Below are 121,896 nucleotides of genomic sequence, written 5' to 3' on the forward strand. Positions count from 1 at the left end.
GACACCTGGTCCTAGTCCCCATTTTGAGAATCATATTCCCCAAACCAAGCCAACGTCACGTCCAGTCTGGAAAGGCCCTGCTCCAGCACCTCACAGAGAAGGCCTCAGGACTGACTCTGCCTATTTTTTCTGGTCTTTCAGCTGCCACCGGCTTGCACCCAGCTCCTGTTCTCCTGGGAACCCTCAGGCCCTCCTCTGGAGAAACAAGCTCTCTGGAAAGTACGCCCTCGACTCCCCAACGTCAAGCGAAGGTCTTGAGTTACCGTGACCAGGAAGAATTTGCTTTCCATCCTGACCTCCAAAGAACAAAAAATCTCTATCTTTAATGAAAACATTGTGAAACATCCTCAGGGAGCAGAGTCCGGGAACCTTTCCTAGGAAGCCCCTAGATCGTGTCTTGTGGGGGTGGGGATGGGGGGAGCCCCCCCCAGGGCCCTGCGAGCCAGTTCTTGAACAGCTCACCCTATCCTACTCCCGCCTCTCACAGCACATGCGCACGGATAGAGGCTTCATCTCCGTGCAGTCCAGTGAGTTTTACGCTTCCCTCCCTATTTTCAGAAGATAAGGTGTGACAGCCTCTGATAAGGCCCCAGGGATTCTCACCAAAGGATTCTCCGAAGCATCCAGAAGAAGTTCTGAAGGGCTGATGGCTCCCGGAGCCTCCCGGAAGGGACAGAGCTTGGTAAGACAATTCACACCCTCTGACGGAAAAGTGCTCAGGAGACACCCCTTGTCACTCGATTCCCCAACCAGACTGGTCTTATTTCTTCTGTCCCCTGTGGTCCCTTTCTGCATCGTGTCCCTCCAGATGTGTTCGCCTTCCCTATCTCTCCCATCCTTTTGCTTATGTTCCCTACACAACCCACTCAGAGCCTCCTTGTAGGTGCCCTGGTCACCTGAAGTCACCACAGGCTCGGAAACAGCCTCCTGACTCCAATCCCTCCCGCCAAGGTCTGCCAAACACGGCTACTGTCTGGGGAACCCTCCAGGCACTGGCTCCCCAACACCTCTGTGAAAGACCTTCTTCAGCACGGGGCCCCCCTTCACCCCACGCAACAGCCAAACAGACCTTCACGCTGGATTCTTTCGAGGCTTTGAGTTGCGGCTGCTTTTAAACTTTGTTTTCAGAAATATTCTAAGTACACGTGGTCAGCATTCAACCAGTGCAAGAGGCGGGAGGGGAGAAGCAGGTCTCCCTTGGCCAGTGACTCCCCTCTATGCACCCCTTCCCGGAGACAACAATGTTGCTGGCTTCGGAGCTCTTCACTGTGTCAGTGTCTCTGTGGATACACACCCCCCCCTTTTAAAATAAAATAAATAAGAGCACACTATAGACACTGTTCTGCACTTGGCTTTTGTCACCTGATGGTGTCGTAGGGAGTGTTCTGCATCAATACATAGAATCAGATCGCCTTCATCCTGTTCAGCAGCAGTAGAATATTGCATCATAAAATTTATCATAATTTATGTCAGCAGTACTCGAGTACACAATTTGATGAGTGCAGACGTTAGGTACTAAAAACTATGCTAACCTATACATCTAGCTCTACTTAGAGGCACGTTGACACCAGAACTTCCGTGTCCCTCCCTTGCAGGGGCCCTTCCTTGAACTTTTTTTCCCAAAAAGGGAACTGTGAAATTACATATATATGGCAAGACCCACGAAATCTGGAACAGCACCTGGATGTGACATAAATGGTCTATGAGAGCAGAGGCCAAGTGTGTACTTCACATTTCGAAGACGGTCACTGCATTCCAAAATCAAGTCCAAATTCATGTTCTCACCATCCCCCACAACGCCCTGGGCTTCTCCTAATACCTCGGGTAGGTTGCAACCCTTTGCACCTTGTTTCCTATACTCGGGTGTTTGCCCCTTCTTCTTCGAGGGGTTGCAAGGACCCTGAAGTCAGCACTCAAGTCCTCTGTCTACTCTGCCCAGCACTCATCGTAAGTCCTTTGCCCAGCAAACACTCAAAAATGTGTTCCATCTGTGTCAAGTCCTATTCAGATGCAATGGTTATATAATCAGTCAACAAAATGCCGATTAGGTGAATATTAATATCCTGCCTCACCTTAAATACAATTTAATTTTAGATTGTGCCCATGAGATACCAGCCCCGCCAGCTCTGTAGATCTAATGACTGTGCTGTTTCTCATCGTTAATGTCATGTAAAAAATAGTACAGAGTGGTGGCCTAAGGCCAAAGACCTACAAAATATTACCTAATATGTTCTTCCCACTCTTTGTTATTAATATTAAGCCACTGATAGCACAGTCCAAATAGAACCTTGCAAAGAAATTTAATTTGCAAATATGAAGAAGAAAAGCTCATTGAAGCCGACACATGCTGGCTGCCTCATTCTTGTTATCTTGTATTACTTTGCCATGGAGGCACATTTCATTTGTTAGACATAGTTGGTTCTTGACAAAACAGCAGTGGGTATTAGAAAGCTCTTCAAGTTCTTTGCAGTGTCTGCTGATAAGTTTGGAGGCATTCAAGTTCAGATGCCCAGAATATGCAGGCATTCAACGGGATGGGAGGCATCTTCTCTCATTTAAAGCGATAATAAGTTTGGCAATATTGGAATCTGTGCCGGAGGCCTCATTTTTCCTTGATCTAATAAAAGCTTATATTAGAGGATCCCTGAATTCAGTGTTAGCATTACTGTACATTACTCTGAACCTCTTTGACTATCATTAGATCTTTACTTGATTCCGACCCAGCTAATCCCTCTGTGTTTCCTGTATCTCTTTGCTTCTTCATTTACCCTGGTATCCTGTACCTATGATATGCCTCATCATCCCCTGGGAAGCTGATTAAAAACACATCCCCCTAGTCCCACCCATACCCTGTGTGACTCAATGATTTCTCTAGCCCAAGTTTAGTCCCTACCACTAGCCTTGACGTCACCAGATATTCAGACTCTCGGGCCCCACCGCAGCCCCACTGAGTTAGACCCTGCCCTGTTAACAAGATCCCCACCAGATCACACATGCCCTAAACTGGAGAGAAGCACTGAGCTGTACCCGCTTCCTTCCCCTCTTTTCTGCTTGTCTCCTTGACTCCATCACCCTCTCGTCTAGTCAAAGACATTATTCCTTAAACAGCATCTTTATTTTCTTCTGTCATCACCATATGAGACTCGGGGAAGATCACAGTGAATGAGTTGAAGATGCTACCATTGTAGAGTTGATGTTCTCTTCTGGAGGACAGGTAATGAGTGAGAGCAACAACTGAAATAAAATAGGGAATGACTGGAAGAGGTTAAGAAAGAAAGCAACACAGCAGAATGAGAATGAGGCAGGAACCCCCATTCCTACTTTACGGATGAGCTAATGAAAGTCAGAGGTGCCCAAGGCAGGACAGAGTCACACAGCCAGTAAATGGCAGGTCTCTCTAATACCAGAGTCCACTGTTTTGACATCTCTGCAAATATGGCGTCATGGAAAACCAAGTGGGATTCCTCCATACCCCCTTGTTGCTCTCTTTTCCCAGGATTTCTGACCTCTCTCCTCCCAATTCCACAAGGCAGGTGGAAAAAACCTAACCTTTCACCCCAACCCCAGAAGGTCTAACTGTCCCTCCTGTGAATAAGGAAATGAACTATGTTGTCATAATTTTAAAATTCCATCATCTTCTCTCTGGGAAAACAAAAAAAAAAAACTAACACCTGTATCTACAGATCACTGATAGTTTCTCCTTGAATCTTTCCCCAGAAGTGGCACAGGTAATAAACTAAAACACACACCTAGCTTATAGAACAGATTTCAAATCTTCTCTCTTCCAGGTAGAAAGACATGCGGCTGATACAAGTCAACTTTCGGCAAACACCTGCCCAAGAGCAGGGTTCAGTTTTCACAGGTACTACCCTAAAATATCCTCATCCAACTCTGATTCTCTGAAATGTTGTCATCTGTGATACAATAGAAATATTCAGGTTCTACAACATTTTAACAAACCACAAACACCATGCATTTGTTCTAAGAGAATCTTTTACAACTTTGCCCGTATTTAATTGTGACGACTACAAACAAATTTCATTTTGTACAAATACTTATAAGAAAATTTGGAGCTGGGAATGCCTGGGTGTCTCAGTTGGTTGAGCATCTGCCTTCGGTTCAGGATCCCCGGGTCCTGAGAACCAGCCCCACGTCAGGCTCCCTGCTCAGCAGAGAGCCTTCTTCTCCCTCTGTCTCTGCTCCTCCCTGTCCCACTCATTCTCTCCCTCCCCCTGTCTCTCCCAAATAAAATCTTTTAAAAAAGAAAGAAAAGACAATTTAGTGCTTGTTGAACCAGGTAATGGGAAGATATTTTGGCTTCAACAATAGTAATGAACTTTTTAAAAATTTGCCTTGGAAAAAAAGTGCCTTGGCACCATTAGTTTAATGCAAAGTAAAAGAAGAGCATTAAATACTTGCTTTCAACATTTTTTCCACCTTTCCCCCTTTGTGTGTGATGCCATATGGTATTCAAGTTTGACCATGATTACTCTTAATCATGAGTATTGCCAATAATTGGCTTATAAAACCAGACATAAGCCATGCAGTAAAAGGCTTTTCCCTACAGATAAAGGCTAACTAAGGAATGAGCCCATGAAGATCTTTCTCTTCCTCTGGATTTTGCTGTGTGGGAATGTGAGACCTGAGCCCACCTATTGAGAATGAGGCTGACACCTTAAACCAAAAGTGTTGGCTGAAAAATGGATCCAGAATTTTTTTTAAGTATTTTTATTAACATATAATATACTATTTGCCCCAGGGTTACAGGTCTGTGAATCATCAGGTTTACACACTTCACAGCACTCACCATAGTACATACCCCCCCCAACCACCCTCTCAACACTCACTCCCCTCAGCAACTCTCAGTTTGTTTTGTGAGATTGAGTCACTTATGGTTTGTCTCCTCCCGATCCCATCTTCTTTCATTTTTTCCTTCCCTACCCCTCAAAACTCCCACTCTGTCTCTTAAATTCCTAATATCAGGGAGTTCACATGACAATTGTCTTTCTCTGGTTGACTTCTTTTGCTCAGCTTAATACCCTCTAGTTCCATCCATGTCACTGCAAATGGCAAGATTTCATTTCTTTTGATGGCTGCATAGTATTCATTCCTATATATATATGTATATATACATATATATATACATATATACATATATTTACCACTCTTCTTTATCCATTCATCTGTTGATGGACATTGAGGTTCTTTCCATAGTTTGGCTATTGTGGACACTGCTGCTATAAACATTGGGGTGTATGTGCCCCTTCAGATCACTATGTTTGTACCTTCAGGGTAAATACCCAGGAATGCAATTGCTGGGTCACAGGGTAGCTCTATTTTCAACTCTTTGAGGAACCTCCATGCTGTTTTCTAGAGTGGCTGCACCAGTTTGCATTCCCACCAACAGCGTAGGAGGGTTCCCCTTTCTCTGCATCCTCACCAATATCTATCATTTCCTGACCTGTTAATTTTAGCCATTCTGACTGGTGTGAGGTGGTATCTCATTGTGGTTTTGATTTGTGTTTCCCTTATGTCGAGTGATATAGAGCACTTTTTCATGTGTCTTTTGGCCATCTAGATGTCTTCTTTGCAGAAATGTCTATTCATGTCCTCTGCTCATTTCTTGATTGGACTATTTGTTCTTTTGGTGTTGAGTTTGATAAGTTCTTTATAGATTTTGGATAACTGCTCTTTGTCTAATATGTCATTTGCAAATATCTTCTCCCATTCTGTTGGCTGTCTTTTGGTTTTGTTGACTGTTTCCTTTGCTGTGCAAAAGATTTTTATCTCAATGAAATCCCAATAGTTCATTTTTGCTCTTGTTTCACTTGCCTATGTCAATCTTTCAATGAAGAAGTTGCTGCGGCTGAGGTCAAAGAGGTTGCTGCCTGTGTTCTCAAGGGTTTTGATGGCTTCCTGTCTCACATTGAGGTCTTTCATCCATTTTGAGTCTATTTTTATGTGTGGTATAAGGAAATGGTCCAGTTTCATTCTTCTGCATGTGGCTGTCCAACTTTCCCAACACATTTGTTGAAGAGACTGTCTTTTTTCCATTGGACGTTCTTTCCTGCTTTGTCGAAGATTAGTTGACCAAAGAGTTGAGGGTCTATTTCTGGGCTCTTTATTCTGTTCCATTCTATGTCTGTTTTTGTGCCGGTACCATGCTGTCTTGATGATGACAGCTTTGGAATAGAGCTTCAAGTCTGGAATTGTGATGCCACCAACTTTGGTTTTCTTCTTCAACATTCCTCTAGCTATTCGAGGTCTTTTCTGGTTCCATATAAATTCTAGGATTATTTGTTCCATTTCTTTGAAAAAAAAATGGATGGGCTTTTGATAGGGATTGCATTAAATGTGTAGATTGCTTTAGGTAGCATAGACATTTTCACAGCATTTGTTCTTCCAATCGATAAGCATGGAATATTTTTCCATTTCTTCATGTCTTCCTCAATTTCTTTCATGAGTACTTTATAGTTTTCTGAGCACAGTTTCTTTGCCTTTTTGGTGAGATTTATTCCTAGGTATCTTATGGTTTTGGGGGCAATTGTAAATGGGATCGACTCCTTAATTTCTCTTTCTTCTGCCGTGTTGTTAGTGTATAGAAATGCAACTGATTTCTGTGCATTAATTTTGTATTGTGACACTTTACTAAATTCCTGTACAAGTTCTATAGATTTGGAGTGGAGTCATTTGGGTTTTCCACATAAAGTATCATATCATCTGAAAAGAGTGAGTTTAATTTCTTCTTTGCCAATTCGGATGCCTTTTATTTCTTCTTGTTGTCTGAGTGCCGAGGCTAGAACTTCTAGTACTATGTTGAATAGCAGTGGTGATAGTGGACATCCCTGCTGTGTTCCTGACCTTAGGGGAAAAGCTCTCAGTTTTTCCCCATTGAGAATGATATTTGCTGTGAGTTTTTCATAGATAGTTTTGATGATATTGAGAAATGTGCCCTCTATCCCTACACTTTGAAAAGTTTTGATCAAGAAAGGATGCTGTACTTTGTCAAATGCTTTTTCAACATCTATTGAGAGTATCATATGATTCTTGTTCTTTATTTTATTAATGTATTATATCACATTGATTGATTTGCAGATGTTGAACCCACCTTGAATCCCAGGAATCAATCCCACTTGATCGTGGTGAATAATCCCTTTAATGTACTGTTGGATCTTATTGGCTAGTATTTTGACAAGAATTTTTGCATCCGTGTTCATCAAGGATATTGGTCTGTAATTCTCCTTTTTGATGGGATCTTTGTCTGGTTTTGGGATCAAGGTAATGTTGGCCTCATAAAATGAGTTTGGAAGTTTCCCTTCCATTTCTATTTTTTGGAACAGTTTCAGGAGAATAGGTATTAATTCTTTAAATGTTTGGTAAAATTACCCTGGGAAGCCATCTGGCCCTGGGCTCTTGTTTTTTGGGAGATTTTTGATGACTGCTTCAATCTCCTTACCGGTTATGGGTCTGTTCAGGTTTTCTGTTTCTTCCTGGTTCAGTTTTGGTAGTTAATGTGTCTCTAGGAATGCATCCATTTCTTCCAGATTGTCAAATTTCATGGCATATAGTTGTTTATAATATGTTCTTATAATTATTTGTATTTCTTTGGTGTTGGTTGTGATCTTTCTTCTTTCATTCATGGTTTTATTTATTTGGGTCCTTTCTCTTTTCTTTTTGATAAGTCTGACCAGGGGTTTATCAATCTTATTAATTCTTTCAAAGAACAAGCTCCTAGTTTTGTTGATTTGTTCTACTGTTCTTTTGGTTTCTGTTTCATTGATTTCTGATCTGATCGGTATTATTCTCTTCTCCTGCTGGGTTTAGACTTTCTTTGTTGTTCTTTTTCCAGCTCCTTTATGTGTAGGGTTAGGTTGTGTACTTGACCTTTTTTGTTTTTTGAGAAAGGCTTGTATCGCTATATACTTTCCTCTCAGGACAATCTTTGCTGTGCCCCACAGATTTTGCACAGTTGTATTTTCATTTTCATTTGTTTACATGAGTTTTTTTTTAATTATTCCTTAATTTCCTGGCTGACCCATCCATTCTTTAATAGGATGCTCTTTAACCTCCATGTACTTGAGTTTTTTCCAGCTTTCCTCTTTTGATTGAGTTCTACCTTCAGAGCATCATGGTCTGAAATATGCAGGGAATGATCCCAATCTTTGATACCAGTTGAGACCTGATTTGTGACCCAGGATGTGATCTGTTTTGGAGAAAGTTCCATGTGCACTAGAGAAGAATGTGCATTCTGTTGCTTTGGGATAGAGTGTTCTGAATACAGGAGCCAGAATTTCTAAAACAAACTGAGAGCCTACACTATCTGAGGACCACTGGCTACCGCATTGCATCAAACCTAATATGCCACCCATTGTAAGACATGCCATTATTTTATGCAGCACTAAGGAAAACCTCTATACCTGTGACATAATACTTTCTTAAGTTTAGGTTTTTCAAATCTGTTATTGAAATAGTTCTTTTAGACTTATTTGGGTTTACATTTTCACTGTCTTTTTAGACATAATAATAGGGCACATGGAAACAAATTTAAGGTCAACTCAACACTTCATACTTAGTCTGACTCTCCTTAGATCTAGGATATGTCATCCTTTTCTGTGCCAGTGAGGCCACTGGTGGTTTTTTTTTTTTTTTTAAATGAATGGTCCAGTGTTTTCTTTAGGACATTCCTCAAACCCAGTGGCACCCATTCTTCAAACATCAATATGCATATCGAGCAATGACCATGTTGCAATTACAGCCTGGCCACCAGTGATTCTAAGACACATTGAAATATTAAAATATAAAAAATGTGGTATACAGTGTATGTGCTATTCTTGTCCTTCTTGCTGCATGGACTCTACCCATCAACCAGTGAACATGACCACCAAGAGGCCACCCTACTCCTGCTAACACAGGTCTAAGTGTAGCTTCGGTATCAGGTCCAACAACTGGAGAGAGAGGGCCAAAAAGAGGGTCTGAGTTGCAGGATCCTATAAGGCAACAGTGATTGTTGAATGATGAATCATTGGTGAAACTTTATGCTGTATCAGAAAGCAATTCTTCAGGCCATGGCAACTGGCTGGCAATTGGGATTATAGCCACATTATAATTCTTCGTCTGACACATCCAACCTGACTGAATAGTGTCTGACATTATTTGCCACAATACAAAGAGGAATTTGGCATCAATGGTTTAGAATACAATGTTTTAAAGTTAGTGTAGTAAGTGATGATCTATGTCCAGAGTCATTTAAAAAAAAAAAAATGTGTTTATCACAGAGTATGAGGAGGAGCTTGGAAGCAATCTTTATAAATTTGAATATAATTTAAGAATAAATATATTCAAGATAATAATACATTTGCAAGGAAAGAGGTACTCATCTTGAAATTAAATGTCCTCTAAAATTGGTTGTGTACAGTGAATGAGTCCTCAGGATGAAGTGGGCACTTTGAATATTATCATTTCCTAAAGGAGAACACTGAGGCTTGCAAATGTTAGGGAACCTGTACGAGGTCTCTCATGGGGAAATGGCAGAGCTAAGATGGATTAGACCTTGTCTTTTAATTGACTAAGCCTAGCTGTTTTCCCTTACACCTCACTGTCCATTGTCACTAATTTACTAATAAAACCTGGGGTCCCAACTTAGCCTTTAATGAAGATCAGAGAGGTGCTTTGTTCAACTCTCACCCAGAGAGTAGAGTCCCCTGCATTGATTTAGACATGTAGCTTACTCAGATTTTGGAATTCCTCATGTGAATTGGGATATATGAGAAATGGTTGGAGGACCCATAATTTACACATTGAGGGAAGAATTGACAACATTTAAATATTTTCTTGAGATTTACACCAACTCTTTTGATGCCATTGACAAAAATGGACAGTACCTGGTTGTCTGGAAGTATAAAGAGAAAGAGACAGGGAAAGAATGAATGATGACAGTGAGGACAGACATATGGATATAACCCATAATTGGACTTTTTGGAGAGATTTATCATTCTTCTCAGTAGCCATATTCAGGGCAGCCAATGGGCATAAAGTGAGGCAATCTATAAAAGATGGAATAATATCTTCTTCTCAGAAGTTTAGGACTGGTATATATGATATGCCTTACATAGTGTCTGACATATCCTTTCATTCATTCAGTCTTGGTTTTTTACTCTTCGTACTTGGTACGTATCCTGTACCAAGGATACAGCAGTAAATGATGAAACAAAATAAGACACATACCGTACTCTGAAGAAGTTCATAGTTTTGTGAGGAAAACTATATTACATTAACTGTGAAAACTATACTCAAACAGAGCAACTAACTGAAGAGCTCCCAGCAGCCAATTCCGGAGCAGCATGAGCAAGAAAACAGTCCTTAATTATAACTCAGAGTATAAAATAAATATTCATAAATCCATACAGATAGAAATGAATGAATGAGTAAATGGGGGAGAAGAGAGAAATCTCCCATGCCTGAGATTCCTAAACCTGAGTACCTGGGTGCCTTAGTTCGTGAAGCAACCAACTCTTGATTTTGGCTCAGGTCATGATCTCAGGGTTTTGGGATCAAGCCACCATTGGGCTCCATGTGGAGTCTGTTTGTCCCTCTCCCTCTGTTCCTCCCCCTCCCACTTCTCCCCTCTAAAATAAATAAATACACAGCACATTACCTCTGTGCTCTTCCTAAAAAAAAAAAAAAAAAAAATCACTCCTGTCTAATAATGAGAAAAACTTCAGGTAAATTCCAATTAAAAGACATTCTACAAAATTCTTGATCAGTACTCCTCAAGACTTCCAAGGTCCTCAAAAAAAAAGAATATTAGAGAAACTGATTTAGCCAAGAAGTTAAGGAGATATGATGGGTAAATGTATTTGGTGTCCCTGGGTAGGATTCCGTGACAGAGAGAAAATTAGGTCAAATTTAAGGAGATCGGAATGAAGTATTGATTTTCACTAGAAATAATTTATCAATATTGGTTCATCAACTATAACACATGGACTGTATTAATATAACATGCAAATAATAATAAAATGGATGCTGGATATACAGGAAGGTACTATCTTCACAACTTTCCCAAAATATAAAAGCTGTTGTAAAAATAAAGTTTATTTTAAGGAACCATTTGTAAAAAAAAAAATCCAGAATGTGCTTGTTCTAAACTCTAATAATCATTCTTTTGAAAGTTTTTTAAAAAGTGCTCTTAGCAACAGGCATCTGGCAGTAGGAGAGCAGGAAACTGCTAGATTTGACTTCTGACTTCTGTGTTTGCACATTTATAAATGGTTTTCCTGAGGCAGTGTTGGAAGAGCTGAATTCAGGTTCATTAAAGAGTAGCTAATATTTTAATCCTAAGACTTGCTTATAAAAAAAAAGAAAGAAAGAAAGAGAAGAAAGGGGGAAAAAAGGATCTTCTTCCTTAGCCAGAAATCTATACCACGCACTGCTGCAATCACTCCTGTGAGTCAGGCTTACCTGGGAGCAGCTGCCTGGGGGAGCAGACATATCCCACCCAGGGCATGATGGTGTTTTTGTTTTTTTTGTTTTGTTTTGTTTTTGTTTTTTTATCTTTGATATCCTGTTGTAGTTTTGTTTGTTTGTTTTAATTTTTTCAATTTATTTATTTTCAGAAAAACAGTATTCATTATTTTTGCACCACACGCAGTGCTCCATGCAATCCGTGCCCTCTCTAATATCCACCACCTGGTACCCCGACCTCCCACCCCCCACCCCCCGCCACTTCAATCCCCTCAGATTGTTTTTCAGAGTCCATAGTCTCTCGTGATTCACCTCCCCTTCCAATTTACCCCAACTCCCTTCTCCTCTCTAACACCCCTTGTCCTCCATGATATTTGTTATGCTCCACAAATAAGTGAAACCATATGATGGTTTTTGTCCAAAATGCTTCCACCAGCCCATCAGCCTATGAAGGAAACTAATGTGTAGTAAACGCCCGCATGCCCAGCATGAAGGTCAGGTCCTCAAACAGAAAATCCTTACTCTTGTTTAGCATTTCTGAAGATAAAGTGTGGAAACCCCCATTCACAGATGAGGAAACTAAGGTTCAAAAATAATGTGGCAGACCGGCCAGAGCTGGTTCCCTGCTTTTTCTACCTGACATGGCATAATTGTTTACCCTCTACAACATAGGAGTGTCCTAATGAGAGAGAATCACTTTTAAAGGTCTGTCCTAGCTACAGTCATATGAGAATGTACAAAGTTCACAGAATGGTAAAAATGTCAATCAACTTTTCCTGCTAAAAATTAAAAAAAGAAAGAAAGAAAAGAAAAACAACTCTTCTGGCATAGTCAGTAGTCAGATGTTTGAACTCCAAGGAACTCAGCAAAGTAGGTCTTGGTGAATTAAATGTGCCTTTAATTGGTGTTTTGGTTGAATGTCCCTTTTGCAGCAGAAGAATCCCAAGTAAGTGCCATTAACAGGGAGCTCATTTTCCAACTGAGTGACCAGGGTTGGGGGGAGGTTGTAAAGTTTGGTTTTTCTATTTTCAGTGGTGCTCTGTTGTGTGAAGTTAATGGGTTAGAAGTAATTTGTATGGACAGGCCAAAATATTTCCAGCAACCAAATCCAAAAATACTCTAGCTGGCCAAAGCAAACACAACCTGTTCTGCATTTTACGCTGCGAGTGGCCTTCTCCCAGCCCAGGGCTCGGACATCACAGCACCCCCCCTTCCCCTCCACCATCCCCCCCAACACCAAGCACACCGCTGTGTGTTTTGCCACAAACTGCATATTCTGTGAGCCATGACACAGTCTCTTTATATGTTAAGGGAACTCTTCCCTTCCCCCTTCCTCAGTAAATCTTTCTGTATCGGGAAGTAAATCATTGGAGCTCCTGTTTTGCTTCAGTAATCTATAGCTAACGTCCTCTGAATATTTCAGAGTCTGCCAGACAAAGGTGAAGCACTTTATATAATTATTCTCAGACTACCTTGTTTTAGAGAGAAGGAAATTAAGCATCCAGAATGGAGGGGCGGGGCGCCTGGGTGGCTAAGTGGGTTAAGCCTCCGCCTTCACCTCAGGTCATGATCTCGGGGTCCTGGGATCGAGCCCCGAGCCCCGCATCTGGCAGAGAGTCTGCTTCTCCCTCTGCTGCTCCCTCCCCCGCTTGTGCTTGCTTGTGCTCTCTTGTGCCTGTGCTCTCTCTCAAATAAATAAACAAATGAATAAAATTTAAAAAGAAGAACGTAAATAATTTCACCAAGATTTCCCACCAGTGGGTGGGAGAGCTTTAGTCACAGTGAGCCATTCCTGGGACAGGAACAAAATATAAAGCAAGACTTCCCGCCCTTCTCTTTTCTTGACCCAACTGCATTCCAACACAAGAAATTCCATTTTAATACGTATTTTTTCCACTAACCAATGTATTCAGGGAGCACTATACCAACAGCAGTATGTAGCTTTTACCTTAAAAATAATTATTATTATAAGTAATAGCCAAATGCATTCTTATTATCAAAATGCAAGATACACTTAAGTATTTTTAGCTGCCCATCATTTCTTTCCCATGGTAACCTATTCTTTGTTTTAATGGAGGCAAAGAGATTTCTATCGGATCTCTCTGAGGGCAGTAAGACTTGGCCATTCCAGGATTTGAATCTGCTGCTTCAGCAAGGAACTGACTCTTCTCAAATGCTTTTGGACCTTTACTGTTTGTTTCTTAATTTCCTCATCCCTGGCTTATGATTATTGAATGTCTAATGAAGGTTGTATGGTAGCCTGCCTCCAGTGCGCGTGCGCGTGTGTGTACGTGAGTGAGTGTGAGTGCTGGCTGGGGGCGGTTCCTTAGTCTGGCCTCTGTCTCTCCGTCCTAAGGTACCTGGGTCAGGTCTCTACTATTCCAGAGCCTGCTCCCGCTTGCTGAGGGTTTAGAGAGGGTCACACGCAGCTTCATCCTTTCCCCCTCAGAGTGATCTGCCACATCTGTCTGGCAGGATCTAGACCTCCTCTCAACTTGGATCTTCCATGATCTTTAAACTGCATTAGTCATGGTTTGCCAGAGAAACAGAACCCACAAGATGGGTGCGTGCATATAAACATAATTGGAACTATACATATATACACACACATACATATATGGGAGACAGAGAGAGATTTTAAGGAATGGGCTCATATGATCCTGGAGCTATGGCAGGTCCACAATCTTCAGGACAAACTTGCAGGCTGGAGCCCGGGGCGGTCAGCATTATGGCGGGTAGTCTGCTTGGCCCTAAGTCTACTGATCTAGATGTTAATCTCATCTTTAAAAAAATCCTCACAGCAATATCTAGAACAATGTTCGACCAGCTATCTGGGTACCATGGCCTAGCCAAGTTGACCTATGAAATTAACCACCACACACACACACACACACACACACACACACACAATCCCCCCCCCCTTTTTTTTTTGATAGCTTCAGATAGGAGAAGTAAGATTTGGAGACAGGAAATTGATTAAGTTACTATGTATAGGACAGTATATCCCTCGGGATAAAAGTCTCATGACAGCCAAGACTGCGGGACACCTGGGTGGCCCAGCTGGTTAAGCATCAGCCTTCAGCTCAGGTCATGATTTCCTTAGATGGAGCCTTACATCAGGTTCTCTGCTCAGCGAGGAGCCTGCTTCTCCCCTTCCTTCTGCCTGCCACTCCCCAACTTGTGCACTCTCTTTCTCTGTCAAATAAATTTAAAACATCTTTGAGAAAAAAAAAGAAAGAAAGAAAGAAAGAAAGAAAGAAAGAAAGAAAGAAAGAAAGAAAACGGGCTGTACCTGCTGGCTCTAGTAACCCCAGTATCAAGTGTGATGTAAGCACTCAGTCAAACCGTTCCTTCTGTGGCAATCCTATAGGCCAGACATATTGATAAACTTCTCATTATGGAAAAGACTAGTTAGCCACCCAAATTTGTCTTCATAGTAAAAGAACATTATCTTATTTGGGGCAGCCTTGGAAGGACAATACCCCCCAAACAGAATCTGGGCAAGGCCATATGACCAAATTGTGACCAGTGAGATACAGCCGAAGTGTTGAACGGGACTGTGGGGTTTTAAGAGAGGGACACAATGTCTAGCCCCTTTCTCTACTTGCAGTCTGGATTACACAGATGATGATGAGCTCAGTCAGGATCCTGGCACAGGACACCGTGGGTCACACCCCAGCTGAGGGCAGGAAGGAGGCTGGGCCCCTGATCAAATCTCACAACCATTCTGCACCTCCACCCCCTGTGACTGCTTCCTCTAGACTTATGTTACATAAGAGAGAAAGAGACTTTTATTCAGTTTTTATTCAGTTTATTCAGTTTAGGAAACTGCTATTTTCTATTATAAGAAACCAAACAATTCAAATTAATATAATTCCCACTAAAAGATCTGGAAATGTGGATAGAACATAGCACATTCACATAAATGCATAGCTGATCTCATAAGTCAGAACACAAATTTAAGGAAGTTAAAAAAAAAAAAAAGTTTGGGAGCCAGGATGCTTAGATGAACTACACCAACCAAAATGAAACGTAGACTGGAAAATGTTTGCCCCTGGCAAAGGGAAATGAAAATGGAATTTGCCTGTCTCCATCTTTGCTGTGGATGAGATAAAATTTCTGCTAATTTTAACCATAGACCTCTCCTTATACAAGTGTTAGGATATATATATATATATATAAGATGTATCTTACATCTCTATATAAAATATATACACTTACACATGCATTCACATATACGTACATCTCATCTACATTCCATGTTGTCTCAGAAAGCCCAAAGTAGGAAAATTAAGACAGAAATGTGTCTCACAGGAGCGCCTGGGTGGCTCAGTTGTTAAGCATCTGCCTTGGGCTCAGGTCATGATTGCAGAGTCCTGGGATCGAGCCCCACCTCAGGCTCCCTGCGGGGAGTCTGCTTCTCCCTCTCCCACTCCCCTGCTTGTGTTGTATCTCTCTCTGTGTCTCTCTGTCAAATAAATAAATAAAATCCTTAAAAAAAAAAAAAAGAAAAGAAAAGAAAGAAATGTGTCCCAGAGAAAGCAAATGTGAAACCTCTTTGGAGGGACCCTCCCTCACAACCCAGGAGGCAAACTCTGGTGACCCAGGATTCCCTCATCTGAAAAGCCCCTATTGAATATAACCTCGAAACCTAAAATGACAAACTTTGAGGACACAAGACACTTTCAGAGAGGGAGGACAGAAACAACAATTCGACCAAGAATCACCTCCTATACTATAATTATCATGCATAGACCATAAAAGAAAGATGTTTGCCATGTTTATGAAATAAAAGATGGAATTCAAAACAAAAGCAAACAAGACTGCACAGCTATGTCCAAAGAAACCAAACAAAACTTCTAACACACTAACGCCTGCATCTATGTTCGTGCATATTTATTCAGCTAAGTTTAAAAACTCCATGGAGGGATTAAATGGATGGTTCTAAGGCAGATTAGGGTGTGGAGAAGGAAATTCATGACCTGGAAGCTGTAGCTAAAGAAGTTACCAAAATATATCTAATCCGAGTTGTAAAGAGATGAGAGAAGCTCAGTCCAGGGACACATGAAGCTGTGAAGGTCAAGAATGTTAGAGAAATGAGGGAAGACACGTGTCGCCAAGTGCAGGAAGCAGAAGGCTTCTCGAACAGTCTGTGTGGAAACAGGTCTGGCAGTGAGGAGCCATGCGAGAACCAGGTCTGCCCCGTTTGCATGGACCACGGTGCAGCACAGTGTGTCCTGGAGAAGAAAAGGAATGTACCAAGTGCCAGGCATGACACAAACACATCGCTTGTTTAGTCCAAACAAAGTACAGTAAGCCAGAAATCATCACTCCCATCTCACAGAGAGAAGACCGATGTTCAAAGACATTAAGGAACCTTCCAAAGCCACTCAGAATGAACAGGAAAAGCCCATTCCTTTCTCTCCAACCCTGTGCCATTTCCCGGTGCGAGACCCCCTTGCACAACACATGAAACCCTTTACTATCTCATCTTCTCTTCTTCGAAACAAAAGGAAATCACCCTCCTGCTCTAATCACTTCCCAGAGTGGCCACAAGGATAAAACACAAGTACAAGCAACATCTGAAATTCTAGAGATCTGTGATTCTCAAAGCACATTGACATTGCTGACCCTCTGGGGTTAACACATGGTGTTGCTACCCAACCGTGGCAATGACCTTGGAGCACCTCAAGGGAGGCACTGGTTTTCACAGTAGTGCATTTTGGGGTGTCATAAAAATCTCAGTTTTCTGGTCGGTGCGATAAGGTAAGGACAGTTAAACTTCAAGATTCTTTATAAAACAGATTAATGTAAAATTAACATAGATAAAAATTTTCTGTGAATCTGGCTCTGGGCTAAGCATTTTCTGCACCTTCTCTCCTGAGAGCCTCACCTGGACCTAGGAGGTAAGTGTCGCTGTTGTCCTTATTTTCAGATGGGAACAGAGGGGCTCAGGGAAATGGGAAGACACACCTGAAGTTAGCTCGCTGGTCAACCGTTAGTTGATAAATCAACCCAAGTGACTAGATGGCAAGGTCCATTCTTGTTCTTAAACATTATACTTCATTGACTCCTAATACTGACATGGTTTTTGAGAAGAACCAACAAAAGTGCTTTGCAAAGGACAAGAACACACTCCAAAGCTAAGTTTCCATTTTGTATAAACCACAATGAACACACATTAAGAATTGGGCCCATTTACAGTCACAACCTCAATTTTGTTTGAAAAGTTAATGTTCTCTTCACAATAATCTTGCCACTGACTTCAGCTTTATCATTTGAAAAGGTATTAAATGCACAGAATTAACATTTTTTAAAAGATTTTGTTTATTTATTTGACAGAGATCACAAGTAGGCAGAGAGGCAGGCAGAGAAGAAGGGAAGCAGGCTCCCTGCTGAGCAGAGAGCCCAGTGTGGGGCTGGATCACAGGGCTCGATTTCAGGAACCTGGGATCGTGACCTGAGCCGAAGGCAGAGGCTTTAACCCACTGAGCCACCCAAGCGCCCCCAGAATTAACATTTTATTATTCTATTTCTGTTAATAACTCCCAAGTCCTTCCAGTCTTTACAAGAATTCTTTTTTTTAAATTGATGAATGTTTTCTTACTTGGATGTGGAAAACTTGGGTTTGCTGAGCTGGCCAGAGATTGTTTTATTGCAAAAAAAATCAATATGCCCTAAATGATATCACATAGAACTTCTCAGATTCTTTGTTCACCTGAAGAATTCAAAATGCCCGTTGAGAGTGAGGAGTGGTGTGCTTGTGTGAAAGGCGGGGAAACATCATGGTTAGGCCACAATTATTTTGTCTGGGGTGTGTGTATGTGTGTTGCACACCATACAGATACACACACACACACACACACACACATATATAGATATATACAGATATCTATATATTTATATATTTTTTTAAAGTAGAATTAAATCAAAAGTAAAGTAAACTCAAGGAAGTAGATAATAACATGATCATTAAAAAAGAGATGATCTGGGGCACCTGGGTGGCTCAGATGTTTAAGTGTCCAACTCTTGATCTCAGCTCAGGACTTGTCCCAACTTCGAGCCCCATGTTGGGCTTCATGCTGGGCATGGAGCCTACTTAAAAAGAGAGCGATTGAGAGAGAGAGAGGATGTGATGACCCTTCTGAAGAAATTATTTGAAAGTTAGCAGAGATTTTCCTGTGGGAAGTTTTTCTTTACAGTAAAGAAAATAGAGCACAGCAAATTACACAGATTAAAGACCAATGATTGGTGCTTTCTAATATTAATAAAGGAAAATACTGCCTTGGTGTCAGATTTTTTTTTTCTAAAATTGTTCTTTTACAAAAAGCAGTATTTGCTTTTGCTTTGGGGCTGAAATAATATTGCTTAAAAAATAAAACAATGCGTCATCTGGAAACTCTAATTTCAAGATCATTCACCAAACCCAAGGATAACTATGAGAAGGAACAGGGACGGGGAAGAGGGAGCTACTCCATTCGTGTTTAAAGGACAGAGTGTGGAGGGTCGCTCTGGCAGCCATGATTTTTAGAGGGAAGCTGGACTAGATAAATTCTCGAGTCATTTTATCCTACAATTAGGTCATAATGAAAATACAAAGATGTCAGGAGAACCAAATGCTATTTCCTAGAACATGAAGCAAAAAAGTGTGTGTGTGTGTGTGTGTGTGTGTGTGTGTGTGCGTGCGCGCATGTGCATGTTTTAGTCAGTTCAACACTAGATGGCTCTAGTTACAAAACCTGTACATTTCACAAGTCTAAGATCCTGAGATGTGACAGCAGAGAACACATGGTGTCTAACCTTGTGGATCAGATTCTGCTCTCCTCCCAAGTCTTAGAGGCATTAAAAACAGCACCAAGCTTTTATTTTTAAACAACTTTATTTGACAGAGAGAGAGAGAGAGAGAGAACACAAGCAGGCAGAGCGACAGGCAGAGGGAGAGGAGGAAGCAGACCCTGCTAAGCAGGGACCACACCTCAAAGCTCCATCCCAGGACCCTGGGATCATGACCTGAGATGAAGTCAGCCGCTTAACCAACTGAGCCACTCAGGCGGCCCAAACACCAAATTTTTAGGTTGAAATACTGTGCCCCTCTGGAAGAGAGGGCTTACCGAGAAGTGCTTACGTCACAGATTCAAATGCTGCACCGACACAGCCTTGAGGATGGAGGTTTAATTTGCTCTGTAATTCTTCCTCTCCATGCTCCGACAGTACGCTATTATTTTCAAACCACTTCCACATCTGCCAATTCATTTGATCCTCTTTCCAGCACCACGAGGGAGAGATGTTGTCCTCATCAAAGGCAAGGACACTGACACTTCCACAAGGGGCAGAAACTTGCTCAAGGTTACTCATAAGTAATAGCTCATACGTGATATAGCACCTAAATGATAACATTAGCACTGGATTCCCCAAGTACCAGCTCCCAGCTCAGAGTTCTTTCTACACCCTAGACAAGGAGAGAGGATTAGACGTTTGCCCTATGTAGTGTGTCTGGCATGGCCCTTTCATTTTCTAGAACACTCCATTCCAGTTCATTAAATACCCCCATCAAATACCCAAAATATATTTTGAATTCTTAAGAAATTGAGAACGGTGAAGAAAACTTTCATGGAGGTAGGAGAGGGAGGATTTGGGCTAGGAGGGAAACGTCTCGTTCTTGGTAGTCTTTGGCTTTGAATTACCTTTGAAGTTTTTTTTAAGCTTCGTGTTTTACCTAAACCATCAGTAAACGATCAACACTTTTTACCCAAATACACAGCTCTGCTGGGTGGCAAAGTCAGTTTGATATTTAAGGCAAGATTAAGATTAGTTAAAATCCATAAGCCAAATAATTCACACATGCAAATAATTGTTGAACGCTAGCATTTAATGAGCGCTTAGGATGGACTACTCTGCAAATCTCTCCCTTCATCCATTCTTTCTTGCTCCGGTGCCACCACCCTAATCTCAAACCCATTACCTTCCATCTCCTCTCCAACAGGTCTGTCAGATATGTCACCTGCCTTAAATCCAAATCACTGACTCTTATTTGAATATGTATGCGACTACACAACTCTAAGACAAGAAACTCGAAGACAAGAGAAGGGGAGAGGCAATGTTATCTCAAGATGATTTATTCTCAACCTTATACCCAAAATAGACAAATGGATCATGTGGTTCACTTCCTTAAAATCCTTCCAGTGACTTCCCACTGCCTGGGAACAGCACTGGAAATCTGTGGCTCTAGGCTCTTCTCCCCACTCACCCCTCACACCTGGCCTTCTACCAGATATTTGAATGGGCTGAAGTCATTCAAACTCAGGATGCCCACTGTGCTATGTCCACCTGCCGTGATGTCCAGTTACACACTAGCTTAGGTTCCCACGGGGAATGCTTTGTGTACCATCCGGTAGGTACCCCTCGGTAATACTTATTCCAACTCCATTTAATGAAGTATCACGAGGAGTATTTGCTTGATCTACTTTGTCCACTCCTGAATCCCTGAAGACTAACGTATTATTTTGAAGCTTTTAAAATTGTGCTTCACCATCAGTTTTAGATCATAATGGGTACACAGAGAGAGACACACAAAATGGAGGAGTTTCATGAACACACCCCTTCTGCATGCAATTCACTTGATAATTTCTGCTCTTTTTTTTTAAATTTTATTTATTTATTTGACACAGAGAGATCACAAGTAGGCGGAGAGGCAGGCAGAGAGAGAGGAAGGGAAGCAGGCTCCCTGCTGAGCAGAAAGTCCGATGTGGGGCTCAATCCCAGGACCCTGGGACCATGACCTGAGCCGAAGGCAGAGGCTTTAACCCACTGAGCCACCCAGGCGCCCCTCTACTCTGTTTTAAAAATGTTGTCTGCAACCCGGTTTATTGAGTTTACAGCCACTAAGAGACTCAAACCTCATGTGAAATAACCACTCATCTAACACAGTGCTCAGCCAATAGTAGGGCCTTGATGATTATTTACAGAACAGACAAATGAAAAAAATATTCACCAACCGCTACTTAAAATGATTTGTTTTCGTCTGCATTGGATAATAGGGGTTTGATTATGACTTTGTCTCTCCCCAGAGAATGGGGCCCCAGAAGGGCTAACCCTGCCTATTCTGGGTACATTTATTTCCCTTGATGGGACTGATAGGATCAGGTCATGGGGTGATCTCCTCCTGTCCCCATGCCCCAGACTGTCCCCTTAAGTACCCTTCAGAAAGAGAGACTGTTCATTATTTCCCTGTTGATGGCAGACGTTTATATTCCTATCCCTGCAAAAAAGAGAGGACTTAGAAAATAAAGAACTTTCCAGCAATATCTTTATTTTTTTTAAGATTTTATTTATTTGACAGACAGAGATCACAAGTAGGCAGAGAGGGAGGGGGAGAAGCAGGCTCCCTGCTGAGCAGAGATCTCCCCCCGCCCCCAATGCAGGACTCGATCCCAGGACCCTGGGATCATGACCTGATCTGAAGGCAGCAGCTTAACCCACGAGCCACCCGGACACCCCAGTTCCAGGAATATCTTAATGACACCAAATGCCCAGAATGAGATTTCTCCAAAAAAAAAAGCAGGGAAACTGCTCAGTGGGGGCCGGTCCCAGGGGCTTGTCCAGGGGTGTGTCCATCTGTAGGTCTGTGGGGAACTTGAGTGCCCCCACCCCCACCCCCATGAGCTCACTCCCAGGGCACAACTCCAGGGCAAAGCACGTGTTCTGTCACCCCGGTCTTGCAACACTTTGGAAGAAGTAGAGATAAACCGACGCTTGCACGCGTTTGAGAACTGAAAACCGGTAGCAGAATGAACATTCCAGCAATAGGCATTATGTCCTGCATTTTAGATTCCGATGTGCTTGGCTGATGCCTCTCTATGTCCATACGATGGAAGGATTGTTCATTCTGTGCGTTTTCATGGCCCGCATGCTTCTGTTAATAGTTGGCTCCTAGAAAATCTGACTCCTCTTACTTGAACTATCTATCCCCACAGTGCCCTGGGTGGAAGTAGGCGCAAGAATGCAACATCAGTTGTTCCAAAACTGCAAATATCGTCTTCCACACTAAACCCTTCTATGGGGACAAGAAGCACAGAATTACTTCTGAGATTTTTTCTCCAAATGATAAGAAGTCTTTTTGCTCAGTTGAAGGGGAATGGAATGGTTTAATGTATGCAAAATATGCAACAGGGGAAAATGCAGTTTTTATAGATACCAAGAAGTTGCCTATAATTAAGGAGAAAGTGAGGAAGTTGGAAGATCAGAATGAGTATGAATCCTGCTGCCTTTGGAAGGATGTCACTTTGAACTTAAAAATCAGAGACATTGATGCAGCAACCAGAGCCAAGCATAGACTTGAAGAAAGACAAAGAGCAGAAGCTCAGGAAAGGAAGAAGGAAATTCAGGGGGAGACAAGGTTATTTCATGAAGATGGAGAATGCGGGGTTTACTGAAACATCTTGGTGCTGCCAAGCATTAGGTTGGGAAATGCAAAGTTTACACCGGACGACCAGGGCAATAGGCATAATTAAGCAGCAATCTTCATTTGGAGAACCTATTCATTCCCTTCTTATTGCAGTGGTTCCTATCTCAGGGATACTGGACTTTATTTATGATGCAGATGAACAATTAAAGCGAGAAAAGCTTAAAAAAAAGCATAACCAGGTGAGGGTAGCCTCTATTCTATGGGGCCTGCGGTTTCTAAACCCTCAGGGCAAAATGTACTCAAAATTGGGAGGGCTTTAAGTTTTTTTTTTTTTTTTTTAAGTGGGCTTTATACCTTTAGCATCTTCCTCTATAGACTAGAGCTCTTAATGAAGAACTTAGAATTCTCAAGGTTAGTTCTTGAAAATGTCCCTTCCTTTATTCTTCAAAAATCAGGGTTACCACTGAGGTTTCAAGCCAGGAACAATAGCTTTGGATCTCACATAACCCAGTCCACAGCTGGTGCCCTCTTAAAACCCAGATGAGCAGCTTGCATAAAAAAGAAGCCCATTTCCCCAGCCCCTATTTACTTGGTTATGTAAATGTTTTGTGTATTTCAGTTTTTGTAAGCCAGCGTTTATCTGCATACTTGACCTGAAACTCCACACTTTACTCCATGTAAAACAGTGATCTAAAACAGCATGAACAAAAGGAAGAAAGCCAGACTCTCCCCGATTTCCCCTTAGACTTAATATCCCTTCCACGGAACAGAGAGCAGGGGAACTAACGTAAATTAAAGCCGAGCTGCCCAAACTACAGTGAGTTCCGCTTTTTAAAACACGTAACTCAGGACAACAGCTTCAAAAGCAATATTCACATCAACGGTTTTTAACACAAAATATATTTTAATGTCGTCCACTAAGGAGCCTGGCCCTTTTGTAGATTCTACGGCTGCCGTGACCCAGTTATCTGGTCAAAGGGCTGTGTGGATGCAAGGGACAGGGCGAGTTAAAGTTTAACTCCCAGGAATTGTAAACCAAACCTAAAGCCACTGAACCTTTGGAGTTTGATATGTTGATTAGAGCATAACCAGAGTGACACGTTGAACTCGCCACAATCAAGGAAACCTTTTCCGGGTGGGGACCTCTGCAATCACTCAGGTACGGTCCATGTGTTTGGCTATTTCTTGCTTCAACTCTGTGAAACTGTGCATTGTGGCTCAGTGGGAACGCAGCGAGAAGAGCTTCTATCCTACTGCCTATGCAGGGAGCTTTCTGGCTGGGTTTATACTAATGGAGCAACCTGAAAACAAGAGAATATACTTCAAGAGTCACATAATCTCAGAATGAAATGGCTGACTCTTCTGGTCCTTGATTTAATCTATTTCTGAGCCAAAAAAGTAGATTTACCGCCTTGGGTTCAAGAGTACGGCTACCGTTTATGAGAAGTTTATTTAGCTGGGAGCGTTGGGGTTGACTGTGGGCTGTGGTCCTAGGACCCCCGGAAATATACAAAATGTAATTACAAGAAGAGCATTAACATCAGTGGTAGATTCTGATTTCTCTGTGTAGGTCGTAATTCCTATCATACCTTAGCTTTCGTATTTTCAGTTCTCTCCTTCCCTCTCCTTTGCCCTTCGCAACCACCCAAAATCTCAAACAGAAAGCCCCGAAGAAAAGAAACCCACTCAAAGTCATCTTGGTGGATTCTTGCTATCTCTTTGGCCAGAATCCTACTCACCAAAGGAACGCCTTAAGCTGTTCCCTTTTTCATTCTAGCAAAAGAAAAAAAGGAAGGAAGAGAGGGAGGGAGAGAGGAGGAAGGAAAAAGAAAAGAAAAGAAAGAAGAAAGAAAACAAAAACAGACATGGAAAATAACTGTTTTTGAATGTGTTAAAATCTCAGCCTTGGGCATAGCTAATTATTAGAACTTTTTCTCGGGCTGGTTTGGGCGACGGGACTGCAGTGGATATATTTTCCCGTGATCATTTTGTTCAGTCCAGAAAGAGGATTTGCAACCAAAACAGGCTATGATTGTATCTTAAGAAAGGTGTCAGAGCACATAACAGGAATATCCATTCCTGCCAGAAATCTTTAACTCTGATTGAAATACTTTTGTTCCACAATTACGAGAATGAATTCCAAGGAGAACGGGCTCCAGGTTAAACAAGAGTGTTTACAGGAGGACTGTTGAGCTATGTCTTGCTTATTTTCCAGAAGGGAAGGAACACGGAATTATTTGTGCCCTGTGCAAGATTAGTGTTTTGCAAAATGTACACTGACAAGCTCAACTTTCGTTAGAATTTAGAAGCTTCAAAGGTGTGTTGGTCTGGTCTGAAACATCCTTCATGATTATGTGCTGGAACATACACAGTAGGAACAGAGGTCTGGGGAGAACAGTGAGTTCTCTAGAATAAACACGGACCTGTTTATCTCTAGAATAAACACGGACCTGTTGCAGGGCAAAGACCTTCCCCTGCGAAATACAGAATAATAGAGAGACGACTTATGGGTTCACATTTTAGGGCCGTATTTTCTGGAATTTTATTGATAGTGCCCATTTGAGATAATTCTCACATTTTGCTCTTCCAATTTATTATTTATCGGGTATAAGGGAAGGGGAAAGAAATTTGAAAAAAGAGAGGAAAAGAAAAAAAAAACTTGGTGGGCAAATACAAACCGACATGATGGATAGGAATACGCTGAATATTTAGTTATTATTTTTAACTGGGCTAATCCCAAATTGTTTTGTGCTGTTTCAAATGTGACATTTCCTACCCTGTAGTCAGTGGATGTTTGTAAGTGTGGCTCAAAAAAAAGTGACCCCGTTATCAAGTGGAGGAAAGGCAGTCAGATACTTTAAACCAGGTCTTGTTATCACGTGAACGTCTGGAGTGAAACTAACAATGACAGATGTTGGTTGAGCTTTATATGGGCAAGCGTCGTCCTCAGCACCTTCCAGGGTTCGTCTATATTATTCTTCAAATAGTCCTATAAGGTAGATACTATAATAACATTTTACTAATGAGCAAACTGAGCAGGGATTAGTTACCTCGCAGACTCAGCATCACCCAGGCGGGGAACAATGAGCCAGATTCCCCAGCCGGGTGGACAGACCCCGGAGCCCAAGTGTGTCACCATTGTAACTGTCTTCACAGGCACTGGGGCGTTACTATGTGTGTACGTGTATGCATTTCTGGTGAGCATTGGGCAGTGCGAGATGTTTCGTTTCCTCGCTTCATTTACAACAGAACGGCTTTTAGGAACGTCTATTAATGTGTCTCAGAAAGGGATTCCTCTGAATGCAGGTTAAGAAAGAATAAATCCTTTCGAGAGCTCACACCCAGTGTTCATAAAACCAGAACCCACTGAAACTACCAGAGAAACCATCTAGGGACCTGAAGGTCTAGCTGTCTTCCATCAAATAGGGCCATGCCTCTTTTAGACACTTTGCAAATTCATTCTAGAAAGAACACTGGACTCCCGACAGAGGGTGGCTGGAAGGCAGGTTCCCAAGTCCGCGAGCTCTGTGGCCTCGGGCACACTACTTAAAGTCCCTGAATCTCAGATTCCTTGAGTTTGCCATGGGGGTAGAAGCCACCTTGCAGAATTCGGTGAAGATTAAATGAGATGACACAGCAAAACAGTTGAAGCCAGTCCCTGGCGTTCAGTAGGAATTCAGTGAAACTCTCTTCCCCTTCCCATTTCTCTATTTGTAACAATCTCCAGAAAAATATCCAGAGGCTTTCCAAACTTACCTAGTAGCTGCTCTGTCAAAACTCTACTGATAGAATAATAATAATTAAAAAACTCTACTGATATAGTCAATCAAAAACTATACATAAATAACAAAAGTTCTGATTAGTCACCAAGAATAACCGTGTTCTAGACAAAAAGACAGAACCTCTTATTTTCTCTTATTATAAAAAGACAGCAACAAAAACACAACATAGCATGCTTTATTTCAGAGAATGTTGCTCAAGGAAACTCTTAGCTAAAGTAGCCCAATGCCCTTTTCCCCGAAACCCACCAGGCAGTCTGTGGTGGCGTGTGTTCATTTCATCACACAGCCAGTTGATGTTACAAATCTGTTTCAATAACTCTCTTTTAAAATACTGTCATCCCTCAGCAGGCTGGGGAGGATGCTGGGTACTGTTGCACAATTGTTGTCATTACCTTATGTGTCTCTAAATGACTCAATCAGTTCAAACAAGATGGTATTGATCGATGGAGGATAAACACCATTTGATCTTACTCATGGAAACAGTAACCAGGCTCCTCTGAAGTGTAGTTCTAACAGCCCAATTCCCCACCCCCCACCCCAACCCGGGGGAAAAGCATCTGGAAAAGGGGAGACACCACTGCAGTGACATTACCTGTTAGAAATCTGAATCCCATCTGCTCCTTGCAGATCCTATAAGATGCAGGTGATTGTTAGGGAGTGTTTCCTGCTGATTAGATCAGGAAAGATGGCTCATCTATCATTTGAATCCATCTGACTTAATCTAATCTGAATCTCAGTCTTAAAAACTACATAGAAGCTTTAATTGGATAAATTAAGGTTTTGTGTTGAATATTTTTGATTCACCCAAATCAAAAATTTAAATATTGCCTTTTATAATAATGGCTGCTTTGACTAAAATATGCTGGTAACTTGAGCTCCCTAATTTGATTTTTTTAAAGGTTTTATTTATTTATTTGAGAGAGAGAAAGAGAACACAAGTCAGGGGAGTAGGAGAGGGAGAAACAGGCTCCTTGATGAATAGGGAACCCCCCCCACTCCATGCAGGGCTCAACCCAGGACCCCAGGTTCATGACCTGAGCCAAAGACACACACTTAACCAACTGAGCCACCCAGGCCACTGAGGCTCCCCACTAATTTAATTTTTTAAAGATATATATAAACTCAGCTTTTTTCTTTTCCTTATACAGCTATGTCTGTGGAATTTTATAGGGTATTAGTGATCCTGTGGAAAACATTCACCAGGTTTATTTCAACAGGGCTCTATCCCTGGTAAAAGGAGTAGGAAGGCCATAGTATGGACTGAGATAATCCCCTCCAGTCTGCAAGGGTGTGCACAGTGTTCTGCCCCCAGCAACAATATGGCTATGGAATTAGCACATGACAATTTGGCCAGACAGAATGACCAAGAGAGAAAACTGGTTTGCAATTCTATAAAATCTCGCCTTTGGTGATGTAGTAATGTCCCCTCTTCTTCCAGTAGTTAAAAATGAGCATTGTTTTGGCGTGCTCAACTGATTCAGAGAACACTATACTTAACATAGCAGAACCCACTACTGTTGCTACCTTATTTCTATAGAATATTCTAGTTTACAAAGCATTTTAGACAGAAGCATTTAGACTTTTCTTTAAAAGATTTATTTATTTATTTGAGAGAGAGAAAGAGAGCATGAGAGGCAAAGAGAGAGGGAGAATCTGAAACAGACTCCCCACTGAGTGCAGGGCCCAACCCAGGGCTCTATTTCACCACCCTGAGATCATGACCTGAGTCAAAATCAGAAGTCAGACACTTCACCTGTGTCAGTCACACCTGTGCCATCAGGGACCCCTAGACTTTTTTAAAGCCAGATTTCCTCATGGTCAATGCAGCATGCCTACTTTCTTCAAGGTAGCTCAGCCATCACATCTCATTCCAACTGTGAGAAGCTGGTTAAATGCAAGATGCTCACACAGAGTCTAGAAGCCTAGCGGGGCTCTCAAAGCGGAGGCGCATTACATCCGGAGTTCACCTACTGTGCGGGATGTGACTGCCCCGGTGATGAGTAACTAAGAGGTTAGATGAAACTGGGAAGAGAGGGTGAGAATCCCTGCAGAAGGTGAGAGGAAAACTGGTCCCATAGGAATCCTCGAAGGAAAGGATACTACAAAGATTTCAAGTATGGCACATCCAAGAAGTGAAGAGAGGGAGCAGGGCTCCCTCCTGGAACATCGGCTGTGTGTTTGTAGGGTTTCTGTATCGAGGCAACTCTTCCTTCTTCCTCTCAAGTGATCTTTCTTATTCTTCCATCTAGCATTTCTGTTAGGACTAGATTTAGGGTTCCTCTTTCCAGCTGGGGGCTTCTGTGTAAAGTAAGTTGGCTTCTTAGATTTAAGCCCTAATCCCTCTGGTTACTTTCCCCGGCAGTTAGAGATCAGATGCTGACACCATGCGGCAAGAGTCTGTGTTGGCACATGGGCATGACCAGGTCAGGTAGCCTCTTGCCTGAAGGTCCCCAGCAAAGCCTCACAAGGCAGGCATTGACTGCTGGCCAGTTAGAGTTGGTGCCCTATGATGACGACCATGACAATGACATGAGGAATAGCTCTTCCAGACTGACATAGCTCCTGCCACATGCCGAGCACAGAGATGGACTTGTTCAACCCTATGGGATTCTGTGGAATGGGTTCTATGGCTATGCTGTTTTCCCAAAAAAGAGGTCAAGCCTCAGGACCATGGAGAAACTTGCCCCAGGTCACAGGGCTGGAAAGTGGTGAAGACAGTAGTGAACCCCAACAGTCTGGTGTACACCACTGTGCAGACAGAGTGTGACCAGAGCATGGAGAAGCACTGGATCTTGGAATTGGAGCTAAATTTTGAGGTCCTCTACTGGACAGAGAAGAACTGAGTTTCACCAAGGACAAAAGACATTTTGGTTGTTGTTAGGGAAAGAACCCAAGTGTAGACCCTCAGCCCTCAGTAACTGCCCTGAATGACTTGGCTTCCTCATGCCCAGATTCTGCGAAGGTCTGAACATAGCACCTCCTACCTGGAGGCCACACCCTTCTCCCCAGGGAAAGAAGAACTGGGCTGCTAGGTCTGTAAATGCTCAGGGAGCCCCAGATTTAAACTGCCCTAATTTGGAGCTTTAAATGGAGACCCAGAAGTTCCCAAATAGCAGCTCTACCAGCCTCAATGGAATTATTCATTTAGGATAACAAGAGCGTGCTTCCAGAAGTTCCTTGTTAAAATACACATTATTTGGGAGACAGGGCATGAGTGATAGGGACACTGTGAGGTATTGACATTCAGGAACACATTAGCCTAAAATCGCTTAGCAAATTAACTAGCCTGGCAAAGCCCACCAAGAAGGGCATTTAGGACAAGTCGATTGTGACAGTAGGGAAGAGAAGACAGAGAGGAAAATGGCCAAGGATAGAGGTGTCGTGGGGAACAAGAGGAAAATGTAAGATATTTGAATGATGGCTATTTGTCTGATCTTTGAGGAAGAATTTACTTATTAATTTTGAATGATTATTAAAGACATTTGAGCATCACACTTAGCAGATTCTTCCCTGTCTGTCCCTCGCTACAGAACAAAGAATTAAGACAGGTGTCCTGGCCAGAACAGGAATCATCCAATAATGTTAGTACATGGCCCTGCTTTTCCAAGGCAGAGATGTTCTACATCACGGGGAAGGGCTCCTAATTAAGCCGGGATAAAATAATTGGAAGGAACCTGGGTCATTAGCAAGGTAACAGAATAGAAATCTGGATCTTCACACCAGAGGGCAAGCCTCTTGGCCTGTGTTGTTTTCATGGTTACTACAAAGAACATCAGGACTCAAAGCCACTTACAAATAGCAGGGTTAGGGATACCTGGTTGGCTCAGTGGGTTAAGCCTCTGCCTTCAGCTCAGGTCATGATCTCAGGGTCCTGGGATCGAGCCCCGCATCAGGCTCTCTGCTCAGCATGGAGCCTACTTCTCCCCCCCCTCCTCTCTGCCTGCCTCTCTGCCTACTTGTGATCTCAGTCTGTCAAATAAATAAAATCTTAAAAAAAAAAATAGCAGGGTTATCAGCATGACTAAAACACAGGTATGAGATAATATAACCTGTGCCCAAATCAGTCCCCTACAGGGGCACAGCAGAAGACCCCTGAAGAGAAAATTATGGGGGCAGGGGCTAAGCAGAGCATCAGGACGGAGGAGGAAAGGGCTAGGGATTAGTGTCTATTTCAAGGGGAGCTGCTGGTTGGAAGGGAAGGAAGGCGATCCCTTGGGTTTGCTGCGTTCATCTGTCCGCTGGGACTGACTGATGGACTCCGTGCTTGTATTCAGCATTATTCTAGATGCTGTGTTGGATACAAAGATGTATTGCACTTTTGTTCCTAACTTCAAGGGGCCCAGGAAGGGTTCCCCAGGTTTCCTATCTCAGTCTTAGGGTATTTATTCTCTCCCTTCTCCAAAGTCTCTTACTTTGCTGGAGAAGGAATACTATTTTCTGTGCTATACTGAGGGTTCCTGAAAGACAAGAAAGTTATCCTATTTCTTTTTCAGTGTGCAGACCTACCACCTTGCTCTACACAGAACAGATTCACACTATTGTTTGCTGGATAACAGAGCCATCTAACTGCGGAGAGCAGGACAGGAGGTAGAAGAGGCCAAGAAAAACAGCATTGAGTGCCCGGTACCCCACTCTGGGTTGTGTACTTGTCCTATCCTTTCGGATCACTATGGCAACACCATGAGACAGGCATCCTGATCCCCAATGTTGAAAAGAAGCAGCTGGGAACTGGTGAAAACAACTTCGGCCAAGTTTACAAAGTTCTTAAGGGTAGAGCCCCCACATTAGAATCTGAGTCAGTCTAAATCCATGATCCCATGGTGTGTCTACTGGGCCATGATCCCCACTTGGGAATCAAGGAATGAACAACAAAGGGAAAAATACTGTGTGCTTTATTATTAGGTGGTGAAACTAGAAAATTAGGAGGGAACCAAGTATGGAGTAGTCTGAGAGGCTATATGAAATTCCCATTCAGTGCAGCAAATATGTATTAACTGTGTCTACTAAGTTCCAGGCTCAGTGGAAGGGCTGGAGATAGAAAGATGAGTGTCCGTCCTTGGCGAGGGCATGGTCCTCCCTCTCTTCATTTCCCCACCAGTCCCTACACTAACCTTTCTGCCTCCAACACATTCTCAGCAACACTCATGGAGTTTCCTTCCTAAAGTGCACAGGGGCCTGTTAGAGTTCTTCTGTGCTGACTTCATAATAAAGGAAGAACACTCTGTCCTGCTGGGATGCTGCTCCTCTAGAGCCCCCATCTCCCTTCTTCTCTGGACTCCTAGGCTTCTGGACCAGTCTGAGTAGAGGAAAGTTATCCCCTGGAAATTAATACAAAGTTGGGTACTTTTGATAGGTGATGACATTGGTTGCCAGTGCTGCAGAATACGGGGCCATAGGAAGTCTTTGAATAGGAAAGTAACATAATAAAATGGTCGAGAAAATTAACGAGTGTTAACACAGAGGATGTTAGAGTTAGAAAAAAGGTCATAGGCCAAGGTAAGACAACAACCCAGGTATGAAATGATAGTTGCATATATGGTAATTAATGGCCGTGGGAATTCAAAAGAAGGGCAAGTATCAGAACTCAGGGGCTGACTAGACATAATGAGAAAGAACTTATAAGGACAGTTTATGCCAAGGTGTGAAAATTAGCATATAATCAGAATTTCTATAATCTGGTTTCAAGGATTTGAGCCCAGGCATTCGGGGTCTGGAAAGGGAACATAAAGCTGTTTTTCATTGCACGTGTCACATTCCCTTAGGGCTACTGCACTATAGAGCTCCAGAGAGTTGGACTTTTGTAAGCTCCACTCAAGGATCAAAAATATTTTATTAATCAGTAGTTGGCCGTCTTAGTGAGAATTGAGTGTTTGGCCTAATTTTTCCAAATTGGTCTCAGGAAACCAGATGCAGAAATTAAGCTCAAAAGGACAATCTCAACTAGAAAAAAAGAGACATAATAACATGAATCCAAGAATGAATGAAATACAGCACTGACAGCTCATCAGGCCCCTGTAATCTGTCACACAAATAATTGGTCCCAGGCCTATGGAATAAACATCTGCTTTTAAGCTGAGACACATTGACACAGCACACTGGGATTACCACTTTCCCAATTTGTAAGTCAACTTAGAAATTAAACATATATGCAAAGACTTTCTACTCCTCTTAGGATACACCATTCTAGAATTTCTAACCTTTGCCAATCCTCTTTCCGAGGGATTCTCAAGAGAGTGGGGCACGGTGGAAAGAGTGGGGTATCATTACTAAGTGAAGACAACACAGCCACCATCTGTAGCCTCATCTTACAGTTACTGGGAACATGCCCACACTGAAGCCATTTTTGTATAAGTATTGGCCAGGGTTCTCCAGAGAAACAGAACTGGTATTCCAATCAGTGCCTATACAAAAATGGTTTTGTTGTTGTCATTGTTCTAGCACCTGTAAGATACCAGTACTGGCAACTAGCACCTCTAAGATACATCTATCTGTCTATATCTATCTGTTCATCTAAAGGGATTTATTTTAAGTGGTTGGCTTGCATGATTAAGGAGGCTGATAAGCCTCAAACCCTGAAGTTGGCAAGCCAGAGACCCAGGTCAGATGACGTATATTTCCAGCCTGAAAGCCAGCAGGCACGAGACACAAGAACCAGTGTTTCAGTCCCAGTGAGTCCAGAAAAGATGGATGTCCCTGGGAGGGCAGAGTTCTCTCTCACTCAACTTGTTTTTGTTCTATTCTTGTCTTCAATTGATTGGATCATTCTATATTTAAAGTTAATCTCATCCAGAAAGATGTTTACAGACACACCCAGAACAATATTTAGCCAAACATCCAGGCACCCCGTGGCCCCGTCCAGTTGGGACATAAAATTAGCCATCATAGTAGAACCTTAATGGAATAGAGTTCATATGTTGTCTGGTTGTAAAGCTCTGTGTTTCTTCCCCAATACCTACTCCGCCCTCCAATACATGCTGTTTCCACCTGCTGTTCAAGTTTTCCCAAATCAGTTTTGGATTAAAAAAAAAAAAGTGTTCATCTCTCAATCTTCAGTGTTACCAAGAAAAGATCGCATGTGAGGGTCTTTCAGAGTTTCTGATAGTCCTGTTCAAGCTAACTCGAGGCTGAAGTATTTGAGGAATTCACAGGGTCAGAACCAGTTACAAAGGGAAGGGGTGTATGGAGAAGTCTCCTGTGTGATATTGTGCTAACAACACTGGCCACCAGGCCAGTATAGACACCCACTTGTCTACACGATTCATGTCTTCACACACAGGCTTGGGAGTTCACAAATATATATATACTCCTATAACTATGCACCCCCCAGAGGAAGCAGCTTGAATTTGTCTCATTCCAGGAGACTGTGGAAAGCAGCATGGAAACTAGGCACAGTGGGAATATAAACAACTTACTGGTCGGTCCTCATGGAAACAGAGTTGCAAACAGATCACTTGAGCCAGAATCTAGTAAGAATGAGATTTTTTTTTTTTAAATTTCTAAACACTACCATTAAGGAAAACATGTCTTTATTAGGAATGATGAAAACGTAAACAATTATTAGAGAAAATATGGAATCATCCACACATTTCTCCTATCATCTAGTGTCTACCTTTCTTTTATAGGCTTTTTCCTCTCTTTAATACCATGTTCTTTACATGATATCTATCCCATCTCTTTGGCAGGTGGGATAAATTCAATTACTGTCCATTGCTTTGTTTTGACATTTAACACGTATAGCCTCAAGCTTCATTCAGCAGTTCCCAACTCAGCTGCCAATTACGGTGACTTTGAAGGCTTACAAAGTAACCATTTCCAGGCCCCCCTCCCAGACCAGGAGAATCTGGCCCCCTCTGGGGTGAGGAGGATCCTGCCCCAGTGCAGATGATTATAATGTAAAGCCAAGCAGGGAGTCTGTTCTTTCTCCATAGCTCTCGCTCTCTGATCTGCTGTCAGCCCTGTTGACTAAAGCTATTCTTAGATGATTTCTTTTTAGTGCCAGTTTGGAGTATGCTGAATAGTGGTACAATATTTTAAGGATAGGGCCCTGTTTAGCAAGTGATGGCAAGTCACGATTCAGGAAAGTATGCAAACTGGACACATCCTCTGAGAAGATTACAGTAGAATTGGTTTTTAGATTATGATAAGGGGCGCCTGGGTGGCTCCGTCTGTTAGGCATCTGCCTTCAGATATGGTCACAATCCCTGGGTCCTGGGGGTTTGAGCCCTACATCAGACTCTCCGATCAGCGGGGTGTCTGCTTGTCCCTCTGCCCTTCCCATCCACACACTCCCACTCGTGCTCATGCATGCTCTCTCTAATAAATAAATGAAATCTTTTTAAAAATTGAGGAAGGGAGATTTAACAAAATGCATGTGACTTGCTAAAATCCAGAACTGCTTGCGATGAAATCTGAAAGTTCTATTTTGACAAAACATGTGTAGGTTAATGTTCTCTCTCCTGCATTTCCTTGTGCAATTTACAGTTTCAAGCTAAATCCCAGGGATTTAATGCCTTCTTGTTGATATTTAAAGGGCATTTTAAGCAAATAAGTGTGAAATGTCTTTTGAAATGGATCAAATGTTCCTACTCTATTCGATCTACTTCAAAATATGTTAAGAAGCAGGAGGTGTTCCCATTGGACAACAAGTTGTGCAGTTTTAAATACACTTTTTAAATGAAAATACATGGTTCTATTTGAAATTAACTTTTCCGTCAAACAAAACAAAATGGTGGTCTAGGTGTCAGGACTGTTTTGCAAGACTCTCCCGAGAGTCTGGGGACTGTTTTCTTTTCAAATGAAATTGTATCTAATTCCTGGTTTTGAATTTGTACTTAAAAAAAATTAAAAAGATGAAAAAAATTTGAAGAACACACCTTCTTACTCCTTGCATGTTTACAATGCCGAGATTTAGTCCAGGGGGCAGGGGAGGTGTGTGTGTATGTGTGTGTATAGATACGTATGTATATACATACCTGCACAGACAAGGACACACACACAAAAACTACAATACAGTCATTTGTCTCTTGTACCTCTGCTCATTCTGTTTCTCTGCTAATATTAAGTCAGTAGTTTCCCAATGGAATTTTGTCTGGTATAGTTTTATTTCTCCATAGATATTTTTGCAGCAGTGCAATTTCCCTAGTGTCTTAGGTTTTGCTATTTTAAGTTACTCTATCTAGGACTTCAAATGACTCCAAATAAGACGGCACATAGATTTAAGCGTCAACAAACAGTCCTCAAAGTATCAGCTGGCCCAAAGCCTCTTTGCCAAAATAACTGTTTCTTGTCAAAATTACACCCAACAGCATTGCTTCATTACAGCTCTTAACACCTTTGTCTTAAAAGCAGGCGATACCTTCCAGGTGGAATCAGCCACTTTGTTAGTCAGGGCTGTCACCAAGGGAGGAGAAAGAACAAAGTCAAGGATTAAAGAGAGTAAGAGATGGGAAAAGGAAAAGAGGAGCTATTGAAGAGGACATTTGAAGGTGGACACAGAGGGACAGGGAGGAGACCCGCCCCCACAACTGTTATGTTTGGTGCCTACTGGAAGTACCTGTGTCTGTTAGCCATCAGTGCCCCACATCAGATGTCTGGCCCATAGCTGGCTCCCTCCTCTCTGGCTGTCTACGATTCAGAAGAGCTAAAGGTCAAGGGGAAGAAGGAACCAACACTTCAAATATAAGAATACAAATTAACATGGACTCCAAGTCACATCCTACCAAGTGACACGTCACCTGGTCATCTCTGAATGATGCTCCCCATTCTGCCAGGGAGCACGAAGGCTGAGGTTTCAGGGGGGTATGACCAAGTGCATAGCAGAGAGCTGGCAATGACCAGGTATCTACTTTGGACCATGTGCAAAGTGGGTCAGACACTGAATGTGTCCAGGTGAACCATCACACGGTCTACCCACAGCACTACTCAGATGGTCATAGCCCATTTTCTTTCTAGCAAAAAGGCCAAGTTACCGTAGTGCATTAGATGACCGAAACCATCTGTCCCTATGGAAGAAGATACAAACCCACAGTATCCACGCTTCACCAGTTTCCTCCTGTCATGGGGTTCTCCATAGAAACTCTTTAGGAAAAGCCAGATAGATACTATAATCTCCCTACTCCTTCTGTGCCATTCACCTATTTCCAAATATAGTAATGAGGAGCACAGACTCTGACCCCAGAGTACCTGGATTCTAATTACGGGTCTCCCGCCAGTTACCTGGGTGACCTTGGACAGACATGTTAACCAACCTCCCTAACTTGATTTATTGTCTGCATCATAGGAATGATAATACCTACCCCCACTGAGTGTTTATGAGGATTAAATGAATGAGGTTTGAAGTTTCTGGAAAAAGCATATAATAAGTGTTCAGGAAAGGTTAGCTCTGTTATTATTTGAAATCTTTTCAAATTTTGCTATGTGATAGGCAAAGCCAAGGTATCTTGTTTTTTTGTTTTGTTTTGTTTTAACTTACCTTTTCTGAGCTGATGACTACATTTAAATAAGTTTACAAGCTCTTTTTGTTTCTTCTTTTCTGTGAATGGACTGCCTGTGTCCTTTGCTTATTTGTCCACTGATGGGGGCAAATCATTATTCAGCCAATTTTTATTCTGGATCTAAAAGTATTCATTGTATATTACAGATACTTATTCTTGGTCTAGTACATAAAAAACAGCAATCATTTTCTTCCTGTCGGTGGTTTCCTTTCAGATTTGTTGTACAGAAGTTTATAATATTTTTAAAGCTTTATTTATCTGAAAGAGAATGCCTGTGATGGGGAGGAGGGGGGAGGGAGAGAGGGAAAATCCCGAGCAGACTCCCTGCTGAGCACGGAGCCTGAGGTCTGGCCCCACTGATGCTCTGTCCCATGACCCTGAGATCATGACCTGAGCTGAAACCAAGGGTCAGATGCTCGGCTGACTGTGTCCCCCAGGCACCCCAAATCTGTTAGTCTTTTCATTTGTGGTGGTTACTATGCCTGGTTAGGAAGCTCTTCTGCATCACAAGATTATAAAAATGTTCCCCCATCTTTCCTTCCAGTAGTTACACTGTGTTTTTGAAGACTTTTCCATTAATCCACTTAGAATTTCAGTATGTGCTCTGATAGAGTGGGCCACCTTTTTTCTCCAAGTGTCTATGATCTATCCTTTGAAATAACACCTATTGGCAAATTCCAACATAAATAAAACTATAGGTCTAGGCTTGTTTCTTTCCATTTATCTATTTGTCCATTCCTATGCCTGTTTTAATTTTAACTTTGCTTTAGGTGGGTTCCCAAGAATACTATAATTCAGTACACGTTGTGGCATTTCCTGAATGTTTTTCCTGCCAGGTAAACTTTAGACTCATTTGGTCAAAAAAACCACTTTTTTTTATTGATGTTTAAATTGGTTTGCATTAGATTAATGACATGGGAAGAACAGATCCTTTTTTTTTTTTTAAGATTTTATTTATTTATTTGACAGACAGAGATCACAAGTAGGCAGAGAGGCAGGCAGAAAGGGGTGGGGGGGGAAGCAGGCTCCCTGCTGAGCAGAGAACCCGATGCAGGGCTCAATCCCAGGACCCTGAGATCATGACCTGAGCCGAAGGCAGAGGCTTTAACCCACTGAGCCACCCAGGCACCCCAAACAGATCCTTTTTAATAATAACACTTAACATATATTCAGGCCTTAGATCCTTCAATATAATTTTATTGTTTTCTTTGTAAAGAATTTGAGTACTTTGCCTTACGTCTATTCTTACGATTTTGTTTCTATTGTTCAGATCTTCTCATATCATCTGCTATTTCTGCTTCAATGATTAACTTGTTTTGACTGTTCTTGTGGTGTTCCTTTATTCTAATTGTTCTGCACAAGAAGCCCCAGTAGCCTAATGGATAAGGCACTGGCCTCTGTTCTGCACAGTTGATTTACTGGTCTTTAATGAGAATGATCTTAGGCACCTGGGTGACTCAGTGGGTTAAGCCTCTGCCTTCAGCTCAGGTCATGATCTCAGGGTCCTAGGAACAAGCTCTGTATTGGGCTTTCTGCTCAGTAGGGAGCCTGCTTCCCTTCCTCTCTCTCTCTGCCTGTCTCTCTGCCTACTTTGTTATCTCTGTCAAATAAATAAATAAAATCTTAAAAAAAAAAAAAGAATGAATGATCTCAGTGTTTCAGTACTAAGTATGTTTTCTGTGTGTTTCTGATGCTTCATCAAATTAAAGATGTTTTATTCTATTACTAACTTAGCAAATTTTTTTTCCTAAACCAATAGTGGGTGTTGAATTTTATTAAGTGCCAGTTTTAATTTAATGGGATGATCATTTTTTTCTTCCTTGTCACTGAAATGAATTAATAGAATCCCTAAAGTTGTACAGTATTAGTATTTTGGTGATAAATGCAATGTGTTTATTGTAGATTAGTATTTTAATACCTTGCTGTATGTAGTTGATATCTAGACTTACATGTGATATTGGGGTTCACAGTTTTCTATTTTGTGATCTATTTGTCTGGCTTTATATCAGAGAGATGAAATTGACAGAGTTAGTATAAGTTCTCCTTTATTTTCTATGCTTCAAAAGCTTTATATAATGAAAGAATCATTTGTTTCTCAAATGATTTGGAAAAACTGCCCAATAAAACCATGTGGACCTTGCATTATTTGGGAAGAAGACAATGAGTTCTTTCATTACAGTGTGTGATTTTTAGCTCATTCAAATTATTATCTCACCCTTGAGTTTTCTAGGTAACTGATCACTGCATCCATATTTTTCAATGTATTAATTGAAATATTAAGAGTCAAGAGTCTCTTATCTGTGGTTACAACCATTTTTCCCACTTTTCTTTATAAAAATATTTTGGGTAGTGTAAAAAAAATAGAGAAGATAAAGAAGAAAGCAAAATAAATGCATGATTTTATAGGCGAGAGAGAACTTCTGAACCCATTTGGACTATTTTCTTCCTGCCCCTTTTCCTAGTATTTATGTATCACCTGTTTTTAAAATGGGTTTCTCCATCTTACTTTGTCCAGGTGCCCAGAGGTGCTGATTCACAACCTTTCAATCAGCCCTTACATTTACCAAGTCTGTGGATTTTTCTGTCTTACTGATTCACTTTTGATTCCTTCTGATTTCATTATGTCTATTGTGTTTTGTCCCTGGCCTCTTTAGCCAGACCCTTGGAGTAATTTTCAGCATTTTTCTCTAATTAATGATCAACAGGTTCCCCAGAATAGAACCATGACCACATCTCAGTCTTTGATGATTTGTTCTCATTGGCAATCCATTTATTAGGAAGATTTAACTTACTTTTTAAGTTATTAGAGTGAGAGCTATATATTATAGAAAGCTAAAAATGGTCAAAGGAGAGTGGCAAACTGATCTGTTTACCTAGTCAGCCTTTTATAATCCCTTAGAAATATGAAAGTTAACACAAATGAAATCAGACTATGCTTGCTGTTTTCAGCCTGCCCTTTAACTATTCTGTTCTATTCACAAATATCTGTCTGAACTGTATGTTCTACTAGAACAGCATTATTAGATGCATTGTACCACTATTTATTCAAATATTTCTTAATCACTGATTTTAGGTAGTGTCTAATTTTCATTACAGCTCTAAGGTGCTCTGGGGCTCCTGGGTGGCTCAGTCATTAAGCATTTGCCTTTGGCTCAGGTCATGATCCCAGGGTCCTCGTTTCGAGCCCGGCATCTGGCTCCCTGCTCAGTGGGAAGCCTGCTTCTCCCTTTCCCGCTTCCCCTGCTTGTGTTCCCTCTCTTGCTGTCTCTTTCTGTGTCAAATAAATAAATAAAATCTTAAAAAAAAAAAAACTCTAACGTGCTTTCTCTTTCTCTCTCTGTCTCTCTGTCTCTCTGTCTCTCTCCTCTCTCTCTCTCTCTCACACACACACACACACACACACACTGAAGACCTTAAGGATGTTTTCCTACTGAGAAGTGACAATAAACACAAGAAACCACCCGATCAAGTACTAAAGCAACATGAAAGACATAACACATTCCAAACAGCATTTCTGTGTCCCCTGGACAATTTCTAGGAAGGATAGCCTTGCAGAAGAATGCAGATGATGCTAAGATGAGTCAACCAAAGCAACAGACAAGGAACAAGGAGGAAATATTTACTGAGTATCATCCAAATGCCGGGCAGTTTATTAAATTCTCTCCTATCCATTATCTGATTGATTGATTGATTGATTAGGTTCTCTCCCATTCGATATCTGATTTACCTATGCTAAAAAATAGAAAGATAAAAACAAAAACCCTTTAAGTTAGGTATCAGTGCTCCTGTTCTTAGAATAAGCAGCAGAGCCTCAGAGAACTTAAAATCTTGGTGGTGGAATGGAAATCTCAAAGCCAGCTTATCTTTCTCTGAAGATGTGCAATCTACTATAGACCGAGGTTATTTTCTGTAATTGTAAGTTAGTATATCTACTAAGAACAACTTAAATTTCTCTTTATTTTATGCCTTGACAAGGCACAAACTCACCAGGCCCAAAATTAAGGTATGATTGATTACTACTGCCTTAATAACACAGAAGGGATTCTGGTTACTTTAATTTTTTGGCTGACAATATATTGATTTTTAAAAAGAAGGTGCCACATATTGGGACTAGGTGGGGTGTTTTTAGGCCACATTTTGGAATTTTATGTATGCATATTCTCTAATTTTGCTGTGGTTCACGATACATGGCCAACTACAGAGCTATCATGTGAATTCACCTCCAAAATAAACTTAAGACCGATTGTAAACATTTCCAGAGAGAACATTAGAGCTAGTTTCTATTTCTTTATCAAGTAATGCACGATAGTATTTACTTAGCATCAGTAGGCAAACGCATAAACTTTGGTCATTAATCCTTCACAGACCATGTTGATATAACTGGAGCTCCTTCTGTGTAAAATTCCCAGGACATACTAAATGCTTGGAACTCCTTATAAAATCAGTTATACAACTTGCCTGCTGGTAAGAGTTATCATGCAACATCAGTGCACCAATACTGGGGAAGCCTGGATTGGGTCTGCAGAGGTCCCACTGGCCCATGAAGCCGTCACTCACCTTGCTGGCACCAACCCCAATGTCTCCCACCTGGTTACAAAGGAACGTCTCTCCTCTGCTTACCAAGTCAGAAAGAGTCTTACCCCCAACTCCGTGTCCTCAGTTCTCCTCTTTAGAAAAGTCCATAAAATACATACAGAAGCTCTAGCAGTAACAAAATGACTCTATTTCCGGACTAAACCATCTAGCACGGTGCCCGGCACATTGGAGATATTTCTCTAATACTCATGGCAGAGGGAGAAGCAGGCTCCCCGCTGAGCAGGGAGCCTAATACGGGACTCGCTCCCTGGATCCCAGGATCATGACTTGAGCTGAAGGCAGGTGCTTAACCGACTAAGCCACACAGGCGCCCCCATTGCATTTTTAGACCAAGAAAGCTAATAACTTGAACCTCTGTCTTCCGTCCCTCTTGTCCTCTCCTTCACACCTGCCTTTGCTTTTCTTTCTGCGCAGGTTCAGCGGGCCTGCCCTTCTCACCTTTGTCTGTCTTGCCCGATTTACTATTTTAAAAAACAAACCTGTTTTCCCACTTTCTCTGTTGCCACGGGCACCAACTGCTGTCCCGCTAGGGCACTCATCTTCCGACACTGCCTAACTTCGGGCAAATCTAGGTAAAAAAAAAAAAAAATCACTTACAATCCCCTCATAGTTTCCTTTCCACAACGTGCAAGCCAATTTATAGGTACAACTTTTCCGTATGCTTTTCTTCTTTATAGCATAGGGTAATAAAGCAAGGGCAGCTTCTACTATCCCCCTCGCAGCTGTGGAGGCAGAAATGCTGGCACTTGCTTCCCTACTTGCTTCTCTCTCTTGCCTCCTTATCTTTGTCTCCCTATCACCTTCTCCGAGCCAGGACCCACTGGTACCTGAGGCCACCAGGGTCAAGGGTCAGGAACAGCAACTCTGACCTTGCCCAATAGTGAACTCTGGAAATATCTACTGAAAAGTCTCAACCGAGGTGAGATGTTCATTCCAATCCACCTGTGACTTTCAGGAAGGCAGAAATATTGAACCCTCACTAACTTCTAGACCCTTCACTTCTGGATCAAGTAGGCTCCAATGTTGCAAATAGAAAACCAGAAAGGCACCTAAAAGAAGAAAAGTAAATTCAAATGTCAATTCTCCTTTTCAGTCACTTCGCACGCTTGATTTTACTCCTTTTTCTCTCTCCCAAAGACAAGAACACACATATAAACACAGTGAAAATCCCTGACATCCATCTTGCACAAAAGGTAGACTTACTACTCCAGGACAGAACTTTCTAGAAGTGATTGGAACAAAAAGAATAAACAGTAGGAGATTGACTTCAGAACAAGTGTAAGTTACTGTCATTTATAAAATGCCAGTCCAAGGTCTTTCGTTTGTTCTCCAAGTTATTTACTGAGCATTTAGCATAATGCCAGGCTAAGCATTCTGGGCCAGGAAAGAGGAGTACGGCACAGTCCCCACACTGAGAGAGGTCACGGTGTAGCAAGAAAGCCAGCCATGCAATCAGATCATTACAGTATCTATGCAATGGAACAAGGATGTGCAGACTCAGTTGAGTGTATCAAGGCTGTGGCTCCAACATGACGCTGAGAGGGTATGGAAGGAAGGCTCCCAGAGCAGACCTTTCCATCCAGTCTGGAAGGATAACATGGCCAGTGTCATGAAGGTTGGATGTGGGACATTCCAAGCAGAGAGCCAAAAATACAAGGCAGCATGGGAGCCCCCAGCGGCAGGGAAGGGAATGGGATGGCTGGAAGGGAATCTAGTCCTGGAGGGACGATGTATGGGGCTAAACGTGTGAGATTTTATCTTCCCAGAAAGTGATTTTGAAATTTTACCCCTTGGAATTAGAGATTAATTATAATAAGAATTAAAAACACTATAATAGGTAACCCTCGCCGGGCAGTTATTAAATGCTAGGAACCACTTTAAGTATTTTTAATCTACTCATAGTTCGTCCTTAAAACAACCCTGTGAAGTAGGAATTGTTGTTATCCTCACACTTCATAGGTAAGGAAATGGAGACTCTGAGTCTCCACCAGAATACTGGAGGCAGAGGAGCAGGGGAGGGGACCATCTCTAGACAGCAGGTTGGCTTCGGAGTGTCCAATCGAACCAAGCGTCCCTTTGCTACGAAAACACACACAGGACCGGGACACACCGATGGCCAAGGAGCGAGAGTTGGCAGAGCCAGGCGAGTCCTCCAGATCTCTGGATTAGGATTCCCTCCCTCACCCTGTTCCAGACTGAATGCAAGGAGGAGGGAGAAGGGACGGGACCTGTGTCGGGTCCTGCCTCATCCAACGGTAAGGGAGGAGGCTTTCCCCCAAGTTGCTTTGCAGCCCCCGCTCTGTGCCTTCTTCTCTCCTCCAGCTGGAGTTACTGGCGGTAACAGCAAGTTACTAAAAGATATCAACGAAGCCCCGCAACCCCCCCCCCCAGCAGCACTGCCTGTGAGCCCCATTCACACGTGAGCAAACTGATCAGGGACCCCAGTTCTTTCCTGTAGCGCTGATGCCAGCAGTAACTTTCTCCAGTGACTTCCATTCACTGCCCATCTCTTTGCACAGCCGTTCTCATCCGGGTAACAGCGCCTTTGCACAAAACTGTGGGATGTCCTACTTACTGCAGAACCTGAGAAGTTGGGGTGCTTAGTCACTGTCCTGTCTCTCCCTTCCCCCCTTTTTCTAAATCACAAATATCTGCATTTAACACTAACCTCGCTAGGCGCCAGGAACTCTCTCAATGCTCTTTCAACATATTTATTCACGTAATACAACAACCCTGAGAGAAATATTACTGCTTCCTGAGTTGAGAATGCATGGACACCATGAGGTTAAGGAACTTTCCAGGCACAAAGTAAGAGGCGGAATGAGAATTTGAATCCAGATGTCTACACCCCGATTCAGGCTTCATCTTACTTACTTGACATGACAGAGCATGTACTTCACATCACTCCTTTGTTCTCAACAATCCTTTCTTCACTTGGCTTTCCATCCACCTCCTGCTCCTGGCTGTTCTTGAACTTTTCGACTGTTCCAGTTCATTCTCAGCTATGGCTTCTTCCTTGTCTCCCTGACTTCCAAGAGCTGGAGCGACCCAGAGATCCGTCCTTGGACCTACTCTCTACCTTTTACTCGTAGATGATCTCACCTGATTCCACAGCTTCAATGTCACCTCTAGGCCAATAGCTTCCCAACTAGTATCTCCTGCTTGGAACTCTCCCAGGAAATTCCAGCTCCTGGAACCAACTGTTGGCTCAGCCTCTCTGGGCTCATGTGGCTACCTGCTGGGCATCTTAAAATCAGCAAAGCCGACAGCAGAGCTCCTGATCCTCCCCAAATCTGCTCTTCCCCATCTGAGCTAATAGGTCTATTCTTCTAGCTGCACAGACTAGAAAACTGGATGTCATCCCTGACTCCTTATTTTTTCCCTCATTTCCAGATGCATCCCATGCATCTGGAAAGTAGATCCAAGATATCTGCTCTTCACCATTCCTGGTCCACCACTGCTCCCTCTTGCCCAGAAGGTGCGCTGGTTTCTGACTGGCTCCCCACTTAGCCCTGTGAGCTTTCTGCTGACCAGAGTGAGGTCAAAGCTGAGCAGGGCCCTGACTCCAACACAACATGTAAGGGCACAAAAAAAACTCAGGAATCAAGACAAGGGGTGTTTTCACACAGTATTTTTTTCAAATCAGAATTCATGCCAAAAATACCCTAATGAACAAAGTAGCCAATTCTTGCACGAAAACAGAACTAGAGTGTCGGCATCCCTCCCCTCCATCCCAGCCCTTCTCGACTCTCTTCAGTGGTAGACAGATCCTGCTAAGCATCTCGTTGATCCCCTGGCTTCCCATCTCAGAGCAAAAACCAAAGTCCTCACCTTGACCTGCAAGATCCTTTATGGCCTGGGCTGCCATTATCTCTCTGCTAACTCCCACTTCTGACCTCGTTCACTCAGCTCCGTGCCCTCCACACAGGCTGGCTCCATCAAGGAGCTCCCACCTCAGGGCCCTCAGGCTGGCAGGCTCTCTGCCCAGAACGGTCTCCCCCAGACACATGCCTCACCTCACCGGGTCTCCTCCCAAATCCACCCCACCCCCGGGATCACACCATCTAACATTTCACTCCCTCCTCTCACACACACACTTCATATTCTTTTTCTCTTCATTTTTCTTCTCCTCAGGAACTATCTTTAGCACCTGCACATTTTACTTGTTTACAGTCTCTCTCACCCACTAGAAAACTCTGTGAGATTTTGGGGAGAGGGGTTTGTTTTGTTCTCTGCTATTTTCCTAGTATCTCAAAAAATTCTTCAGTGACAGTAGGTACTCAGCAAATATTTTAATGAATAAGTGATACTTATTGAGAAGTATATTCGAATACTTACTACTCATGAGTGCTCTCCTTCGATGCCAATGTTCCTAACGCCTACTTTGTATTGGTTTTGAATCCTACTGCCTCCATAAATTACATTGAGAACGACTCTTTCAAAAGGCAGTGGTCTTGGATCTGAACAATTTGGGGATATTAGAAAATGTATTGCACAATCCTTCTTCTAAATGGACCAAATTTAACAGAAGCTTGACTTGCTTAAAAAAAAAAAAATATTTATCTAGGATCCAAGTTCATCCCTCAGATCAATGTTGGGAAAGGGGATTGTTTTTGAGAACTAACCATAGAAGATGAGGTGTTTCTTGTAGCAAATTCTGAATTTTATTTCTATTCCCTGACTTCTGATGACTTGACACTATGTCAAGATGTTGTTGAGAGTTTTCTCAGCAATGTCAGAGTGAGTTTCTGTGATCAAAAGCCCTTTCTGATGTCAAAGTGTCTTCAGGTCCCTGTACTAATCATTAACCAAAACTAAAGGTAGGTCTTGCATAAAACTTGTCATTTCACCATGAACTGTTAGGTTTTGATGGAAAAGATGAAGCTCAGCAAAGAGTAAAACTACAAGTTGGCCAAAAAACCAAGAGACTTTGCCTCCAAACATCTGGGAGACACTTGATTACCAAAATGACTAAGCTCACCAGATCCCAGTTCACAGGTGGCCTCCCTGCTTCTGCAGATTAAATCCACAAAGGGACACCGGGTAGGGGACAGGGGTGGTGGTGGTGGTGGTGTTGAGAGTGTCCTGATGAAAAGACAATTTTAGCAACATTTGGAGAAAGTGCAAGAGTTATGTTTTGTCCTAAAGGCTCGTTTTCTTTGGAAATCCTCCAAATGCCTTTTGTAGTTTTATTTTTTTAAGAGAATTTATATGGTCTCATAGAGATTTCTAGAACTGTAGTCAGCAGCCAGTTAGCCTTATAAGCTGAACACAGGTTTCCTTCGCCTCCCTACCCTGTAGCATCCCTAGGAAGATGGTTTACACTATAAAGTTGTCAGGGAAGCTACAAGCCCCCACTTAGATGTTAGAGGTCTATCCAATCACCACTATCTGAAAAATGGTTTCAAATTTGTCTTGGCCAAGATACAAAGTTAGGAAGAAAGAAAGGAAGGAAGGAAGGAAGGAAACAAGCTTGCTCATTGCCTTTTGCAAAGGACAGCAACAGAAACTGGTACTTTAACTTAATAGACATTCCCTAACGCACAGTGCCTTAAAACAAGGCAGAGGGCAAAAAGGGGCCAGCTGGCACGGACTTAGAACCACTTGAGAGAATGAATGAGTCAAAGTGGAGCTGGCCAGGGCTGGAAGCAGGCAAGAATTACTAGAACAATCAAGGGCAAGAATGGCCATTCTTACGTGTGAGGCATGAAATCATTCTGTCCCGGTAACATCTGAGGAGTTGTCCCTCTAAAATCTCATTTTTCTCTTGTCCTCTGTATTTTATTGGAAGTATTTACTTTCTAGACAATGCTAGATGCTGCTTGCCTATGCATTTGTTTATTAGTTATTACCTTAATAGAAGACTTTGAATCTCTTACTGACATGATCACCCCAGCTTCACTTTTCACTTTTTTACACGTTTCCTACACTATTAATGGCCCATTCGTTCTGAATCTTTAAATGACCACCAGAAGTAGCATAGGAAAGCTCAAGACATAACACAGAAAAGTCTTAAAAGGGCTTATGTTGAAAGGCATTCAATCTGCATGTGATTCAGATCACTGTGAAACACTCTTCTTTAGTCTTGGCTGGCAGAGCACAGTGGGCAGAGTGGAAGGCCAGCACAGAACCTTCCTGAGCCCTGACACTAAGTGAGGTCAGTGTAAGCCCCTCTGGGCATGGGAGCCCCCAGAGCCTCCCGCCACCACAGCCTGGACCACTCAGGATGACCACACCCTCGTCCCATGAGCCTCTAGGTAGGAACAATTATCCCATTTGCAATGGGGTTCAAATCATGTTCCCAAATAAAAGGTACAGAAGAGAAAATGCTGAAATTGCATCTTTATATCTACATAAGCATGGAGATGTGTAAACTTGTAGAATTCCTTATATTTTTTTTGCAAAGGGCATCCTGTCCTTTCCTGAGTGGTCTAAGTGACAGATGATCCAAGCGTCAGTCGGCCCCTTCTAGCACCACTAAAAAAATCTATTTTTCTTGTTTTATTAAAACCCATAGGAGGGCGCCTGGGTGGCTCAGTGGGTTAAGCCGCTGCCTTCGGCTCAGGTCATGATCTCAGAGTCCTGGGATCGAGTCCCGCATCGGGCTCTCTGCTCAGCAGAGAGCCTGCTTCCCTCTCTCTCTCTGGCTGCCTCTCCGTCTACTTGTGATTTCTCTCTGTCAAATTAATAAATAAAATCTTTAAAAAAAAAACCCATAGGACCCCTTTATTACAGAGACTAATTTGCATGATGATTCTTATAGATGCAACAGAGCACACTCTGTTCTAGAAACTTATCTTTGGTGAATAAGTAGATAAAGGTTTTAGGTACCACACTGAGTAGAGAGAGAAAGCTCAATCTCTCAGGATTTTAATACTATATCCTAGTTTATACTAGGATATACTAGTATATCAATAGGATAATACTTTATCCTAGTGATTTGATTTAATCACCCTGTTCTCTTCCCACATCTGCAAGGACCGTTTTGCCTATTTTTAATCGATAGGAGCTAATTTGTTTTTGAGCATTTGGTGACATTCCGAAATAATTGAATTGCTATTTACTGATCTGCCTTCTAATTGGAGAAGGGGGGATTACTCGTTTGTGTTACAAATTCCAACTAAAATTGAACGTTTTTTTAAAAACGCTTTTTTAATGAGACATTTCACAAGCCGGGTTTGTGTGTGGCTGTTCATTAACGCTAACTTAGTGAATTATTTACAGAGGATGTTTCCTAAAGATGTCCTTTGTGAGAAGGACAAGTTTGGCAACAGTAATTTACTTAATTTATCTTAAATTTGGTTTCAGTGAGCAACCCTAATTAACCTGATTTTTTGCTGATAATCACTCTCAATGGAATCAAATCACAAATCCGGGGACGGATTGAGCGGCACCCAGAAGGAAGCAGCCCTCCGCGCCCTGGTCCAGCGCACAGGATATAGCTTGGTCCAGGTAGGAACTTCTTGCAACCTCTGCTGAGATCCAGCACTGAGTTCTCTGAATGGTGGGAATATTCGTGGTCCTAAGATGCAAAATGTGAATGGTCAGCTGTGTAACTCTGGACGGATGTTCGTTCCCGGGGGGATGAAGTTACATCATTTCAGTGTTTGCGGGTGACCCTGCTGATGACTTTCTTTCCACTCTGGCTCTCAGCTTCATCTTAGCTGGTCCTTTGGAAGCAGAATCGGCATTCATAGTCACTGGGACTATCGTAGCTTTAAAAGAACACTTGGGTACATGAAAAGCCAATTGGAATTTACTACCCAAGGTATTCTATGAAGTGGAACCACGCTAGTGTTGCAAGAATCAGCAGAGAACAAGCTATCCTGGAACTAACCTTAGTTTCCCGAGAGACTCCCTACTTCTAGACTTCTAGGGGCACCCCAGGACTGACCGTTGGTCACCGGAGCTATTCCATGAAGCTTTCTCAGAACACCTCCCCAGGCAGCTTTAGGATCTGTAATAGTTTCTCTCCATGTCCAGCATTTTTAAAAAGGAAAAAGTTCTACAACTGACTATTCCTAGATGTTGGTTAAGAATTATCTATATAGATTATTGCTGTTTCTATTAAAAAAACCTCCTTTAGAGAGGTTAGGACACACTGAAAAGAAAGCTAATATTTAGCATATCTTACTTGAAGAAATAATGTTGCCCTTTTTACCATAAGACAAAGTGGAATCTCACTACTTTTTACACTTGCTACAGTTTTTACACACACTACACTTTTCATTCCCAGCTGTAATCTTTCACCCACATACCTTTTGAACTTAATCAAACCCATGTGCTGTTACAAATACAAGTTTCATTTGGATAACAATAAAACATGCAACATGCTCCTATAATAATCCAAAGGATTATTACATAATCCTTTGTCAGATTGTTACAAAGTGTACTTCATTTAGTTATGTTAGATACCAACAATACTTAATTTTATTTTTCTTTTAACCTTCTTTGTATCTGAAACACTTATACAAAGATGGTGGTAGTAGAAGCATTTAAACCCTTTTGAAAAGCAATTAATATTTATACATAAGGATGTTTGCTTTCTGAAAAATATAATGATAGGAATATATATATATAATGATAGGAATATATATAAACCTGCCTGGCATGGCATTATTTTTAACACCTCAATATCACACACCTAAATGGATAAAAGAAAATCATTAAGCAAACTATGAATATATAATCATTACATTCAATAATCAGAACTTTATGAGAATTAACCACAAAACATGTAAATTGTCTGTTCAGTTTTATTCAAAGCACTAGTTCTTCCTTTTCCCCAGATGAAATTCAGGGCATGTCTCATGACTTTTCTGGTAACTCTCAGGTAATTAAAAAAAAAAAAAAAATCTTCCACTAAATAGTAGTATGTCCACTGCAGTATAATAAAAACTTCAAATTATAGCTATTTCCTTTCCCATGTATGTCAAAGTAGAGGGTGATTTCTATTTTCTTCCTTTATGCGTTCGGAAGCATAATTTCCCATTCCAGTCTGCTAACTATGCGTTCGGACTCAGCTGAGACAGAAGGAAGGGATCAAAGCAAAGAGTGGGGGGCAGCGTGGGCTTGACTTATAGCCAGCCCTGGGCTCTCTGGGTCTCGAGGCAGGCAAGTAAGATCATCATAGACTTCCTTAATTCCACTGTTAGGCATCTCTCCCCTGCTTCACCCTCCTCTGGCTGGCCACTTTCCTGGGCCTCTGACTCCTTCTGCAGAGCTCTTTTTGACACTCTAAGCAGAGCTCCTAGGGAGAAGGGAAGATAACCCCTCTCCATGGGGCCTACATGTGGCCAAACTCTAGCCCCCGGAAAGCACTCACACGTTCTCCGACCAGCAAAACCTGGAGGTACGGTTTCCACAAAGCAACCACCTCTCATTCTCGTCAACATCAAAGCAGGAGAACCCACTGCTTTCACCATCAGGGATTTCAGGAGTGAGTTAGACCTACCAGCCTAGTATGCTCCCCAAAACAGGGGGTGCTCTGAGTGGTTTCCTTATTGCCCCTGCCACAGTTCATTGAGATGCACCTACCAATTCCTCTCACATTGGGGAAATCAGAATCCACAACTCACCAGCAGGGGTGTCCAAATAGCTCCACAAACCCCTCCCAGACTCCACCACTGCTTTCCTAAACCCAGGGATGGGGAGCGGGGAACAGTGAGGAGGTGTTGCATCAAGAATGTAAACAATTATAGCAATTTCTTCCTACCTCTTCCTCCTGCTTGGTGGTCCAATAACTTGGTTCCATATCCAAGCCAGAGGCCAAAGAGAGTCCCATCCATCTTAAAATCCTGTTGCCAATTAAATAGCATTCGGTCATGAAGTAACCACTTTAAAAAATTCTGGACAGAATCCCACCCCCTTCTCCCAAACCCCCTCCCCCCGGCAACCCTCAGTTTGTTTTGTGAGATTAAGAGTCACTTATGGTTTGTCTCCCTCCCGATCCCATCTTGTTTCATTTATTCTTCTACCCACGATTTGGTGAGTGCTGCGAAGTGTGTAAACCTGGTGATTCACAGACCTGTACCCCTGGGGATAAAAATATATGTTTATAAAAAATAAAAAATTAAAAAAAAAAAAAAAGACTATTCTACCCTAAAAAAAAAAAAAAAAAAAAATTCTGGACAGAAAATTGTAACGTCTTATTACAGCTGTGTGAAAAGTTTACAGGTCGTATATTTTTTAAAGGCTCAAATAGAGAAGGAGATCGTTTTACCAACCAAATGCAAGGATGTAAGATCATTTGCAATATAGACAGAGGGAGACCAATAGGGCTCTTTTCCTTTTATAATGAGAAGTGAGTTGGGGGAAATCGGAGGAGGAGACAAACCATGAGAGACTGTGGACTATGAGAGACAAACTGAGGGTTTTGGAGAGGAGGTGGGGAGGGGGTTGGGTGATCCTAGTGGTGGGTATTAAGGAGGCACGGATTGCATGGAGCACTGGGTGTAGTGCATAAACAATGAGCTTTGGAACACTGAAAAAATAAATAAATAAAATGAAATGAAAAAAAAAAATGCTTCCCAATCAAATCACCCTAAAAACATATGGCCGATCTGCATATTACTTTGAATTTATTTTTTCAATTACATTCAGAAAAGGTCAATAATGGAACCACATTAATAGCAATTAAATAACAACAGACATTTAGTAGGCACTTCTATTCTAGCTGCTTTGTATAAATTCATTCGCTGTATCCTTACAACAACACTATGATCATCTCCAGCTTCCAGATAAGAAAAACAAGGCACTAGGAGGCTAGGTACCTTGCTCATGATTTATAGGCTATAATTCCACTGCTACTGGCCAGAATTTCTGGCAAGATTTACAGAACTAAGAGAAGTTACAATATTATCTTTCTGATTGCAATTTTAGGCTCTAGCATGACAGGGCATGCAAAAACTATTTTGTTGAGCCTAAACTTTATAATGGGATTCACTTTCAGTAGTACTATTTATTTGCTAACAGAGTGACTGATTGGGTCAAAAATTCTTCCATAATGGGGGCCCCTGGGTGGCTCAGTGGGTTAAAGACTCTGCCTTCCTTCAACTCAGGTCATGATCTCAGGGTCCTGGGATCGAGCCCCACATTGGGCTCTCTGCTCAGCAGAGAGCCTGCTTCCTCCCTGCCTCTCTGCCTGCCTCTGCCTACCTGTGATCTCTGTCAAATAAATAAACAAAATCTTTAAAAAAAAAAAAAAAAAAAAAGAAAGAAAGAAAGAAAAGAAAAGAAAAGAAATTCTTCCATAATGTAAAACCTAGAATGCTAAAACCTCGTTATCCGGACCTAAACCCTCTAGTCAAGGTCTACATACATACAGCACTCGGTTCAATCATTTTGAATGAATTGGAAAATCCCTCCTGATTTTGGCTGCAAAGTATAGGAAGTCACCCAAGACTTTTTAAATGGGAGACCTGTGGTTTAACTTGTTCCTTGCCACAAGTTGTATAATCTTCAACACGTCCCTTAAGCACTCTGGGTTGTAATTTCCAGAATACTGGCTAGGTCCTGCCCCTATTCTACTAGTCATGATGTTGCCATCCTGGGATCTGCCCAGTCCAGTCACTGGTCCACAGCCCAGATTAACTGGCTGGAAAAGGAGAGCAGCATGTTGAAGGTACAGCCTCAGCGCTTTGGGACTTAGGGGAGACCTTTCAGCCTTTCCATACTTTAGTCTTTGCAAAGAGGGCAACATCAGGTTTCCTTTTTTTAAAAATCTCTGTACAAAAAAATAAGATAAAGCAATAGCTTAGTACAATTCTGGGAGCATACCCATAAAAAGATCATTTTAAACATGAGGGTATTTGCTAACTTAGGTGTTGGGGAATTTATTTTGTCGTGTCTTCACAGCCTCTGAGATTGAACACTGAACACTCGCAAAAGGAGAATTCAAAAACCAGAGGGTGACTCACTTGTGCTCTCTTATCACCAGCAGGACAAATAGAGCCGTCAAAAATAGAATTTTGCAGGTTACTTAATAACGTGAGCCAGTCTTTTATATCCCAACTGATGCAATACTTTGTGCCTGTGAGCATTTGAATTATTGTAAAAAAAAAAAAAAAAAAAAAAAAGGAGAGAGAGATCACAATGTATATCTTTGGATATTGATAGCTGGAAATTTCATCAAAGTACCTTGGAGAAAATAAAGGGACGTTAATGCCATATCCTGCATTTAGTGGACATTCAATAAATTTTGATAAAAATTGTGTAACATTGACAAGTTAGACCTTCAACTTCACTCTTCGGCTAACGCCACACAGAAATATTTTGGAAGGAATTATGCTGCAATGTTGTTGCTCTGTCAACAGTCTTTGTCTCCAGACAATGGCATTAGGGGTGGTGATTTTGTTCCCCTACTCTTTCATTCTTAACTGAACTTGCCAGATTTTCTGAAACAAGTATATATATTTTTTAGGGGTATTTTTTTTTAATTTTGTTCATTTTTATCCCCAGGGTACAGGTCTGTTCAGGTTTACACACTCACCAAATCACAACCCTCCCCAGTCCATAATTTCTGAAACAAGTCCCCCCGGCAACCCTATTTTTGAGAGTGAAAATATACTTGAGAAAAAATCAGATCATGTTGATCCTTTCTTCAAGAACGCTTTAATGTTATGGGTCATGAACTCTGACCTATGATGATCCTTCCATCTGGAATTTTCTCCTTTATGCCAGAAAAATCCATTTTCATAGATGAGCATTGTCCACAAACTTCCCACCCAACATGTGATTAGTTTACATGAATTTTAATTTTAGTAAAACTAAAACTAAAGGTATATTTAATAAATATCACCCTAGAGTAGTCCAAATATTTTTAAAAGTAGGATACTTCTTCATGTATTATTTTAAAATAATTGTATTTATCATGTATTTTTCATACTTAAGTATTATTTTTAAATAGTTCAAAATATGTATTAACACTGTTGTCCGATTACCCGGATAATCTATTTTCTAAAAATCATTACGACACACACTTTTATGAAGTATGACAGTCCCATTGCTTTCTTAATCCAGTGATTGTCTTTAGTATGCATAAAGGATTTTTTGTTTTTCTGTTTTATTTCTGTAATCCATCTTATTGAACACAGTGTGTTAGTAGGAGGCCTTGGGATTATAGAAGTAGAAGATGCAGCATCTGTCCTAAAATGCATATAAAGTAGTTGCAATGAAATTGAGTTTATCCAAAATTAAAAATGGTAACATAAGACCCAGTGAGTGAGCAATACAGCTGTGGGTGCCCCCCTTCTGTATGGAGCCATAAAACAGACCATTCCCTCACCTAATGAGTGGGGACAAATACTTAGACATAAGGATGTTCATCACAGTGGAATTTATAATGTCAAAAACAGATATATCCTAAACGTTCAATAAAAAAATCACTGGCCACAAAAAATATGGTCACCTTTCTATTTCCCAATTATGTAGTCAGGAAGTAGGATTTCAAAGAAAGACATGGAGCAATGTCCAAGCATGAATGTTGGCCTAAAAATGAGAATGCAGAGCTGTATACAGCTTCTAAAAAATGTTCTGAGAAATTCTTTACGCACAGTACAAATACTGGGAAAATAATAAAATGTAATCTCTGATTAGAGTTAAGTTTTTCTTGCTTGATGCTCTTTTTTCCCAAACTTTCTATAATGAGTATGGACTATTTTTATGATAAGGGAAAAAAAATTCTCATGAAGTGAAAAAATGTTCTAGGCAGCACTCAGTCAGCGATCAACAAATTGGGAAATTTTCATGGAGAAAACCTCACTATTAAAGGTGTAGTATAGTTCTCTGGATTCATTAGGCTGGTCTATCAAATCTTTGTAGTGTTTGAAATTTGCTTAATATTATTATTGTCTAACCTTTTCATTTTGCAGTCAGAAAACAAACCCCAGCCTTCCACAATTCAGCAAACACAGGAGCCAGAGGTCAGCCAGCTGAGACTCAACTTTGGCTACCGCCTGTTTTTGTCATTTTTTAGATTTTTTAGATTTCTAGATTTTTCAAGAGTTGTTTTTTAAAAAGCCAAAAATATTAACTACCTGACCCTTTCCAGAAAAATTTGCTGACTTCAACTCTAATGTTTATTCTAATACTTTGAGAAGCGAATTCACAGGTTTTAAAGAAAATTCCGCATTGCATAAATGAGTGTTTAAACTCGCTTAATAGGAGCAGGCACACCCTCTTGGTCTTACTACCTCCTGCCTGCTCCCACCGGAGCCTAATTCACTCATCCATTCATTTGTTAACTCCACAAAGAGGGCTAGGGTTCCTGCCTTCATGAAGGTTAAGTTATCTTCAAGGGGAGGCAGAAAATAATCAAGTAAAGAAACCAAAAAAATTACCGATCATGGTAAGTGCCATGAATATCATAAACTGGGCAGTGTGACAGAGCAGAACAGGGAACTCTTCAAGCCAGGGGACACTACAGCTGGAACTTGGAGGGTGAACACAAAAAAAGAACCTTGGAAGGAGCTGGAGACATAGGAGCATCCGTTCCCATAGCACTTGAACAGCAAAGACGTTAGTGTGCCTTAATTCCAAAGACCCAGTAAGATTGGGTCAGACAAGCCCTTCCCTATCCCTATTAATCAGCCATGACTGGGTTCCTGGGAACAGGTCCCCCAGCCTACAAACAAAATGCGGCTTCATTCCCACCCCTCAAACTTGGCTTGCTGCGCCCATTCTCTTATGTGGAATTCCAATACAACCATGTATTTTAATTCCCATGTGCTCATCTCCTCAACAAATATGTACAAGTCAGGAGGCAGAAAGGCTGGTGCTAGATTAGCATATAGGGGATTAGGATACCATCTTTCTCAGGGTGCCCCAAATTAACCCCGTTCCTCTCTCTGGTTTTGTAGAATGTCCTCCACTAATTTCACTTGGGTACTGCTTAAGTTGCACTGTTTTTCTTATGAATAATGCAATGAAAATAAGCCACTTAGGATTCCTGTATTTACAACCAGTTCCGTCTGGTGATGGATGAGCACAGGGAGCACAGGGAGAAGCAGATGGAAGAACACTGTGGCACGGACATTCTTTTCCAATCGCCACACAAAAATCCTAGGGACAAAAATAGGAATTTGACTTCATGGTAAAAGATAGCTCCTGGGTCCTACTTTTTCTTCCATTGCCTCGTACCACCTGTTCATGTCCCTGCTATCCAACGACTTAAGTCATTCACCAAGTGTGTTAATACTAATTCTTTAAATAGGTAGACTGAGCATGAGAACAGGATGGGGCCTGTAGATCATCACAGACATGTGTTTCCCTAAGCTTATCACCCCAGCCACCCACAGACCAGCTTTAAAAACTCCCAAGAAGCCTTTGCTTTCACTAGCCAGAAATGCCAAAGCACAGAGTGGAAGACTCCAAAGGAAGGAAGCTCTGTGAATCTTTTTGTGCAAAACGTATAGCTGCATGCCTGACAGGTGATGGGAACTTCAGGATCCCAAGAAATGGAAATGGAGCCCTAAAGCTATATTCAAACAGCCATGAATTTCTCCTAAAATAGAGTAATAGAGAATTGATTATATAGGAGATCTTCAACTGAAGGTTGAAAATCTTTGCAAACTGAGCCTGAGAGTGTTTTCCCTTTAACTAGAAGCACGTGGGGTTTTCCATTTAAAACTAAGTGTATCATGATTTAAATAGGCGGAAACATGGGACAGCTCTTTGGGACTATGGACTTTGCCTGTGGGCAACTTTGGCATTTCTTAAATTGTTACCTGTCTACTACTGATCAAAATAAATAGTATTACCCAAATAACTATTTTTAACAGGGAACCAAAAATAAATGGTTATCTTCAGAACCCAAAACTTTATCAAGAGATTCAAAGATAGCTATCTAACATAGGCAAGGCCAAGGACAGTGAGATCACAATGCCGTACGGTCATGAATTGCATATGAGGTCAGTAGTTATGACTCTTTTTCACATTGTTTCAGAGGCACAGGGTGGAGAGGAGAGACAATGTTGAATGGCGTGTTGACACAGCATTAAATGACTCTATCTCAGAGTAAGGATTTTTCTACAGCTGACCCCTGAACAATGTGGGAGTTGGGGTACTCTTCCCACACACACAGTCAGAACTCTGCCTGTTGACTTTTGACTCCCTAGCAACTTAATCACTAGTAGGCTACTGTTGACTGGAAGCCTTACCGATAACATTAACAGTTGATTAACACATACTTAGTATGTTGTATTATATACTGTCCTCTTAAAATAAAGCTAGAGAGATGTTAAGAAAATCATAGGGAAGAAAAAATATATTTACAGCCCTGTAAAAAACTGGCATATAAGTGGGGCTGTGCAGTTCAAATCCATGTTGTTCAAGGATCAACTGTACTTTGCATTCTTTTTCAAACTTTCTGATAAGAAAAGTTAGTTGTGGTGGGGCCCCTGGGTGGCTCAGTAGGTTAAGCCTCTGCCTTCGGCTCAAGTCATGATCCCAGTATCCTGGGATCAAGCCCCACATCAGGCTCTCTGCTCGGCAGAGAGCCTGCTTCCCCTCCTCTCTCTGCCCACCTCTCTGCCTACTTCTGCCTATTTGTGATTCCTCTGTGTCAAATAAATAAATAAGCAAATATTTAAAGATTAAAAAAAAGAAAGAAAGAAAAGTTAGTTGTGGGAGGTACATCTTCAACACCTCCCCTAAACACCTTCTTAAACACAGAGAACAGGACTTGGGCTCAGAGGTTTTAGAAAACAAGCCCAGCTAGAATGTGATCATGATTTCTCTCTTTGATCCTAATATTTCACTTACAAGAATGATTATATTTTTTATATGAGTTTTTTTTAAAAGGAAATTAATGCAAAAACTGCAATGAAAATTGATTAATGCAGAGAAAGTAATAGACTAGGCATCAAGAGGACAAGCAACAAGAGACACATTGATTTTTTTTTAAACCCCTACAACCTTCCCTTTAAGGATCCTTTTGATTAACTCACAAAACAGTCTGAACATTTTCCCACCTTCAGCTGTGGGGTCAAGGACACCAGCATCCTACCACCCTCACAAGATCTTTGCCAGTACCCGGTCAGCCCTGTCCCTTGATAATGAAGAATTTACATTCAGGAAAGGATACATGCCTTGCCATATCCCTCACCTCATCAGAAATTAAATTCATGGGGGATTTAGTAAGGAGAGTAATTACTGTATACAATTCCTCTCATGCCCCCCAAAAACAAGGGCCTTAGATGAAATTCTTCTTGAGCCATGCTGAACTCAGTAGAATAGGAGGGCAAACATCCAAACCAACGATCTTCCTTGCACCAGGACAGGTGTCTTTATATGTGGACAGATCTCCATCTATTATAGTATTCCTCAATTCAAAAAGGCAGATTGTACGTATAATAAAAAGTTGGAGGGGCCTCTTGAATAAATTACACGTTCTGCAAGGTGAAAGCTCCCAGATGGATAAAGGAATCACCAAAGCTTTCACCCAGTTATTTTTTGGTTGGGCGGGGAGCCTCTTCCGCAGGCGACAGCAGTCGCCAACAGACATGCGCAAGTCGGAAGCTGGAAGCCGGAAGCCGGAAGCCGGAAGCCGGAAGTGAGCGTGAGCACAGCGAATCCGGTCTCATTCCAATGGCTGCTGTGCGGTCCCTCCTTAAGTCGATTTCCTCGCAGAATGTGAACACAGGGTCTTAGAAGCGAGTTGGCATTTTACTTTCCCTCTTTTGGAAAAACAAACTCCAAAAATTTTTCCTGATTTTGAATTGTGTGTAAAGATATCCTTGAATTTAGAATTCCCATGAACTGACCAGAAACTAGTATTATAAAAAGCTTTACAAAATACAAGCTATGCTGAAAAGCCTGTTTGCTTTCAAACACTTCAAATATTGAGATGCTGAATTCCAAAAGTTTGCCACACATAATCCTTTAAGTGAAAGGACAAGTATTCCAGATTTTAAATGCATCATTTGATAACATAAATTATTTCTGCATCTAAAAGTGAACAACCTGAGATGTTATTAGGAATATTTTGCTGGACAATAGGGCTTCAGTAGTTAGCTTTCCAAAGTGAAACAAATATGATTCCTAATTTCCTAAAAGTCATTTTTGTGGAAGAAAAATATCATACTTTAAAAAAAAAATAAGATGTAAGGGCTCGGTGGAGAGTGAAACAAATAATTGTTAAGAGCCAATTTATTCTTCTTCTACCCACTTAAGCCTCCATGTTAAAAGCTGGGTGTATTTTTCACTGTGATTTCTGCCATAAACACGTGCCAATAATACTGTTCAGAATTCAATAAATCAACTCTTTCTAGTCAAGTTAATTTTAAAAGTAAACTTTTTCTCACATACATAAACGGAAAAGCCATGGGTTATATATGGTAATTACATGTTTTCTAATGTACAATAAAATGCATATCTATTCAGATAAACCAATGGCCTCTAAACTACCTAGTATCACACACAATGTACTTTCAGAAACACTAAGCTATAAGAGGATAAAGTTAAATTTATATCTGCCTATTCCGTTCATGATTTAGCTTCTCCTCTCAGTTTCCAGACGTAGTCTCACAGTTCTATAAATTTTAACATCCTATTTATTCAGCCTTTACATCATAAGTATTATTGTTCCTCTATTTTTAGAAAAATAATACCTGATATGCCTATTGGATATGCTTTTTAAGGACTCTAAAAAATAGAGCTAATAAGAGGAATGTCAAGTTCCACAGTACATAAGTTAAATAGACTCTGCTTTCTAAAATTTCTCAGCCTAAAAGAGATTTCACCAAGCTGAGCTCACTGATCTTATGATATAAAGGCAAATAAATGAGAGACGGATCGTTATCTTTACATAGAATTAACAAGATGAGTATTCCCCATAGCACTGTCTATTGGCATCAGGGAACACAAAAGTTCATAAGCAGACCAATGGTAAAATCACATCTAGGAGAACCCTCATGGTCCCTCTCACTTAAGTACTCTGAGATTCGGGTTGAACTCTACTACATATGAGATGTATAGGTGGTCTGTAGGTGAGAATAGAAATAATGTCTAATGGAGAATTTTATTCAATCTCACAAATCCATAACTGGGGAAATATGGCATTAAGTCACAAACTTCAAAAGACACAGTCTTGAAATCTGTTCTTGATACACTGATACCAGCTCCAAGAAGAGTCTCCAAGGGTCTGGTCACAGGACCAGTGTCCTGGGCATAGCCCTGGTGACTACAATGCCTGTGAAGGTGACAAATGCCACTGAGCACAATTGGGTTGTCCAGCACCTGAACTAATAGGAACAGAAATAAATATAAACATAGCCAGTTGGAAAATGGGCAGGAGAACATCTGAAAGCAGTTTAGTAAGGGAACGTACACAATTTCTTCCCCTTGGCAAGAAAAAACAAAGGACCAAAGAGAACCACAAAAGAGGATTACAGAGGATTTCCAAAGAATCATTCAAGGAATGGAAATTACTATTCAGGAAACTTTAAAAAAATGGACTCTATAAAGGTTTATTAATGAATCCCCTTCTTTTTATAAAGGGGCTCACTTAGAGGAGAAAACAAACCATCTGGTCTCCACGTTTGGTGAAACTAAAAAGTAGGCAGAGCACAATACAATGAATTATAAAGATCATGAGCCTGAGAAAAATGCTGTTGTGACTTGGGACAGTATATAAGCCACAGAATTCACCAGACTGAGAATCAGAGTGTTCAATCTGGTGTTTTGTGCAATAAATTAAATCAATGTGACTTTAAGCAAGTCACATAATATCTCTGGTCTCAGTTTCCTTGTTTGTAAAATGAGCATACTGCGCTAATATAAAATCCAAAGAAAAATATTATTACAAGCATGAGCTTGGGGTTCAAATTTTGTCTTCATCACTTACAGTTTGAGTGACTTTGAACACAGTCTATGTGTTGGATTTCTCATCTATAAAATGAATAGCATCACTCCCATAGGTTTGTTGAGGATATTAAATGAGTTAATAGAGTCAAAAGCCCTTAGCACAGTATGTGATCCAATTAGGAATAACTGTTGAGGGCTTTTTTGTTTTTGTTTTTCTTGCTATTTACATGTAACAGAAGTCCACTGTCCTCCATTATGCATAAAAGGAGTTTATTAAAAGAATGTTTGTTTACAGAAACTCTGATTTGGAGAATTAAGTGAAAGAGTAAGCCTTCAGGAAGGTTTTCAAAGTTTTGACGAAGTAAGGTTTTAGGAATCCGCATCACAAATCCGGAATGAAAAGAAAATGCACCATGGGGTCTTGAACACTGAAGTTTGCACCATTATGATTTCTGCACCAGAACTCCATTTTACTTTATTGTAACCATTACTATCCCAACAGCAAAAGAAGCTGGAAGAGCAAATATCTGGCCTTTTTTAACTCTGTAGGGAAACACAATTTGGCTCAGATTCCCCAACGTATAAAAAGGTCAGATGCCAGATGGCCAAAATGAACTCAGTCCATTTGGCCTCAAACTAAGATTTATTGCTTACAATCATTTATGGAAGTTTGGGTGGTTTTATTCATGTCAAGAAGATGGTATACATCATTTCTTAGAGTCTATGATTCTGTAATGAAAGGCTTAAAATATCTGTGATAGAGGAACATCCAAATACTCTTGATATATAAACTGAGTTACTAGGTGGGCTTGGTGTCCAGTATGTGAATTACACCCACGGATTTATAGTTAGAATTAGGTCTTCCCTTTTTAATTTACATGGTTGAACGTTTCTATTTATGTGCTACGAGAAAGTCAATAGTTTCCAAGTCTTTGATTAGAAAAATACAAGTTCCCAGAATTTAATGAACATTCCCTCATGAAAAGCAAAAACCTATATTCTTTCTCTCGGAACTATTAATACATTTGTGCTACCGGGGGAATGCATCCCACGAGGAGGATATCAGCCAGGAGGGGAAAGAGCCATTATAACTGGGCTTTATCTATTTTAAACTCCTCGACTATAAAAACAGTGCCCAAAATACCAGCAATCCAGCTCCCAACTGTCCTTTCTGAGTAATGGACAGCTATTCTAATCCCATGACTAATGCCCCTCGCTGTCTTAAATGAGCACAGATGATCACCCCTTGTGCGTGCCTAGTCCAGCGGCTGGTGCGTAGGGCGATCCCCCCATGCATGAGCTTCGTGACGTCTCTGAACCAGCCAGACTCTGTGATCCCCCAAAAAAATATTCTTGGGGAATTTTTGTCCAGTGTTTATGGAAACCGTAGAAAGACAATTAATAAGCTTTCCTGCCCAATCATTTTGGCTCATAAGCAGATGAATCCTCCTATTCACAGTGACGAGCACAAAATAGTCCGGTGATATTTTTAGCAATTGTAGCAAGAAAGAAAAACTTTAAAGGCTAGTCTGCTGGTTGCCTATTTTCAAACTATCAGACAAAGCCTGTCAAATCAGAAATTCTGGAATAGCTATTTTGGTATTAGGGGAGGAAAGTTTGGTTTCTTCAACCTAAAGATTAAATATACTACCAAATTTATACTATGTTCATCCTAATAATCCACTGAACAGACCTCTAGACATTTAATATATACAAAAATGGCCTCAGAGGGATCATTAGCAACCAAATGGACTTTTAAAAAGTGAACTTTAGCCCGGCAATAGAAATATGTCTCCTTATAAGCAACAGTTATCAAATCCGTCCTTCCAAAATCTGTGTAATAAAATGATCGGAAAATGGAAAGGATTTTAAATGCGACAGAGTGTTTGCCATTTACTGGCATGATCATTTTTTTCACAAGTGAATACGTAAAGGTATGAATCTGTTATAAACGATTACACTTCCATATAACAAGGCAAAATGTAGGGATTAAGCTGATGGTCTCTAAAACCAGACGGCCTGAGGTCAAATCCTGGCTTTGCCTCTTCCCAACCATGTGACCTCAGCAAAGTACTTACTCTCTCTGGACTTCAGGGTTTTCTGTAAAATGGGGACAGCAGTAGTCCTTAACTTCTGACAATAGCAGTGTCCAGCCTATAGCAAGTGTCATATAGGTTTTTGTTAGAAAATCAGTAACTTTTAATATATCTCTGAAAATGTCAACTTCATATTTTTCAGCAAAGTCTTGGTTGAGATAGAGTTCATTCATTCTAGAATTCTTAAGGCATTTTTTTTTCTAGAAGTAATTCTCAGTGCTACAGAAGTTCTGCTAGAAGATTCTTCAATATAAGGGACAAAAAAAAAAAATACAAGAACTCTTGAGGCAAATATTAAAATAATTAGTGAAATAAATAAACACCCGATTGCTGGAGGCAAAAAATAATCAAGGCAAGGTAGAACACCCATCTGACACCTTTTTTAAAAAAAATTTAAAACAATATTATATAAATTAGGAATAAAAAAAGCGATTGCAACCAGAGACATAGTTTATACCATAACCTAAAAACCTTTGAGCTAATACTTATAAAATAATTGAGAAAGTCCCAAGTTGGTTTGTATAAAGATTTAACAGTGAAACTAGAGTGTTTTACCTTAGATTTTAAACTATCATATAAACAATGTCTTTAAACAACTGATATATGACTTTTTAGAACACACATAGGAAAATATTTGGAAAAGCATATAAATTTAACAGAAACTACTTCAATAGATGGGCAGAGTGACACACTGAGGAATGTTTCTCTTTATCTGATACATAACTATGTTTTTTGCCTCCTGCATTATAGTTTTTTCCAACAACTTGTACCATTTTATAGTATAAAACTCCTTAAAGTATTACTTGAAGAAGTTAGCAATAAATGCTGGTATTTGGTCCCTTATATTCACTTTTCTTCAAAAATCAGAGTAAAGTCTAATGACCAAGAGCTCTGGCTATACCTACGTGGGAAGTAAGTGTACCTTTACCCAGAAAGCACACTATTGCCAATCAGCAGCAATGCATCTGACCCATACTCCACTTGGAGCTCCTGAAGTTGCTTTCAGGTCTTTAACCTCTAGAAAAAATAAAGATAGCACTGCTGTCTTTAATATCTAATAATGAAAAGAACCAAACTCTTCCCCATAAAAGGCCAAGTGTTTTTACCAAGGGTTGGTTGATATTACCAAGGGTTGGTTGGCGTTAGCAAGGGTTGGTTGGTGTTAGCAAGTGTTGGTATTCTATTTGGGTGGAGAACAGTATTGCTTCCCACAAAGAGAACTAACATCAGTAAACTCCCCTCGCCATATTGTCAACTTTGAAAACAGATTTAAGTCCCTCACTAGCTACCCCCAATATCAGCCAGTCCACTTCTTCAAATGTTAATCTTCATAATGTTTCTATTTAGGACTTTCTATCATGGACGTGCTTGGCACATCAGACAGCCCAAATCCAAGAAGGCAAGGAGAGAATTAATAACTGTTGACTATATATCTCATGCCTAGAACAGTGCCAGACATATTTGATGTATTAGATCCTTTAATCAAAAAGTCACTATTATCCTCACTCTATGTATGATAATACTGAGGTTCTAAGAAGATAAGTCATTTGCCCAAAGCCCCATAGCTAGTGAGTCAGAGAGTCAGGCAGCCCTGCTCCAGAGCCCTCACTGCCATACCACAGACACTCCATGTTATAGCAGAGCCCTGGATTCAAAGTATAGTCAGATCCTCTGATGATCAGACATTGTGGAGACTGAATGACAAAAATCATAAGTAATTTGTCCAGCACTTTACATGTTCTCACAACACTTATTACAAGCCAGTGCTGAAGCACAGAGCTTGGTATTAATAAGTCAGGAAAGGACAGATGTTGGCAAGGTTGTGGAAAAAGGGGAACCCTCCTATGCTGTTGGTGGGAATGCAAGCTGGTGCGGCCCCTCTGGAAAACAGTATGGCGGTTCCTCAAAAAGTTGAAAATAGAGCTATTTTATAATGCAGCATTCACACTACCGGGTATTTACCCCAAATATACAAATGTAGTGACCTGAAGGGGCACGTGCACCCGAATGTTTATAGCAGCAATGTCCACAATAGCCAAACTATGGAAAGAACCTAGATGTCCATTAACAGATGAATGGATAAAGAAGATAGGGTGTATATATGGATACAATAGAATAGTATGTAGTCATTTAAAAAGCCCCACAAAATCTTGCCATTTGCAATGACATGGATGGAACTAGAGGGTATTATGCTAAGTGCAATAAGTCAATTAGAGAAAAACAATTATCATATGATCTCTCTGATATGATGAATTTGAGAGGCAGGTGAGGGGGGTCATGGGAGGTAGGGAAGGAAAAAACTAAACAAGATGGGACTGGGAAGGGAGACAAACCCTAAGAGACTCTTAATCTCAGGAAACAAACTGAGGGTTTCTGGGGATTGGGGAGGGGTGGGATGGAATAGGATGGCAGGGTGATAGTCCTTGGGAAGGGTATGTGCTATGGTGAGTGCTATGAAGTGTGTAAGCCTGACGATTCAGAGACCTGTATCCCTGAAGTAATACATTATATGTTAATAAAAAATAAATAAAACATAAATTCACATAAAGGAGACCTTGATTTTATCCTCTGCCCAGTTCACTATAATTTGTCAATGATAAATAAGTTCCTTATCCTGATTTGGAAAATAACTGAGGAACTTAAAGGTTTTATTGTTTTCTTCTCTGCCTCATATATTCCACCTGGGATTTGCAGGAAAATGGACAGAGGAAATATGGCGGCCCTCCACCGGGCTGGGATGCAGCACCTCCAGAAAGAGGCTGTGAAATTTTTATTGGAAAACTTCCCCGAGACCTTTTTGAGGATGAACTTATACCATTATGTGAAAAAGTGAGTCCAAATTTCATGTTTTCTTATCTCTCAAGGGAAAAATACTATACACTTTGTTAAAGTGCTCATTCTTGGCCGGGGATGGCTTCTCTTCTGATTGACATTCCTCAACATGGACAAACTCAAAACCTTCCTGTTAGTGGCTGTCCCCTTATTGTCAATGCCCTGAGGTCACCTTCCTATTCCTGATGGCTTGAACTAGGGCTGCTGCTCATTTTCAAGTTCTGATCCTTGATCTGCATAGGTGCACCGAGTTTGCAACAAGTTAGCCATCACTCTATAATACTACTACAATGATCTCTCCAAAATAAGATATTGCTCCAACTTGACATTCGAATATGGTTTTCCCAAGTGCACCATTTCACATCCAAAGAGCATGTGTAGGTTTGCCAACGCTCTTTGTGTACTTATACGTAATGGTTCAGAATGAAATTTGCTTCTACAGGTTTCATTTGGCTGCCCTAATGCATCAGCAAGATTAAGAATGGGGTCTCTCCAAGTCATTACATAATTAAGGAACATATTTCCTCAGTTTTAATGCCAAGTCATATATTGTAGCTAAACCCAAAGGTACAGGGAGAACAGAAAATTACAATTTGTTTTCAAGGTTTTACCAAGTGGTGTTTCAACTACCACATTCCTGGAAAATTTAGAAAAATTAGAGTCTAGCTATTTCTTTCCGTAAATGCCAAAATCAATTGTGTGTCTGGATAACTCAGCCTCTGATTCAGAACCACTCCTAATTTTATACAAACAATGTCATTTGGCATGTGCATAAATTATAAGGATTTGATCCTATAAGAATTTTATATCCTGACCTTGAAAATGAGCACCGAGAAACACCTGAAACAGATGAAACATGCTTGAACTCTTTCCTGATGAGCCCTGGATAGACAGGTGTCCACCACTGAATACCATGGGGAGGGGTGAGGAGGGTGCCGGTGTGGGAGGCTGAGCCAGTGGGTAACCAACCACCAAGAAGCACACATTTAATGACACCTCTTCTCCCTGCATGTGCCTGTGCTATCTCTTAGGGCCACTGGTTATACAGTGGCCAGCAAGAATAAATAACTGAACCTGGGTTGCTGGAGACCATCTGGGGTAGCAGGAAGAAAACAGAAGACCTGTAGTCAGAAGGATAGTGAGTGGGCTCCTGCTGTGAGCTTCTGATCTTGGGCTGATTATGTAAAACTAGCATCTACCTTCAGCCTACAGATGAAAACAGCAACAGAAAGCCCCAGATCATCCTCCGAAACACATCCTCCCTGAACATCTTGAGGTCATGGTGGGAGAAAGACAGAAGAAATCGGTTAGCAAGGTTCCAAGTGAAAGTCCCAGGTCACTGATAGATTATGACCAAGTAAAGATAAAACTATGGAAATTCGAGAGGCCAAGGTAGAGGACAAGGACAGATCTATCATGAAATCATGCTTCTGATGACAGATGTGTCCTCTGGTCCCAAGGATGGTGGATAAATCCACAGATAATTGTGTGATGAAAGGCCATTTGCTCTGTCAAAAACCTACTCTGTTAAGTCAAGCTGAAATGCACTTGTACATGTTTTATTTAACTTGACTTTGCCCATGAATCAGATAACAAATCTGAACCCAGTATGAAAATATTCAAACCACTCCACATAGAATGCAAATGCCGAATATGGCAGAGATGAGGCTTCAGAAAACTCTGTGTGTGTGTGTGTGTGTGTGTGTGTGTGTTTCCACTTGAAAGTACAAATGGACAAACATGGATTCTCTCTTTTTCTTGTAGATTGGTAAAATTTATGAAATGAGGATGATGATGGATTTTAATGGCAACAATAGAGGGTATGCCTTTGTAACTTTCTCCAATAAACAGGAAGCCAAGGATGCAATCAAGCAACTTAACAACTACGAAATTAGGTAAGAGATACTTCTTCTGATTAAAAGTGAAGAGACAATGCACCTGTATCTTTCTTCCATCAAACTTATCTAATATAGTATATGAAATACACAGGCAGATCAAAAATAAAAAAGGTTTCTTTTCCTTGGTGAAAACCAATTTGATACAATATGTATTTAATGTCAACATTATATAAGGTGTCAAACTAAGGTTTGTGAAACGCTCCAAGAAACAAACATCATTCATTCATCCATCATGAATATGTTGATGGATACTGTTCAAACTATTGCAAATATCAAGATGCCTTTTCCTAGCCTCAGAGTAAGCAGATGGATATATTTTTACGAGTATGAAAATCATACAAGGACTCTAAAAAAGCAAATAAACAAAAAGCAGAACCAGACCAATAAATATAGGAAACAACCTGATGGTCCAGAGGGGGTAACCACAAGGGTGAGCAAGATGGGTGAAGGGGAGTAGGAGGTTGGACCTTCTGATTCTGGAATGACTCAGTCACAGAGATGCAAGGCACAGCCTATGGAAGGTAGTCAGTGGTACTGTAATAGTGTCATACAGGGGTGAGCAGAGGATGACATACAGAGAAGTCAAATCACTGTGAAACTAAGGACACATTGTGTATCAGCTACACTCAAAAAAAAAATAGGTATGAAAAAATAAAACCACCTCTGAGGAGGTAGCTACCCTAACTTGGTGTATTTAAGAAGATACTCTCCAGGAAAGTACAATTTTACCTGAGACTTGAAAGAAGAGTCGGCTGTGACAGCCTGATCTGGAGGAAGATTATTCTAGAGAATAAAAACAGCATGTGCAAAGTCGCCCAAGTGAGAACAAGCTCGAGGTGTTAGAGGACAAAGCCAATGAGGTAGAAACAGGAGAGCTGAAGGCAGTGCCCTCTGAGAGCCTTATATGCCATGATTCAAAAATTGCCTCTTCTTCTAATAAGGAGGAGAAAATGTTTCATTAGATTCATGCTTTTAGAAACATAACTCTGGCTATTTGGTGAAGAATGGACTGTAGCAGGGAAAGAGGGAAGCCAGAGGGAAAGACACAGCGGAGAGTAGTCTAGTAGACAAGGGCTGACGGCAGGGGCACGGTGGCTGGTGGTGCAGGTGGCCGGAGGGGTCAGACATGGGATACGTTCCGCAGGTTGAACAGACAAGACTGGCTAAACATTGGATTTGGAGTGAGAGCGAGGTTAGAATTCAGGGAGGAAGGCAAGGACATTGGTCCCCGTGTCTGTGGAAGAGATAATGTCCTTGAGATGGGAACACGGGGAGAATCACCAGAAACATGAAGAGCTTAGTCTGGGGAAATTTACATTCGAGAGTCACATTAGACATCTCCGAGGGAGCTGTTGGAGAGGTGTCCATACGATACTGGAGCCAGGAGAGAGGTCACACGGCCTGCCAAACCCAGGTAATATTGCAAACCATGGGACTGGTGGCGGATTCTGGGGCGTAATTGACCCTGTGCTATCAATAGCTGGTTTTAATCCACTAGAAACAGGGCTAACGTCATGAAATTGTCTGAGTTCTAAAACCTCCAGCTAGAGAGGGAACTGTGCTCAGTCATTTCTTAAAGGAAGCCACGGAGCCCCTGGAAGAAAGGTCAGTGAAGCAGCTGGGAAGCAACAGCCTTGGGGTCAGACAGGTTTCACTGTGCGCCGGCCGCTCCGAGCCTCGGCGCGCTCATCCCCAAGTGGGGCTCCTCACACTCCCATCAGAGGCGTCCTGGTGTTTGGAACATGGTAATAGGTCAACAAATGATAGAACTCGTACATCTTAGCACAGTCGGCAATCCTAAGATGTAATTGCCATATACGTCCTTTCTGCATCTTAAAATTCATGTCAAACCCATGTGAGTACAGAGGGTCTCCCTACCGTTTACTGGCTCTCACCTTCCTACAGGCCCCAGATAAGTCCTGCATTATGCGGAGAATTCTGTCAGCCCAACAGTTACTGGGTCATTTTCCTTAAACCCCTGAGCTACAGAAAGATGCACACGGTTAGTAACCACAGTAGCTTACCTACTCAGTCCCAAGGTCGGATCCTGGAACAGAGTTTTGGAGGAGAGTATAAAGGAAGTTCCTCTCCCACACATGCCTCCACGAATCCAAAAGAACTCTGTCTGGTATGTGCAGGGTTGTCTGGCATGGGAACCAGGGGATCAGAGCCATGGGCTTCTTCGGACAAATCCTGGGACCGTCAGCACCTACTAAATCATACCTTCTCAGCATCTGTCATAGGAGATGACAGACACTAAACTGTTGTTGGAAAGGGCTCCAGAAAGCTCTATTTTAATATAGCTTTTTCATAGGACACGTACAAGGTTTCAGGGATCAGCGGTGTCCCCATTCCTTGGTCCTTGGTGGAGCCTAGATATCTGGAGAGAGAGGATTACTCTCAAAACGGCTTTTAGGTTAAGATGGATGGAGACTTGGCCTCGCAGGGAATCAGCCCAGTTTGCTGTGTGTACTCGACACTTTGTTACACACTGGGGCCTGTCAACGCTTTCTGAGAACAGATAGGGTGTGGAAAAGGAGCACAATCAATCCATGCCAGTCTCTGATAGGTAAGAGTAGGCTCTGCGAATGTCAGTGTCTTCATCTATAAAGGAGAGAAAGATATACTTATCTCATGGGGGTAGTATGAAAAATAAACAGATAATGCAGGCAAAGCTCACGGTGTCTAGGAGTGTTTGCTGATGATTAAGGGGGAGGGCGGGAGGAGGAGCGGGAAGAGGGGGAGGGGAAATGTCACAAAGCATTTGGAAAGAGCAAGCTGGTGGCCACGTTCCAGTCAAAGACCAGGCTGGAAGCCAGAAACAAGGTGGGGCGGGGGAGGCAGAGCAGAACAGAGCAGTACTTTAAAAATCAAGGTGTGGGATAAATAGGATATGAAGTAATAGCAAAATAGATAACCCAGAGCCAAGCTCTCCTACTTCCACTCCGTCCTAGATCAGTCCTGCTAGACAGAACCTGGCCTGCAGAGAAGACGATAATCTTCAACTGGCTTTAACCACTATTTCTCAGAGGATAGATAACGTTCTTATCCGGAAAAGACCCATAGTTGTCTTCTCGTCCTCCTCATCATCAAATATTCACTGAGTTTTATCTAAACGCCTGGCTTCTGGAGACACTGGAGCCGGGCCCTCAGCGTGTGAGGGAATGGCTTCTTGTCCCCAAGCAGTTCTGGGAAAGTGCCTGACGAATCACACAGATTTAAAAATAGGACAGGAGACACCAGGCTCCACCTGCTGGTAAAGGATACACAACCAGCCCTCCATCAAAAATAATAGAATTTCTAAAGAAATAATGTTTTGGAATAGAGGGGTTTCTTTAAAAAAAAAAAAAATCCCTAAAAGAGGATTTTATGTACCCTTCCCTACTCACAAGGAAAAGCACATTCCTCAGGCGACAGTCACCAGACTATAAGGGATCTGTAACAGGTCTGCTAGGCGGCCCTCAGTTCTCCAGCAAACCATGGAGGACAAGCAGGACAGGGGCCAGTCCTGGGGAGCGTGCCCGCCGCCCCACTGAACGCCACTAGTTCCAAGAAATCAGAGCAGCCTTCTACTCGCCTGGCTGAGTATTTCTCTCTAAGACATGCGAGTAATTTCTGTGAAAGAAACTTTACCCATTTTAACCACTTTAATAAGTTTGTGCTATTATGAAAGTCACACAACAGAAAAAAAAAAAAAAAGGCGATAAAAATTCAAGCCACTCCTCCCCAATCCCATTGCCCCAAGATAGTCACTGTGCTGGTGTTTTGCTTTTTAGTATCTTTCTAGATTTTCCGTACAGTGGTCATCAAAATGGTGTCCTCATATACTTATCCTGAAGTCTTTGTTTTTTAAGCTAGTACCCTAGGACGAACTGGTTTTTTAACCAATGAATATTCTTCTGCATTACCATGTTGAAATGACTATCGAGAATTCTGTGGTGTAAATTCCCAGGTTTTTAGTATCAGTGACTCTCAGCCAGGAACGGTAGCATCCACCCCAGGGAATATTTAGAAAGATGAAGAGGCATATTTAGCTGACCTAACGGGTGGCTATTGGATTGAGAGCACAAGAACCCAGGGGTGACAGAGATACTACAGTGCACAAGGCAGAAAGACTCAGTCCCAGGGTCAGTATCATCTCAGCCAAGCTGCATTTAACTGGTCCTGGATGGTGGGATATTTTGGTTATTTCCAATCTGGGGACTTTTTTTTTAAGATTTTATTTATTTATTTGACAGAGAGAGAGGTCACAATTAGGCAGAGAGGCAGGCAGAGAGAGAGAACGGGATGCAGAACTCGATCCTAGGACACTGAGATCATGACCTGAGCTGAAAGCAGAGGCTTAACACATTGAGCCACCCAGGCGCTTCTGGGGACTATTTTAAATAATAGCAGTGAATATCCTGATACAAAAATGTTGGTTCATTCCTTTCCTAAAGATGCTCTCCCAGAAGAGGCACTATTTGCCCCAAAATTATGTACAAAAGATTTTTGATACATTTTCCCAAACATCCCCCAGAAAAGCCCGATCTGCCCTCTCCCAGGGAAGGCAGACATCAACTTGTTCATCAGCAACCCTGGGCAGCAGAACCAGGAATGAACTGAGAGTGTGGAGGCCAATTTCTTCCCTTAAAATCCACAAAACCTTAAGCAAGTCATTCAGTTTCTCAGGGTCTCAATTTCTTCATCTATAAAATGGAAACAGCACCTGCTCTGCCCATCTTCCCTGGGCAGGTCAAGTAAGAGAGTATGTGAAAGTGTGTTCAGCATAAGGGACAATTTCTAAGAGCAGTCATGTCAGAATCGCTTCCCTACTTGGCTGGGAAGGAAAGGGAGCAGTGGGCTCACGACCTCACAGCCACATGTGGCCAAGGGTTGGGGGGGACTGTGTGAGTGACAGGGGCAAGGTGCATGCGCCTTGGGGTGGGGGGATTGTTCCTGGTGGTGAGGAAACACCGGGAAGACCAAACATCCCACATCCACAAGCCAGATCAGGTCCAGAGTCAAAAGTTTTACAACCTCTCTCTTAAGCCTCGATCACACAAGGATTTCTTGCCAAGCAGAAAGAATGTCTTACCCCACCCCCCTTTATTTGTTTGCAGAAATGGGCGTCTCTTAGGGGTGTGCGCCAGTGTGGACAACTGCCGATTGTTTGTGGGGGGAATCCCGAAGACCAAGAAGAGAGAAGAAATCTTAGCAGAGATGAAAAAGGTCACCGAAGGAGTTGTCGACGTGATCGTGTACCCGAGCGCTGCCGACAAAACCAGAAACCGAGGCTTCGCCTTTGTGGAGTACGAGAGTCATCGGACAGCTGCCATGGCACGAAGGAAGTTGCTGCCAGGTAAGCACCCCCTTCTCAAAGAGGAGACCACCCCCCCCCACTGTGCTACCTGCCTGCCCCAGGCCGCCATGTGCCTGAGAAAAGGAGACAGAGGCTGGGTGTTGTGTGGTTGCTCTTGGGCTTTGCTTTGGGCCACTTTAAACCCCTTCCCCTTCTCATCTAGGTCACAGTAGCTCAGCTCCTGGCAGGTTCTGCAGATTGGGTTCTGGAACATAGGCACGGAGGCTAACATTCATGCACTAAGCCTGTGATGAAGGGTTGAAGAATATATCCACTGTTTTTCTGCACAGACGTTGTTATGAGGCTTCTAGGAACAGAGTAGATTGTCCATTATGATGTAGAGTGACCCATGATCCCGACGACAGCTAAGGAACATGAACTCCTATTAGGACTGCCTAGTGTCTAATATTCTCTAATTTGGGGGGAATAGAATAGCACTCCAACTACACCACAATGTGGGTCCCATTTGGGCAATGCCCTTCAATCCCTGAGTTTTAAGGACTCCACACCAAGGCCCTGGTCAAATTTGGGAAATTGTTGAAAATCCTCTGCTCATTCTTAAATATTCACTAAAACTTAGACAAAGAAAGGTATTAGGATGAATCAATATTAACATAAGAGGATTTCAAGAATGACAGAGTGGTGACATTGATATCCATTCTTTTCTTGAACCCAATGGGAGAGCCACCAGAATGAAAGACAAAACCAACAGCACCTAGATTTATATCATCTCTGTACACAAGCTCACAAACAAACCATGAATGAGGAAGTCGCAGGGATGAAAGGTACAACGCGGGGAGATCATTAATGATATTGTAATAGCATCATACAGTGGCAGACGGGAGCGACACTGGTGAGCACAGCATAATGCCCCGTGGGCCAATCGTTAGGTTATGCCCCTGAGTCTAGTGTAACAGGTGGATGAGCTGTACTTCAATATAAAAGAAAATTTAACCCATTGAGAGGGTGAGCCCTCTAGAAGTTTTCAGAATTGGAAGATGACTTCTGATCTGTAGAAAGATTTATTTTTTAAGATTTATTTATTTGGGGGGGGGGCAGGGGCAGAGGGGGAGGTAGAGAATCCCAACCAGACTCCCCGCTGAGCATGAAGCCCAATGTGAAGCTTGATCTCAGGACCCTGAGATCATGACCTGAGCCTAAATCAAGAGTCAGAAGCTCAACCACCTGAGCCACCCAGGTGCCTCAGGGAAGATGTTTTTATTACTATTTTCATGAAGGCAGCTCAAGTGAAAAGAGATCACCCCCAAAGTGGCCAAATCCAGGCCCCAGTGGGGATTTTTCAGGTCGACACTTCCCTTCCCTACTCTGCTACCACCCAGTGGTCAAGCCCTGTGCCACGCAGGCACAGAAAACCCCCAGTGCTCCTCCTGAGGTGTCCTTAGCCCCTCGTTGACCTGAACTTAATCTTTGGTATCCTCACCAACTCGTTCCTCTTCAACGGTTCTGCCATGAAAAAGTCCCTGGGATCCATCCTGATCTCAGACTATCACTGGAATCAAAAAACATCTATTCCCAAACTGAGACTGTTTTTAAAAACTCCAGATTATTCTCCCAACTCTGCTCTCTTTTGGATTACCCCACTCTCTGCCTCTTCCTCGCCAAACATCCCCCCCAGATCAGTGTTCCCGAAATTCCAGGTCATCCTTTTGACGATTCTGGCATAATAGGACTTGGATCTCTCTGTGTTGGGCAGGGGGGAGGGGAGCTGAATGGTCCTGTTCACTCATCGGCTCAACAATAATCACCTGCTGGCTTGGGGCAGTGGAGACAGAGGGAAAAATTGAGCCTGTTACTCAAGGCTCCAGTTCTTTCCACACATACTGGCTACCTTCCATTTCCCCACAAAAGCCTTCTTTCCAGCAGGACCAAGTCCCCTGTGTTCTAGACAATGCCATGCTGATAGGTGTCTCCTTTATTCTGAAAATTGTACCCCCCCACCCTGAGAATGACCAGCAGCCTCCCCTCCTCCACCGCCCTACAGCATTCAAAGCCCCAGCTGAGCTGCCGCTGCCCAGCTCCCTCTAATCGTTTCTCCCCATGACCGGTGCAACCAGATACGTGCCATATTTGGGGGGGTCAGGGAGGCTAGCGGTGAGAGAGGGTACAATATGGGAGAAAGATAGCTTTCAGGGGCTAATCAGCGTCCCTAGAGAACCAGAACTTTCGCTTGGCTTCCCCTCTTCCAAGAAAACCGCGTACTGACCCACCAAAGAGTTTCTCCCCACTTGAACCAAGTGGACTAGTCCCACCAGGACGGGGCAGCCAGCCCTCAGGAATTCTCTGGAACTTGGTTATGCCTGCCCCCGAGGCCCTGACTTTTCCTTAGAGATGGTGCCTGCAGGAACCACCAGCATACAGGTTTTGATTGGTCTCCCCGGCCACTGCACCCCTTCGTGAAGACCGAGGCAGCCCCCTCCAATCCCCCTGGAGGGACACTCGGCTGAGTTTCTTGGTCTGCGCGGGAGTCTCGGGGCGTCCTGGCTGTGGACCAGCCGCGTGTCCTCCAGCCAGAGCCGACTGCTCGTTCCTGCTGCACCCCGCGAGCAAGACCGACGAAGCACTGGGACAGCCTGTTCCCTCACTGTAGATTCAACAGCAGCAAAGGATTTGGGTCACTGGCAGTTCTCTGGAGAGCCTGGTTGGAAAGCAGGGATCTTTAGCAACCACGGTAAGAGCCGCAAGCAGCTTTTCCTTCTTAACCCACCCAGACTTGGAGACAGAGACAACCGCTGTCTAATGAGTGGGACGTGTGGGGCCCAGTCACTTACCTCCCTGCCAACAGTGGCCACAGCCTCCCGGCCCCGCGTCCTTCCAGAGGGGTGTGTGTCCCACAGCCCCGGTCCCGGCGTCCGCCTCCGAGGCAAGCAGAGCGTGGTAAGGATGGGGCGAGTCAAGATCTCACCGTGGCTCCACCATCAGCCAGCGCGGGCGTCACCTGGAGGGCTCGTGAGAGTGCAGCCAGCGCGGCCCCGCCCCGCAGTTCCTGGCTCTGGGTCTGGACCTGCACCCGCTCATCTGCATTGGTAACGAGCTCCCAGGATGCCATGCTGCGGAGACCCAAGTTCGAGAACCCGAGATCTAAGTCGGCGGCTGTCTGCTGTGGGCTGCAGATGCGAATGATATGAGGAGGTTCTGAAACAATACCAGAAACCAGATCAACCTCTGATCACCTGAATCGGCCTCTCTGGGGCCCTGCTGTTTTAAGTTTTCTAGGTGATTTTGTTGTGTGGCCCGTGTTGTCATTCACTGCTAACTCCATCGACTAAGGATACTAGCCATCACCCGAGGGGAGGTTGGTAAGAACGCCTGGAGGAGTAAACGGGAGCCTTTACTACAATGGGCATTGCTCCCTTTCAAAGGAAATGCTTAAAAAACAAAAACCAAAAAATAACAACAACAAAAAATACGATCTACTTCACCCAAAGAGTAACTCTGAAGAAACTATGCCACAAGGAAAGACCAAAAACCCCAAAACGATCAAGGGAGAGTGCATCCCTGGAAAGTGATTAGGTCCCTTACATGCACCATCTTTTATTTCCACGACACTAGGTACTACTTCCATTATCCCCATTTTGTAGATGAGATCAGTTTTTGGAAAGATGACTTCGTAGTCAGGAGTGTGATCTGACGTTTGAACTTGAACTTCAAAGCCTATGTTCCCAAATCCCTCAGCAGCCCCGGCTTCCATGGGGATGTTGAAGGAGATCACTGTTTACCATACCTCCTCCAATTCCATCCACCGCAGCCTCTACAGACCTTCCGGCTGGCCGATGGCCTCCTGCAGTCCCAGACCGAGAAGGCGCCAATGGGCTATAACAGTGTTCTCTGAAAATGTAGCAGACTCACAGCAAGTGGAAGGGGATTGGGTCCAGCACACCTATAAGTGGGACTCAGGTTGGGTCTTTCTTAAAGCTCTTCCAAAGCGACTCACAAAAAACACACAGAATTTCCAAATTTAGAAATTAAGTTGATCCGCCTCCCCCCACGGAGTGACTGTGAGCAGGAACCAAGGTAGCGAATGGAAAATACATTCTATGGGGCAAGATGCACAAGACATTGCAACTTCAGGAATCCAAGAATAGACGTAGTCATCACAAAGAGTTCAGTTTCCCATCACAGACCCTCCCATTGCTCTGTCTTCTTGAACACGGTGAAATGTTTTTCTGCAGATTCCCAAGTTGTCCATGTGCCATCAGGGAAAGAGGAGGGGACAGAGCTGATGAGAGCCCTGATGAATGTAAGGGACAGAGAACATACAAGGGGACCCTGTGTCCCCAGTCACTCTTGCCCACACATCAGTTTGTAGCTTGGTGGTGGCCACTGGTCACGCAGATCCCAACAGCAGCAGACATACTTCCTACTGACTTTTTTAATGCTTCGTGAAGTCAGACTCTATGTCAGAGCCCTAAATCCACTTTGCCCTTTCTCCCCTCCTGCCACCTCCCTTTCAACGACTATTTTCCTCCCTCTGTGAGAGCTGGAGCTGGAGAACCCAAACCTTCCCATTGCTGCCTCATTTCTGTTGCATTTCAAACCACATCCTAGTTCCCTTTATGCTCCATCATTATGATAAGGCGTCTGCCACAGAGAATCCCTTCTACCACCTCTTCCCTCTATTTGAAAGGTTTCCTAAAATCAGTCATCACCTCTTGAATATCAGTCTTCATACTCCACCAAGACCTCAAAACATCGGTTGCATTTAAAAGGTCATCTCAGTGAAAGGAGATGATGATGTCCTGATTTCTGCATAACTAATCATACTTGTGATCCTTTTGAACAGGAAGAATTCAGTTATGGGGACATCCTATCGCAGTAGACTGGGCGGAGCCCGAGGTGGAGGTGGACGAGGACACGATGTCTTCCGTGAAAATCCTGTACGTGAGAAACCTGATGCTGTCTACCTCTGAAGAGATGATTGAGAAAGAATTCAACAATATTAAACCAGGTAGGACATAGCAGAGAAGATGAAGTTTTTGAGTTGTACTTTATAAACACTTGGGCTACAGATGACTTCCTGTGACTTTAAACAGAATAACTTTCTTTTAGCATTCTTCTAATTGCATGTAAACTACAAAAACCATAGACCAGCCCTAGGATGAGAGAAAAAGGGACACATGGTCCTAAAACATTTATTGACATCATAACTCTACAGTTATCTGTGTGATTACTTAATTAACACACAACTTCCTTCACTAAACTCTAAATCCCATGAGGGTTCTTTGGCTTCTGTCATCTCCTCGGCCCCAGTCTCTGGGCCTGGGTCATAGTAGATGCTCAATAAATATTTACTGTGTTGAGGAATGTATAGACAGAACTATATCAAAGTCAGGGTTTCTCAGCCTCAGTGCTCTTAATATTTTAGGCCAGATAATCCTTGGTCGTGGGGTTCTGTCCTAGGCATTATAGGAATTTTAACTCTATCCCATACCTCTACCCTTTAGATGCCAGTAATAACCCCCAAGATGTAATAGCCAAAAATGTCTCCAGACATTTACTCTGGAGGGCAAATTTTCCCCCATTTGAGAACCACTGGTTGAATGGAGTATGATTGTTACTTCAGCTACGTAAATAGGAAGATGAGAATTAATTCCAGGAAACTCATTTGGGTGAGGAGGAAGGGAAAGGAACAGAGGGAGATGGAGGGGGATAATTATTGCTGCTCATCTTGTCAGTACTTTGCAGTATCAGTTTTATACCATGGGATTTAGATGTCATTGCTTTTTTCTCCTGTAGGAACTACGATACTGAGACAGGTCAAGCAATGTCCAAATGAGCATTTTCCAAAGCCAGTTCTTCAGAACATTAATTCTGTGGACACTTAGTAGATGCTACTGATAAAAGGGGTCCATGGTCAAATAAATCCATAAATACAAGATTCAGGACAATTAAACAGATTCTTTTCTCATTGCAGAACTTATCAGAGTCCTTAACCTTCTAATGTGCTTTGAAAGTCTCCAAAGGGAAATGTAGGATGGCTCCTTTACCAAATTTTTGGACCATGGGTCTCTTTTTGGCCAACCATCTTGTGGAATTAACATGTTTGGGAACACACTCTGGCCTAAGTTTATCACTATGATAAAATTTTTCCACTTTCATGGCACAAGTCATCCTAGGATGTAGGTTACTGCGGCACTTCCATTATTGTAAAGGTGGGAAAACCAGAACACAGAGCAGTTACATTGCTTGCTCAGGGTCATACAACTATTAAGTGACAAATCCCAGATTTGAATCCAGGTCCGGCTAAGACCACGTTCTTAGCCGCTCAGGATCTCCCTGCCCCAACCTCATTCCTCTCACTCATTCGTTCATTCAGCTATCATCACTTTAGTAGCTCCTATGTGCCAGGCACTGTGGGAGGAGTGAACAGGTGTAAAGTATGTGTGGAAGAAGTTTAAGATGTTCCAGAAGAGTGGAACACACAGCCCCCCCACCAGTGACTTAGCCAGTGAAGTGTCCAACTCTTGAATTTGGCTCAGGTCATGATCTCAGGGTTGTGAGACTGAGCCACGCATCAGGCTCTATGCTCAACAAGGAGCCTGTTTGAGATTCTCTTTCACCTTCTCCCTCTGCACCTCAAACCCCCACCCCACCAGGCCAAATGATACTCCAGAAGAATAACAGCCATGACAGCCTACCCTTGGGGCACATATAAGATTCATGTTTAAGAGAGGTGGCTTGTGGGGTGCCTGGGTGGCTCAGTGGGTTGAGCCGCTGCCTTTGGCTCAGGTCATGATCTCAGGGTTCTGGGATCGAGTCCCGCATCGGGCTCTCTGCTCAGCAGGGAGCCTGCTTCCCTTCCTCTCTCTCTGCCTGCCTCACTGCCTGCTTGTGATCTCTCTCTGTCAAGTAAATAAATAAAATCTTTAAAAAAAAAAAGAGAGAGAAGTGACTTGTGAGCTAAAAAAAAACATTAGAGGAATATACAGGGTAAAGCTTCGTGACATTGGGTTTGGCAACAAATTCTCTGACCGTATTAAAAGTCCAGGCAACAAAGAAAAAATAGAGTAATTGAACTAAATCCAAATTAAAAACTGCACCAGAGGGGGCACCTGGGTGGCTCAGTGGGTTAGGCCGCTGCCTTCGGCTCAGGTCATGGTCTCAGGGTCCTGGGATCGAGTCCCGCATCGGGCTCTCTGCTCAGCGGAGAGCCTGCTTCCTCCTCTCTCTCTCTGCCCGCCTCTCTGCCTACTTGTGATCTCTGTCTGTCAAATAAATAAATAAAATCTTTGAAAAAAAAAAAAAACTGCACCAGAGGACATCTCAACACTGACAAAGCAACTCGCAGAATGGGAGAAAACATCTGCAAACAATACGTCTACCAAAAATGAAATAAAAACTCCAATGTATATTTGTCCAATGAACAATGTTGCGCTATTGCTGTAGACACAAGGTCAACACTCACATTAAAAGATGTTCAACGTCACTCGCTATTCACCTGGGAAATGCAACACCAAAACATTGCCCCCTGGCCAAAATAACAATCACAGTAGTAGTAGCGCTCATCAAAGATGATGACACAGATGCTGGGAGAAGTTGGAGCAGAGAGAACCACGTGCCCTGTACACGGAAATACAAAATAACGCCATCACTGGGGGAATCGACACCCTGGGTCCTGAAGAATAGATAATCACAGTGGCTGCCCAGGGACAGGGGACAAAGGACTCAGAAATGATTATTTAATAGATCCAGGGTTTCAGTTTTGGTTCACGAAGAGGTTCTAGAAACACATGGTGATGACAGTTGCAAAATATATATCTCCCTTTTATCTAATTAAAACATTACCATTTTGCTTTGTTCTGTTTTTGCTTTTTGGAAAAGGCTGGAATGAGAAATGACTCAAAGACTGCTTCCTGTCCTAGTCTCCTGGTCACCAGTTTATCCCATTAAAGGGAGAGATGAGCTCGTGTCATCCTAGTTTTAGTGAAAATAATAAATGCAGGCTCTCTCTCCCTCTCTCCTCCTCTCCCCCTCTGGTGGCACAACTCAGGGCTCTATAGTGACCTGTGGCTGCTTCTTGGCACTGCACAAAAGAATATAAACTATGGAGGGTAGAGGAGTAGCAGACACCTGCTGTATTAGGAAGAAAAAGTCAGAGCTGACTAGTTTATTTTCCAGTGGAAAGGGTGTGTTTATACTTACCTAGGAAAATTTCCAGAGAGAATAGGAAAATAACCCCTTAAACACCGTATTGAAAGTTTGGATCCCTCAAAGGAGCCTAAATATTCCTGGCAAATATTTGACCCTATTATTTTAACCCTGATTAACCTAAAAATACTCTACTGACATTCAGAGAAATAACTGATGATCAGAACAGAAACTGGAGCTGAAAACCTCAGTTTTTCCCTGTGTAGCCTAAGGCTATCTGCTGAAATTCCAATTATAGTCATTCTACAAAATCTGATTTCCCTAAAACAGTTTCACATCCAAATCATCAAGAGAGCATAAAATAGATTGCGGGCTCTTCCCCTGGGCGTCCAGGGTGGCGGTCGAGGAGGCCAGGCATTAGCATTTCTCCTGAGTTCCGGTGGGGAGCTAAGGCTGCTGCTCAGAGGACGGCACTCTGAGAACCATGGCCTTCAGATAGCGGCGTGTTTCTCATGAGGTAATTGATGCATTTCTGACAAGTGGATCATGAACCAAGTAATATTTTTCCAGTTTCCTACATTACGACTTTGGAGTCTTTTACATCATTGCTGATGATGACCACTGATATTTTATGGCTTCTGCCCTCTACCAAGTGATGGTCCATCAGTAAGCAAACTCCTGCAGACTGAAGAGGGGCCATACCATCATAGGCCACGTGGTGAACACTATTGTAGGAAAAACCATGCTCCCTTTCTAACTTGTTTCATGAGGCTAGATCTTCATTCATTACGATTTCCAAAGTGAGGTGCAGCTGAACAGCCTAGCTTAAAAATCCAAGCCAGGTTCGTTACCTGCGAGCAGAGCTGGGGAACATTTAGATCCATGACCATCCGAAATGCCACCTAACGAATGTAAGTGCTGGAAACTGGAGTGGGAATTGACTGGTAATAATTGCTCTTCCCCTCTATTATTTGTAGAGCAGCCTTTGCACACACGGTACTAGGTAGGACTTGGTGATGACAATACCAGGACACCCCTGAACCAGATCCTGTGCTCAGGGGCTAATGGTCCAGAGGAGCCTAGATGAAGGACAGCACTGAAGAATGAATGGAGCCAAGACTGGAAAAATAGAGACCCTCATTGGCCTCCCCTTTCATTTCTCAATGACCAGGACAAGCCATGGGGTTAGGTCATGGTAGTTACCCTACCCGATCCTGAAGGACTAAAGAGACCATGCTGGAAGGGCGGTTAATTCCACGGCCCCTGCTTCATGGTCTCAAATACCTTCATGTACTTCCTCAGCCTTGCCAGACAGTTGTGCCCTGGACAAGATAAGAAGTCAAGGGTTGGACGCTGAGGGATGAGAGGATTACCCCAGATTTTTCAATGATCCCTGCATTACAGCCCTGCCATCATTCCAAAAGACGACAACTTACAGCCATCCAACCATTGTGGGAGAGTAAAAAGTCAAATTGCCTTTGTGATCTAGAAGATAGATAACTGAACCTTGATAGGAGAGGACAAAGGAGAACTCTTATCTGCTTTTCTCGTCCTTCCTATGGAAGATCCCATGATAGATTCTTTGTGGTGATTAGGATAAGAGAAGGAATGCAGTCTCTGGAGACACCCCTGAGTCAGAGTCACTAAACGACGACAATTGGCATGCTAAACGATTAACTGATAACAAGTTACACAAGTGTCCATTTCATCTTCACTCCAAGAAGAATAACTTACTCTTAAGACTGTGTAATCAACAATATTTTCTAGCAATATTTTAATAATAAAATGTAAGTTTCAACTGTTTGGTAAAACTTTTTTTTATACATGTTACCATCAACATATGCAGCAGTTCCTCTATATAAAAATAGATTAGGTTGATTTGTTATTTTCTTATTACACAAATAATAAGCATTGTAAATGTTTGCAAAATACCAAGGCATATAAATTAAAATATGAAGTTTCCCTTTATTCTCTCCAAATTTTCTCCCCATTCCTGAAGTAATCTCTATTTTAACAGTTTGATCTCTGTCTTTCCAGTTCTCTTTCTGTGTGTATATCCTTATTTATGTGTGCACATACATGGGTTGGGATTTTAAAAACATAAATGTCTGAGTATTATACTTACTATTTTACAAACTTTTAAAATTTAACAATAGGTCTTAAATCTTTCCACGTAAGTATACATAGGTCTATTTGTTCTTTTTTTTTTTTTTTTGAAGATTTTATTTATTTATTTGACAGGCAGTGATCACAAGTAAGCAGAGAGGCAGGCAGAGAGAGAAGGGGAAGCAGGGTCCCCACTGAGCAGAGGGCCTGATGCGGGGCTCGATCCCAGGACCCTGAGATCATGACCTGAGCCGAAGGCAGAGACTTGAACCCCCTGAGCCACCCAGGCGCCCCCTATTTGTTCTCTTTAAATACTCATTTTATTTGATATGAACGTATTGGGTATAATCAATCTCATGAGAATAGACTTTGAGTGGTTTTATTTTTGCTATTTTAACAGCGGTAAAGTTATGTCTTTATGCTGATCCTTTTGCTTCTCTAGCACTCCAGGAGTGCTTCTATAAAAGACATTTCTCAAGGTAGAGTTAGTGAATATCTACATTGTTTCCAACATTTAAATATTATGAACAGCATTGCAAGGAACTGTCTTGGTTTTCTGATATTCTTTCAGAAACCACTTTTTTATAAAACATATAATGTATTATTTGTTTCAGGGGTACAGGTCTGAGAATCTTCAGTCTTACATAATTCACAGCACTCACCATAGCACATACCCTCCCCAGTGTCCAGAATTACTTTTTTTTTTAATCAAAAGAACATCAGATAAGCAGTTAAGAGATCTGCGTTCGGGTTCCTAGCAGTGTCAACTCTTATGAATCTCACTTCCCTTGTCAGAACCCTAGGTTCCTAATCTAAGTTAAAAATACTTACATTAAGGCCAAATAAATTTTTTAAAAAGCTTAAAGTAAATCATCACTAAAGTCTTTCCTAATTCTAAAGTTTTATTCCATAAATCAAAAGATGAAACATTTTTCTGGGGAAAAGCCATAAAATTTTAAAAGGTAATCGCCTAAGTAGAGATTTATAGGATGTCTAATAGTTAAGTTCAAATCAGTTCAGTGAATATTTCACTGAGTATAAGTTACTATCTTTTACATTTTATGCCAGACATAAAATGCCAGAAGATATGCCAGAAGATAGTGCTTCTATCCTTAAGGATCTTATAACCTAGGAGGTGGGAAACTCTAATTGATAACAATAAGGCAAAATATAGGGCATGTTAAAAAATATACAAATAAATTTCTGTTGGATGTGTAGAATTGTAAACCTGGACCTAGTGAATATTCTCACTAAGATCTTAGCTAAGTAATGAGTCTCCCAGAGAAAAAAAAATCAAATCATTCTCAGGGCTCTCTCAGTTTTTGCTAATGGGGCTACTTTGTTTCTAGGTGCTGTGGAGAGGGTAAAGAAGATTCGAGACTATGCTTTTGTGCACTTCAGTAATCGAGAAGATGCAGTAGAGGCTATGAAGGCTTTAAATGGGAAGGTAAGGTAGAACAACACGTACACACACACACACACAGGTTTCACACAAGTGTGTTGTGTAAACTTTATTCAGAAGAACAATCCTGCAAGTCTGTGTCCCTCAGGCTTTCTCCACTTCTGACAAGACTGCACGGGTCCATTGAAGATGAACACAAGAGAAGTGACAGAAACACAATGCAGATGTGGCTCATGTGTCTGGCTCTACCTCTAATTTGGGGAGATTTGAACAAGTCCCTGGCTCTCAATTTCCCTACAAAGTGGATGATTGGAGTACCTTATTTCAGGGCATTTTTCTCAGGCCCAGTTTTCTCTCATTACTTCAAGAGATTATCACCTCATTTCTGTAGTATTTTGGAGGTTGAAGACCAGAAAACAGGCCAATTCTGTTGTCATTCTGCCCTCAGAGTTTGCCTTTCCTACTCTGGAAGGCTCTGGGTCTCTTCCCCTTGCCAAGAGTGGGGTGAGGGGAAAATTAGCTTCTAAAATCCTTTCTCCTGACTTGTACATAGAAACCAAGATCATATTTACTTATTAATGCAATAAACATTAAAACCTTTCTATAGACAACTTACTTTGCTAAACAATGTCTGGGACAAAAAAAAAAGAGAGAGAGAGATACTTGTCACCAAGGTAAAAGTTTACAGAGGACTAGAATGGGTACACAAACATCTTTCATGGTTCAGCCAAACAAGTTCAGTTTCATTACATTTATAGATAGAGAGGTGAGAAAGTCTGAAGGAATCAGTAAATCTTCATGGAGATGAGAAGATGGTATCCATGAGAAGTGATAAAAATTGGACAGAATTCCCAAAGGAAAGAACCACAGACATGGAGAGGCAGTCTCAGAGACATAGAATTTGGAAAGAGCAGGAAATGACTGAGGAACAGTGAAAGTAGACCGATTCAGTTAGAACATCACGCACGTAGGGCCGTGTCGCCCGTCTGGCTTTGAACAGTTAGTCTTAACAGCAGACGGATGGTGAAAGGACTAAGGACAGAAGGGTGAGTGTGGGGGAGGGAACTGAAGAGAGGTGGAACCGAAGCTCAGGGTGCCACCAGAATCAAGGCAACAGGGGGCAGGAAACATAATGGGAAGCCTCACTAAGAGAGGGCTGTGTAGAGCAGGTCTCCTTGGAGAAGCAGGGATCTTTGGCCAAAGGACACAGCCAGGGGCTAAGGGAGCACCTCTGGAGCAGGTCCTTTAGTCACAAGTGGCTGGGTTTAGGGAACCTCCATATGTCTGGAGGGGGGGAAAAAAAAAAACACTGCCTCCAAAACACAAAAACTGTAAAGCAAAAATTGAATGCAAATTTAAATACATGTCCTTGAAGCAAAACATGATTTAGTCTTCATTGGTGATTACATTTAATATCATAAAATTGTTACTACCTTGAAAACAATCTGTAGGTTCATTTCTCAATTTGAAAACATTCCTGAGGATACATGACAATTGCTGAGAAGGAACTGTCAGTCATAAATTATGTGCTAAATAGTTACATTGAAATAATCACAATGGAAAAATATTCAAATTGTTCCCAGTTTTTAGTTAGATATTTTTATAGCAATGTGTACATATATATCAAGGTTAAATATATATTCAAAATCTTAAAATATGTACCAAATATTATAATTATATCTAACTATAATGTTGCATGGGAACATGAAAAGTAAGTTTGCCTAGGAACTATGTAAGGCTTGAGTATACATATGCATATTAATAGTTGACCTATCAGACAGGGTGCGACTCAAAAGCTTTTTGTGTATTGGAGTAATTATCACATACAATTTAGGGAAATGAATGTACTAAGAGTTGTAATTTTGTGGAGTAGGAAGAGAGGTATCATTGGAACTTTTTGAAAAGCTATTATAGTCACGCAAATAGGAAGAAATAGGGCTTGACCAAGGGCAGGAATACAAAGTAGGAGAAAGCGCCACACAGGGCTATGGGGGATGAATTCAAAACACCCAGGAAATGACTGGATGTTGGAGTGAGCAAGAGTCATTGCTTTTCAATATGGGAGACCATGATGATGTGGTCAGGGAAGCCAGGAAAGGAAACCTACTTAGAGAGAAAGGTGATGAACTAAGCTTTGCATTTGATTGTTCATTTGTTCTGCAAATAACTTGTGGATGTCTGTGATGTGCAAGGAATTTTGCTAGGCTTGGGAATACACCGATTAATAAGATGTCGTCCTATCTCTTGAAACATCTAGACCAAATAACTAAAATACAATACTAAGTTTGAAACACTATTACAGGGACAGATAAATGCAGTAAAAAATCTATTACCACACTAAATCTGGCTTTGCAGTAAAGAACCATTCCATTAAAAATGTCTCTGGATATGGAAGGACCTAGAAGCAGAGGTCTATTTGGGTGTCTCACCTTCCTCCAGACAGGACTGAAGATAAAAATTATTTTTAATTTTTTAATTTTTTTATTAACATACAATGTATTATAGCACCAGGGGTATAGGTCTGTGAGTTGCCAGGTTTACACACTTCACAGCACTCACCATAGCACATACCCTCCCCACCGTCCATAACCCCACCACCCTCTCCCTACCCGCCTCCCCACAGCAACCCTCAGTTTGTTTTGTGACATTGAGAGTCTCTTATGGTTGGTCTCCCTCCTGATCCCATCTTGTTTCATTTATTCTTTTCCTACCCCCCAAACCCCCCATGTTGCATCTCCACTTCCTCATATCAGGGAAATCTATGATAGTTATCTTTTTCCGATTGACTTATTTTGCTAAGCATAATACCCTCTAGTTCTATCCATGTCATCGCAAATGGCAAGATTTCATTTCTTTTGATGGCTGCATAGTATTCCATTGTATATATATCCCACATGAAGATAAAAATTCTTATATGTAATACCACTCTGTTCCTTTGGACACTCAGATCTGTTTCTTCTAATAACATTGACACCAGTGTGAGATAGTTGAATTTCATCAGGATTCTCTCTCTCAGTGTATTCCAGCTAATATGTTAAATACTGGCTCCTGCTCCTAGAAAATCAGGCCGATATATGAAACTAGGAACAAGTGACAACCGGGAAGCACAACTTTGGCCAGCAAACCTCAATGGTCTCAGAACCACTGAGCACTCACAAAATGGTGAGCAGCCATGACAGGGAATTCTGGAGGGAATGTTTCATATTACTTGCTTTCTTTATAAAAATAGAAGCTTATACTAATCTTACACAGAAGAAGCTACAAGTGCTTCCTCACAACACCTTGTCCCATCAATAAGAACTACCTCAATCCTTCAAGCATTTGTTGAGAGACTTCTTTGGCTCTTATGTACGCAAGCCATATGGGAAAGTGAGTCATGCGTGCAGCTCTCCCCACAGCCCTTCTCGCCAATATCTGGATCTGTTTGCAAACTGTCCAAAACTTGCATTAGAAAAACAAACAAACAACCAGAACCTCTCCAATAATCCTTGAGGACAAGTTTTAAGATGTATGTGACCTGAGAAATCTCAGTACTGCCCCTGCCATCCCAGCCAGTTCCCACCTCTTTTAAGCCTCTCTTCTCTTCCAGTGAAACTTACCTTTCACTGGCTGCTCTAAGGAGTAAACCGTCTAGCTGGCAGGTGGCCCAAAAGATCTGACAAGGCCATCCCTGCCACAGTGTTAACAATGGACAAGATTTCCTTACTGGTTTCCTACCAACTTCCCTGTGCTGTGCTAAGTAGTAGACATTATATTCCACCCATTATGAACCTAAAATTTCTTAGAATTATATAATATGTAACTTAAAACATATATAGTGTAAAACTTTCACATAATTCTCTGTCACAGGGACTGTATCACAAAATTTACAACCTGAATGTCAGGGGTCGGTGCCCAGTTTGTTCGCATCAAACCTGTCGCATATTATATGCAATTTTCCAACAAAACCACTCAGGAAAACTCAACTGGCACATGAACATGAACCCATGAAGAGACAAGATATGTATAAGTGAGACCGTGACCAGACTGTCAGATTGACTAACACCCAAGAGACCAGGGCTTAGGCACACTTGACTGTCTTCATATCTTCTCATGTTGATTCCTCTTTGCTCTCTACGACAGGTGCTGGATGGTTCCCCCATTGAAGTGACACTAGCCAAACCAGTGGATAAAGACAGTTATGTTAGGTACACCCGAGGCACGGGTGGAAGAGGCACCATGCTGCAAGGAGAGTACACCTACTCTCTGGGCCATGTTTATGATCCCACCACAACCTACCTTGGAGCTCCTGTCTTCTATGCTCCTCAGGCCTATGCAGCAATCCCTGGCCTTCATTTCCCAGCCACCAAAGGACACCTTGGCAACAGGGCCATTATCCGAGCCCCTTCTGTTAGAGGTAATGCTTGCTCTAGAATAACTCTACAATTTCAAATGATTTGTATTGCCACAGCCTTAGACAAATGGGATGGACCCACTGGGAGAAAAGGACTGGGAAATAAATCATTTATGAAAAATCAAGAATTATTATATCAGTAGGTGTCCTTCCATAAAAATCTTTTTTCACATTACAACTGGTTATTGAAAAACCTTGGTCAGAACATAGCACAAATGGGTCTAATGCATACAGTTGATCGTTGTCTGGGCCCATAAAATTTGTTCAGACTAAGTAGTTAGCTTCTCTCTTATCACTGGACCACTATACTGCAGTCATATGGGACTTATTAGAAAACCCAAGTGAAAGCAGGATGGTCCAATGGAAACCAATTATCTCAAATAGCAAAAAACAGGTATATTTGACGGTAACTCAGTGGCATCAAATTCATACATAATCACAAAATACCATACGTATTCTAACAGATATATGAGATACTTTCAGCTGACCTTCCCCAGAAATACATGCTGTGCCTTCTAAAAGGCAACACTGTCGAGGAAATCAACCTATTTCTCCAGGATATGGGGAACTAAATAGTAAAGTCCAAATAGAAGAAAGACTAACTACCAAACAATAAATCTTTCCTATGTAATCCTATAGAAATTCCAAGTGTTCACCCAGTTCTCTGGGCTCAGTTCAAACAATATAGATGTTAAGGAAAGCATTTTTATTTTGAATAAACTACCCTGTCTCTGCCTAAGGGGATCCTTCTGAATGGTTCTGCTAGGATAGAGTTAATGCCAAAAGAATGCCAGTTCTATCTTCCAAATAGGACACCACTCTGGGCAATTCGGCAATAAATTGTATTTAACTCTATCCTTGGGTTTTACTTAGAAGCAAAGGGGCATATCCAGATCACTGTGAAAACAATTATCTTACTGTGTTTTGCTATTTTTCAGGAAAACTGAATTGACCATCCTAGAAGCTCTAGTCTTCAACAGCCTTAAAAGTTCCATAATCATAATAAAATCACTCCACCCAAAATTATAATCATCAGGTTATTCTCCAGGATATTTATCTATGTGATGACAAATTATGTCGTTGAAGTATTGTGCATTTATAATCTGAAATCATATTGTAAAATAATCCATACATTAAATATAAATTGCCAACCAGTTGTAATGTAGGAAAAAAACCAATTTTCTCTCTAAGGGGAAAAACACCTTATAACAAGAAAGGAATCAAAGAATGATATTCATGGATGAAGGGTAATCAATTTAATTTTTTTTATCACTTTACACCACCAATAGGAAATCAAAGTAGTAAGATAGCAAACAAAAAATCAAAAGGAATCTATTAATGAAACTCAGTGGAAATAAAAGCCTCAAATTGTCCGAACATAAAACAGAAAATAGTGAACCAATAAACATGGTTTCTAAATGGTCAATGTTTCCCAACCGATCATTGGGGTTGGGATTAGCTAGAATTCATTTCTGATCTACTGATAAAAAATGCAAGATTTATTTTAATACATGTGGTCATACCATGCTGGGATGTTTAAATACCTTCCCAACATTTATTAATCTATAGAGGAATGTCAACAAAAGATCAACCGAAGATATAAATTACAATTTTTTTCTCTGTGCCAAAGTTTTAAAGTTGCTCATGCATTTATCAGTAGCTTTGACAATATGGCTTTCTTCCACAGATTTAAAAAACAAAAACAAAAGCAAAACAAAACAAAACAAAGACACTTACTGTGAACTCTATGTTGAGTTTCATTATATTAGAATCCTAGAGTTTTCTATGCATCTTGAGGGCAATGATCAATGTGACTTGGGCTAACTTTTCCATTACAGTAAGATTCAGGGTGATCTTCTGGTGGTTTGATTCAGTTTAATGCCTTCTTACATTCCTAGAAATTTACATGAATGTACCTGTAGGGGCCGCGGGAGTGAGAGGACTGGCCGGCCGGGGCTATTTGGCCTATACAGGCCTGGGTCGTGGATACCAGGTCAAGGGAGACAAGAGAGAAGACAAACTCTATGACATGTTACCTGGAATGGAGCTCACCCCAATGAATCCTGTCACTTTAAAACCTCAAGGAATTAAACTTGCTCCCCAGGTAGGTAATGTTATTCCAGAGATAAGTTTCCTTCTGTTGAGCCAAAGACCATCCACATTTGCCTTTCATCAAATGATCTGATTTGATCCCTCCTTGGGTTATTGTTTGGTTTGGTTGGGTTAAAGAGGTCAAGTGGCCAATCAGCATAACATACAGCGAGAGAATGCTGCCCCTTGAGGGCCACTGTTCCATCACAGGCTTTCTTCTATTTCCTAAATAATCTGAACAAAATGGAATGTGAGGATTCTGAGAGCTATTAAGAATTATCAGCTGATATCTTACATGAAAATAACATGAAGCAAAGACCCTATTTCAAAATTAATACCTGCTCTGAAGGAGTTGGCTAATGGGGAATATTCATGACAGGAAATGAATAGGACACTTAGACATCTTCTATGGGAAACACTGTGTGAGAGAAAACACCATACCACCTCTGGTGATGTCATGACTTGTATTAATGATAAGATGCCATCGGTCATATCTCATTAGGTCTCCCACGAGGATTTTGCTTGGGGAGGGACATGATGGTGACTTTGTAATGCTTTTATTCCACAGCTCCAAGTTTCCAGGTTTCCACATGAGGCTGGGGTTTTTATTATTGGAAAATTTGAAGTCATAAAAGCTGTCCCAGGGTGGAAAGTGAATAACAGGGTTAAAAATAAAACAAAACAGGATCTGTGTGAACCCTGAGCCTGTTGCCTGGGGCTGTGCAGTCCATGCCAGGCACTCTGTAGAGACACTGGCTGAGGAACCCATGCCAGTTGTTCAGAGATACAGTTAGGGGATCCCAAAGGAAAAATCCTTACTCCAGCATGGAAGTAGCCTTCTGATTGTGATCAAACAGAAAGCATGGTTTTCTAAAGGCTCATCCTGAGTATTATTTTTGTAGGATCAATAGGGATCTTGTACATACAGATTAGTTCATCTAAGGTTTCTGCTAACCGTACCCAGGCAATTAAAAATAAAGATGCCTAGTAGAGTGGCACACAGCACTCATTTCTTTGATCAAAAACCATCTATTAGGCACACACCATGTTAGGTGCTGGGCATGGAAAAGGGAACATAATACAGTCTTTGTCATCAAAAATCATATGGGACTCCAATGAGAGGATCCGGACAAATCAACAGATTATTACTGTAAACTCTATTGACTGTCATGGTGAAGCATTGTCCAGAAAACATGAAGGCTTGTCATCCAGTCGATCTTGGGATAAAATATAAAATAAGGAAACTCATTAAGGAACTAGAATACTTAGAAACCATTTAAGAAAATAAAAAATAATCATCATTATCAATTCCATGTAATACTTCTAAGAACCGCCAGAGAGTGAGGAATGATCTCGGCTTCTTATATTAAACCCAGGTGAGAAACTGGTCATGGTCTATGAAAAACCCACAGCAAATATCATTCTCAATGGGGAACAACTGAGAGCTTTTCTACCAAGGTCAGGAACACAGCAAGAATGTCCATTATCACCACTGCTATTCAACATAGTACTAGAAGTCCTAGCCTCAGCAATCAGACAACAAAAAGAAATTAAAGGCATCTGAATCAGCAAAGAAGAAGTTGAACTACCACTCTTTGCAGATGATATGATACTATATGTGGAAAACCCAAAAGACTCCACTCCAAATCTGCTAGAACTTGTACAAGAATTCAGTAAAATGTCAGGATATAAAATCAATGCACAGAAATCAGTTGCATTTCTATACACCAACAAGACAGAAGAAAGAGAAATTAAGGAGTCAATCCCATTTACAATTGTATCCAGAACCATAAGATACCTAGGAATAAACTTAACCAAAGAGGCAAAGAAGCTGTACTCAGAAAACTATAAATCACTCATGAAAGAAATTGAGGAAGATACAAAGAAATGGAAAAATGTTCCATCCTCATGGATTGGAAGAACAAATGTTCTGAAACTGTCTGTGCTACCTAAAGCAATCTACACGTTTAATGTAATCCCTATCAAAACACCATCATTTTTTTTCAAAGAAGTGGAATAAATAATCCTAAAATTTATATGAAACCAAAAAAGACCTCGAATAGCCAGAGGAATGTTGAAAAAGAAAGCCAAAGTTGGTGGCATCACAATTCCAGACTTCAAGCTCTATTACAAAGCTGTCATCATCAAGACAGTATGGTACTGGCACAAAAACAGACACATAGATCAGTGGAACAGAATAGAGAGTCCAGGGGCACCTGGGTGGCTCAGTGGGTTAAAGCCTCTGCCTTTGGCTCAGGTCATGATCCCAGGGTCCTGGGATTGGGCCCCGCATTGGGTTCTCTGCTCAGCAGGGAGCCTGCTTCCCCTCTCCCTCTCTCTCTGCCTGCCTCTCTGCCTACTTGTGATCTCTGTCTGTCAAATAAATAAATAAAATCTTAAAAAAAAAAAAGAATATAGAGCCCAGAAATGGACCCTCAACACTATGGTCAACTAATTTTCGACAAAGCAGGAAAGAATGTCCAATGGAAAAATGACAGTCTCTTAAACAAATGGTGTTGGGAAAATTGGACAGCCACATGCTGTCCAATGGATGGTCCAAGAATGAAACTGGACCATTTCCTTACACCACACACAAAAATAGGCTCAAAATGGATGAAAGATCTCAATGTGAGAAAGGAATACATCAAAATCCTTGAGGAGAACACAGGCAGCAACCTCTTCAACCTAAGCTGCAGCAACTTCTTCCTAGAAACATCGCCAAAGGCAAGGGAAACAAGAGCAAAAATGAACTATTGGGACTTCACTGAGATCAAAAGTTTTTGCACCGCAAAGGAAACAGTCAACGAAACCAAAAGACAACTGACAGAATGGAAGAAGATATTTGCAAACAACCTATCAGTTGAAGAGCTAGTGTCCAAAATCTATAAAAAAACTTATCAAACTCAATGCCCAAAGAACAAATAATCCAATCAAGAAATGAGCAAAGGACATGAACATACATTTCTGCAAAGAAGACATCCAGATGGCCAACAGACACACGAGAAAGTGCGCCACATCACTTGGAATCAGGGAAATACAAATCAAAACCACAATGAGATACCACCTCACACCAGTCAGAATGGCTAAAATTAACAAGTCAGGAAACAACAGATGCTGGTGAAGATGTGGAGAAAGGGGAATCCTACTACAATGTTTGTGGGAATGCAAGCTGGTGCAGTCACTCTGGAAAACAGCATGGAGGTTCATTAAAGAGTTGAAAATAGAGCTACCCTATGACCCAGCAATTGCACTACTGGGTATTTACCCTGAAGATACAAATGTAGTGATCCGAAGGGGCACATGCACCCCAATGTTTATAGCAGCAATGTTCACAATAGCCAAACTATGGAAAGAACCTAGATGTCCATCAACAGATGAATGGATAAAGAAGAGGTGGTGTATAGATATACAATGGAATACTATGCAGCCATCAAAAGAAATGAAATCTTGCCATTTGCAATGACATGGATGGAACTAGAGAGTATTGTGCTGAGTGAAATAAGTCAATCAGAGAAAGACAATCATCATATGATCTCCCTAATATGAGGAATTTGAGAGGTCACGTGGGGGGTTGGGGAGGTAGAGAAGGAGAAAATGAAATAAGATGGGATCAGGAGGGAGACAAACCATAAGAGACTCTTAATCTCACAAAACAGAGGGTTGCCGGGGGAGGGGGGAGGGAGAGGGTGGTGGGGTTATAGATATTGGGAAGGGTATATGCTATAGTGAGTGGTGTGAAGTGTGTAAGCCTGACGATTCACAGACCTGTACCCCTGGGGCTAATAATATATTATATGTTAATAAAAAATTAAAAGTTAAAAAAAAAAAGAAATTGGTCATGGTTTATAGGGATATGTAAGGAACCACCTCTCCCAACTAACTAATTAAAGTTCTTTATTTAGTCTCTGCATCTCTACAAGGACGGCTTAGAAACTGCAGGTGATGCCACCGCAAAAACATAGATAGAGCTTTAACAACCCCATGGCAGGGTCAAGGTCATCAGACAAGAGCCAGGAGACCAGATGTGCCCAGCAGAGTCAGGAGTTAGAGTCCATACTCTCTGAGCACGTGTTTGCACGACAGGCTCAAAGAGGCAGGCAGAATGTCTGCCAGCTAAAGCAGTCTACTGGTGCCCAGGACCCTCCGGGAACATTCTGTAGACAACAAGAGATGCTACAGAGCCAAGAGTCGTAACAAGCAAAAGTCAGTAGAGGATATAAGAGCAGTCTACAAATTTAATAAACTGGAAAATGCCCTGCGATCGCAGCTGGATTCGTATCAGAACCAATGAGATAAGAAGTTCCATGGAGTCAGCCCGGGGCACTGTTCTGTCCCCAGGTCTTATTCTTTTCACAGTGAGGCCCTGTTTTGCAATTTCCTGAACCTGCTGACTCATGGGAGCACTGGGGCTGGTGGGTCACTGAAAATGACTACGGGATGAAAAAAAAAAAAAAATGGGTGCCTGGAGACAAGATTCAGCTTGGAGTAGTGAAAAAGGGCAGAAAAAAGCATGCAGGAAGATTGTAAAACTCAGATCTTTGTAAAAACAGCCAGAAGTGTTATTTTGCCAAATAAAGACATTGCCTCTGTCCACATCCATCTATTAATGCTCACCAGTAACTAATAACCATTAAACTTTTTAACTCAATTTTTTATGAAAACGTGAAGTTAAAACCCTATGACAAATGACATGAGGTAAATATATTCTTAGGTTATTTTCTCTAAAACATTATAAATAGAAGGATTAACGGTAGTCACAAGGAAATGCAGCCGCGTGCTTGAAATGTCCACTGTTTTTAATGGAATAAATTCATCAAACAAATCGTAAAGTTAAACTATTGGTAAAAAAGTTACAGCTAATGAACTCAACTAAAAACGTATTAGAATAAATGGTGTGAAAATGATTTTTGTGAATTAATCGACATAACATTTTAAATGGAGTTCAAGTTGAGTTCATCTTAAATTTTATGAGTCATTAAACCCTGTGGCATTTTCTGTTTTCTTAACATTAGCTTAAATGCTGAAGATTAGAGTTTAAAAACCCTGAAAACTGGAGAAATCATGCAAATGTGACATTTGAAAGGGCAATCACTTTTTTTTTTCCCACACTCGTAGATATTAGAAGAAGTTTGTCAGAAAAACAACTGGGGACAACCAGTGTATCAGCTGCACTCGGCCATTGGACAAGATCAAAGACAACTTTTTTTATACAAAATAACCATTCCTGCCCTGGCCAGCCAGAATCCTGCAATGTGGGTAACATCTCCAAATTCCTAATCTTTAACGCTTTTTAGAATAAGAGTCTCTTGTAGATCAAGTGTATTTTATCACTACCCCAATAAGCGAAACACTTGGGTCTACTGCTCGCTCGTGTTTCATTAAACACAAACGCTGAGATGTGTAGTTGGGACGAACGTACCCAGGGGGGTCTGACATCTGGGGGGTCTGACATCTCAGAGGTTCTGAATTTCACACAATGTAGACTGCACAGTGTAAGCAACCAGTAAAAAAGTACAGACATAAAATGCAACAGGAATTGGAACTAGAGTCCATTCTTTTATCTGTGTAGTATTTAGGTTGAACCATATGAAATTGCCATTTTATCCATGACCACAGCCTATGTGAGGTCACTTACATTTTGGATCAAAGGTCCTCTCTGTGGGTTAGTATCGCCTCCTGGAGCCTGACTGGGTACACGTTTTAGGAACCGTCCTGTTTCACGTGTACCTTAGAAAAGCCATGTGGTGAGTTCCAGGTGTGCTCCAGGAATGTCCTCTTGGCCCCCCGCTGTCGTCTGCACATACACCTGTAGAGGTCTTCAATGCAAAGAGAATGAAAACCACACGGATAAAATTCCATCATCAGCTCCTCTTAGCTCACGAACAGCGACTTGGGTTTTGTCCCATCTCAGCACCTCAAAGGTAACACCTGTCTCTGCCTTGCAGCCACCCCTTCACACCTCCGAAGCTCAGTGCTTACGTGGATGAAGCAAGGACCTATGCGGCCGAGTACACCCTGCAGACGCTGGGCATTCCAACCGAGGCGGCCGATGCCCCTACCGCGGCAGCCGCCGCCACCGCCTTCCCAGGTGGGAAACATGGCACCCTGCCCCGGGGTGTTTGAGAAACAGTCCCCCCACCCTGGTACCCTGAACTCTGAGAGTTGTTTTTGAACTCCACCCACAATAAATCCGGTTACACATTCTGTGGCCAAAAACACGGGGCAAATGCGGGAACCATCAAGGTAGGAGATAAGAGTGAGTGGGAAGCAGAAGAGGAGTCTAGCCAGTTGTGTGACCTTGAAAGAACCAGTCTCTGTGCCTGGATGGGTGGGGTTTTGACTTTTTTGGTCAGAGAGTTCGGAACTACCTAGCAATAGTTGTTTTTCTGCCTGCCGGGCGTTTCCCTAAATGCTCAGCGTGGTTTTATTACACCTGGAATGGTTCTGATGCTGCAAGAAGTAGGCTGTAGCGCAATGGCCAGGTTCAGCGGATGGAACCCAGGACAGGAAAGATGAAGGAATGGGGCCAAGTCAACTGGCTTTTAAGGAGTCCTGGAACTTGAATCTTTGACTCAACCTGACTTTTATGGCTCTGCTTTCTGAAAGAAATGTGTAGATCACATTTTTCTTTTGTTTTTAAGATTTTATCTATTTATTTGAGAGAGAGAGAGAGAGAGCAAGCACAAGTGGGATGAGGGCCAGAGGGAGAAGCAGACCCCCTGCTCAGCAGGGAGCCCAACGTGGGACTCGATCCTGGCACTCTGGGATCATAACCTGAGCTGAAGGCCGATCCCAACAACTGAACCACCCAGGCACTCTAGATCACACTTTTCTTAAATTGTGTTAAGTCAAAAACTGTGTGTATGAGAGAGACAGAGAGTGAGCAAGAACCTTTCAGTATGTAGATAATCAGCTTTCATTTATCTGCCCTATAATTTTGGACTGGAGCCTATGCTGTTGGTTCAGAATAAAGCCTCTCTGTAGATCGGCACACCTTCACGGTCCTATTTAAAAGGCTTTTCCCCATTTGTTATGTACCTACGACAAATGCTAATAATTTTAAAAAATGAACCCTCTAGAGATTAAAAGTGACCAGATAAGAAATTTGTTTTGTAGATCCTTCCTTAGCAGTTAGCTTGAATACTCCCATTCTTTTTTTAGCAACCAAAGTTCATTTCATTTGAAGACATTGGTCACTCCAACGTGTCACTATGTCAACGGACCTCCCTTAAGACCAAGTCAGAGATCTGACTGGACCCAGACATGGGGCGTTTCTATCAGTCCATTCTGTCACGTGCTGGTCACATTCAGGCGTGAGAACTGCTGTATTCCTCTCATCTGTAACACCTGGGCTCACTCTCGCTTTCTTTTGTTTCTCAAAAACGGCAAATATGCTTTCCATCCCAGCAACTAAACACATTTCACATATGAACACGACCTCAATTCCAGCTTTGTTCCAGAGAACATGGGGAAGATGGGTCGTGCGCCCCCGCGAGGTTACCAAGGCAACCGCTGCCACCATAGAGGGCAGGTCCCCTGGGCTGGACTGGGGGCCATCAGTCTCAGGCTTACTTTTCACAGAATGTGGTGTTGACATGTCCGTCTACTGGGGACCTGTGCCAGGGTTTCTCGGTTCCTGGAGAAGGTTGAGCCCCTGTCTCATGGAAAGCTGCTCCCCAAAGACAGCTAACTAATGTACTATAAAAATAAATGAGCCCCTGTCAGAATGTTACAGTTTGCTTGCACATTGGAAAGAATTTGCTTTCACCTAAGAATGTTTGATCTTGTCCTCCCTCCTGTTTGCTCCTGCAAGAGGTAGAAAATATTTAGGGCATGAGAGTTGTTCTGGGAATGCCTAAGAATTTGAGAGCCTCTCTTAAAACTTTGCTGTGGAGTCAAGCAAAGAATAATAGGTTCCAAGGGAAGAATCTGTTTAAAGTCCAAATACTCTTGCACTTAAGAAAGTGGCCAAATTGAAAAAAAAAAAATTCAGAATTCCCAAAGATAAAATCCACATGACACACACACATGCACACGCACTCTCACACGTGGGTCTTTCTTACTCACTTATTTAGAAATACTCTTTCCAAAGTCATGAAAGTAATTGGTAACACATTTCTCACATCCTTGGAAAACATACCAAACTTCAGTAGTGCGTTAGTCAACATTACTGGCCAAAGTGCCCAAGCCAACGAGTGGATTTAATTTTTTTAAATATAGTCCAGCCAGCTTCCTGCCACCACTTCCTGAGAAGTCACCAGAAAGAAATCAGTGTGTCTGGGCATGGGATGACTGCCATAGCACATAATCCAAATGGATGATTTTGTTGTTGTTGTTTTAAATCAGAACCCCATTTGTTGCTTAAGTAAATTTTTCCCCTTTTTCTTGTCATCTTCACACTTTTTGGATTATCTCAGAATTAGCTTAACTTTGATCTTAAACATTACCAGGGAAACATTGCTTTTGTACAATAGCGGTGATGCCCTTTTCTCTAAAAGTGAATGTCCCTCAGCCACACATCATCCTAACGTGACCGCGCATGGTGGCCTCCTTACTATGCAAAGCCCCACAGTTTGGTGGTGAAACAAGAGGTCTTGGCCCTTCACAGTTGGGTCTAAATTAAACAGACCAGGTATTTGCTTGTATGGTGCTATGCAGAAACATGTTAAAACTTTCCAAATTGTTCCTACTGGTCTACCCACTCCTTATATGTCTTCAGTAAAAGCAATGGTTTTTAACATTTCATTTAGGTGGGGGGCATGGGTCCAGCAGCAGACCCACAGAGCCCCACCCCTCAGCCCGGCCAACCCGTCAATCACCTCCACTCCATTATAAACTCTGAGAGCCTCTGCAAAAGTTCTCAATCTCAAGCTTTAACCAACTTGGCATCCTCTTAAGTTTCCATTTCTTGGACTCTCTCCCCCAGGTTTCCAGTTTTCTAAGCATGAAGCAGTTCTGGTACACGCAGCTGACCTCACTTTGAGGCATGTTGTCCCCTAATCAAAGAATTTAGGTATTAGGTCCCCTGAGTTCACTTTTTAAAAACCTACATATTAACTTTTGGCTTTAAGTGAGGTTAACTTTTGGTCTTCCCAAGAGAAGACAATAAAGCAGGAGGGAGCAAATGTGCATGGCTTCTGATAAAGTTTTCTCCACCTCCTCCTCCAGGATACGCTGTCCCCAGTGCAACGGCGCCCGTGTCCGCAGCCCAGCTCAAGCAAGCAGTGACCCTTGGACAGGACTTGGCAGCATATACGACGTATGAGGTCTACCCCACTTTTGCAGTGACTGCCCGAGGGGATGGATATGGAACCTTCTGAAGATAGCTTTAAGTTAAGAAACACACAGAACTCTATCCAGAAGAAATAAACCTCTCGCTCAGTTTCCTTATATGATCACAAGTCCTACTTTTCCTAAAGAGATGCCTTTCTGGAGACTGCTCAGCTTACGCTAATGGTAGAATCAAGACATGAGGACATGTTCCTGGTAATATCAAGTATCAAGAAGCCTCTTGTCCACCAGAAAGCTTAAGAGCCATTGTCCCCAAAAGTTGGTTCTCCAAGGTTCCTGAGGGTCTTGGGCGTATGTTTATGCTCCCTGACGACATGGAGAGAGGGCTTTTAACCAGCAAGTGTTCGGGGGCTGAGCCGACCCGGCCAGTCAGGAGCAACAAGGGGAGGCAAGCAAACTCCAGAGCCTTAACCCCAGCTCACAGCCGCTTCTGTGATACACAAAGTCATGACCAGGCAGCGGGAGGGTGAGAGAGGATGATTTTGTAGAAATGTTTTCCCTGTTGGGTACCACATGGGGTATGTTCTCAGGCCCGAGTCTGTGAAAGACAGCCCAAGGTTTGATGGGGCCAGCATCACTTCCATCTGAAAATGACCCATCAATCTGCCGTGGGTGTCCATCTCCCTGCCCTTTCCAGCTCCTGGGGACCCCTTGGAAATCCATGTGATGTGTTGCAGATAAAGGATAAAATTAGTCCAGACCCAGTGTTTATTAAACTCATCAGCCCACACCTCTCCTTCCCTGGACCACACCCCCCCATCCTTCTGAAGCATCTCCCAACACAGTAAGCATCCTGACTTAAAATGGACTCTTCTCCCTTTAAACATTTTGACTTTGTCCACTTGGATTTATTTTCACATGAGTCTCATTTTGATCATGTCAAATACCATAAAAATGTACACCCAACCTATAGGAATATCACTTAGACTGCTTTTTCCTATTCCGAAAATGGGCTGAAAAGTCATTTCAAGGAAAAAAGTGAAGGTTTACTCTTATTTCTTTGGTATTTTTGCAATACCTGGACCACCATCCAGCATTCAGAGACAGTTATCGTAATGTGGGGTTGGCCTTGGATTGTCTAACCCACTTACAGTCAGTCTGCCAAGAAATCTACCTTCCTTTCCTTCCACTTTCCACAAGTATCAGACGGCTTTACCATATTTGAGACTTTTGGTCTTGAAATGGACACGGAAAACCTTACAGACACACACCCTACGACTGATTAGAAGTGGATTCTTAGACACCAGCAAGGGTATTTGTGACCCAACTTCTCTAGGGCTTTAGGCCTGTCTCCAGGAATATCTCATGGGGATTCCAGAGCTACAAAAACAGGGAGAGAGGGAACAGAAGGCACTACTTTCTTGCCATACTTGTAAATGACCACTTTTGGCTCAAAATTAGAAATAATTGAGGTCTGAACTCCAAATACCTATCACCACTGCTTCTGTCTCTTTAGTGGCTTAAGACATACAGCACCAGAATTTCCAGTTAAAAAAAAAAAAAAATCCCTGTGCCCTGGTACAATTTTACAGGACTCGAAGGAAAACATAAACCCAAAGTCAGAAAAATTTGTCAACTCTTGAACAGAATCCTGTGATCCAAAATCAGACCAGATTCCAGTCAAAATCAGCTAAATTTCAGTAACAATGAAAAGTTCCTATAACCTTTCAGTTCTGTTAACTCCAATCAGACATCAAAGACCTCAAGGCTATAGCTCACACTCTGAAAAGCTTGGTGCTTTTGGCTTTACATGTTCCTCATAGTCCACAGACCAGTGGTTTCCAAACTTGGCTGCACGTTAGGAACACCTGAAGTGTCTTTCAGACCACCAATGCCAAAATGGCGCCCAATCCCCATTACATGAGAATATCATGGGGCAGGAGCCTGGCCCCCGCATTTAAAGATCTTAGGTGATTTCAATGTGTAGATAACTTTGGGAATAGCTATAGTCTTTCTATTTCAATGCTCTCCTCCTAATATTTTCTTGATTTATTTCACTTGCATTAAATAGAAAAATGCAAAAAAAAATTGTCCAAGTTAAAACAGATAGCCAAATCATATTTTTATAAATATTCATCTCATTAAAAGTAGGAATTTGAATGTAACTTCAAACTAACTCTTGGCCCAAACTAATTCTAAAAATGAGAAAGTAAAAAATTCCTCCATCAGCAATTCTTAAGGTCCAAATCAACGTTCCCCTACAGACCTGCTTTTATACTCAAAAAGAGTAATGACATTGGGGCAGGCAAGTTCCTGCTTAGTCCAAAAAAGCATTCCAAATTCCAAGAGCAAAAGTTTTCATGTTCTTTAAAATCTTTGAAAATAGAAAACAGTGCTCTGAATGTCTAGCCAATGCCAAAGGGAAGATCTGATCCAGAAGAGTTTTAAATGTAATCAGAATGAATAGTTAGTTAATTCAGGAATGTTTTATGAGAAAAATCTTTATTCCAGATTAAATTATTATGATTTTTTTAAAAGACTCAGAACAGAAACCTAAATATACAAAAACTGGCAAAGTGTCAAGAAAATTGCCCCCAGAACACCATCTCATTTCTTGCCTAGGGAAACACAAGTATTTGTACATTTACTTCCTAAGGACTGATTTTATTCAAGTGAGTAGATGTGGTTTCACTCTATTAAAATCTAGAGAATACTTTGAATTCCACTAGAACATATTCATAGAAAGTATCAATGTGTCTACTGTGCCATCTGTATTTACTTTGCCCAGATTAAGTACTGTAGGGCAACTACACAGCTCTACAACTCAGGATACAGCTATACTGAGTGTGAAACTTTAAAAAAAAAAATGGGATTTTAAAAAATCATGTGTAAAACTGAAGGTTTATTTTGCATGATGTTTATATTTTTAGACTTCGGGAAATTAGCACCTACTTATGACCTATTATATCTTGTGCATCAACCTCTATTTTTTTGTTATTTGTTACTTCATTGTTTCTTAGGAAAAAAACTCTTTATATAAAGAGGAAATTTAAAGTGAGTCAACCAACCAAAAATAAAAATAAAATGAGTCAACCAACCAAGTGATAATAGAATACCCAAATCAAAAATTTAGAAGCATCTAGCAAGTTAGAACGGAGTTTCTAAGTTTCAGTAATTAACAGCTTAGTGAACATTAAAAGCAACCACTGTTACTTAGGAAGAAATGGACAAGCAGTGAGATTGGACATCTATCTTCGTACCTATAAAAATGCTGTCTGTTCTCAAATTCCTATACTTCTCTCCCAGCCCATTACTGTAGCTAGAAGACCATCTTTAACTGTAACAAAGTGACCATTCCCCTACATAGCTAGTTTTTCTCCTCCTACTCCTGCCCAATCCTGGTATCACGCCAAACCACACTGTGTTTGGATAAAAACACCCAAAGTGCTGCTAGAAAGCTACCTCGTGTGAAGAAAATACTGACTTCAATAGATATCTAACAAAACAGAATCCCTTAACTTTTTAATGGTGGATGGAAAGCACAGTATAGCTATGTAAAGATAATAGTTGCTTGGGAAGTTTGTTTTAATTTTATATAAAAGTTTTAAGAAATACACATTCCTCTGATCACTTAGATTAGCTTTTCATAAATATGGCCTCAATATAATTTTCAATTTATGCTGTTTTCACTGTATTTTTCAACGACTGTTTTATAACTCTGCCTTGGACAACTGAGTCATGATTTGAATCCATGGAGGACAGGGGATTCTCTAGGGTGCCTTTTTAAGAATGAGGGTTAGTAAAGAAAGTTATTTTGAGTAAATTGTCCTTCCAAAGCTACAAAGTTTGATAAAATCTATTATTGCTGTCCAACTCCAGGCCTATCCAAGATTTCCCAAAGGAATTTACAACTAAAAGTGAACAGTGTGTCCCAGGATACACAGGAAGCTATGATCTCTTATCCCCTTCCTTGCATTCACACAGAAATTCCCAGGAGATGAAATGTACCTACAACTTAACCTGGAGATTTGGTACTTTTTATATTTTATGGATACATTTTTACCTATTGTAGATGTATCTGTCCAAGATGTAACTTAGGTTTCAAAGATGACACCTTAAGTGAACTTGTTGTTCTGTTTTGTTTTTAAAGATTTTATTTATTTATTTGACACAGAGAGATCACAAGTAGGCAGAGAGGCAGGCAGAGAGAGGAAGGGAAGCAGGCTCCCCGCTGAGCAGAGAGCCAGATGTGGGGCTCAATCCAAGGACCCTGGGATCATGACCTGAGCTGAAGGCAGAGGTTTTAACCCACTGAGCTACCCAGATGCCCCTGTGATAAATACTTTTAAAAGAAAATATTAATAGCATAATTTAATGTACTTATTGGAAAACAAGAGAAACTAGGAAATCAATATCCCTACTTGATGTGTAATAGTTACACGTTTCATTAACATGATCATCAAATTTGAAGCTGAGATTTTACTTCATTCTGGTGATGTCTTGAAAATGCTTCAGGCTTTGCAAGAACATAGCCATAGAAATGTAATGTGCCCACCAGGATATATGTTTATATTGGCCAAATATTAGAACAAAGCAAAGCCAATGAGTAAAACCATAAGAAAAATGAGATTTTCTGACCCCCATGCCCTATCACTTTAGTTACAGAGTGAAACATTTTTTTAAAAATTTCATTCAGTAAAAACATGGATACAGAATATTCTATAGTTCCCAAAATGCCCATTTTAAAAGCCATCTATTTCGTACAGTGTTTATACGGAACGCAAAATATGTGAGTTTAATAGGGACAGCGGTGCATGCCTTGAACAGACAGGCTCATTTATGGGAGAAAGCAAACCTTATGCATCCCCAGGTCACCTCAGTTCTGTAGGAAAGTTAAAAGAAAATGTTAAACTTCACCTAATAGTGAAGAGAAATTAGTAATCCATATAGAAGTGAAAAATAATTCACTTATTTTTCTGGAAATGTGCCTGGAATGAAATCTAGAACACTTCTGCATCTCCCCCTCACAGTTTTCTCCTATTGAATATGCCTTGTTCACTTTTCACAATTGTTACTTTGTTTAGGGGAGGGGAGATGCCAAGAAACTGCGTTTTAAAGAAGGTAAGCTCCTGGACAGAACTTCTTGGAGCCTGAAGAATGTCAACCCCACCCAGAGTTCAGCAGCCTCTCTGGGGTGACTGTCCAACCCGGCTGGCAGGGATAGCCCCAGCTGAGGTCTGTGGTCCCACTTTATTTTTTTTTTAAAGATTTCATTTATTTATTTGACAGGGAGAGACAGCGAGAGAAGGAACATAAACAGGGGGAGTGGGAGAAGGAGAAGCAGGCTTCCCACTGAGCAGAAAGCCCGACTCAGGCCTCGACCCCATGACCCTGGGATCATGACCTGAGCCAAAGGCAGATGGCTAATAACTGAGTCACCCAGGTGCTCCCCCCTTTATCCATGTTAACGATAGCCCTTGGTACTCACAAATATGCCCCAATTCCAATAACATACAGTGACCCCATCTTTACGGCTCTTTTTTTTTTTTCCTTCTCTCTCTTTCAAATATGGTAGAATTAGGTTTATCCTCTCCAGAGCAAGTACACCTTAAACAAAAGGGCCCAACAATTTCTTTCTGACTGGGATGGGAGCCTCATGAACAGAGAGGAACACATCAACTTCTCCTTCATGATCACCCCCAAGCTACCCATTCCCTTTTCCCTTCCGTGTTTCACAGGTTTGCTCACACTCCCCCATCTCACTTCATTGTTATGCTCATGAACTCTTCCCTACAAAAACCCTCATAGAAACTCCTATAAAGTTTCAATATTACCTTTTTTTTTTAAGGATTTTATTTATTTGACAGAAAGAGAGGGATCACAAGGAGACAGAAAGGCAGGCAGAGAGAGAGGAGGAAGCAGGCTCCCTTGTGGAGTGGAGAGCCTGATGCGGGGCTCGATCCCAGGACCCTGAGATCATGACCCAAGCTGAAGGCAGAGGCTTAAAGCCACTGAGCTACCCAGGTGCCCCTTCTTTTATCTTTTTAAGATTGTATTTATTTATTTGACAGAGAGAGAGAGAGCACAAGCAGAGGGAGAGGGAGAAGCAGACTTCTCACTGAGCCGGGAGTCTGATGCAGGACTCGATCCCAGGAGCCTGAGATCATGACCTGAACCCAAGGCAGAGGCTTAGGTTTCAAATATTTCTCTTTTTTTTTTTTTTAAAGATTTTATTTATTTATTTGACAGAGAGGAAATCACAAGTAGATGGAGAGGCAGGCAGAGAGAGAGAGAGGGAAGCAGGCTCCCTGCTGAGCAGAGAGCCCGAAGCGGGACTCGATCCCAGGACCCTGAGATCATGACCTGAGCGGAAGGCAGCGGCTTAAAGGTTTCAAATATTTCTTAATAGAAAATAAGATTGACAGATTTTTTTTTATAGAACTTCTTTTTCATTATTTTCATTTATTTTCTTCACTAAGATTAAGAATTAAACAAATCATTATCCCTCCTGCTCTAAGCCCACAAGCCTCTACTTTGTAGAATACGTGATCAGTCTGCATTTACCTTGCACCTTCTCTTATGCCAGAAACTGCGACTGTGTGTGCGTGTTTCCTCAGTGGGGTTCACAGTCTAGCGATCCATCCTGCGTTTTTATAAACTGAGTATAATTACACTTGGTAGCTTGTTTCACTCAGCTGGAATCCCCACAGTTAAACCAATTCTCTAAATTTTAAGCTTCAACTATTATTGCCAACTGCTAGGCAGGTGCAGTGAGGCTTTATAAAGATTCATGTAACTCTTCACCTGTAATTATTGCTATTCACATTAGAGGAGTTTTCAAATATGCTCCCTAGGAGAAATACACAAGTGCAAAGAATAAAAAAGAATTAACAATTTTCCTTAACAGTCCAGAAGCTTTAAAATATGCTTGAAAAGGTGGAATTGGCAAGTTCACATACTCATTTATGACATTAAAGAACAGGTACCTCCGTGGTTTGTCATTCACTTGAAAACACTGTGGTTATTAACTGTTTCTGTTTTCAAAATACGCCCATATTTATAAAATTCCAAAATCTTTTTTAACAAGCCTTATCTACACCTAGTGTTTTGCAATGAATGGCTTGCAATGAGGCATACATGCCCCTTACAAATGTCCATTTTATTTTGCAATTTGGTACTTTGTACTGTAATTCCTAAGAGATTTTGGGGGGGGGGGATCTGAGCATCTGAGAAGAAGAGCCACAGATAAATGTATTTAAGATCCATCTACCATTGTCCCTGGTTTAAATGTTTCATAGAATCATTGGTATTGTTTCTATTCCTTCACGAGGTCTTTTTTTTCCCTCGCTACGTTTCTGACTACAACAGAGCCAGACATCACTGTCCCCTGTCAATGAAAACAATGCTGTCAGCAAAATGCATTTCTGGTTTCCACGTGATAAGCCATCTCTTGCTTCTCTTTGTTATTATTAATGACTTTATTTATGTGAAGTTAGTTAGCTGAGGTACCAAAAAAGAGGGAGAGATTAAAAACAGTATTAAAGAATGTGCATTGGGCACTTATTTTTGTACCGTGAGTACAGTATTTTCTAGAACTTGGATCGATCTAAATATACTGAGTAAAATCACAACTTCCATTCATTGGGAAAACGATCATGGGTTTGGAAGATACAAACATAATGGGACCACAGAATCATAAATCACATGAAATGAGTCATAATACAGTGTAATTTCAGTGACAAGTGTAATTTCAAGATGACAACATGGTTTCGATTGAATTTGGAAGCAACATTATAAAGTTTTTAAAAAGTACCAACGTGAATTGATTTCTTTTTTTCCTCTCTTGAACGCTACATTTCTACTCTTTTTTGAGTAAATACCTCAATATTAATGACCTATAATTGCAGGTGTCCTTTGGTGATCTCTTTACATCAGCATCTTTTATAAAAGTTCCCTCTGGGGCATCTTCTGAGAGTAAAGGTAACATTTAGTAATTATGTGCGTTATCTTCCAATCAACAAAGAAAACAAGAGAGATACCTAGAGACGACAGATAAAGAGAAAGCATGCCTATGGAAAGGTCAGTGAGCACTGAGGCCGACATTTTCCTATCCTTAATGGACAAAACCAGAGATCAGAAACCATCCCTCAAACCCCAGAACCAGCTGCCTTTGTGAGCTTTTCAAAGGACTAAGCTAAGACATTTTTTACATTTTAAAAGGCCATTTAAGCTTAAGGGAAAATCTGTGTCAAGACCATGGATGGCCCACAAAGCCTAACATATTTACTATCCCGCCCTTTACAATGAGTTCGCCAACCCTGTATAGGCCACACCTCCTATTTTGGCCTCTGTTACCGGTGGCACCACACTTCTAAGTACTCAGTTCCAAATGCCCTCAGATTGGGTTTGGCAGCCAAAGACACTACCCAAAATGGCAGTGGTTTAACATCAGATAACAGTTTATCCTCCCCCTCCCCAGAAGTCCCAGCAGCTAGTACAATGGTGGTATAATGCTTCAAGGCATCAGGAACAGAGGTCTTTCTTCTAGTCCTTACCAGTAGGCTCTTGATCTCATGGCTGAGATGGCGGCATGTACATTCCAACTAGGAGAGAGAAAGACAGAAAGAAGGAGAGGGAGAGACCCCTAACTAGCCTTCCCTTGAGAAGACTGACTGCACAGTACCACTCTTCACAGTGGCTGACACCCCACGGGGCAAAACCTAAGCACATGGCCATGCCCAGGTATAAGAGAGGACATGATCTGGGAAACCATAAAAAATCATTTTGCTCTAGGAGAGTGGAAAGATGCATATTGAGAACTAGCGGAGCCCTGCACCACACCAACCCTCCGAAGGAAATCTTCAAGGGTGAAATGAGTTTATAACACATTGTGCTTCCCATCACTCCAGCCTCTCACTGGGTCTTACTTGTTCACTCTGATAAAGCCAGCTGCTGGGGCCATGCGGTGAGCTGTTGCAAAGGCCCAGAGGTCAAGGAAACAAAGGCAGCCTCCAGCGAACAACGGTGAGGAACACCCTGCTGCCTACAGCCACATGGTTGGGCTTTGGAAGCAGGTCTGGACTCAGGAGAGACTTGACGGACAGTCACCTGGGCCAACACAGCGACTGCAGAGGGGGAGAGCTCTGAGCACAGGCCGGAGCCATGGGCCCCCTGGATGTCTGCCCTATAGAAGCTGTGGGCATAGTGAGTGTTTTCTGAAGTGACTGGGTTTCGGGATCATGTGCTGTGAACAATAGACAATGGATACAACAGTAAAGAGGTAGAAGGTCACAGGGAAAGCAAATGTGTTTGTCAGCAGACTCACTGAAGCTCTTATGCAAAATCAGAGAAACCACCCCAATTTTTTTTTTTTTGAACTCCAGTGAGTTAATACAGTGTTATGTTCGTCTCAGGTGTCTAGTACAGTGGTTCGGCACTTCCGTACAACACCCTGTGAAATCAACCCGAGTTCTAAGTTTATGGATAACTTGCTGTTGTCAGTATGTGGGGCCATAGGCCCAGCTCAGTGGAGAATAAAAGCTAAGGAAGTTGTTTGCACCTGGTAGGAGGTGCTCAGAAATGCTGAGGGAGTGGGAAGGAAAAAGAAGGGAGGGAGAGAGGGGAGCAGGGAAGGGAGGAGGGAGGGGGGAGAAAGGGGGGGGAAGGAAAGGGAAAGAAGGAAGGAGGGGAGGAGCAAGGGGAGGAGCAAGGGGAGGGGGAAGGAGGGAGAAACGGAAGAGGAGGGGGAGGAGAAAGGAGGGGGGAGGGGGAGGAACAGAAGGAGGAAAGGGAAGGGAAGATACTCACTCACACCTATTCTCGCCGGAGTATCCTTCTCCTCTCTCAGCAAGCCCATCCATCATTGCTTCTATAGAAATATCAGGCCGAACATCAAATAGACGCCATGCAAGCCTTTCTGGCTCTGGTTTTCCAAAAGCCTTAGCAATTCAAAGAATTTACAGGGTCTCGGGAGGAAGTTAAAGAGTTGGAGAAAGTGATTTATGGTAGAGACAGAGTATCATGGAAAAGCAAGGGGAAGACTGCACACACCTCAGTCCCCAAACAGAATGGGGACAGAGAGAGAAGAAAGACATCTGAAAAACTAGGGACATAGGGAATCTAGATCCATTCCCACCGTTACGTCAAGTCATGTGAAAGAAAAAGAACATTCCATGTCCACTTCCCTGAAGTTCCGATTGCTCTTCTGGATCCCATGCCCCCTGGCAGAGTGGCTGGGAGCGGGGGCTTGGGAACCCTTCAGACCAGAGTCTGTTCCACCAACCACTAATGGCCGGGAACATGGGAAAGACAGACACTGCGGGATTCTGTTTCCTCATCTAAAGAGAAATTACTGCATCTCTCTTACAGGGTATGACAAGACTTGATTGAGCTCACGTACATTAGAATGCTCATCCCGATGTCTGACACGGTAAAAACCAGGTAAGTAGAAATCGTTAGTATTACAAAGATCTGCAAAGAGCACATAGGACTCTGATGGAAAGTTCCAAGTTCACTTCTCTAAGAACGAGGGGAAAATCAGGCTCACAGACTCCTGGTGTTGTACAAACAAGTAAACCAGCAGCATTCTCTTTTCCCCCATTGATTACAACAGAAAATGCTGGCAGGCACCACAGGGTGGGAAGGCAAAACACGAGGACTGATCCAAATGGTAGTGACTTTGCTGTTTTGTTTTGTTTTGTTTTTCTCTCTCTCTCCTTTATTTCCTTAGGATTTAATGTGAGGGTGACCTAAGTCACAAAATTTTACAAGCACAAACCCTAAAATCTCTAAGAGAAAGTCCTCTTTCTAACCAGAGGCCCAAGAAAGGAAAAAACCAGACAGTGTGGGGGAGGGTGAAGGACTGTCTTCATTTTGTCCTTTTTTATTCTTTTTTTCTCTCCCAGTCCTTACCTCCTTGCCAGGATGCTGTGGCAAGAATGGTGACAACAGCACACGGCTGCCTCTTCCCCACACCCCATCTCTTCCTCCCCGACCCCAAGAAGACTCCTCTATCCAGGTCGAAGAGAAGGAGTAGGAAAAGAAACTTCACTGTAACTATTTTCTCTGGCCACTTTACCCAGAGAGCAGACCCATTGGTATGGAGCTGCATGAGAACACAGGAAGATAAGTCTCAAGAGAGAAACACACCCTTTTAGCCCAGGGGACAAGGCAAGGAGTCCCTGGAAATGGAAAATAAGAGAAACCCCAGAATGGAAAGCGGGGAAGGGAAATCCCTCAATCTGAGTATTAATGGACCTAAGTTCCAGGTTCACCCCAGGCTGCACATACTCAGGAAAAAAATCTCAAAAAGGCATGTAAAAGATTATGGCCAGGGATCAAGACATCTATTTTGTAATGATAATGGAGTTAATGTGAAGAAGACAGACGATCTTGAATGTTTATACACTTACTAGTAGAACTTCGAGGTACATGAAGCAGAAACTGAGGGAACTGAAATCGTCAAAAAATTCATGATAGTGCATAGGGAATCAATAATTTATGGAATAGAAAATCAGTGAAAGTATGACAGATTTGAAAAACGCTGTCAACTAATTTGACCAAACAGCAGAATATGTATTCTTTTCAAATGCACAAAGAATATTTATCCAGATGGACCATATTTGGGGCCATGAAAGAAATCTTAGTGAGGGGCGCCTGGGTGGCTCAATGGGTTAAGCCTCTGCCTTTGGCTCAAGTCATGATCTTGGGGTCCTGAGATTGAGACCCACGTTGGATTCTCTGCTCAGCGGGGAGCCTGCTTCCCTTCCTCTCTCTCTGCCTGCCTCTCTGCCTATTTGTGATCTCTCTCTGTCAAATAAATAAATAAAATCTTAAAAAAAAAAATCTTAATGAATGCCAAAGAAGTCCTATCATACAGAGTACATTCTAATCACAATAGAATCAGATTGAAAATCAGTAACAGGAAGATATCTGGAAGGGGCATCTGGTTCGTTCAGTCAGTATAGAGCATGTGATGTCTGGTCTCAAGGATGTGCATTCAAGCCCCACATGGAGTGTGGAGCCTAGTTTACAAAACAAAAAAAGCAATTTAAAAAGAGCCAAGCCACCCCCCAACAAAAGAAAGTACCTGGAAAATACCAAACATTTAGATACTCAGTAATATATTTAAAAAAAAAAAAAGAGTCAAAGAAAAAAAATTAGAACATAAGCTGAATGGAATGGAAATGAAAACTCACATATTAAAGTATCTGGGATACCATAAAAATGTACGTAGGGAGAAATGTATAGCAGGAAATACATATATTAGAAAGAAGCCCTCAGATTATTTTTTAATATAGAAAAAGAAGGCACACAAAAGCATGCAGAAAGAAATAATGAAGATGAGAATGAAAATCAATGAAACCAAAAGGCAGCTCTTTGATAAAATCAGTAATATTAGTAAACCTCTAGCCAAACTGATCAGGAAAAAAAAGAGAGAAAAAAAAAATGAACTAAAACACCACAGATTCTGCAGATATTAAACAGATAATAAAGAAATATGATGAACAAATATGTTAAAAGAAATTTGGCAGTTTATAAAATAGGCACATTCCTTGAAAGACACAAGTTACCAAAGTCTAATCAAGAAGAAATAGATAGCATGACTAGTCCAATGACTATTAAAGAAATTAAACTCGTAAAATAAAAACAAACCTGCAGGAAATCTTCATGTCTAGATGACTTTGTCAATGACCTCTACCATGTATTTAAGAAATTCCAATTCCACACAAACTCTTCTGGAAAATAAAAAAAAAAAAAAGGAATGTTTTCCTGCTTCTTTTGTGAGGCTAGCTTTGCCACAATATCAAAATCAGACAAAGAAACTCTAAGTCCTTATGATCATAATAATGTTAACCCCATAGGAATTAAAAAGAACTTCCTCAAAATGATGGAGAGCATCTACAAAAACATCTATGACTAACTTGATATCAATGGTGCAAACTCCAGGCTTTCCCTGTGAAATCGAGAACAATTCTATCACTTCTTTTCAGCACTGTGCTGGGGAGGAGGGCGGGGGGGGGTCCTTGCCAGTACAATAAAATGAACAGAAAATAACAAATAAGATCTGTATGTGAATGTTCATCACTGCTTTATGCATAATAGCCAATAACTAGGGAAAGGGTTTATTCACAGATGGATAAAAAAATAAATTGTGTTTATACAAGGAATGTGCTCAGCAGTAAAGGAGCAACTATGGATACAATGTATCCTCTATGCAATGACATACAGGAATCTCAAAATAAGTGTGCTGCATGAAGAAAGCCCAAGAGAGGACACACTGTGTGATTCCATTTATAGAAAATTCCAGAATATGCAGTCCCTCCTGCAGTGAGAGAAAGCAGATCAGTGATTGCCTGGGGAGGGAGTCAAGCAGAAGCAGCAGCACATTCTGAAGGGGTAAGATGTCTTCTCAGCTGCTATGTTGGTTTTGTGAGGATATATATGTCAAAACATCAGATTATGCCATTGTGTTATGTTTTTAGTTTATGATGTCACCAAGACCCCAATATAAAAATTTTTTAAAAACAAAATAAAAAGTAAAAAAAAAATAAAATAAAAGACAAATGCATTTAAAAATAATAAAAGCAACAGGATAATTAGAGAAGTCAAGAATTGAAGATCCTGGTAATCTGGGTACAAGAAAGTATATTAGCAGGAAAAAAAAAAAAAAGAAAAGAAAAGAAAAGAAAGGGGGAAATATTGCCTCAGCTAACTGTGACCACCAGTAAGTCCTCCATCACCTATGGGCCTGCATTTCTGGTCCTGTGATATGAGATGGCTGGACGTGATGGTCTTCAATATTTGGTCTAAAGGCTCTGCTATCTTCTTTCATTGACATCAGGATTCTTTGATAGCAGGCTTTAAAGAGACTGCCGGTGTGCTTTCTTAAGAATCTTCGCAATTCATGTCTACTAGCGAGATAGGCATGGCTCACCGTCCACATTTCCAGCCCCCCAGGAAGGCACTGTATCCTCCCCCAAAATGTGCGGAACGGTGGAACGAGTGCCCTGGGCAATAAAACGTTTTCAAGGGAAGCCTGATTTCCTCTTATCTTGGTAGATCCTTCAGGCGATTGGATTCTGCTGACATAATCCCAGAAATAACCTTCTGCTGTCCTAATGAGAACGCAACCAGGGGAATCTCATTTTGAGAGATAATTGCCCTCTCTGACCTGCTCTTTCCCAAGGCAGTGGGTAGCATGTGAACAGTATTAACTTATCCTCCATCTGGTAGTTATGAAAATTTAAGTGTGTGTGTGTGTGTGTGTGTGTGTGTGTGTGTGTAAGAGAGAGAGAGAGAGAGTGTGTGTGTGTGGTATTACATTGTAACTTATTAGTGAGTTCTGTTGGATTGCTTTTTCTGATAAGAGCTGGGATAAATGATGACCCTTGGCTTGTCTTACCGGTTTCCTGTTAGAGGTTGTGGACTTTCTTGTTAGCCTAATAGATCTCTGCTAAGTGCCTCGGGAAACGTGCTCTAGTGTCCAACCACAGTCCCATCCTCCCAAACAAATTCATGGGCTAAAATATTCACTCTAACACCGATGCAAAAGCCAAGATATTCCAAAGCTCGTCAATTGGACAGAGCTTAGGACAGAATGTCAGCCCGACATGGGTGCTTCTCCCCTGCTTCTGCACAATAGAAATGTCCTAAAGGTGCTTCGTCTTGATTTAGTCAGAAAGTGCCAGGCGCCATGCCAGGGGCCAACCTGGGAGTCAAGTGATGGCAGTTCTAGTCCCACACTGGCTGTGAACTTGGAGCCTGTGTCTTTGGTGAAACGGTGAAGGCAGCTGAGGGGTGAGTTTCCTCAACTATAAAATGAGGTCAGGTGCTCCTCACATTAATGCCTCGAGCCCACATGAGTGAGGAGCCCAAGGAGGACTGTGGATTGTGGGGAGCAGGACAGAGTCTTAATGCATTCAGGTTTCGTTAAAACTGAAAAGAATACAATACATGCGAAACAAAACTCACCTGTGGCCTGCAGCTAACTCTGGTTTCAAGGATCACCACAGTGTACTCCGCCTAGAGGAGCGCAAGACTGGCCTAGCCAAGGTGCACTAGAAACGGTGTGTGGGAGCTAACTTAGACCAAGTGTGACATCCAGTGGTCTATTTGGCTAATGGCACGTCAAGGCTTTGGACCAGCCTGGGGAATTCTGACCTGGCAGGCACCCAATCTTACTGAAAAGACTGCAGTTGAAGAAAGGGACTTGGAACGAACGGTTGCCAGACCCTGGGAAGAGAACTTCCCCCGTGGGTCCTACCCACACTCCACTGCTACAGCGAGCCCTGCGTCACTATCCACCCACATGGAGAAGGAAACAGAAAGGTGTGAAGAAGTTCACTAACTCACTCAGCTAACTTGCCAGCTTGCAAAACAAGACACGAGGGAATCATAAACAGTCTGGGACCCCAGTCTGCCTGAGTTCAGCACTCTGGGACCTCAGGTTTCCAAACATCTGTTTTCTAGTCTGACAAAGGTTGTGTGATGCCAAAAACATTATCTACTTGGGGATGGGGCTGAGGGCAGAAGCCAAATCTTGCTGAAGACCGACCCGTTCATTTTCCATAATTAACTGTCCATGCTAGAAACCTCCTCTAGCTCCTCCCAGGCTTCTGAAATACAAACTTACCACAAAGATGCTTTGCTTTCATTCAAAGACCAACCCCCACCCTAACAATTGGCATTAGCACTGACCTTACTAGGAGGGACCTTACTGCTTCCTATCAAGAGTTGACAGCAGCAAGGACACAAACAAGAACCAATAATAATAGTTTTAAAAAACTTGAAGGTGTAGGTAGCACCATTAGTCCAGGGGCATAAGGTCTGATGCACTTTAAACTCCAAATGTTTCACTCTATATAACCCGGCCCAATAATTAATGTCCGTGGTGATGACCCTGAGCCATTAAGAACAATTCAATGATTCTTAGAATCCTACGCTTAATCAAGTAAGGAAATATGTAATCTAATTTAGAAAGATTAACCCTCCAAAATGATGAGCGTGAACATTTTCTGAATAGTTAAAAAGAGTTTATCTTGAAGATTGGTGTGGGTTTGCCATACTCTCAACCCTGGAAGACCGTCTGCAGCTGTAGCCAGAGACTGCAGAGACTACTAGAGACTACCTTCTGTCTCTAGCTTATGCCACAAACACTGTTAGCAGTCAGTGCTGTCGCCAATAAATAAATAAACCTGGCCCTAATAAAACCTCGTTTAGTCTCCTAGCAGAGTCACATTCGAGAAACAGCTTGTTAGAAATTCCCTTCACTCTCTTTCCCAAATGACTCTGAAGGGCATTCGACAAGTCCACAGGACCTTAGTAAAAAGTATCACCTATCCTATTTTCTTTGCTTACACACTGCACCGGCTCTGGGACCCACCTCTTCAAAACCCCCAGGAAAAACTTCCCCTGCCTCTCTACCAGTCAATCTTGTCTTCCCCCTGGAATTTCTCCCCTAACTCTACCTCCCTTCTTGTCCCCCTTATCTTGTTAGCTACTCCCACTTGTGTGCTTTAGGGTTCAATTCAAATACAGTAAAACCTCGCCCTTGGAGAGCTTCTGGATCCTGTCATTGAAAAAAGTCCCCTTCCTGCTGTCTGTATCTGCATGTTCCATTCCCACTTTGCCCATTCTCTCATGTTCTCTCAATCATGCCTTATATTTTTTATCTTTTTTAAAAATTTTATTTATTTGACAGAGATCACAAGTAGGCAGAGAGGCAGGCAGAGAGAGAAGAGGAAGCAGGCTCCCCACTGAGCAGAGAGCCCGATGTGGGGCTCGATCTCAGGACCCTGAGATCATGATCTGAGCTGAAGGCAGAGGCTTTAACCCCCTGAGCCACCCAGGCACCCCTTCTTTTATCTTTTTAAGATTGTATTTATTTATTTGACAGAGAAAGAGAGAGAGCACAAGCAGAGGGAGAGGGAGAAGCAAACTTCTCACTGAGCAGGAAGCCTGACACAGGACTCGATCCCAGGACCCTGAGACGATGACCTGAGCTGAAGGGAGACATTTCACTGACTGAGTGCCCCAGGCACCCTCAAGCCTTCCATTTCAATTATTCATCCTATCACTGTATTGCCCAGTTAGCATCTGAGTTCCCTGAAAGAAGGGGAACAAAACAAAAGGGACCCCCGCGGTAGCCACACATTCATCTAAGAGGATTTCAGAGAATTCGCAGAACACTCCTGAGTGACCTGTAAAGATGGCACCACGGGATCAGCCAAGTTGTACAGTGCGCAGAGGGCACTCTTCAGAATTGTTTGTCAGGTGTATGAAGAGGAATAGAGTGGACACCCTCCCGGATTTCCTAGAGCAATGGGTAGACTCACAGAAGAGAACAGGGTCTCGAGCCTCCAATCCTGTTTTGTTGATTGGTTCAGCCACCACTTCTGACAACCCTGCTATGCCCCAAGCTGGGCCCTATGCATTTTCCACCTCGGCACTCATTTTAGCCTCACGGCTTGCGTGTGAGACAGGCCCTCTGAGCTACATGATCTGAGAAGTGACCACTAGGGCTTACAGAAATTGATCACACGGGGCGCCTGGGTGGCTCAGTGGGTTAAAGTCTCTGCCTTTGGCTCTGGTCATGATCTCAGGGTCCTGGGATCGAGCCCTGCGTTGGGCTCGCTGCTCAGCAGGGAACTTGCTTTCCCCGCGGCACTGTCAAGTTTCAAACCTGGCAGCTTCCCTCCAGAACGGAGGACATTCACTTCTGCAGTGGCCATGGAGGCAAGACCTTCAGACCTCCCGTAAGGGAGCAGCAGCCACAGCGGGACCTGCCGGCTGGCTCACACTTTCCCAGGGCTGCTCCCAGACCCTGATCAAGCCCAGCAGGAGGCAAGGGCCAGACCCTCACTGCCAGCAGGGGAGTCACCTTTCCAGCAAGCTTTGCCCAGGATTTTCCATCAGCCTGACGGAGACTTTCTCAAGCTGCTCTGTGATCTGAGGATCTTCAGATGCGATCCCTCTCTCCCCTCTCCTCTCCTTACACAAACACCAGATCGGCCCTGCGGTCTGCAGCTTCTCCTTCCAGTTTCTGTTCCCTCCCCCTGGATCCTCAAGGGACGGTCTCTTGTGTTAGACGCACAGGTGATCCCAGAAGCGGGCAAAAAACCCCACTGTTTTGCTGATTTGTTCAGCTACCACTGAGGATGCCCTTGCTGTGTGCCAATATTGTGAAGTTTCAGGACTGGCCCCATCGTGACCTGACGGACAGGGAGGACTCCATCCTCGATGGCCATAGGGCACGGAGTGTCCCTTGCAGATGGCAATCTCCTTGCTGAAGAGTTCACTTGTGTAACCCTGGGCAAATGCCCTGATGGAAGCGAATGCCTTTGACAGGCATTTGCAGGATATTGGGGAACGAGTGTTGCACAGACAGAAGAGCTGGTGAGTCTTTACTGGGTTGTATTAATGCTGTACAGAAGGACAGGGTGAAACTGAGTCTGGGGGACGGACAACTCTGGGCTGAGAGAACCCAAGGACTTTGTCAGTAGCTTATCCCTTGTAGTGGAAAAGCAAGCAGCTGAGGAACTATTCCAAACGCCCGAGAAAGCTGCCAAACTCCAGAGACATTTTGATAATAACGCAGGATTAGTGGCTCTAGAAGCTGTTCTCGTCTTTTCTCTGAGCATACCTATGGCTCTTGGACTATTGTGGAGTGTCTCTTCCTCCTCTTTACCTCACAAACATTAACTGAGTCTACTGTGCACCGTGTATGATTTTGCTGGCTCTCGGAGTGCTGTCCTTGAATCCGCACAGTGACTCACATTTAAATACTCACCCAAAATAGGTCAGTTAAGCTGAAACCATGTCTCTGGTTGGGAACACATGGGACCCAGGAATATGGGATGGGGACGTCTGGGTGGAGACCCCCAGGGCTCTTGGTCCAAGGTCCCCCCTCCCCCCTCAACAAAAGTTTGCAGCAGTGGCCCACCCTGCACAGAAGAACTAACATGTCCCCTGTGTGGAAAGACACCACAGAAACTTCTCCTGCACCAGGCAACGGGCGTCCCCGTAAGGCGATGCCCCCACCTCCTCACCTGACTTTCAGGCCGATAGAAAGGGTCAAATGCAGTGTGACTTGGCTTTGGACATGCTGGGGCTGATAGGAAAGAAGGTGCACCCCTGCAAGGAGTGGCAGAAGTTACCCAGCAGATACAAGCAGAAGCCAAAGGAGAACCCCTGGGGTTGGACTGTGTGGGGGCCAGTGAGTCAGGCTGGAAAAGGCAGAGTCCATTGACTTGAGGCACTTTGGAACCAGAGGATTTAACACTGCAGGACCGATCCCGGAGGAAGGGGCGACCTCACGGTGGGGGCCGTGTTAGCACTCTGCTGCTCTAACAGATCGCCCCAGACCGTAATGGCTTGAGACAACACAGATCTCATACCTGAGAGCTGCAGAGACTGCAAGTCCGAAATGGATCTGACTGGCGAAAATCAAGAGATCCGCAAAGCCATGTTCCTTCTGAAGACGAGGCGGAGATCTGTTTCCATATCTGCTTCTGGAGGCTGCGAGCATTCTTGACCCCTGCCCCCCCGCCGTGAGTAGCACCCCCCCCAATCGCGCTCTCCAACCATGTGCTCTGGCTTCCGCTAGTAAGGGCCCTCGTGATCACGTTGAGGCACGCGTGGATGACTGAGGCCCTCCTCCCCATCCTCAATCTTAATCAAATTAAGATCCCTCATCGCAGCTGTGAACGGCCGGTGGCCAAGGAAGGTAACATTTTCACAGGTTCCAGGGATTGGGACACAGACATCTTTTGAGGGTGGGGAGGGGCATTATCCTGCCTATTTCAAGTGACCTTTTTTGGACATATAAATTGCATTAATTTAAGCTGTACAACATAATGATTTGGCATATGTATATATTGTGAAATAGTCACAACAGACCTCATTAATGTCCACTACCTCACACTGTTAAAATCTTCTCTTGCAATGTGAACCTACAAGACCGAATCTTAGCAGCTTACAAATGTGCAGTATGGTGTTCTGACCCATGGTCGCGGTGCTGTCCCTTACAGCCCCAGAACTCATTTCTCTTATAACTGGGACTTTGTGTCTTTCAACCACATTACCTGACCTCGCTCACACACCACTCTTCACCTCTGGTGTCCTTCCATCTGTCCTCCAGATCTAGGAGTTCCATTTTTTTTTTTTTCTTTAGATTCCATGTATAAATGAGATCAGACAGAATCTGTCTTTCTCTCTCTGGCTTATTTCACTGTCAAGCTCCATCTATGTGGTTGCAAAGAGCAGGATTTCCTGCTTTTTTTGTTTGCTCTTGGTTTTGGTTGGGTGATCTTCCATTGCATGTAACAGGTGGCTCTTTTTTTTTTTTTTTTTAAGATTTATGTATTTATTTGAGGGGGGAGGGGCAAAGGGATAGGGAAAGAGAGAGAAACTCAGGCAGTCTCCAAGCTGAGCACAGAGCCAGACACGGGCTCCATCTCATGACCCTGAGGTCATAACCTGAGCCTAAATCCAGAGCTGGACACTTGACTGACTGAGCCGCCCAGGTGCCCCTCATGTAACAGATGACTCTTGAGCCTGGAGATGATGATGACTCGCTCTGATAAGTAGAAAGGCCTGCATTGCCCTGGAAAATGCTAGAGAAAATCGAAAGGTTCAGAGAGGTGGCCTGTCGGCTGGAGATACTATGGATCCAGAGTTGCAGCAGCGGAGGGTTCAGAGCACACACTGTAAGGAATATGCGAGCGAGTGGTCCTCCTCTGCCAGCCAGGGCTCACAGTACGGTACAGCAGGGTGATGGGCCCCGGAGCAACAGAGGCCAGGAGACCGTGCTCCCACACCCGAAGCCAGGGAGCTGCCTTACCTTAGTAACCAGCAACATCT

General features: G+C 42.1%; 1 protein-coding gene across 3 annotated transcripts; it reads left to right on the top strand.

Annotated features, from left to right (window-relative positions):
• The first annotated feature begins 23,939 nt into the window (after nt 1-23,939).
• On the top strand, nt 23,940-102,004 carry A1CF (APOBEC1 complementation factor). Of its 3 annotated transcripts, none has more exons than XM_045081441.1 (12): nt 23,940-24,023; nt 49,044-49,187; nt 66,329-66,463; nt 68,231-68,361; nt 73,467-73,705; nt 78,507-78,671; nt 85,267-85,364; nt 89,442-89,715; nt 91,611-91,816; nt 96,919-97,055; nt 97,749-97,891; nt 100,972-102,004. In XM_045081441.1, the coding sequence occupies exons 2-12, from the start codon at nt 49,089-49,091 to the stop codon at nt 101,121-101,123; spliced, it is 1,779 nt and encodes a 592-aa protein (XP_044937376.1). In that variant the 5' UTR covers nt 23,940-24,023; nt 49,044-49,088; the 3' UTR covers nt 101,124-102,004. The 3 variants fall into 3 exon arrangements, with proteins under 3 accessions (XP_044937376.1, XP_044937377.1, XP_044937378.1); XM_045081442.1 differs by having other exon boundaries at nt 91,635-91,816; XM_045081443.1 differs by lacking the exon at nt 49,044-49,187 and having other exon boundaries at nt 23,942-24,023.
• Nucleotides 102,005-121,896: the final 19,892 nt, after the last annotated feature.

This window comes from Mustela putorius, unplaced genomic scaffold, assembly GCF_011764305.1.
Source record: "Mustela putorius furo isolate JIRA1106 unplaced genomic scaffold, ASM1176430v1.1 tig00000577_pilon_pilon_pilon, whole genome shotgun sequence".
NCBI classification, from domain to species: Eukaryota; Metazoa; Chordata; class Mammalia; order Carnivora; family Mustelidae; genus Mustela; species Mustela putorius.

What these genes read in the sequence shown, in the direction of transcription:
- A1CF (XM_045081441.1), top strand. Translation starts at nt 49,089, where the DNA reads ATGGAATCAAATCACAAATCCGGGGACGGATTGAGCGGCACCCAGAAG. An exon ending in CAGGATATAGCTTGGTCCAG is followed by an intron (nt 49,188 to 66,328) that starts GTAGGAACTTCT and finishes TGGGATTTGCAG; the next exon opens with GAAAATGGACAGAGGAAATA. An exon ending in CCGAGCCCCTTCTGTTAGAG is followed by an intron (nt 89,716 to 91,610) that starts GTAATGCTTGCT and finishes TTACATTCCTAG; the next exon opens with AAATTTACATGAATGTACCT.